We start from the raw sequence: 114,067 nt of genomic DNA, 5'->3' as shown, positions 1-114,067 counted from the left end.
ACCAGAATGCTAATGGGGCAGAGTCAGGCTCTGTTTCATGGACCTCCCACCAAGTTTATGCTTCATGCACTACACAGAAAGAAAAGCTTTGCATGTTAGACTAAAATTAACTCTTCCTTTTCTTCCCTCAAAATGAAGAAAAGAAGCACTATGCATGGCTGCTGTGGGCCTGGGAATCCAATTCCCTCAGCTGCTCTCAACACCATCGGCCAGATTGTAAGGAGCAGCACAACTATCAACAACAGCTTCTCTGCCATCAGTGTTGCAAGCTGAGTAGTCCTTCCAGCAAAAGGATTTCCAGACAAAGGATTTCTATCTGCCTAGATCACCCCCGTGAGCTGCTGAAAAGACATGTCAGAGATGACTTCTCTGGCATATGGGTTTGTACCATATACCAGACAAATCCTCTTGACAGACTAACTTCCACATTAAAGTGAATTTTAATTTTGGGTTAGAAATGAATGGACATAAAACAGTGCAAGTATCAGACACACTCCTCTCTCAAAATGAGTGACAAAAAAAGCACCTATCTTTCTGCAGTCTTTTCTACCCCTCAAATATCTGCTCCTTTACCACATGTATTTTACAGGATGAAATTTTTCATTGAATAATTGCCAACAGGCAACATCTACCTTTCTATTTTCTGTGTTTTATAAAATGAATCCGAGCTGTAAGCTCTTAAATGCAAACCAGCTACTTTCACATTTTTAGTATTTAGCATTTGAGAGCAACCTAGAAAGTCAATAATAGCTGTCTAATGCTTTCGTGTTCTTGACAGACTAAATGTAGGTTTCTCTGTTTTGAAAGGAGGGGGAGATTTCTAAGAAGTTCTAAAAGCAAGCATATTATTTGCAAGCTACTGAATTTTAATATACATCCATATAAGTTTGAATAGTAATAATAGAATTGTTACTTGAGGTTTCCCCTGAGAAAATATACAACTATTGTATTCACCTTTTAGAACATTTCTTCCAACAAAAGAAATATGTGTACACAGCCTCTAGGTCAACATTCTTCAAAAGAAGGTCCCTGTGTATTTTTGTAACAACTGCCCTTTCTTTCCATTTCATTCTCACTACAAATCTCAGATTAGTAAATGCTAAGAAATGGGGATTTTGTGGTGTTTGAGATTAAATAAATTAGCTTTGAAAAATCTAATTTACATGCACAGAAACACATCGGATTCACTCTTCTAACTTACGCCTTATTTCACAAAACCAACAATGAGACCTGAACAAAATCATACTGAAGAAACCAAAAAAACCCAAGCCCTTTGTTTTAATATTTGAGCCCTAAGAGCAGGGAAAGGAGAAAAAGAATTACATTTGAGATCTGTACAGACCACCATGAACCTATCAGTTTTGTTTACTCAGAAGTCAAAAAGAGAATACCAGCACATACCATCGTAGAGAGTCTGAGGATGACTAAAGAGTGTCTTTTCCTCATGGTCTCCATGCAAAAGCACACTTGAACACAGGCACTAAGTTTCTCTAAAGCCTTTGTGCCGCAGTCAGGATACAGGCACTTAAAGCAGGACTGAAGATGGAACTGAGACTCCGAAACCAAAATTGGGATCCAAATAAGACTCATCAGCTCTTGCCTAATCTTGAACTTGCTTAATTTCACCCAGTAAATATGTATCTGTTTGATTCAGTGCTTGTTCTGAAGTTGCCAGCCTAGTTATGGTTAGGATCCAGAAAAAACATATTCTAATGCCTTAAAATCTCTGAGTAACTAAATGCAACAGAGATTCAGAGAGACATTTAACACATGTTCATGGAACTGGACTTTCTAGAGACATCAGTTGTGAGCCATCAAGATGTGGGTGCACCCAGGAAGCTAGAAATGCAAATTCCACAGCTTAAGGACATATTTTGAGAGCACTCAGATTCTGCCTCTGGAGCTGTTGGCTAATATGGAGGCTATCATGCATACAAAGATCAGTTGGGGTACAGCAATTTACAGCACAAAATATGTTTCTTAACAGTAGCAATACAGACCACTTAACCAGATGGAGTATTCTGGTTCTGGTGTTCGCTCCTAAGGCTGGAATAAGAACAAAAATCCAGAATCATCACTGTGAGGTATGTGTCCTAAATAGGAAGTACACAAACAGGTTTCTTCTTGGCCTTTTTGGATCAATGAATCTTGAATGCTTTTCTGGATGGTGTCACAATTTCAGTAGTATGGGCACGGTGTAGTTTAAAGGCATCTTATGGGAAGTAAGAATGATCATTTCCTGCCCTTGGTTATATCAGACTCTTGAATCTCAGTAAGTGCCCCTGCCACATCAACAACCTAAAGTGGAACAACATGCACCTCTGCACCATCACCACCATGTCAACCTGGGAGAATGAAACTGAAGTGTACAGCCTGAACTCAAAGCCTCAGTGTGTTTATGGCCAAGTCCCTGATGAGATCTTCAAGAGACCAAGACTGATATGTTCACTTCACAGTCCACTGATCTGCATCAAGATTTGCCCCTCAAGACAATGGCAGTGATCCCTACTCTTCCAAACCCTCAGATTGTTAGTCCTTAAACTGTCAGTCAATTAAGAGAAGCAGATGGTTGCCACACTATCAACAAATGTGTGATCAAAGTAACACACTGAAATTTGAGGGTCTCCCTTGAAAAGGGTTCTAGACCAGGCATCCAAAGTCAGAAATATACACCCTTTGAAATCAGATTTGCTTCTTCAGCAGAGAATCAAGATAACATTTCTTTCTGGTCCTCTGTAGAAAGTCCCCTTCACAGGTCTCTTGCAGATGTTTTTTTGGTTCATCCTCTCTCCCCATGCTTAGCACAGCTAACACCAGCACTTAGCGCAGGATGTGGGATACAGTCTACAGTGCCTAATTTAAAAATGCCTAATTTTTAAACAACCTTTACAAGGGCTAGCCCTTAGTCTCTGAACTGAACCAATTGCTCAACTCTTATGAAATTATAAGTGTATTCAAAGGCACACTTTAAATAACAGTCTGTGAATAAATTCTATGCTCTTGTGTTTTGGGCTCAGCTAGGTAGTGTCTACAGTACTCTGTGAGGCTTCTTGTATAAAAAGCTCTCAAAACCTTGCTATTTCAGATCAGTATGTCAGGAACTTAAACTAAGGGAAATGTCCTCACGAAGTGCTTAACTGAAATCTATATAAAAATTTAAGTTAAACCAATGCAACTTGCTTCTGCAAGCTCAGGGCATGCTGCCCTGCATTTATTCTGCATATTCAGACTCCTCCAAAGGGAGCACAGGGCATAAGATTTTAAGAACAGTCCATTCCATATAATCCTAAATTAACTTGCAGAAAGGCCAGCCAGTGCTGGTTAAGGCCATTATGGCTATGGGTTTAGTACATACTGTTCCCTCTAATACCCTCATTGCTCTACATTCTTAATCCACTTGAGCGTTGCACATGCTCACTTTCAGTGCAACATTTGTATTTCACCTATCATGCAAAATTCCTCACACCGTCACTATCAGGCCTACCAGGAGACCTAGAGACGTTATAGCCCTTACACGTAGTTCTAACAGAAGGCAGCTTAGTTTATTGCTCTGTCCCTAGCAAAGTCTTTACATTCAAAGCCAGTATGTGCTAGAGAGCAGGCACAAAGTAGACTGTCTTTATTTCTTATAACTGCTAAAAACCAAAGAGTCGGTTGCAATACGAGAAGGGAAGTGAAATAAGGTAGATACAGCAAAGGCTGCCTGTCCTCTTCTATGAGTCACCAGTTACTCATGCTTGCATGATCTGAAACCTGATTTTTAAGAAAGATGAATACTTAGAAATAAAAAATCTGCTCACTTTTTAACTGAAACTGAATTCATGTTTCATGTGTGGAGTTAGGAGACTTTCATAAAACCTCCTGTCTGGCCTTGGATGATTCTGAGGTATTTTTGTTGGGCCCCAAACTCTGTAAACTAGCCACTACTAACAGCTTCCTTCTGTGAGAGGCTCTGTTTCAAACTACAGCAAAACTCAAAGGTTAAATCCAAAATAAACAGTTCCTGTAAAAGTAAATTGATAAATAGCTCCCCTGTAATCATATAATTAGTGGTACAATGTGCTAACCGCTTTTGAGAAAGCAATTTAAATGCTCACCATTCACATTGTCAAAAATATCATTGACCCAGTTGCTTAAAAACAATTGCTGAAATGAATGTTGGTCTCTAACGCAATTATTAATGCTGGGGCAGATCTTGCTGTGTGCAGACAGCAACAGACCCTCCATTGGTACACATCCGTGCTGTGATTTTTTTATTATTTCCTAAGAAAACCTGAAGATTGAGGCAGGGTGGCAAGGATCCACATCTGGCCTATTCACTTATCCCCAGTCATTGGATCCACTAGTCAAACTTCCAACATATTGAGGATCAGCAGCTCTTAGGAAAAATTGTACCTCAAGGAATTCTAAACATTTGATATCTAAAGCTTCAGTAATACAATCATAGTTCATAGAACATGGATGTGATTCCCTCCCTAAAGGCTTTCACATCATAGCGACAGACCCTTACATTTCCAACCCAAGTAAAACTCAGGGTAACAAAAGGGATTTTAAGGAAATTTTCCACCCCTCATTAGGAAAAAGAGATCGAGATGATCAGAGCTAAGTAAAATTAGGTCTAAATAAATGTTGGAATTCAATAAACAGAAGCAAATACCCTCATTTTAACTTTATCCAAGATCATCACCAAGCCTGCAAAACTTCTGCAGTCTGCAAAATGTTTTATCTCTATAAAAGATCTAGTGTGAAAAGAGTTTTCCATTTGCCTGCCGTTAAGCTGGTAATTATAGAATAACATTTCTCAAGGTGTAGAACATTCCTTAGGAAATGGACTAACTTGGTGGGCAACTTTCCTATCAGAGGCTAAGAAGCCATTATTAAAAATTAAGGCTCTAACTCTTGTGGTTGTGAAAGGTGCCTGCAATAAAAGGGAGCAACTGGTTTAGATGGGTCTTCCTGCAGCTTAGACCCTTAGACATGCACTAAATCCACCAAATGCAAGAGGTGCCAATACTACTCCCCATTTCACTACTGATGCATGGACAAAGGAAAAAATACCTTGTAGGAATTCTTACCCTAGTCATTCTGAGAGTAAACAGTAAAAAATTGCATGTAATGAGAAAAAACCAGAATATACATATGCTAAGGTGTTTGAAGTTAAAAGCTCATGGAAAAGCAATGGGTTCAATTGATTTCACTTTGGAAATGATCTCAGCTTTTAAAAGACTGAGAAGTACTGTTACAGGAAGATGTAAAGATTTTATAGTAATAGCACATACCCAAATCACAACAAAGCACTGCACACAAAATTCCTGACTTGCAAGTAAAGAGCTGTGCAGCCCATGCCTATTATTCTCAGCTCTCAATTTTCAACTCCTTGCCTCCTGAGCTTAAAAGAAGATCTTTACTAATAAATTAATAAACCTACCTATATGTATTATCTTCCATTCAAATGTCATTTAGCCACAGTTTGACCCAGATGAGTGACTCCCAAGCTTTCTTTATCAGGACACCTATTTTTCAAAATTCAGCCCTTTGATGACTTCCATTCTACAATTATTATTGTTCAGAACAAATCCTTTTCTACAAGTCCATACTATTAAAAAGAACAATCACTTCCAAAGACCATCACCTGACAGTTGGGTGTCAGTTTTACTCATGGATCGTACCATGCAAACAGTGTCATTTCTGCCCAATCTAGAGAAATGCAGCTTAGCACAAATGCTAAAGGCAAAACCAATACACTGTTATATCAGGCAGATAGTATTTCTGCTCATTTGCTTTCCACTCCTTTTCTCACTTTGAGCATATACCACCTTTTAAAAAAGTAGAATTAGGATCTACTCAATCTTCACATTTTTGTACTTTTAATAGAAAACAAAAGTTGAATCATTTCATGACACAACTATGGAGAACAGAGTAGAAGAAAACTTGATCATGTTGGGGGAGGCATGGGGGAAGAGGAGGCAATAGACTTTCATTACATTGTTCTGGACATGCAGGAAGAAAGACAAGATGCAAGGGATGTGGTTTATTTTGGCTGCAGCTTTATTAACTCAACTCCTCTGGGAACTTCCATCAATAACTTGTACAGTACAGGTCGTCATTCTTTCCATAATCATTCCCACCTGCTGGAGAGCCGCAGTTGGCCTCCTTTCTCCCATCACTCCTCCCCTTGCTCCCTCCCACCCCCACCTCCACAGCTGGTCACCAGCTCACTACTGACCACCATATCCCCAGAAAAAGAGTAAAGGGGCTGGAATAGGCAATTGATTCCCTGCTGTTACAGATCGTAGCAATTCCTACTCTCAGCTTCTTGCCTTTCTCCAAGTCTTCCTTCCGTTCCATTTAATCATACGTTCAGATCTTCATTGAACAAATGCCTATATTGCACATCTGCCTTATGGAGGAGACAGCAATTAGCCTGGCTGAGCTTCTCCACCCTTCCACTCTGTTTCCCAGAGAATTAACAGTTCACATTTGCTGCTCAGCACAAAGCTGCTATCAAATTCTGTATGCAGACTCAGCAAAGTGCCTCAAATAGAAATAAGGGCCTTTTATCCAGAATGCTGATAAACATGATGTTTACAATTGCTGTAACAATTTGAAAATATAATTTTAAATAGCAAAGGAAGTGGATTTTTACATTGGTCAGAGAAAGTGAGAAGCAGAGAACAATCTAACTTCCATGGTTTTTATCTATGCATCAGATGATCTGCTGACCTCACATTCTCAACTTCATTCTTCAGCTCTAAGAATGGGCATGATACCCATAAAGAGAGAGAACTAAGGGCTTGGAATGAGAGTGACAATGTGTTTCACAAGAGCCAAGACTGTGGAAGTGGGGATGTGCCTATTGACTATCCACATACACAATCAATCCCCTGGGTTGTTCACACATCAAGTTTATATGAAATGTGTGTCTGTGTGTAGACCAGCTCCCCACCTCTTTTGGCAGGCAGATGGGCCCTGTGTGTGCAAATTTCATGTGGAGGAATGAAGGATTAACAAATGCAGCAAGAATTACACCCCCACCTAAAGTCTGTCCTTTAAGAAAATAGCAAATATAAAATCAGAAGCACCACATTTCTGCTATAATGCTAGCCATCTATCAGGTAAAAGCCACAGAATTGTCTAGGAAAATTCCATCTGGTATTCCGATGGTATGACCACGGCATCTTAAAAAGCAATCAGTCTATTTTTAAACTTCTGTTCATCTAAGATTTTTTTAATTTATTTTGGCAAGGTATATACATTTTCTATGAATTATCAGTGCAAAAGGAAATGCGTTCTAGGGCCTTCAGTGCAGCTAATGTGTTTGAAAAGACTTATATTTCTTAAGCCATTAAAATAGAGTTATATGAGGTAGCTATGCCATCACTGCCATCTCATTTTAGATAATTATATCCTTTCTACAAAGAACACCAAATGTAGACCCACTGACCCTTCACCTTTCTGAATTGATTCTCTTTTCTCCTGTCTTACTGCTTCAGTAACCAAATTGAAATAATTAAAAGCTATACCAGTTGTAGAGGCAGTGTAAGACCAGAAATGGATCTATTCCCATTGACTTTAGAGAAAATGGGACAGTGGTATGCATGATGCTGGCTCCAGGAACACAAAATTAGAAGGACTTTGCATTTCTGTTTTCATATTATTTATTTTTTTACACTCAATTAATTAGTAAAATTAACTGCATAAAGTAAAAATGCATAAATAAAAATGGAACACATTTTCATCTGGGTTTTATATTTTCTAAATAAATCCCCTTGAAAATTAAATACATAATTGAAACAGAAATTATATATTTATTGCTCATAAAAATATATCATGCACAAGAAAGTTGAATGTTGAACTACTTAGAGAAATTTACTCCTTTGCATTTTTCACTTTAAGTTCCAGTATGGGAACTGATGGATGTTTTCTGGAATCAAGGACATTTGTCTCTGTTCCCAAATGCAGAAGAATAGAAATACAGTATTCTATCATTATGCTGTGCTTGGTCCAGGTCCATTCAATTTTTTTCCTAATGTTTTGGAAACATACAGACATGAAAACCAATGTCTGCCTGGCCCAGCAGGAGATAGTAAAATACTCCACAAACACCAGATGGGATTTTAACAATGTTTGTAAAATATAAAAGGCTTGAAGCATTCTCTGCAAACCTAAAACTGAACATGTTTCATCTCATTATAAGTCTTTTTAATCCTAGTGATTTCTTTACATTTTTGTTATAAGACTGACACTAACAGACCTCTGATGTTTCAAAGGAGATCCAAAAATCAATTTCTTTGGAACCCAATATTGATATAGATAGTTGTGTGATGTCACTAATGTAAATCCTATGTAATCATTATAATGTAACTGCATGGTCTCAATGCTGGGAAAAAAACCCATGATATTTTTTGCTTCATTCTTATATTAAATAACTAAGGCGTTTGTGGGTTTCAAGATATTGCATTATGTTTATGTCTCTAACCATCAGATAACATTTTACAAGTACAAAAGCAGACTGCCTATCCATCATCACATCGGAAGAAATAATAACGAGTTCCTACTCCTCCAGAATTAGGAATGCTGTTGAATGGAAAATTTAAGAAGACTGCTTTTGCCACAAGATAAAAAATGGTTTAAACTGAAATTGTCTGAGGGAGATGAGCCAAAGGCACTGAATTTCCTATTAAAAAAAGGAAACATTTCAAAAGTATTGAGAAAAGTTTAGATGATTTTCTAACTAATTTTCTGTTTGATCAGTTTTTCTTTCAAAGCTTTCATCTTAAAATGTAAGGCAGTGATAGCTGAAATAAATGGAATTATATATTTAGAAACAATCAAAAAGAACAATTCACGTTAAAGCATTAGTTGAGTTCACAACCACTCTCAAAATTTCAACATATTGCCCTGATAATGGATGGACAGAATCTTCAAAATCTTGAAAGTTTTCCCAGGGTGGAAAATCATTTTAAGCTATATGAAAGTTAATTGAAGTTTATTTACATGAAGGTAATTTACATGTAATACAATACAATATTATTCTCTGAAAGGAAACCCTGTCAATAGACAAACAGCCTTGTAGCCTACTTATTCTCTTAAACCCAAACAGTGCTAGAATTAACTGAATAGTTTAGAGTATATTGTGTGGAAGTATTCTTATTTCCCTTGCTAAACATTTCTGCTTACAGGGTATCTGCACTTTCTCAAACACAGGATATGCAGAACTCTTATAATTTGACAATTGGCTGCCTCCATCAGATAAAGCAGTTATTCCAAGGCTAGATCTGTCACTAGCATTAAGAGAGGTGTGTGCCCTCCTGATCCAGGAGATCTGGTCTCCCCAACTTGGTAAGGTGCAAAAGTTATGCTTTATCATCCTCTTTTGATGCAGTCTCTTGCATTCCCAGCAGCACAGCGATCTGGGTTTAACCAAAGGACTCTCTTCTTGGCATGCACTGCAGTTGGAACCCACAGGACTCCCAGAGGAAGCGACAGCCAGTGACTCCAGAGAGCCTGGAGTTCCTCCTTCTCACCTCCTGGCAGAATACTGTAATGCCAACAAGACAGTAGCACTAGCATTGCTCTAGAAGACCAGTGGTCAGGGTGCAACCCCTGAGTATAAATGCAAGATTGGCTTTGAATGGGGGAGGAATTCTAAACACCTGCAAACCAGCAGAACTCAGATGGGAGAAGAGGGCACTCTTAACCACCCTGGGGGGCACTTCTACGTGGGCCTGGAGGTAACTTCATGGGCAATAAGGATCACATTGAAGAAATATTAAGCAGCACAAGATGTAATAGTGGTAATGGTGGAAAATAGCTTTTTTGGCTGCTTCTTCAGGAGTTAGGCACCTCATTTAATGCAGTTTCAGCAATTTTCAGCTTAGGAAGCTAAGTGGTAATGCAAAATAGTTAGCTTAGACAGATTTAATTACAGAAATGCCTGTTGCCATATGAAGGAACTTATTAGAGTGTGGCAGTATAGATATTTTTGCATCAGGCTTACCACTCTCTCAGTTGCAATTTATATTTATCATGTCATTTTAAAGAAATATCAAAGGAATTGTGGCTCCCTAGAATATGGCCCTTTGAGTTGTGACTCTTGGATGACTTTATGCACAAAAGTACAGGGTGTCCATTGATGTAAAGTCACAAATGAGTTATGGCATGGTCATCTTTAAACCAGAAGAGTATTAAGTGCCTTTAAGTTTCCCTATCCCTTTGCATTGTAGGCTAGATTTTCATAAGGTGAAGCTTGATAGCCATATATTTTATGAGCCTAACTTTTGCACCAGCAAGTGCCGCAATTGCATCCTTAAACACAGCTTTAATTGAAGAAAACAGATGGATATTTGTGTGACTAAGGGACCAGTGAGGTCTTACAGAATTCATCACGAAGCTTTCCACCAACTTTAGTGAGATTAATGTCAACAATAAAATTATATTTTTATTAAGAAATGAAAGAATTCTATAAATAGAAAAAGGATGGAGTTAGATACATCACGACCTCTGGCTTGCTTTGTGAAAATTCTACACTGAAGACCATCCAAAAAAGAATGATTTCAGGAGAGATGGTGCTAGCATAATATTTTTGTTATGCTTTTTGTAGAGTTGCTTGTTCTATTAATTTAGTAGGAGATACTGCTATAGCAACTGAAATGTTATGAATTATTAATTATTTTCATTCTCGTTCTGTGGTGCATTATTGTATTCCTGAGGGTTTTATGTGAAGTGCAGTTTGTGCATTTTTGTTAAATATTTTTAAAACCGTACTACTATCAGGATAAAAAAAAAGCCAAAATAAATTCTAATCAAGAAAATTTTATTTTGGTTAAGTAATGTGTATATATGTATTGCTTACATATTTGGCTGCATCCATTTACAGACAAAATCTGCCTTCATAGAAATTTATGTGCAGAAACAAGGGACAAACTTTAAAAGCTGGAACACTTCAATAGAGATCTTTTTATAACAATCCTATAATTTGAGTTACTCAGTTCCACATGTGGCACCCCCTTGAAAACTACAGCAATTGAGAGACTACAGTCACAGAAGAATTATGAATATAGAATATATTCCTTAGTGAGAAAGATACAAACAGTGTCCTCAGGGAATTCACAGAATAAAACCTACCTCACTATGCCATTCTGTACTAAAATACTCCTCTGAGTATTTTTATTACCCAATGATGTCATAGATTTTTTATCAATTTTATTCAGTTCATAAGTTAAAATATGTTTGTGCTTCCTTTTGTAAATGCCACCTCTCTGAACTAGGCCTGAAATGTAAAAGTCAAGATAGCTTTTCTCAAGTTTATACTCATCGGTATGTTATAGTTAATTAAAACTAAATTGAGTTATAGCAGCAAAAATTTATTATAAGATTTATATAAAGTGCAAATAAGCAAAACAGCGCGCTGGGCGGCCAGGGAGACCCTTGCTCCGCACGGCCCGTGAGTGCAACAGGCAAAACAGTAACTTTTATACCCTTATCAATTCCCCTCCCACAGTCACTTGTTATCTCTTCATTGGACCTGAGTTCTTGGGGTTTATTCTGGTTGGTCCTCTTTTGCAGGTCCAGTTCAGTTGCCAGGGACTTTCCACCAATAGTTTGATGAGTCCATAGTCCGTGAGGCCTGGTGTGTGGGATTCTCCAGATGTCCGTCCTGGTTCCTCCTTATCGTCCTTGTACTTGACCTTCTGTTCTTTATCTGTCTCTCTTTTGCCTTATTAAGTACAGTACACTGTATCCTGTCATTCCAGAAATGCACTCTGAACAATACACTTTTAGAATAACAGGAAATAGCAGACCAACTCAGCGAAGCAAACAAGTTATCATGTTAATAGTATATGATTAATTCTTCTATAACTTATAATTTTTCAGCAAAGCATTAATAGCATAAAGTACATTGATTTGGGATATATGAATTGAAAAATCACAAGCTGCAGAACAGCCAACCGCTACATTAACATTACAGCTGACTATTCTACAACTTACGATCTCCCAGTCCAACCATAGCCTTTATTATATTGATATAAAAAGAAAAGGTATGAATACAATTTGATGAGCAAATGGTTATTTCACCCTTCACCACCTATTACAAGTATCACCAGTAGAAGATGCTTTGCAGCTGAAGCTCCATTAGAAATGCTATTGTGCAAGACTGACAATAAACCAAAACCCTCTCACTAAATTTGTTGGCCCTTTAGAAAGGGAAAAGGAGCTAAAACATACTGGCAAGGGCTATGCTACCTTTGGAATGGCTATAAGCAGCACTGCTCACACATGGCTGCTGAAGGATCTGCTGCAGGCTGTTGTCCAGAGGCTGCCTAGAGGTGCATCAGCTTGTATTCTGTCCTGCACTGGCTTGCTCTCTGTGCGATTTTAGGTTTCAGGGTTCCTTATCCTGTGCTTGAGAGCCTTTTCGAACCCTGAAGGAGCCCATAACTATATACCACAAGTCCTGTGGCCCTCTGGGATACATGAGAATGACCTTCTAGGGACTAAACTCATCCTTAATGTCAGCACAGCAAGTGGGCAAAGCTGAGCACACAGTGGAAGCAAACAAGAGGAGTAAAAATGTAACTTTTTTAGTGGGCACCTTCGCTTTATTCACAGTAAATGTCTTCAGAGTTGCTTAAAAGCAGAGGAGTAAGCTCTGAATTCCTGTGGGAAATGGGAAGCTGTGTCTCCCTTTGCCTCCTTTGCAAATCATTCTCTGCATGTTAGTTTTGATGCAGCAAGGAAAAACTAAGTCAGATTGAAAGAACCTTTTTTTCCAATTTCTTTTTGGCCACAGAACAAAACTGTTGATTATTTGTGCTAGTGTGTTTATGTGTCCAGATGCTGCTTTTCAAGTAACACATCCTACCCAAGCTTCACAGTATGGCTCCATCCGTGCCTAGTGCTTTCAACTGCACTAAGTTCTCATTCCTGTCTTCCCTTTCTTCATCCAAGAGTATATGAGGCTGTATGAGTCCTGAACTATATCACTTTTAATGAACCCAAATGCTAACTGCCGTTTCTGTGTTTCAAAATTTACATCTGGAAACAATAATAAAGCCACTTTGCCTATAAGTAACTTTATCCATGCTACTTACAACTTAAAGAACATTGTATTTGTATTTCTATTTAAATAATTTGACTAAGAGATCTCTCAGACGCTGGCTGTTTCTTCTTGTCTTGGCTAAAGGATGAAGTGCACCCTTTCAACTTCCAAATGTGATCTCTTTCTGTGTATTCTGAAAAAAAGTTTCCTTTTGAAGTTACTAAGGCAAGCCAGTGGTGTTATTTCACCCGCCTGCTTCCCTAAAACTTATTACTCATAATTTGGAACCCCTACTTGATTACTGTAAAGGCACAAGCTACAGGCTGGGATTAAGTACATTTCAGCAAACATTCTACCATGTTATTATTACAGCAGAACAATATAAGGTGCAGAAGAAATTATTTCAAAAGAATTTATGCTTGAAAAGCAGATATACCTAATATAAAATGAAGTTAGAAAAAACCCTAGATTTCATAGAATGTATACTGTATTTCAATGAGCAGTGCATACTTCTCACAGAATTTTTTTAGACAGCATACGGAATATTTTTTTCTTTTGTATTTTGTGATAGGATCAAATAGGCTAAAACTCAGATAAAACTGAGAGTAGGGTAATCATATTCATATTTTTACACCACATCTTGAAAACCCAGGCATTCATATCAACAACACGTGTTCTACAGTGTAATGAAAATGTGCTAGAAAATAAAAAGTCTAATAAATCTAATTGCTAAAGCTGTGCCTCCTTTTTTGGTTTCAGAAAGCAATGGTCTTGATTCTTCAAGCGCATTTGCACGTTGTGGAACTATCTAAGCAGTCACTTGGCAATTCACACAACCTGTGGATGTTGTGCTTAAAGACACGGTTAGTGGGACTTGGAAGTCTTAGGTTAATGCTTGGACTCAATGATCTTAAGAGTGTTTTCCAATCTAAATGATTCTGTGATTCTATGACATGAGCCAGCCCAGCTTTGCATTTGTCCTGAAAGATGTTATCTGCTCAAAGCCAGCTCAGGTATATCAATATAGAAATATAAAAGAATGTAAACATCCCTGTTCTGTGTCATAATGTAGCCCTTGTGAGTCAAATTTTCCACTGATTGAAATTAAAATTAGCATAGTAGGGTATGGACTGAAAGATCAACACCTACAGTTATAGAGTTAAGACAACTGTGGAAGGGAAGACAACTGTGGAAGGGAGTAGGGAATGAGTCTCTGAACTTCTGAGCTCTACCATTCATAACTATATCCTAGCTCAATTATTAGAATGTTTTTTTTTTGGTGGCAGAAAAACTAAGTCTTGAAACCTCATCCTTCAAGTCCCAGTATTGTCCATCATGTATCTCAAAGCCAGCTATAACGGCAGAGAGTTTCTAATGTGAGGATGCTTTCAAAGCAGGTTTTTTTGCTCCAATCATTTGCCTGCATAGAGTTTAGAGTGGTAAATGGTGCCTTAATGGTTTGAATGTAAGTAAATTGCACACAGCTATCTAATAAATGCTATTTATATAGGTGCTTCTAAGGTAATCACATTAAAACAGTGAGTTCTAAAAATCACCAGTTAATTAAATTCATATATATATATATATATATACGCACACACACACACATATATTATATATATATCATATGAAGACTAATTATATCTGTATTCTGTTGTCCTGGCAACATCTGGGTGACTGCTGAAACACTGAAGATGCAGATGTTTCACAAACCTGAAGGAATATTGTCTGGTTTCTGTGTATTACTACTACCATGCCCATTTAAATATCAACAGGATAAAAAATTATAGATGTGCTATTATAACTAAAATTATTCTATTGCCCGGAGCGCCTGAAGGCAAAAGGCTCAGAGCTCCAGCAGCAACCAGGAGAGGGAGCCCATGCTTTTAGCCTGGTCTTGTCTTGCTGACAGCAGGGAGCAGTGTAAAAAAGGCAGCATCAAGCGGACAGATTCTGTACAGATAAACTCAACTGTTGATAAACGATGGCAGCCAAATTACTTTTTAATTCAAGCAGAAGTATCTCTGCCTTGGATGTGTGTGCTTTTGGCAGAACAATAAATAAAATCCACACCTCCCAGTAATAAGCAGTAAAAAAACTTAATTGGTATGAATACACAAATGCATGGGAAGACATTCAATTTCTTCACAGATAAACTTGTAGATATGGTTGGAATCTTTTAATTAGCCCTTGGCCTCATATGCCTTTTTGTCTGCCACTACTTTTTCAAAAGTCAAAATAACATCTTAGCTACTGCTTCATCATCCTCAGTTGAACCATGGCTTTAGACTTCAGTGTGAAGAGCAAATCTATGCCTTTATTTTGTCCACATGAGGATTCCCAAAGAAGCTGGGTAATGTACAAGACATAGATTTATCATATATACCTGTGACTTTTCCAAAAACTAGTTCATCCATTTAATGTCTTACTGAAATCTAATTACTTGTGTTGTTTGGTTTTGTTTGATTTTTTTTCAAATAGGTCCTTTACAACTCATGTTAGTTAGTCTTTATGTGAAAATATTAATAAAAACCTACTTTTTATGTGTTATGGGTATGTTTTCACAGAAATTTCTCTGAACATTTTCAATTCACTTAAACACAATTCTAAACTTGTTAGGTTTTACTCTGGTGAGCTACCGAGATAGACATAGAAATATATAAATATTTATATAAATATAAATAAAGAATAGCTTTGCACGCTGAATGCAATGGCATTACCACAAAAGCCTCTATAATTTAGACAGACCACACTAAATAATAAGCTGTATTTGACAAACATCTGTGTACCTGATAAAACATTTTCTTCGAATCTATCAAGCCACAGCAATTCTTAGTCTCATCACATTACTCCAAACTTGTACACATTAAATAATTTAATGCTAAAATTAATGATGTTAAATTTAATGCTGTCCCTTTGATACATATTTTCAAGAAATATAAAAGGAGAGTTCTTACTGCATGGAAAATGCTTCTCTTTAAAAATGCAGTGATATACTGCTGGACAACTGTAAAACTGGAGCAAATACTAAACAATAAAGCTCCGAAGTAAAATATATAATAAATAATCTTCTTTGATCACTATAGTAAATCTGAATTTACGATTCAAAATACCTTAGTTAGTATAGCTTTTGAAACTGTTTTTAAGTTGCTCTCAATTTGTAATTAAGTTGTGCAAACTTAGGAAGCAAAAATTAGCAGCCACATTTTGAAAGAAACAGAAATATTGCATTCTGAAGATTCCTGGGCATAAATGAGCACTACTAAAGAATAGTTTCTGATTTGACACAAATTCACCCATAAATAATATGCTCCTGTCCTAAATAAAGTTTAATACAAAGTTAATGTACACACATATTGTAAAGCACAATCTGACGACTTACCTCAACCTCTGACACTGTATGGAAGAGGCAGATTTTGCCCTCTGTCACAAACCTGCAAGTTGTTGAAAGGACAGAAGACTGAAGTAAAACAAGAGGATGGTTAAATTCTGCATGGCCACTCACAAGCAGCACAGCATCCTGTATGAAGTCTTTCTCTCCCTCCAAGTAATTTCAATTGTGATAAGTGCACATGTTCAAAGAAATACTCCCTAAAATCATCAGCCAACAGACCGGACATTTCTGACTTCTTTCCATAATAAGATCTTCTAAAATTCTGGATGAATCATTATTACTCAACATTAAATGCATTAAGTGTGTATTTGTTTTACAGATGAAGATGTGTTCCATGAAAAAGAAAATCTCTAATGGAAATGGAAGTGAAAACATACAAAAACACTACTTTTGACTTGGGGCTTTTGAAATCCATTCCAAGTGGCCAAACTGAAAAGTAATTATTTTCCAGTACAATGCATTGCTTTCTCCTTTTGTCATTTTCTTTATCTTTTTTATGTTTTCAATTCCATCTGTTTTTACCATAGTTCACAGAAACATTTCAGAGAAAAACTGAACTTGACCAAATGCTTCTTTCTATACCACTGCCACTTCTGCCAGATTCCAAATGGCATTAGACCAAAATGATTAGTACCGATTTACTTTCAATCTTCTGTTTCACCTGTCTCAGGGGCTCATATATTGAGTCAAATGCAGACAAAAAACTGTACATAAACAGAATATACTAAACCTGTGCTTTTCATATTAGTCCTTGTTTACTAGTGTTTCCTCTTTCCTGCATGTAACTTCTCAGGGCTGCGCTTTATTGCAGCAGCAACACTAATTGCAATCAATTCTTTCGCATAGCAACCATGATTTAACTATCCACAAATACATTAAATAATTAATGTAGGTACTTTGAACCACTTTCTGGAGGAGTCTATTACTCTTAATCAGCTTCAGAAAGATCCCTGTAAGATTAAATTTGGGTGGTATAAACACTGTCTGTTCATATCCTACTGTCTCTATTAATTACTAAAGAAAAATAGTCAAACCCTCAGAGGCCCAAGTTGTTAAGAAAAATAAATACATTGGCTTCCATGGTCCATTTTTATATAAATTTGGATTTCTTTCAGACACTCTTTTAAAAAGAAACTCCTGCGGCAACCACAAATTTAGAAATTTCAGTTCTCATGACAGCAATTGCAGGGATATCCAAACTATCCAGCATGGGAAACAGTATTGGACCTGAAGAGGCTCTAAGGTTCTCTGTGGGATCTCAATGGACAGAGAAAAGAGTTCTCTCAGCTTGAAGCCAGGAGCCAGCAACTCCCTTCTGTAGGTACCTCTTTTTCTTCAATGATGGCAGATGAAGCTAAACGAAGCAACACCCTGCTCCCTGCTTTTGTTACATGTAATGGGTCTTTGCTGACACTCTGTTAAGATGAGATTTATAAATATAAAACTCTTTCAAATAAGTTGATTGCTTCAAGGGCCAAAATAAATGTGCCTGCCCTAAAGTCAGGTAATCAGCCTTGCCAAAGAACAGAGAAGTTAACACAATGCATATTATGAACATGGTAATGTTATGTAAGGCCCCGATTCTGACATTAGGTCCAGAAATACATCTCTATATCTTTCAAAAACATTTAATACAAATACATAGCAATTCACAGAGTATTAACACAATCAGGGGCAGTGTAGAAGAATGAGCACAGAAACTTCAGAGTTCTGTATTTCAACCAACTGTCTTAATTGCATGTACCAAGACCTCTTGCCTTCTTCTCCTGCAAGTTTTTTGTGGATCATCTTTTCTCCTCTTCTCTTTAAAGACTCCTTTGTCATTCCTCTGCTCTAAACCTCTATTAGCTCTGAATGTCCCCATTCTCTTTTTTCAAATACAAGGGCTCCTCCAACTCACTCACTCTCATCTTCCTATAAACATCTGTGCTGTAATCCTTCTTCCTCCCTTTGCTCCCCTGCATAAGGTTCCTTCTCTCCATCTCCTTGGCCAATGTAGACTCACAATCCCACTTTTCCTTCCTGATGGTTGATCTGTCCAAGTTCTTGACCAGGTCCCTTCCTCCACCTACAGCAATAGCCCTGAATGACTGTCAGCCATGCAGAAGAACTAGCATTTCTTGTATATGTATGTGTCACTGGCAGGCACTGGTGGAGGCTTTGTGCATATGTTGAAGGTCACAGACCTATATTTTGCTCTCCCTCTCCCTTTGTGTCATTTTGCATTACTGCAGATAGGACTGCACAACTTAAGAGAGTCAACAGAGGTGGGTAATGTACCCTGATAGTTCATCGTCATGGTACAAAGTGCGGATGAAGCATGTGAGCCACAGAAACATGGACACTTCAACATCTGTGCTGTATGTGCTATAAAGCTTTGGGAATTGATTTTGCACTGGGGAATATGCAAATAGTTTTCGAAAACGTCTTGAAAAATTAAGTCCCATAAGGTATTTCCCACCTGATTTTTCCAAAGTCCTAGTCCATAATAGGAAAAGCTATCAAGAGGATAGAGATGTTTGAAATGTTTTGGTCTTACTTGCTAACAAAAAAATCTTGACTTCACTCTCTGCAAAGAAATTTACTTTTTCTGTGCTTACACCTCAGAAGACAAATACACAGAAACAGAAATAAAAATACAGGCCCCTCCCCCCTTCTAGAGGGTAATTTACAGGAAAACAAGGTATTACACCACATCTAAACCCTTCTGACAATTTGTCACAATCAGGTGATTCTTACATACATTTCTTCCTTTTGCATGACAGTTGATCCCAAAATGACTAAAGTTATTACAAACATCACCAAAAAAAAAAGTAGTAAAAAAATATTATTGTGACCTCCTTCAAACAACTACAAAACAATGTAATCACTCATTATACAATATCATGCAAATACACTTCAAAAACCACAGGAACCCCAGGGTGTTTGCCACACAGACACAGTGAGAGAAGGATGAAAAGAATTGGACAGAATTTCAGTAGGAGCTGCTGAATTAAGAAATTATTCATGCACATAGTATGTGTCAACTCCTGTCTTTTACGCAGAGAAGATGCAGATCACCACAGCACAGAGAGGGCACAGAAATGCATGTCTCTCCACACGCACACATATTCAAAAGTTTTATGTTTTACAAGTGTTCAGGAAAACAAAAACAACTTTGCAAGCCTCTGTGAACTGGAGTTAACTTCCTCGCAGATGTGGAAGTATTGACTTTCCACGGGAGTGATGAACTTCTGTTGCATTAAGTGAACAGTATTTTGGAGACCTTCCTCCAAGTCCCATTGACAAGCCCCACAGAACGCAGTGATCTCTGGACTTAACTACAGTGCTAACATGCACACTAGTGCATTTTTAAATGTTTGGCTCTGACATCTGCTATTATATAGAACAAGTAGCTATTGATTACTTTTGTGGGGTGAGGAAGTAGAGACTCAAGACTATTCAAATCAGGAAACAGTCAAAGGGATTCATCCATCCCAATATACCCTTCCAAAATTCACATCTTTCTTTCAATCCTTTCAGAGAAACATTTGAGCCCACTTGCCATTTGGGCAGCAGTTGATTTGGCCTGCCTTGCTGCCACACTCCCAGTTCTGCACCTTTCTGAAGAAACTGTATCATAGCTGTTGATGCGACTGTCTGGGCTACAAGTGAGACGAGCTTTGAATGGGCAGTTAGACAATGCTTGATAAGACTTAATGAGCCAAAAAGAGCTCTTACCTGTTTTCAAATATTAGTTGTTCTCATAAAAAGTATTGTTCCTCATTTAATGCCTTACCATTCTTCATGTATCTTTAGACGTAGCTTACATTCTCCTCTTTCTTCTTCTAATTCTACATGAGATATACAAGGATAAGGTAACAGACCAGTAAATGTTAGAGATAAAAAGCATCATTTAAAGTATTGTTTAAACCACATAGTTTCTGTGCTGGTGAAATACCCACTTAATGCTTTTGCAGCCTGGTTGCAAATTCTCCAAATGATATCACATCCACTTCAACCCAAAATAATAGAAGGTTCTCTTCATATACCTTATTTCCACATCTTCACTCTAACATGCAAATTTTATTTCCTAAGCGAAGAATTACTAGAACAATCAGCTTTCATTCCCTCCAAACAAACATTCAGTAAATCTGCATCCTATGTATTTACATTTTTCCCTTGTTTCTTTTCCCAAATTTCTAGCTATTAAAATGTGCCTGGGTAATCCTCATTTTCCCACTAATGTTGCAAGCTTCACTATCAGATATTTTCAGACTAAAAATAGTGTTCATGACAGTATCTACTTCAAAGTTATATACATAAGTCAACTATCACTGTATGAATTGTAGCTGTAATAATACTTGTTTTCTATTTTTGTCCCTTCTTCCGATCAGAAACTTAACTACTGAAGCATATTTCAAGTGAATCCAAATAAATCTTAGCTGGCAGATGTTTCACCTCTGTCCTATCATCACATTGACTACAGAACTGCTCAGGGAAATGTGCAGCTAGGTGGCAGTGTGCCAAACTAAAGAATCAATATAAGAAGTTGATTTCTAAAGATGTGTGACATAGCACGCCTTAAATAGCATGAAAACCTAAACAAAAACAATCCATAATAAAAAAATAAAATCACCCATAATATTGTTGTGATTGAAAAGCTGTAGACAGGTGGTAAATTGAGCCACAGCAATTAAAAGTCCTGTATTTCGTTCTGTTTCAAGGAGTGACTCTGCCCTAACCATCCTATATTTTGTGTACCAGCTTTTACCACCATGTAAAACAGAAACAGTGTAATCTGCCTTGGTCTGAAGAACATTGCGTGGCTCAATTAAGGCATATAGATATATGTACATGTTTAAGATCCTCAGCTAAACATGATAGTTAACACGATGCAAATGACCGTGAACACACACTGATAGGAAAATATGGAATCAAATGAACACAGCATATAAACAGCCTTCTGCTGTAAGTATAAAAAGTCTATATAGTGATAAACCTTAAAAGACATGCACCATTCTTCAAGGCTAGCTGAAATAAAAGGACAAATCAGGTGTTCTGCGAGGAGGAAAGGATCCTTCTGCTCAGATCCCTGAGCAGTTGCCGTACTGCTCTACAGTAGAACAGCCTAAGGGCTGTGGAGCTGCACACATGCCTACTGAACCCTTTCAGTGTAATGGCTTCAACACATGCAGTGAAGAATTTCTTATCCCAATAGGAAGAAAAAGAAATCCCACTCCGCACAAGAGATTTATTTTCTCCACAGTCTAAACACACGGTTGTACTTACTGCCTTCTAAGAACCTACCAGTCACCCATAGGCAGGAAAGGAAAAAACATGCTACAGTCAACTGGAAATTATCTTGTCCTTTGCTGCAGTGCTTTTTATTTTGTCTCTGTATTGGATTTGCCTTAATATTTAAAAAATAGCAGCTACCTTTGTTAGTGTTGATCTGTTAACATTTCTGCTTTGAACTCTATTTTAGCTGGGACAACTGATCATTTTAGGATTAAGCATAATTTTCCATTGTCAAATGTTTTAGCCACACTCTTTTTTAAAATAATTTTATCCAGTTTAATTTTACAAAACCCATATAGCAGTGAATATTTTAGATACCCAATTTTCTTTTTACAGTCCTATATTTTAAAACCAAATTTCACATAAACTCTAAACTCTGTCATGCTGTAAGTAACGATCTAAAAGATTCATGTTAAATACATATACACACATTATATAAAAATACATATATATACACGTTGTGCATTCTTGAAATATGAACTGTTATGCTTTTTGTGTGCTAACAATACATAACACAACATACCATTTTGCTTATTTGTACATAACATTCCATAAAGATATCCTTTATACCGATAAACCTTAGGATGGAGCATCGTCACATCATACATCATATTCAAAAGACAAGAGTTTTTGCTCACGTATCAGAAAGACAGATTCAAGACAGCACTCTGCTGAGATCCCTAAGGGATTTGGTTATTGCCATGATGAAAACCGAAGACCACTGATGGCTGTACCATGGGTGTCACTCCAAATCACTGGGACATTACGGTGAGATGTTGGAACCTGTAGGAAATTTTAACAGTCCCAATGCCCTTTTGTAACAGTAACAGCATCTCCCAGAGATGTTACCAAACTGACAGATGTTTTTCCTTTTCCCTTTATGGAGAACCAGAGACCTATGAGAAACACAAAAAGGAAATAACTGTACAGCCTAATTTAAATGCACAAAGGCAGGGATTATCCATATCCGCTCCTATTAAATCCTTCTTTTAATCTTCAAGCTACTTTTCTTTCAAAAAATCTTTCAGTAAAATTGTAGAAAAGTACATTAAATGTTTTAAAGAAAGTCACTAAAACAAGTATATTAATGCAAAATAAACAACATTCAAAGAAGGATTTTTACAGTTGAACCCTCACTAATTAATCTATGTCTGTCTAACTTCAGATATCTTGTGCAAGCTAATAAATCCTCAACAGAAGATGAAGAAACAGTATACTCTTTGCTTTCTAGAACAAACAAAAGAAGTGTACAAAAGCCTCAGATTATAAAAATACTATTTTACCACATTCACAAAAAATATTTACTTATTTGTTGAGCACAACTATTCCAAAGTCTTTTGGCACCTCGAGGACTAAAATATCATACAGTACAGATGCCTAATAGAAACTAGTTTGTCCTAGAAGAAAGTAAACTTTTCTCAATTTATTGAACCATTACCATGTACCTATTCAGCACAGTGAGAAACTCTTTTAAATCTACTAAATTCAGTAACAAAAGTATGGTTGCTTTGCAGAGATAGTAGACATGAGCAAAGGACAGTCATAGGTTTTGGGGTAACAGGTTTCCTGGACACATATGACAGGACAGAATGAAAAATCCACTTCCTGCAGAATTTTTCTGCTCAGGCCTTTCTCACGAAAATTCTATGCTTTTAACCATTGTTGTTATGAGCTTCGGATAAGGTGATGCTTGGGGAAAAGCTTCCAGGTTGCCTCATAGGCCTAGATTTACAAAACATTCTGGCTTGTCTAACCAGCCAGACAGCAGATTCCTTTTTTATTATTTTAAATAAAGCACTTGAACTCCAGTACAAGATCCTTCTACAGTTCAGATTATACCAAGTGACGGTCCAGAGGCGAGAATGGGTATTATAAACTGAGTAGAATGTCTTTTGCTGGCCTTTTCATTAGGCTCTCATTTCAGACTTAATTGTAGATTCAAAGACAGTGTAGCAGAATACTTTTAACTAATGCTCTCCAACGCATACTGAGTAGCCTGACCAACAATTTAGTCACCAGTCTAAACAAGAATTGGGCTGGGACTGGGTTCTTAAACTGGTAGCTAGTCTCAAATATGGACTTTGTGGTCAACTTCGTTCACGCTGAAAACTGACTTGGAGGAAAAAAAAGGCTTTAAAGAAAATGCTATTCTTACTTTCCTTCACTAATGACTTTGGCATACTCAGTCACAGAAGCTTAGCACAAAGGCCACTACCTGAGGAGTAGAAACCTCTGGCAAGAAGCTGAGGGACAGCTCAAGAACTTTCAGTGGCAGCCTCACTGAGAACTCAGTTTCCCTCGACAGCTTTTCCTCTAGAAAATTGTTGCATGTTGGTAAGCATGAAGATTTAACTGAGTGGTCATGAGGCAAGTGAGTGGATTCCCACTGTTGACCAGGACCATGGCTCAGTCTGCAGCTGGGTCTGCACTGACTGACTAAATAAGGCCTTAGAAGTTCAACCTCTCTTCCAGCCCACGGGAACACCCAAGGCTTTGTCCCACCAACCCAGAGACACACTGCTAACTCCACTGCCTTGGAACCATACCCCCACCTCCACAGCTGCCGGTTCTCCCACCTTCCTGAAACATCCACTGAAACATCTCCCCTGCCCTCAAGAAGACACAACTGAGAGGGGATCTCACTAATGTATATAAATATCTAAAGGGTGAGGGAGATGCCAAGGAGATGGAGTCAGGCTTTTCTTGTTGGTGCCAACCACTAGGACACGAGGCAATGGGTAGAAACTGGACAATGCTCTCAGGCACATGGTAAGACTCTTGGGGTGTCCTGTGCAGGGCCAGAAGTTGTATGATCCTGATAAGTCCCTTCCAACTCAGCATATTCTATGATTCTATGATTGTATCATGCACAGGAAGTTCCCCCTGAATATGAGTAGAGCGGGTGGTCATACACTACAACAGATTGCCCAGAGCGGTTGTGGAGTCTCCCTCACCGGAGATATTCCAGAAACGTCTGGACGCAATCCTGTGCCACGTGCTCTAGGACTACTCTGCTTCAGCAGGGAGGTTGGACCAGATGACACAGTGATCCCTTCCAACCCGACCCATTCTGTGATTCTCTGAGATCACCGCCCTGAGGCGAGCCCCGAGGCGTTGTGGCCGCTCGCACGGAGGGCAGGCCGGCAGAAGGGGGTTCCCCCCCTGCCTCCCTCCCTCCTGCCCGGCGGGCCCGCGGCCGCCCCCGCCCGCCAGCTCGCACGGCGGCGCGGGCAGGGCCCGGCGCGCTGCGGCGGGCAAGGCTGGGGCGGCGTCAGCGGGCGCGCGGTGCCGGCTCCAGGGCTTTAAAGCAGCGTGTAAGCTGAGATGCTACCACAGACAGCAGCGCGGCGGCGGCGGCGGCCGCAGGAGCTCCTCGAGCCCAGACGGGCGCCCGACTTTCGCCCCCGCCGTGCCGCGGGGCACGAAAGCGGCCGCCCCGCGGCTCTAGGTACCCCCGGGGCCCCATGGCGACGTCCCACGCTGCCCGCGCCTTCCTCCTTCTGCTCCTGCTCTGCCTGCCGGCGCTGCGGCGAGGGGCGCGGGTCGGCGGGCAGCGCCCGCGAGGCTGCCCCGCTCCGTGCCGCTGCGAGCAGGACGGCGTGCTGCTCCGCGCCGACTGCTCCGACCGCGGGCTCACCGCCGTGCCCGCCAACCTCAGCCTCTTCACCTCCTACCTGTGAGTGCGGGCCGGCGGGGAGGGGGCACCGGCGGGAGGGCTCGGGCCGACCCCGGCGCTGACAGGGGGCTCGCAGGGTCGGTGTGGTGCCGCTGCCCGCAGAGAACACCCAACTTTAAATACGTTTCTAATCGCTATTTAATTAGCAGGCGGGTTGTAAAGCGTTTATAGGTGCCTGGCCATCGCGGTGCCCGGTCCGGCGCCGGGAGGGTCGCTGTGTGATGTGGTGTTTGGGGGGTAATTAAAAGCGATTGCAAGAGCAGAAACTCAGTGCGATCCGCAGGGACGTTAATCTTCACCTTTGCTTCCGGGGACAAGGCTTTGATGTGCGGTCGCTGCTGATTTAATCGTTAACAGATCTCCCCTCGGGTGGAGGAAAGGCAGTAAATCAGTCGCGCTCCCAGGAGGCGGCAGCGCTCGGGGACTGGAGTGTCTGTGTCCTGACACAGGTGCCTGTGTCACGATCCGGACCCGGGCCGGCGCACCCCGCACCGCCGGAGTCCCCCGGCGCCTCGCAGTGTCCGCCTGGCGGGGCATCCCCATCGGGCCGGGCTACTTGGGAACTCCGCTGCGTCTCGGGCGCTCTGAGTTACAGCGTAGGGACAGAGCCGGCGAAAACGGAGAAAATTTGTGTTAACAGAAAAAACACAAACAAACAAACAAAAAACCCACCAAAACCACCCAAAACTGTGGTAAAACTTTCTCTGTTTCCTTATTTTTGGCTTAGTGGTCGTCGTTTACCTCATCTTGGTTTCATGCGTTGAAAGTGTTGGTGCATTGGAAGTGTTCCTTCAGTTCCCTCCTTGCTTATTCTTGTTTTTTATGGTTGCATGACCAGTAGGTTGTTTATGTAATGTCCTTCATATTCAGCATAAAGTATGTCTGTTTCTAAGTGTGTTTGTCCATCTCTATTTTGACATGCTGATGACTTGCTTGCTGCTATAGTCAGTGTGAAGATGCTTTCACAGCATTGTGTGTTTGGGGTACTAAATCATTCTGAACTCGCTTCTCTGTTAATACCACACTTCAAAAGACATAAAATATATATTGCATCTGAAAAAATAAAGTAAATTAGAAATGGCTAAGAGAAGTACAAACGTGCCAACATACACAAGGTAGAAATTAAAGTGCAACCAGTAAAATCTAAGTAGTAAGTATATGTTAGGGGGAAGCTTGATTTAGTGGAAGTAGCATCAATTTATGAAGAGGATGTGGAGCTGAAAGACTTTTCTGAATATGCATGTAAATACTGTTCTGAAACTTGTCTTAAGATCAGTTTTAGCTTATTTTTTCATAAATGTTTCACAGTCAAAGCTATTAGTAATGTTAAGAGGCAGGAGTCAGCGTTACTGAACAACCAGTTAAAGTAGAGGAGAACTTTGGCTATGCATAATAAAGATACAACCTTTAAGAGACATACAAAGTCTGCCACTGGTTCAAAAAATAGCAGGTCAGGATTTCGGATATGCATAAGATACAATGTTTTCTGGTGCTTTGGAAAGCCATAAACAAAAAGGTGAAGGTATGAACTCAGACTTCAGATGTACATATCCTGTGTCAAGAAGTAGAGGCCCTAAATTCTTTGTTGCTTGGAAGAATGCTAAAAGCTGGAAAAGCATGAGAGAACTCACTGTTTGATTATTTTATGAAGAAAAAGAGAGCATATGCGTGATGATGTCAAAATACCACTGTTACTGTCTTCTGCTGTGGTTCTTATGCCTCTGGTAATTTTCTTCTTGGTAGGATTGTAATCTAGTCTGCACTTTTATTTTTAAATTCTCCTGTCCTTCAGAAGGAATGTCTTTCTCCAGTCAAGAATTCTCTGCTGTTCAGTAACAGACACACTGAAGTGAAAAAACATCACTTGGACAGGCAGACCTTTAAATGACCGAGACTGCATATAGGCAGTATAACAGTATAAAAGACCACTTCATAAATATAGGCAGCTACACTTGCTGTTTTCCAAATTTACAAGGCTGCTATCATTGGATTGATTAATTATTGCCTAATTATGGAGAATTGTAGCTCCTGCTTGCCTTCCATAAAGAACTGTCGAGTCTCATTATCTGTAGATGGCTAAGCAATGGCAAATTTTAAAATGTGCCTGCTTGTTATAGGGATGTTTGCCTCCCTGAGTTTGGCAGTGACCAACTAGCTGCTCCTTGATTATTTTCTTTTCTGTTTGTTTGGGGTTTTTTTTCCCAAAAAAGACCCAGAATTGTCTTTTTGTGCTGTGACAATTTTTACTTCAGGTCAAAGTTGAAGGTTAAAACTCTGTATTCACATTTAATCTCTCTCCAGAAAAAAAAATCTTCTCTAGTAGATTCTCTTCTTGCATCATAGGCGTATCTGACTAAAACCAACCTTGTATCAATTTTGAGCTTTTAAAGGGTTTTTTTCCTAAATTTCTGACATTTTTATTTTACCTGAACACTTGCATAGGAGACGAAAGTAGAAGTTTTCTTGGTGTGCAGTGGAAATTGTGTGAGAAGTTGAAATGCTGAGGCCGTTAAGGTTTGTTTTATGTTGAGACAAATGTGTACAGAGCATGATATATTATGGTGAGTGAATTTTGCATGTGCAACCATTTTTTTATGATGGTGCTTTTGCAGCAGAGCTAAATGTACTCTACAGACGGACCTGCTACACTTTTCTCCATTCTCATTTATCCCAGGCTGCAATTCTTGCCTTCCATCAAAATATTTTTATTTATGGTTTTGTGTTTACTGCAATAAACTGTTAGATTTTTTAAGAGTAGGCAAGGAGAAACCATGAGTTTCTTTCCATTCCTTTTTTTTCATTTACTTTTAGGCTAAGTACATTAATTTACTTTTAGGCTCACTGTATTTAATGCAGCTCCTGTTGACATAAATGAGAATTCCATGTGCTGATGAAGGGCAGCACTGAGGCTCTGTTTCAAATTAAGAACAGGTTGCTTTCCTATCAGTACGCAGTGAAAAGAAGAAGAATTCTGAAGCCAAACTCATGAGTTAGTGAAGTATTGTTACGATTTTGCTGTGATGTGGAAAACTGAGGCAAAGAAGGGCTTGCTCAAAGTTAAAGTTTGTTGCAAAGCCATTAATTAAAGACAAAATGTCTTATCCTAACTCTGTTGTTTAACCACAAGCTCATCTTATTTAATTACTCATTAAAAATCGTGTAAAATCTGACAACTCCTGTTCAAGACTATTTAGTATGAAAAGTATCTCATGTGATGACAATATGGAAGACAGGTCTTAAAGGTTTTGAAGTTCTCTGTTAAGGGCCTGGATAGCACAGAAAACTAAATTTATTATAAATGCCAGGGCCGTTTAACAATTCGGATGCTGTATTTGTGATCAAAACGCGTAAACGATGAGCAGGATGTTTGCATAATGTTACTGTCTTAGGTTGACATAGACATGCACGCATACATGTATAAATATTGCAGGATTTGCATTTTACATTATAGTTAACTTTAAAAGTTTAAATTTGAGTACATTATAAATATGTATAGTAATGCTTGGGGAAATATGGTTCATATAATAGTTAATTGTTCATAAAAATTACTAAGAAAAATTATTTTTCAAAACTTTGATAACATTAATATTATTACAGTAGAACCTATGGAGAAGAAATCAGTACATATTATAAGGTTCCTAACATGTTGGTGTTTAAGTAAGTTTTAACCTTCTACTTTATTCATTGCCATAATATTTTGTTTGTTGATAAATAGCCCTGTAGAGCATGCTCTGTAGTGTATATGCAAGTGTTTAAGACTACTAAACATAAAAATAAAGAAATTGACAGAAAAAATTACTTTTCTGAAGGTTAAGAAGTATGTTCCCAAAAATTAATGATGCTTCTGAAATCAGAAAGATAGAAATTTCTGTGTCAAAATTAAAACCAACCCTTTGGGATAAATTTGCATTTTAGTCATTTTGATCTCACAGTCAAACTCAGGTCTTGTGTCTTCACCTAAGGTATCTTGGGAATGACTATGTATTTTTAAAGAGATCAAATAGCAAGACGTCTTCTTATGAAGAAGTGAGATTTATAAAGTCTCTTACACCTTCCAGATCCCTTGGCAAGATTTAGAAGTTAGGTATTTCATAAAATATTTGTGTCTTTTTTAGAAAGTACTTGTTTACATAGGTGCAAACTTTATAAGCCGTTTTTGTGCCTTAAATTAAATGATTGTCATGCGTTTTCAGTTAATAATTTGAGTCTTGTCCTGATTGAGGGTGAGGGCGAATCCAGGTTCTGGATTTAGAATTTAGTGCTAAATTTCTCTTTTGAAAAGGAAACCGAGTGTTTCCTCTCTACTCATGGCTATAGTATGCTTGTAAAGGTAAAATGTATCTGTAGATAAATTAGAGGTAAATAAAAACTGAAGTAGTAAACTATATAAAGTTCACGTTGACCAGTTTTCAAGAGGTTTGCTTTAAATTTCAAAACATAGTCTGTCAAGTCAAAGATAGTTTCTTTGAGAAAAAAAGTGGATTAAAAATGTATTTAGGAATGTCAGTCTTTGTTTTTGAGAATACATGCAGTGCTAAAAATAACTTTTTAGACTGCTTCCTAAAGTGCCTTTTGCTGCTCAGAAAGGAAAAAAAAAGGTCTGACAACACTACCTTTCTCCTTTGTAGCGTTTACTCTGTAGAAACGCTGCATAAATTGACAAGGAAAAGGAAGCTGTCTTTAAGCTGGTAGAATATAAGGTGCTGACAGAGTGAAGGCACCTTCAATTTGGTTGGTATCTGAAGTGCATAGGACAATTGGCCAGGCAGAGGGAGCCTGACTCCAGCTGAGAACGCGTGCACTGGGTTGACCCTCCCAGTCAGCATGCCAGCGGAGATTAGACTTTCCTAAAGTGCTCCCTTGTTAACCCAGTCTTTTCTCCGATGTCATTTGTCTTTCAAATGCTTAAAACTGCTACCAATTTTGCAGTAGTCCAGATTGCTTTCTTTTATTCTGTTTGTTGGCCAAGATAATATTTCATCTGCATGCACTGCTTTCTTAATTCTCTGTTGGCTATTTAAATGGTCATGATTAATACAATTTATGGTATTTTCCTTGACTTCCTTACTTGAACTGTCCAGCAGATCTGATTCTTTTCCCAGTAAAAATCATGGTAAATAAAGTGTGGTTCCTTTGGCTCCAAGTAAACTGATTGAGAGCAGAATATGATTTGGTGTTTTTGACATACCGAAACAGCTTTAGACTTCAGTCAGAAGAAAATACCTTAACATCTTTAAAAAGAATAAGATGTGATCAAAGGATGATTACTCCTCAGAGATTTGGCATTCATGTGGCAAATCCTTATGCTACATGATCTGCACTGTTTGCTGAGAAGACCTGAGAAATGTCTGTACAATTTTACTGATGAGATGTGAGAAATTTAATGACTGGAGAATTATAAAAGAAATATATGTAGCTGGGGGAGGGGTAAGGCCTGAAATGATGTTGCTGTCACTTGTTAAAGGAGTGTTACCCTCTTTTATCTCGTAGAATTGAGGTTTAAATGTACAAAACTAAGACAGTCCGCAGCTTCAACTGTATATGACAGCAATTCGTGGTACCCCTGTTTTCATCCTAATGCTTTCTTTTCTAAGAATCTATAAGCAACAGGTTGTGATGTTTGAATTAGAGACCTTAGAACAAGTATTAAAGCAGCAGCACCCAAATAGAAATACCGTCCTGGAATGGCTTTGCCATTTAGGAAAAAGACCCCAGCCAACTCGTATTATACTAGGCACCAACAATACCTGGAATGCTAAGCAGGAATGAAATGGGATCACAGTGCAAATCCCTAGGAACTGGTGCAGTTTTATGAGACCTTTGCTCAGACAGCACTTTCTGTATCACCTTTCAGTTTTATTATTTTGCTGTGTTTTACTAATTCTTAGCTATGAGCTTTGGATTTTGGGGGCTGTGGCCACAGCAATGAGGTCAGTCCATGAAAAGACAAGTTGTATTTTCGTGACTGGACAATGCTACAAAAAATAATTAATCTGAAGTGTCCAACAACGATAATTATAATAATCAGCCACTCACAAACTAGGATTTTATTGGTAACAAATGGGCTCTTAGTTGGGTCCAGTTGTATGATTTGGCTCCAGTCCTGCAAATACTTATCCAGATACTATACTTCAGTGTCAGGAATGATTCCACTGAAATCACATGTGCAAATGTTTGTCAGATCAAGGCCTTTAATAATTATCTCTTAATAACAATTATCTCTTCCCCAAATATCAACTCATTTTTGGGTAATAGTTTCATTAAGCTGTTCTGCTCCACTGTCTCATTACACAGACTAAATAATTATGTATATCATAAATCTTCTAATACCATTTCTTTCAAAAATTCTCAAAATCTTACATTGATTTGAATATTTGGCTTAATCTAGAATGCACGGTCTTTCAACAGTATTGTTTTGTAGTTACAATGAAATAATTGAAGGATATATTTGTCATTAAAAATTGTTAAAACTTTTTTGCATTATAGTGTAAAAGTGTAGTCCTTTATATACAAGTGATATGCTACTGTGTGCATGGAGATGTGTGTGTTTAGATAGACTTTGGGCAAATTTAAAAAAAGTATCTATCAGTCCAAAGTAGTACAAGCAGCTATAACTCCCCCCCCACAAAATCTCTCCCCTCTTTTGATGACACTTAATTAAATGCTTTCCTTTTTATTGAGAGTAAGTAATTATATGCTTAGTGAAATTACTAAACTTAACATTACTTAATTAATGCAAAAGTATTTTCTGGGTTGGGACTTAATTTTTATAGTGATTGTGAATATACCCTTTAAATCTTACAGTTTTTTGAGTGCTTGTGTCATACAATCTTCCACATGAAAAGTGTACAATAATTTGATACTGATGTTTATGAAGGGGAGGTAGGAGGTAGTAAGTAATACTACTTCTCCATTTTCTCTTTTTTTTCTGTTAGTTCCTCCACCTAACATTTCAGCCTGCTTTGTTTGAGGATGGAATAGTTAAAGCACTGATATTACACAGAAATAGAACTTTCCTAGCCTTCTTTTCTGTTGCAATAGGCATCTTTTGATGCCAGTTATACCATGTCTTCTGGATCCTGTGATAATAAAAATGCTAGTGTAAGTGAATGAGAGAACAGATGTGCGGTGATGTCAGCATTAAGGCAAGTGTAATTGCACTGATTTGGCATTCACTGAGTTTGTAAATGAGTCTCTGTGTACCCTGAGGGGAGAAGAAGATCATAGCTGGCAAGGGAAGCCAGTAAGATAAGACAAAGCTCGCTCTCACTCATCATTGAAAGTTACCTGTTCTGAACCACCTTGATGAGTAACTTGCCTTTGAGCTTGATCCTTAATCAGCTTGGTGTGGAGGCTGCCTCAGAAATTAAATCTTTCTCCTGTTGGTCTTGCATATGATGAGGTTGCATTTATGTTTGGGGGGGGAGGGGGCAGACCAAGTTGTCCAGGGTCCAGAAACAGTATTCATCCTTATGAAGGCATAGAAATTAGAGTTTTTTAAACACCCTGATTCACAGAAGTTGCTGTTTGGGAAGCATAAGTAAAGGGCGGAAACTGCTTCTGGGAACAGGGACTACAATCAGGTAGCCATAGCTGGGATTCAGGTAGAGAGACCTTTCAGTTCTGTTATTAGATACAGTAATGAAGTAGTTTACACATTCAGGTAAATCATGCGACTTTTCTCTGGTCTTACTGTATATATGTGATGGCTGACAACTACATACATCTAAATTTGACTGACTTAGTACTGGCTGAAAAAAGCTGGATATCTGTAGATTAAAAACACTTAATGAGGTGCTAATTGTGAGTATGACATGGTAAAATAGAGGAATCACAAGGAATATTCTTCTCTTTGTAAGGATATATGTCTGCCTTTCCAATTTGCTCATGACTGTCTATTTGAGCTGAACCTCTGTGATATATAAGATTCTTACTCACTGGAACAAAGTGAAGTCTATGCAGGCATTTGAGAGCAATATTTGACCTTCTGATGAGAAAACACAGGTCCATATGCTTGGTGCAATATGGAAGTATTGCCTGCACTTGTGCTACGATTGTGCAAAGACAAGGATTTGGAAGCAGGCCAAAAGAGGTGTAGGTTCAGCCTTATGACTTGACAAAGGTCTCAGGGAGTACATTCCAGCCCTAGAGCGTCCCTGCGTAAAGCCTCACTATATTGACTGTAAACTGCAACAGGAACACACAGTTACAGGAAGATAACAGAGAAGCAAAAAGCCCATTGAGAAGAGATGGCAGGTAATTTGGGAATCTGCCTGTGACAGTCCCATAGAGTAGTGAAATGTGGCTCTTTTTAGGCAGATCAACCAATTTTAAACATTTTAAACCCTCAGGAGAAGTGGCAGTAATGCAGATCACAGTTCACATTTGTGCCATGTGTCTGCAATAAGACTTTGTAGGGTATAGTTATTATGAGAAACCTTTGTGAGTAACTGGCTCTCGTGGAGATAACATCTGAGTATGAAGTTGTGATGGGGTGAAGAGTAACAGTGTGCAGTACTACCACTAAGTGTTTTTAGAAGTTGAGTGTGAGGCACTGTGGAAGAGTAATTGGTAGCAGGAAAAGGGGTTCACGTGGTGTTATTTAGACCTAGCACTGAAAAGGGACAATGTGACAGCTCTTGATCAGAGAATGGCATCTGGGAAGACTGTACATTCCTCAGCATATAGAGGCTTCATGCTGCCTTGTACCTCTTTCCTATACATATGTAGAGTAATGTGAACTGCCAAGTGCCAGAACTTTACTTCCTTTTGGCCAAGACAGAAGATGTGAGAAGAAAGACCAGGGCAAGCACCTTGGAACATCCTAACTGCCCGAAGGCCAGAGGCAGTACAGAACATAGCTGAACACATTCTTGAAATCTTGAAGTACATGTTTTTGGAATAAAACAAATACTTACTAAATATTTATAGGGGGAAAGCCTTTCATCTAGAATAGAAAAAAACATTGTGTTGAAACAGATATATGTGGAAGCATATTGTAGAAGTTTTCATTTCATAGGTTGTTTGGATGGAAATAGAAGATAAATCATTACAGGGAATGGCAGAAAAAGAACCAGTGCCAGATTGTGGTGGTGCATTCCCTACTCCTTGGGCTGCGCTATCATCTCAGAAATGCTCGTTAGCCCCCCTCAGTCTCGACAAACAGCACCTGGACTAGCTCCTCTTGAGCTAACGGGAAACTCTGTCTGCTCCCAGGAACTAGTTCTGTCTAACAAACTTCAGTTCTTTAGTGAACAGTTTTGGAAACTTACTTTTCTTGCCTGAATAACAACCCAAGTGGAACAACATTTTTGTTGTCGAACTTTCAAAGAACATTACCAACCCAAATTGTGGCCAGGATGGAAAATTACTGTGACTAAAGCCAACTCTCTTGCAACCCTATAAACAGCTGTCCTAAGTGAGACCCTTGGAGCTCTCCTGGACCACAGGGGGCTGCAGCCAGCAATGTCCCCCTGAGTGGGATGCCTCTCAGAGCCAGAGAACTCTCAGGTTTGCTGTACTTGGAGGATTGCTGCCAAACACCACCAATGGAGCCTGGGTCAATGCCCCCACTCCTTGGGACTCAAGCCTTTGCCCATAGAGAAGATGCAAAAACATTCGATGTGAGTACTCACTGAATTAGAGGGGAATTTTTCACAGGTAGGTACCTTGTACATAGTCCTTTAGGTGTTTGCATGTGCGAGTATGAATATGCTATAGCAAATGTACCGTGAATGTTTCTCTCTTAGATTCTTAAGTAGTTGAGATCTGTAAGGTTGCTCTATAAATGAGTTACTATTGTGCTTTATAGCAAATTCTGTAGAATCTTTTGTTAAATTGTTTAAATCAGACTGTTGATTAAATGCTGCTAAGTTTAAATGTGGTTAAAATCTTTAGGCCTAAACTGTTGGTCAGGTCTAGGGCTAAGTTTAGCAAGTGAGTCCACTCTAAACCTTGTGATTAAGCAGAAGGGCCTCCTTTATTCATTTTTATCCTTATCCTTTTTTCATCCCCAACCTCCATGGCGATAGTTTTTGGTTGATTTTAGATTTCAGTGCAGTTTTTCTCTTGTGTGCTTAAACCATCTAGTAAATAGTAGAGTGAACTTTCCCAATGAGCTTTGTTGCACTTTAACATTTAACCTGCTTTTGCTGATGGTTTTGCTGGTAATTCTTTGAGCAACCTAAGACACCCACACACGACACAGGTCCATCTCTGCGTGTCATTCCCTGTGTGTAAATCAATAGATTTATGCCAAGGAAGACTTCACATAGTTTCTGCTCTGCTTATGCTAATGGAACTAACTTAATTTTGTAGAATTGGTACTGGTAAAATAAACCGAATTTGAAAAATGTGAAGATTTTGGAAAAGCATTAATATAATTAAAATTAAGCATTTGCTTCAGTTTTAACATGCCAACTCAGCAGAAAAGCTTCTATTATGTCATTACCATGCATAGTGTCTGTCCTTCTGCAATAAATAAAAGTCAGGTTGTTTTTTTTTTTAAATTTTAGACGTTCAACCAAGTGATCATCATTATTGCCATGATTGCATCACGATGTAGACTGGCAGATGAGTTGTGTTGCGTTGTGTACAGATTTTCCAGTAGTTTGAGGAAGGAGGGAATTTTGTTTTTGTTTGTTTTCAGTCTTTTTGTGCTTGCTGTTGATAGCATTCATTGAAAAGAGAGACTTTTTTTTGGAGTGCTGTGATACATTCATTCCATTTATCATAGACAGAAAGAACCATCATACAAATACAGTTATCAAAATCACATTTCTGTATGTATCGGTGCCTCAGTTGTTCTGCCTTCAGTGGCTGTCCCTGGTCCATCTGTGAAGAATCCCATAAACATGAAGCCAGATGCGGTCTGTTTTCTACATTTATCATAAATCATGAATACAGCCTCTTGTAGTAATGCAGAGTAGTGCTATAAGAGCATCAGATTTCACAAGGAATTTCTAATATCCAGATTCACTAGATGTTATTATTTGCAGTGTCATATCTCTGTGTGGGAAGTATATAAGGAAGTGCTGCATGCTCTCAACGTGCTGCTAGTTTAATCTCTTCTGATAAGGTTTTGTGAAAACTAATTATGAGCCGGTTTGGTTCCCAATGAAGCTAGAATTGAAACTACTTTTAATGATGTGAATTGAGCTCCTGGTATGTCACAGTTAGTGACATTCATTAGTGGTTTTGATTATCTTAGCATGGAGGGCTTCCGTTGTGTTCACAGCTTTTATAAAGCAGTATTAAGGTGGTTGTTCAATAATGACCAAATGAAAATAAGAAATCTGTGTATCATCATTTAATAATATGATTTTGGTAAATGGTTGGATGTCCCGGCCACAGGAGAATTATAATAGAAGGACATAAGGGGAAAAAAACCATACCTTAGTGCCAAAGCATTATGTTCTTTCAATCAGTAGTAACACTACTAGTATCAAAGATAAACAAAATTCATGTCTTGCTATAACAGCAAAACAAAATCAGACATGAAATAAGCCTACTGTTTGTTCTCTATCTGTAAAATGGTGTTGTATCAGAAATAATTCTAGCAATTTAAAGATTTGGTAGTTTAACATTTATGGGAAGGTTTAGACGTTAACCTTAATATTCCTCCATGCTGTCAATTTTTCCTTATACACTATGGCACAATTATTGATGAAGGTAAAATATGAAGCAGAATTTCTCAGTAGTTACATTACAAGATAGAGGCTTTGAAGTTGCATCGTATGATGATTCTACAGTGCTGCTTCATATAATTCTCAAGTATGATGTAATATGTATGTTTTCAGTTCTAGTTAAATAAAGACAGATTTTGAATATTTTTCTATGTCTGGGCAAGTATAAAAAAAGAAATGTGAACAGATACTGATTTCAGGGCACAGGGTTTTAAATCTAGAGAAAAAACCTCAACAATATTCAAGATATTTATTTTCTTTTTATGTCATCATCCACCAGAATAGATAATGCAGCTCATGTAAAATCAAGAGATTTATTTCCTATCAATATTGTTTTTATTTATTTCTTTTTCATAATAGTCTTGTTCATGGGATTGTCTCTGACTGCCAGATTTAGTAAAAATATGTAATTAAATGTTTTGTAGGCAAGATGATGGTTAGATTTGTTAAGGGCAGAAGATTATAAATAAGGTAAAAATTATTTTCATGCACTTGGAGAACAGATTGCATTAACATAATATCTTGAGTGTTATCATGATACTCAATATTGATGGATAAAAATTCAAACTGGATAAAGGAAAGTGCACATTAGACCATGGAATAATATCTTCAGACATATGACATGAAACAGACCAGCAGTTTTCCATTAATAAATAAATAAGAGAAACAAGTTTGAGATGTCACAGTGTAAGTAGATACGTAAGTCTGAGTGATACTAAAACGAAAAGAGTGATTAGCAGTTTGAATACCAGTTCCGTCCCTCATGCTGCTCTTTCAGTATTTCACAAAGTTTGTGATGCAGTTGAATGCACTACTTACTAAGTAAGAAGAATTCAGTAAAGGGTATTGGAGTAGAGTTTATGCTGCTCCTAAAATTCAGGGGCAGGGGTGTCTAGAGGTATCTTTTGCCATTTTAAAATGTTTTCCTCTGTAGGTTATTTAAGACATCAACACAGCACAGAAAGAAAGTAGAAAAGGCCTACAGCTGCTTCCTAGAAAAGCAGTCAGCTCACATATATCTTGGGTACTGTTCAACTAGTGAGAACTTTCAAGCATAGAATGTAAAATGTCTTTGTCTGGCTTCTGAGGAGGTTGCTATACACCACTGCCTCAGTAATTCAAGTCATTAGCTTTTCTTGGGTCTTAAAAAAAATACATATCTATGTTTTTAAACTTTCACATGCCAAAGACATGACAATATAACTACAAGTTTTGCTAGTTCTAAGTAAAGCTCTCCAGTAAATGATTGGATTTATTATACATGTTATGTTTTCTGGAGACATAAAAAAAAAATGCAGGCTAATGCAAATGTGTGCATCTTCTGGCTAGTGATTTCAGCTGCATTGCTTCTGTATAGTCCAGTACCTCATACACTCATGAAGTCCTGCCTTTTAAGTGTAAAATATGTTAAGATCTAGAAATTAGTGTATTTTTTCTCAGTATCTGCAGATCTAGCTGTTTTGTGTTTGGAAGGAAAGACAGATTGTGCTGTTACAGGGATGACATCATGCAATCAGCTGTGGAGACTATTACTTCCGTATCATCCACTCAGTGCCTGGTCCTTCCTAGTATGTCTGTGTTTGCCATCTACAATGCTAAGTGCCTATACAGCTTTTAAGGCTTCTGTCTTTATCATCTTTAAGGCCTTACACAGGAAAACAAAGCTTTTTCAAGCTTCTCAGATTACTATTCCAGATCTAGGAAGAGGTTTTCCATAAGTTTTTTCTAGCTATTGAATCTGAATTACACACCTCACTTTTTAAGACGTTAACTGATAAGATGAAGACTACTTCCTTTCTAAGTTGCAGTTGGTACAATACATACAGACATAGTGCGTGCCTGTATACAGGCTGGGAAAGAGGTTCTGGCAAATTTGATTCTTATAATATTTATTTTTAGATTAATATTTGTTGTATGCTCTTATATTAAGTTTTTTTTTCAATTCCTTTAAATTAGAGTTCTTAAATGGGAAATGTTCAGTGAACACAATTTCTTTCTTTTTTTTTTTAATTATTTACTTACCAAAATGAAAAAAATTATGGAGTAATAAAAAATCAGTGCCACCATTGCAGAAGCCAGCTTTGAGAGCCATTCTTTCTATAATTATTGTGCCTGAAAGGATAACAGGATGAAGTTGCGGTGGACACGTAGGGTTCGGTCCAGAGATTGTACTTGAGGGTATGCCATGAAATCTTACAACATTAGTGGTTTAGTGAAAAAGATGAGAAGGAGGGCAGGAAAAGCTTGATTTATATGCTTTATTTTCTGGTATGTTTTATCTATATGCTTCCACTTCTGGTTCTGTAAGCACAGAATTTCATCATACAGAAGAATAAGAAACCAAAATGAGCTTTTTCTCCCAAATTGTGAAAGGATGCAGATTTAGGACTTGCTAGATCTATGAGAAAAAACAATTTAGGAAAAGTAGACCACCAAAAGTGAACTTCCAACGTGTCAGCATCTGTGCTGACTCCTGGTAGTTTTGGCTCAAGCGCAGTTGACGATTTAGCTTAGCAGGGCAGGGCACTGGGAAAATAACTTGCTTTCTCTAGCAGAATTCCCTGTGTAGGAGCGGCTTGTCTTTGCCAGTTAAGTTTCTGAATTCACAGAATTGGAAGAAGATAGTGCTCAAAGTTTTCTGGAAGACTGGAATTAGAATAGGAAACTAAGAAAAAATGTGCTTCCATATTAAGAGTCACTCTCAAACAAACAGTTTTAGATGTTCATATTGGTCTTCCTCCCCTTGGAGCCAATTGTTCCCACCCTCCTGTTCTAGGCTCAGTCTCTTTCAGCTGTGCTGACTCAACTGTTTGTTTAAAAAGAAACACATTTCTGGTTGAAAAGTATGTATATAGATTCACTGCTTTGTTTTAGAATGTAGTCACAGAAACAGCCAAACTAGCACAGCTGAAGGGACAGGGACAACTGGTCAGGAGTTCAGTGAGCAAATGAAAGGAGTGGAAAACTTCTCAAGTGCTCTTGCACCACTGCAGATTCCTAGGTAAAAGTAAATGCTACAGAAAACCAAAGGGATGGGTTTTTTTATCTTTGATTTAGTTGTAGTCATATGCTCATAAGCAAAAAATCTTTTGCTTTGATTAATTTGCTATGGTTGATAAACAATATTTCGTAAAAATTCCATTGAAAGTGCTTATGATAGACACATTATAAGTTCTTTCAGGTATTCCAGATGAATCTAGGATTCAGCGAAACTGAGCAGCTATACATTCTTTGAGAATTTGAGTGCATTTACAGTAGTTCAATTTAGTAATCAACTGAGAGAAAATTTTTCACCCAGACATAGCTCTATAAGTCGCAGTTCTTGAATTTGTGAGTCTAATAAATATGAAGTATATACACAAAATTTCATATATATGTATATATACACATAATTTCAAAATAATGACTGAGTAAAAAACTTTTCCAAAATTAGAAAAAAAAAAATCTTTTCACTCCATATTGAATTACCCACAGGTAAAATGTTTTGTCTGCCTAATGGCAAACTTCACCCCAGATATATATATCCTTAGCCTATAGACTACACAAGACCACATTTAAGAAAGTGAAAGAAGATTCATCAGATATGAGCTTACAGTTGGAAGTGCCACCTTGCTCTAAAATAGCTATGAAATATATCATCCAGAGCAGAACTTAAACGAATTATTAACAACATTACTCTAATGATGATTATTAACCTTATGGAGAGCAGTATGGCTTGTTTATATATAATTGACATCTTTATACAAAAATAACTTCATTCCTTTTAGATACTGTGGCACTATTATGATACAATAACAGACCAAAGCACTGTAAGAAGTGATTGCAGCTGCCAATTTCAAATATATTTGCTGGGTTTACCTTATTTCATATGCAGAAAGGAAATATTCTCTTCTATCTCCCAGCTGCCATTCTGTGCTTTGAAAATCAAGCCCAATTCTGCATCCACAACTAATGTTCAGATAAAAATAAAGCAATCACAATTAATAGGTTATCAGCTCATATTATCATTTTACCAAAAAAAGGTAGATATGTTCACGTTTGTGTTTCTAAAATACCTAAAACAATTTTCCAATTTGATGTTTCACTTTTCTAAAATTCAGGAATGTAAGAAATGGTACATTTGGGGCACAAAAGAAAATGTACCTTTAAAACTGAATCATCTCATGTGTGTGTCTTAGAGTAGCCAGAGACTGCGCTTTACGTGAGACATACAGCATGGCAACACTCATCAGAACTTTTTTTTGTTGCTAAGATCTGTATTTTAGCATTTTGAAGGCTGTTCTGTATTTCTCCATTATCAGATAGAGAAACTCTCAGATATGTTTTATAATCACCTTCTATATATATTTGACATTATAAGGAACTATATTAAATGTATAACAAGGTCAGTAGAGTTGTATTTTAGACCCTTGCTTCTCTAACATAGTATTTAAGGCAAAGAAAACTTATATGTACTTCTTATTAAAAGGGTTTATTAAAATTGACTTTATTTGTTTTACAGTTTAGCAAACTCTGCAGGTAGCCTTAAGAGTCTGCTCAATTCATTATCATTAAATCAACAACCAGATCTTCTTTCTGCCATTCCCTGGCAGGATTAATGGAATTTGCCGTGATTTGTGCAATTAACAGTGAAAGCTCTTGCTGAGTAAGCTAGCAAGCTTGACTAATTCTCAGTTGTGTTAACTTTATAAACCTATTTTAAGGTTTTAACTTGACTAAAGATTAAAGGTAGTGACTTACGCTGTTACCTTTGAATATATCTCACATGATTATGGTTAATAAGTGTAAATAAAATATTAAATATATATTGCATGGTACACATGTGAAAATATGTATGTTACGGATATTTTGCAACATCCTGTAAAACATCATTTTTGTGGTTTAAAATGAGATTCCAAAAAGCAATTGATCTACTGATACTAAAACAGCTGCATAAATTTAAACACTTGAAGTATTAAATTATATACAGAATTAGTAAACTCTGTGTAACAGGAACAAATCATTTGTATTTCAAAATAACTTACGCTTGAATCAAAAAAGTGAACAATTATTATTTGATTTGATTTAAAGCTGGCTTGCTCAGCAAAGCCATTTTAACCTGTAAAGCATTCCAGTTACTATCGGGTTTTTCACCTTTTCAGACAACGTTAGAATCAGTATTCAGAAAAGCCTAAAGAAAGGAGAAAAGAGAGGAAAAAATATTTTCAGCCTGTCTGACAAGACTACATGAAAAGCTTGTGATCAAAGGATCTTAAATACACGTTACTGGTGTGACAAACAACATTTTTGTCCCTTTATTAGATTTATTTTCCTTCTGGAAACTGCAGTAGCCAGAGTATAGTTTGTGAAAGAAAGCTGGCAGGGTTGTATTCTTTGATTCCTAATTAACACCTTCAGTCTCAAAAGAGAACTAACAGAAATACCATAAAATGTTGCAGCTGCATTGTTATTCCGCTTGGTTGGTTTGTTAAAAGTCAGCTGGGCATTGGCAGCTGCAATAAAGGAAAAGCTCAATGGATGTTTTGTATTGTGCCCACTGAAGTGAAAGAAGGCAACCATTTTATTTTCAAATGGGCAGCTGCATAGTGATGTTTAAATGGAGCTAAATGTGAGATTTACTGTTAATTTATAGTAATTGGTTATAAATAAAGTAGCAGTATAGCTTGGCTTTCATGTATTAAAGCCATAGAATACAAATTGAAGGCAAATGAGTTATGAAGGGTAAAAAGTGAAGGGTAAAATACTAGAGTGACAGAAAATGCAGTTACTTAGAAGGAGTAGTGGTATTCAGTTTTGCAATGTAATGCAGCAGCCACCTTGGAAGCAACTAGTCAAGCCTTCTTTAGATTGTGCCCTGAGAAATAAAGGTAGACATTGCTTTGTCCCACTGTAGTGAAAACCAGTGTTTTAATGCTGGGATCAAAACCAAGTGCAACTCTGCCTGGAGAGCATAGGTTTGTATTTTGGGTAGTAGAATAAAGGAGGCATTTAACTCTGGTCAGATAAATCTCACTCACGCTCAAAAAAATGCAATTAGGGAAATATGTAAATCTAGATGTTTCATCAAATGCTACCTAAGGGGTTACCAGTTCTTTCCTTGCATAATGACTGAACTAAAGAACTTCAGTGTCTGTGTAAGAACCATTGTCCCAGCCCCAGAGCCCGTTGGAAACCGAGTCCAGACTGGCCGTGGGAAATACCTACATATTTGACACAGGCCCCATTTCTGAGAGAAAAGGGGGTGGAATAGAAAGTATGGAGATTTTACTGTTGCATTCTAATCAGCCATGATCTGCCTAATTTGCTTTGATCAGGAAGATAAACTAATTTTCCTATAGGCTGGATAAAAGTAATTAGCAATCCAATGCTTTCATGCTTTTGAAAAGGGTAAAGAAAAGAATAGAAGAAATTGTAATGGTGGGAGCAAAGTACCCCTTTTCGGCTCATCTGAAAGCATTGTTAATTGAAAATAGGATGGTGCCATAGGAGAGAGGCCCTGATTAAGATGCTTTTTTGGGCTAGGATATCTTTATGCTCTGTGATCTATAATGTTACGCAGCTAAATGTTTCTGAAGATTAATTTCACTTGAGTTTTAGTATATTTAGCTTCTGCTCTCTTTTGTGGAAAAAACATATTCCATGTAAACAGTATGTCTGACATTCTGTAAGGATGCTGTTTGATTTCCCAAGGCATTTTAATATCTTTTTCCATAATTGCATTAGAATAATTCAGTGGTTAAACAAAGTTTGGATCTGCTGCTTCCATAAGGCTTCAAGATGAGGGTTTCTAAGGCCACATAGGGAAATCAAAAACTCTATAGCTGTAGCCAAAGCCAAATTACTGGATATCCCAGTCTTCTGATTCTGTTAGGTAAGAACTGTGTGGTTCTGTGGGCCTGAAGTGTGACTGTTAGCCTGACACACATGCTATGGTGTAATATGCCTCGGCTAAGTTTTCTGGTAGGTGTTACTCCTCCTTGGCACTGGCCATTCTATTTAAGTATAAATCAAGATGTCTTGAAAGATACTAAGTTTCACAGTAAAATGCTTAATATGCAGACATAATGGAATGCCAGCACACAGAACGCCATCTTTACCCAGGCAAACAGTACTCATTCAGATAATCTTACCAAATTCCATAGGCTGCAGAGTACCTTTTTTTTAATACCTGTCTTCCCCTAGGTTTCCCCATCTTTATATGAATTGAGTAGTTCAGCAGGCACTTACAGACAGCTTGTTTAATAATTCTGTCCACTTAGCTCTTTGTACTTTGAAAGTTATATTTAAGACATCAGATAAGCTTAAGGACTCTATTTATCATTTATGTTACAGTTGTATTGCAGTCCACAGCCGTCAGCTGTCAGGAACAGCTAAAATACAGAGGCAGGCTCTATAAAACCTTTCATAGGAGAAAAAAAAGCACGTATTTGTGATGAATGAGAAAAACATTTTATGGCGTGGATAGAGAAACAGGGGCATGTGTTCTATCTCAAAGACGCTCCTATTAAAAAAATAATATCCTTCAAAGACGGAGTTTGGAAAATTAATTTCCCCTGCCAGCAATATGCCTTGAATAGTGTTTGGAGGGGAAAAAAAGCTATTTTCCTGTATGATAGTGGTCTTAAACTCAAGTATATAACAAATTTTTGAGTTGTCTTTCTACACTCTAAAATATGTTGGCTTTGTGATCATCTGCAGTGTTTGTTTTCCAACCCATGTGATGTCAGCTGCAAAAGCTGTGTTGCTTTGGATGTGAGAACAGAGTCACAGAAATAAAAATTGATGTAAGAATTATAAAACAAAGTAGAAGCATTCGTTGAAATACTGCAGAGAGTTTTGTTTAGCCTGGGAATATTTATTCATTTTTCTTATGGAGGCAGCACAACCTCATAGATAAAGCATTGATTTGAGATTCAGACCTATATTTTTTTCATTTCCTTATTGCATTGCTTAGTGCCACAGCAACATTAGTTTGTTTACCACTCTACATTCTCCTTAACTCCTACTTAGTAGTTTACTTTTTCTTTATGCTGTGCTTTGAAAAGTATTGCATAATTGAATATGGCTGTACAAAAAGTGCAAGAGGGCAAAGCCAGCAAGTACGTAATTGCTTCAGCCCAGAAAGTTCTCCCCCCACCCTCTGCCAATATACACCCTTCTTTGGTATAGGTGGGCAGAAGTTGCTCCCCTAGATCTCTCGAGAGAAGACGTAGCAATTCTGTCTCAGACCTTTGTATTACATCACATTTTCCATAGAATGTGAGCTGGAGTGTAGATTCCTACAGCTGTTACTCACAAACCTGCAGAAGGACAGGGAATTGCTTTCATGCTTCTCTTTGAGTTGCACAGAAATTAGTTTCTTAAATCCTTAGAGTTTTTCCAAATGAAAACCATGAGGAAATTGGATGATCTGTAACTCTTACAGGAGGAAAACGCTGACCCTGATTATGAATGTTGTCCTTCTTCCATAGCATTCTGTTCCTTACAAGGCTGAGAGGTTTTGACATAACATTCTTGTGGTAATATGGAAATACACCATTCTCAAAATGGTGCAGAAAAATAGTGTTACAAGAAATACTTCACTCATTTCTAGGTCCAAAGAATTCAATACACATATGAAGTCACATCTGTGTAGAGTTTTTTAGGAAGATATATGTAAGCTCTGCCCTTGTTCTGAGTCATCTGGAAACTATCAGCAAAGTACTGAGCCTGACCTTACCTGAGCACTAACCTTACCAAAAAGGATGGTATTTATCTGGAGACACCTAAGAAACTGCGTGGGGGAGAAACCTGCTCCACCTTGTTGAACCTAGAGGAGTCTGACTACAAGATTGCAACCCATGTGAAACTGGTCCTGCTAAGCTCTACTTTCAGGAAACCCATACTGAGATTTCAAAAGTCTTTAAGTGTTGTTACAGCCTAAATTGTATTCACTTTTCATAGGATTTTACTAATTTTTATTAAGTTTCCTTACTAAGTTTTCTGTATTTCTAGGAAGATCTACCTATTTATATTTTTATAAAAGAAAGCCCAACAACGAAGTCAAAAGTCTTAACATATACTGATGAAAAGCAAAGACAACTTCTCACTTTTCCACGTAAAGAAAATTAGTTTATCTCATCCAAAGAAAAGCTTGAATAACCAACAAGGCATTACAGTATGCTTCTGATGTCAGAAAGCTTGCACCGGTGCAGATAAGGAATCAAGGAAGAAGATTTCTTCATCCTTGCATCACCACTAGCATGAATATGGTGCATACATTTTATCTTTTAATTTAGTTGCTCCTGGAGTCAAAGTGGAATTCAGCTCCAGATTCATATGCTGATCTAAAATGCAGCTGTCTAGAGTAGGCAGTGCCTCATTCTCCAGATAGTATAATCCCAGCTGTTGGAGAGCATTGACCAGAAAAAAGTCGCTTGTCTGAAGATGAGATAAATCTTTCTACCTTTGACTACATTAGGAGCCCAGGAGCTTGTTCCGCATGCAGACCGCTAACTTCAGAGTGTTAGGAGCCAAATCACTGTCTCAGAGGTCAGTGCGATTGACTAAGCAAAGGTGCACTCATTTTACCTGAGGGTGTTGTAGCAGGCCTTGAGTTGTTCCTTCACAAGGCGACGAGTATGTCATAGGTCATAATGTCCTATTTGCCAGGCCGATGTGGATGCATCAGGTAACATTTCAAAAACTCTGGATGCCTGTGTTTACCAAACTAAGTTGAGTCTCCATTCTCTAATGCAACTGGAGCTTCATTTCAATGCTCACCCATATCTGCCTTATGCCATTTAAGATACTCCAGGCTATCTGACATGTCTCCATGGGATACATATGATATGGCCTCTAAAGGAAGTGCATCCTCTGCTGTGTGGATAGTGTTGGTTGGGAGCCAGGCAAGTAATCTCAAGAAATGATGACCCACAGTTAAAAAAATCTGGCAGTTTAGTTTTTTTTAAAATCCGTGACATAGTTCCCCTTGGAAATCTTAAAGACTCACAGAGAATTGCAGTACTATAAACCTAGCAACCTGCATGAGGGGGGAGATTTGGAGTAGAAAACTCCTTCTGTTTAAACTTGTGTTACAGGCTTCATATTAGTTTTGCGGTGAGTTGGACTGAGTGTGGATGATCTCTTATGCCATATTCACACTGCAGAGAGTTTTCACATTTAAATTATGAAGTTTCTTCCGTTGATAGCAAAAAACGTGGGACATGTTGTGATGTCCCACCCTGAGGGAAAGGAAGCACCCCAGTATTCCTAAATGCCCATCACTGAGAAGGAACAACAAAACACAGTCTCTCCACAAAAACTTACAGTTTTATTAGTAAATTATACATTTGGCAGGGAAATTGGTGTCAGTTAGGCCCTTACAGTATAATCCACATGGTGGTGGATTTTGAGTAAGGGATAAAGAGAAGAGAAAGATATTAAGGAGAGGAAGGAAGGAAGAGAAGAGGGAGGGAGGGAGGGAGTCCAGTCCTAGCTCCAGCATCAATCCAGCTGGTGGAATGTCAAGGGTCCTGAGGGCACTGCCTAGGCTTATCTTTTGGGCTGTCTTTTTGTAGATAAGTTTTCCCATCCTGGAGCTAGGTTTGTCACTTTCCATGCAAATTAGTTATCACTCACACTTTGTTCTTCTAGGTCTTTCTGGAAGTGAGTCAGAGAGCTTTGGGGGTCTTTGGCGGTCTTGATCCCCCTGACTGGATCAGCCTTTGGTTGACAGTCCCTACCTGTTTCTCAACCTCATTCCTGTGCCTGCGCTGTTCTATGTTGTACTTATCTCCAGATAACCAGAACAAGGACATTTGTCCCAGAAGAGTGCTGCCCTGTCTCTGTACGGCCCTCTTCTCCAGCCACATCCTGTTGTTTCTCACCGCATGTTCTTTCCAACAGTCCTTGATTGGCACCATGACTACCTGGCTCTTGGTGTTTGAGACATACATGTAAGTGTACAATAAAGCAAATAAAAGAAGCAGATGCCAGGTGTGGCCCTCAGCCATAGTTGATGTGATTTCACATATACAAATCCTTGACTGAGCTTTTCACTTTCAACAGCATTGGAGGGAAGGATAATCTTTGTGTGTCCTTGGGAGGGATGTCCAGTAAACTTCCTCGATCCCCAGATTGTGTGTTCTTGACATTAACAGTAAATTGTCCAATATGGTGAAAAAGTCGATTTGTTCAAACAATGAGATCGATCTGAATTACAGGAATTTTGACAGGGGTCTGACTTTTTTTTCTAATATTGAAACATTTTCTTGGTCTCCAGTGTGTGAACTTGTTCTGTTTTTCTTCTTTTTTGTGACGCATAAATATTTTGACCTGATCATTTCAACAACAACAACAATAATAGTAAATGCCTTGTGCCCATCAAAATAGCTCATCCCTTGGCCCTGGTGTAGCTTATTGGATACAAAATAGAAAAAGAAGTTAGAAAGCAGAGAATAAAGGCATCTTTGGGATGTAAGAAGAAAGCTTGTGTGTGTAAGGGGCACAGGTTTTGAGGGTTTAAAGCCTGTCCATTAGCTTTCTTTGGAGAAAGGTAAATTAAAACAGTGTTGTCCTAAAAGACAAACACAAAGCAGTATGTAACGTTATAAATTATTACGCCTTATAAATATAGAAAGTTTTTATGAAATATCATAAATTTAAAATGCTGAATAAGGATTTTTATTAGTTTCTTGTCTGTACTTTTGAAATAAAATAAAAAGTCTTCTGACATCTGATTAAGTGAAATTTTAGACTGTTTCATTAGATAAAGAAATCAGGTTGTGCTTTAATCAGTTTCATTGTTGAATCAGATACCTTCCAGTCTTAAAATAGTAACATAATTGTAAAGTTGTCAGTCTCAGGTTTCTATTTGAACTGATTACACTTGATAAAAATAACAAACCATGACAAATAGCAGGGCTAGGTTTCAGTAATTCACTGAAGAATGTCTCTACCAAGTCTTTGTGGCAGAATGTCTTGTTTGCAGGACAAATGCAGAGTTGAAATAACAACCCATGAATACCACTGGTGAAATGGCTATGTACACAAGGTGAATGCTAAAGTTTTCCCTTCTGAATGGACCTTTTAATCCAGGCATTATCTAGACTCTGAAAAAGTCTTCAGTGGCCTTACGTACAGATTAATGAGAAAATCTGAGACTTGGAGTTGGGCTATTTGCAGAAACAGTTTTCAAGATTTACTGATGGTTGACAAATGCCATTTAAGCTTTCAAAGCCATCAATATGCTATTGAAAGGGATTTAGAGGGAAATCCTCCCACTATAGAAGATGAGGACTTTGAAGGATCTCGGTGGAAGCCCTTGGTCTCCCCACCCCTTCAAACCTTTCACTGGCTTGCTTCAGCATATAGAGCTCTGAAACGCGTGGCTATGGGAAAGGGGGGGGAGGCCCCTTTCAAAGGCGTTTGTATATCACTGAAGGTGCCAATCTGCTTTTGTTTGGGCATGAGAACTGAATAGAAGTGTTTCCAGAAAAAGTCTCTTGTGCTCATGGTCAGCTTTTCAATGGGCTTTCTGCTAATAGATTTTTAATATGGGAGCTGGAAATAGCAAAATACAAGTTTGAAAATTTTATTGAATTGAAATACTGCCCAGGAAAGACTCTCTGCCCTATTGCATCTGTTATTGATGCTACCATTTCCTTCTCTAACACTGTCTCTCAAAGAAAAGTAACCTCATATGTTGTCATGTGACAAGATAAGTCACTGAGCATTGAATTTAATTTTTTTAAATAATGTCCTTTTCTCCACAGGCACTTTAAAACCTGTTTCTTTTTGTTATTTAAAAACTCACTTTCAAACCATATGCTTTTATTAAAAAATGTTCATTATGAGATTTGGTTAGGAAAAAAAAGACCCCTTAGATGATCAGACTTTTGTTGAAGCAGTTTTAATTTAAGATCAGGATGGCTTGAAGTCCTTGCTTTTTCCTGTGCTGTTCTGAGTCTGCAGGATTCAAGACGAAAATTCCGAAGAGCTTAGTAAAATTGTACAAATGAAAAAGTGGCAGAACTCTCTGCGCAATTCTGGAGAAAGGGTCTCTGGAATCTCTGGTGGATTATGCAAGGATATACTGGGGCTTTATTCATGAAGTTCATGAGAAATTGGTGGGTTTCAGTCAGAACGAATGTGCACAAACCCCCCTCTGTGGTCCTTTTAACAGCGACAGTATTTATGCATGGAGAAAGATGTGGAGGTGTCTTCTTCAGTCTGTCACAAGCACATGAAAGTTGAGATCCAAATGCCAAGACCATGACTGAGAGGGACATCTTTTACCTCTAATCTTCACACCACTCCCCACATGGGATGACAGACAAAGCCAGGATGTGGGCTGCAGTAGTCTCTTTATACCCAGTGTGTGGTGTGAAGAAGAATACCACTGTGCATCCCACCAAAGCTAAACTCCTCATGAAGGGAAGGCAAAGCTGACTGGATTCTGCAGAGCGTGGAAAACAGTACAACACCTCTCAGCAGACTTGCTTCTGCTTAGTGAGTGCCTTGACTTTATTCCTGTCCTATATTTCATTTCTATCTGCACCATTTTCATACTGGCATCCATTTTGCCACCATTTGGGCAAGGAGTGCAGCAGTAACGGTATGTGGCAGGTACTGTCTTGTGCAGCGTGACAGGTGGTCATCAGCAGCCACTGTCATGTAGGAGGTGGATGTTGAGGTGTTCATTTGTGCTACTTGTTCATTGCAAAGCAAATGAAGCCTACAAGAGATCTCCCAGATCGTCTAAGGCTTCTAGTTCCAAAATGTTGGTGCATGTTCACATAGAAAGAACCATCTGTCATGCCCCAGTCCACTTGGTGGGTTTAGGAGAAGGTCATTTGATTCCCTCTGGGTGGTGCATGAGAGAAAAAAAAAATTCTCAGGAAGTTCAATAACAAACTTTTACTTGCAAACTTTAGAACATTAAGGTAGAATAAGGTACTTGGCAAATTTTATAACAATATTCAGACAAAGTAAGGTACTTCACAAACTTTAACTTAGCAAACTTAGCCAACTTTAACTTATTCAGACACAACATGGCACTTACTAAGGCATTGACTAGAATTTTTTTAGGCTGGCTTAAAATATATTTCGAAAAGAAGTTAGGAGAAGAAAGAGAGAGAGAAAGGGAAAGGATAAGAGCGAAAAATATTACCACCCACAGATACAGCGATGAGAACTGATTGTTGCAATTTAGATGTCCACCACAGACTTGATCCGTCAGGGGTGGGGGAAGCCCATGAAGCACAGAGTTCAATGGGTTAATATACACTTGGGCTTGGTGGGAATGCCCAGGTACCTCCCCTTGAGGTGGACTTTTACACTGACTGTTGCAACCCCGTGGATCATGCGCAGTCCTCTGGTGGAAGGCCCCAGAAATTAGTCTAGCGGTGCTTCAGGTGTCTTTGATAGTTTATGACACCTTCTAAGACATGGGAGTTGTGTTTGATGTCAGCGTAGTTTAGCCATTATGCCCCATCAGAAGGGATGAATACCTTCAGACCTACATGTGAATGTCCCAATATCTCCCCCATGGGGGAGTTTTCCAACTCAGCCATTAAAGGAGGACATTGGCGTGATAAAAAGCACTATCCCACCTCACAGGATCTGCTTATTATTGGCCTCTTCCCTTATCTGGCCCAAAACACAGCTTCTTGCTAAAGGAAGATTGATTTGTCATGGTCATCCTCTGGTGCTCACGCCCTCTGCAGCTGGGCTGTTGCCTTGCACATCATCAGCAAAGCACTCACTGCTTTTGCAAATGGCTGATTGTTTGAGCTATTAACCATTAACATTTCAGTCTCTTAAACCATCACAATGCAGGTTATTCTTAGTAATCATTCTGGTTTCCTAATGGAGCTAGCTGGAAAACAGAACTTGATGTGAAAGAAAAATTGAGCAAAAGCTATGGAAAAGAGAGGGTGAGGAAGGAAAAATGAACAGAATCAGCTTATCACTTTGAAAAAACACCAGGAATGAAAATTAAGTACCCAAATCATTAAAGCAGGCATGACAACCAAACAGGAAACAAAGAGAGGCTGTAACAGCAGAAAATGTCACACTTTCCTTTCCTTACTGGCCCAAACCAACAACATCCTGCCTTTAACTCAACAGATTTCGGAAATTATAAAAGGGCTGAAAATAATATGTAGAAATCTTCCCAGTGAACCCATCAGTACTGCATGCACTACTGCAGGCAAACCAATGTGCTGTTGCATAATTTCCACAACTGTGAAGTGCTGCTATTGGGTAGAACCTGGCATTAGGAACTTGTAGGCCTGGGATGATATCTTCCTCCCATGGGAGTCACTGGAAGTTTTGCCACCAGCATCAGTGGAGCCAGGTGTTTACCCACGTGTGCTGACATTGACTTGCTGTATTAGAAGTTTTAAGATATGTAAATAATAGGAAAACTGATTGTTTCCAGCATTTTTATAGCATTTGGAATAGCTAAATGAAAGACATCTTGGAAAGTTCATTTTGTGTGCAAAAAAAGCAGACCAGACGTGCAGGATAAGGGACACATTTATTTCACATATGCACACAGGTGCAATACAGTTGGCAGCAACAGTTTATATTTGGTAAAGGTTTGTTTTGGCTACTGATGTTTTGTGGTATGGTTCAGTACTGTCTCCAGGAAGATCCAAAACTGATACTTGAAGACTGAAACAGGGACAGTGCAGCAGATTTAGCTGAAAAACACTAGTTAATTGCGTGCCCTGAAGGGATTTTCTGTTGATCATCATAACAATCACAAGAAGTGATGGGTCACGGGCCTCAAAATGAGGTTGCCAAACAGTGGACTATGTAAACTCTCTGAATAAAAGAAGGAAGCAGGCATCATTTATTCTGGATCAGAGTATGCTGCCCCCACTCTTACTAAATATTAGTTTGTCATATGAACAGCCCAATTGATCTCAGTAGAAATAGTTCTGAAGTATTTTACCTCTGCATATTAATTGTACAGCTCTGATCCCAGTAATTTCAGTTATTGTATAGGAGAATAATTTATCTAAAGAGATAACGTTTATATACTAGAGGGAGCACAGCCCTTTTCCCTGAAGATTGTGCTGGTATAACCACCCGGAAAACACGTGCCAACACATAAGATGTCTCTACCAAAGATTTCTTCTTGGTAGGGTGACTTAGTGCATCTCAGCCCTGCTCCTTGACCTGAATTGTTTAAAGCTAGCTCAGGTATTTTGGTACTCTGCCTGTCTGAAGGGCAGCTGATCAATTGCAAGCAAACAAAATGTGTGAAGACTAGGTATAAGTCATGTCAGTATAAGATTAATGACCTGGTATTTATGTATATTAAGGCTGTTTTAGACTAACCCTTGTGAAGGTATCTTATGATGAAGGTGAATTTTGATTACTTACGGAAAAAAATAATGACCTGATGGAGAAATACAGTGGTTTTAAGTACATTATCTCTGTAAGAATCAAGCTATGCATATTTCTTGGCACTTACTATTGCAGAAATTTGGGTGTTCAGTCTATCAGGGAAAGATCTGACAGCTTTGTCATTCCTCTGAGCTCTGCAGGAGGTGTCGGAAGAGGCTGTCAGCCATCCGGAGCTGGCAGATCTGGAGGCCTATTGTATTTTAGTGAACAAGCTCTGTCAGACATAAAGGTAAGATATGTGTGTAAAAAAAATCCTCAACTTTTTATATCTGAAAAATGTTTACAATATTTACGTTCTAGGCACAGGATCACCCTGCATTACTCTAAGCCAAAACTGCCAACTGAAATAAAACAATTCTTCTTCACCTTTCTTATTTGAGTTTGTGGAGGTACAAACAGCAATGTAGTGAACCAGTTCAGGGAGCTGATTTGGATTAAAACCAAATTTTTTCCTGCTGGATTTTTTTTAAAATCCAGGCCAGTTGCCAACTCTGGTTCAACAGCATCCTCACAAGGAATGAGTAGTGATGGGCTGGGGTGGGGAGATCAGGAGTAATTCCTTTGGTAGCAAGCACTGAATGAAATTGAGTGTGTTGGTAATATGACATCCCTTGTGTTGTCCGTGCAATTCAGAGAAGATTCTGTAAATAATTATTTCAGCTAAGCAACAACACAAAAATGATCAAATTCATACTTCAGAGAAGAACTGTACTAGGTGTGATACAGCGTAGCATCATTTTCCTGCCCTGCATACAGAGCTGTGGTGCACAGATTTCTGGAAACTCATGTTCACACCATCACTATTGAAATGTGTTTGTAGCAGATGCTCTCACAGCCGTTTGTTTTTTAATCCTTGAAATCCATGCTGTGGAATTGAGTTGAGACAAAGTAAGACCAACAAAATCAATGACTTAGAGTATGTCTTGTTATGAATGAAATCAGGCTAGTCATAAATAATTTCCACTCTTGGCAGACTCACTGAAGTAATATTGGATATTTTGGGGAAGATGAGTTTTAAAATTGGCTTATGTAACATATAATCTGTGATGTATATAAGTTGCAGTTGGGTATTCAGCTCATTTGGCTGTATGGTTCATAATGCTTGATTTAAGAAGTGTGTACTTTATGACAGTATGTATTTTCAATCTTTGTCTACACTCACATATATTTTGAATTAATTTCTGCTGCAGACAAGGTGTAGAACTCTTATAAACTATGCTGTGCTTTTTGTAGATATTCTCCTCTCATATAGATAGTCATAATTTAGGAACAGCTTCAGAGGTATGAAATTATAGACTGAGAATTAGAAGGAAATTGGACCTCAAATTTCTAAAATGGATGAATGTGTCCACTCATTCAGAAAAAAAAAAAAAAAAGGGAAAAGAAAGGATTTTTTTCCTATATCTTTGTCATTTTTGGAGCAAATAGTTATAAAAATAAGCAACTTCTGGAGGGGCAGAAAATATTCTGAAACTGAGAGAGGCCAAGCGTTTTTTTCTCCAGACTTGGTCACTTCTAATAAATATTGTTTCTCAATTTAGCTGTACTGTTCTTCATCAAAATAAAATAAACAGTACCTGATAAACAGGTAATTATGAAAAACACAACAAACACACTAGTAGTTGTCTTCGTAAATTACAATAAAAACTGATATTTTTCTGTTTGTATTGTTCAGTATTTGAACAAGACAAATCATGTATGCAGTACTCATTTAATATTTGAATTTGTTCAGCAGAAATAGCTAATAACTCATAAAGTAAAATAATACTAATACAATCTGTGGGCATGGGAGGAAGAGGAATTCCATTCAGTCCTCTTTTAATTGCTCTTACTGGCTTATATATTATAAAATACTCCTTATTAGTTATTTATGTTTTTTAATGTGTGAGTTAAGTACAGTAAATGACTGACGTGTTCAAATGTTTTTATAACTTACTCTGGTAACTATTACTTAGCAAACTGAGTCTTCAGCATCAAATGAACAGCCATGAATCAGCTTTGAAAGTAAGTGGCTAGTTTCATCTACAAAGCATTATGAATTTGATATACAAAAAAAAGCAGAGAGCCAGAATCTTTGTACCTAAGGTGAAATGTCAGGTACTTAGATTAATTCAGCAGTGGGTGTGTTTGATGTGATCTTTGATTTTTACTTTGTGTTTTGACCCAAATTGTTTGCTCTGCCCTGCTCCCTCTGCTGGAGTGTTGGATAAACTGAATGGCAAAATCATTTCCTGAAAAGATTAATCATGCACATACTGTTTGCTTTACAAATGTTCTGCAGCCTAGATATAAGTAAGGCTTTGATGGCTGTTTATATGATAGAATTGCCTGTGTTCAGGAATAATATGTGCTGTTTAAAATGACTCTATTACAGAGCTTCTGCAGTAATAAGCCACTCTGCTGTCTGTGACATCAGAGGTTCGAACCCACTGACAGGTGTTGAGAGTGCAGAATTCTGGCCAGAGCATATTTCTTACTTTGTGTTGAGTCCAGATGTGACCTAACAGCCTAGTTTGCCAGGATCCAATGTTATGGGCCAATACACAACAATAGAGAGGAGATGTGGACAGAACCCTCTTGGTGTTACTGGATCACCTTTGAGGCTTCCCTAAGTTCAGAGTGCCTGATCCTTTTCATATATGTCTATTTACAGTTGCAATGGTTGTGTCTTCCGTAAGCAAAATGCGCTGCTAGAACAAGCACCACTGGTGTGCCAAGGAAAGGAAGGAGAGTGAGGCAGGCAACAGGAGTGCTGTATGTGTACTGGCATAAAAGCTCTTTGTGAGGTGCACAGGCACACATATTCTCACTGCTGGGTCTGTTCTCCGGTGACCACACATCATCTGCTTTCCGCAGGGTGTGTTTTAATACAAAGGTGTTGAGTCTCTGGTAACAGTGAACTTCAATGTCAAGTAACAGAAATTTTCTGTAAAAAATGTGTAACAAGCAATCCTCTTTTAGCCTTGCATCACTTTTTTGTAAAAGTATAGCATGGGATCAGTTGCTGTTAATTCGCTATTACATGAGATAATGAATTTTTAAATACTTAATTTTAGCATTTGTCATTACCAATGTGCAGAAGGGTAGAAGTATCCATGCTATTGCCACTTGTTATTTACCATGAAAACCTTGATAGTGAGATTTTCTGTTTTGCGTAATGTTTGATATAACTCTCTCCCTACTGCTGCTTCCTGCAAATCTACCACTTTTTCTTCCAGATTTTTCCAAATATAAATATGTACTCTTCAAATGTGAATCATTTAGTGGAAATTCACATCTTAGTCATAGTTTACTACGAAGTCCTTTAAAGAACCACAGATGAAGTTCGAAGCTACTTATGAGAAGGAATGCTATGGTTTAATTTGCAGAAAGCGCTAACAGTGCTTATTTTTGTGTGCTCATACTCTACCCTATGCTGCTCTGCATGTGTGTATTAAACATGCAAATACATGACTAGGAGTTTTCATGATGACCTTGAAAGATAGTGTAATTTAGGAACATTAAAATGAAAAATATTATCATGGTTTTCTGAGTCTGTTGGCATCTTATGCATCGCGCTGGTGTAAATGCCATGGTTGGACAGTGTGATCCATGATCTAATAAAAAGGGCACTGGACAAATCATCAGTGTCGGTTTCCTTTTCAGATGTTGGTGTATGAACATCTGTTTGACTGTGAACATGTCACACTGCCATTAGGTGTCTTGATTTCTCTTCTGTAAATTGATGAAAATTCTATTTATTTATTGAGACCCTCAAACAAAAACATCTATAGCAATTTACTTGTAAGAAATAGGAACTACTACTACTACAGTGTTGGCGAATAGATTTAAGTAGCTGTAGCAGATGAAGATATTTTTCGTGAAAGCTAATGAAGCATTTGCATTAGTAGATGGCACATAGTTAATAGCTAACATATTCTTTCATTGTACAGTGGAGCTATTGTTCTGCCAACAGTAGAAACAAGAGTTAAAAAGATAGGCACAACAAGGGAAGAAGAGAAGTAATATGCACCTGTTTTCATTATTTTGTATTACTACATGTGAGCTAGTGTCAAATTGTGCTGTAAATTTATTAAGGAAATTGTCATAGTTTAGAAGCTGTTCTCAACTGGTAGTAACTAAGGGAGTACATTCAGTCTATTGTCAGTATTTTATGAAAGTGCTTTATCTTTCAAAGACTTCCATAAAAATAATTGTTAATACATCTTGTTGGGATAAGGCAGGCTTAGAAGAATCAAAATTAATAATCCTAATAATAAGTCTTGATCATTTTCTAAAAATCAAGCAGGTTGCAGTGGTTAAGAAAATAGGCTACAAAATTGTATTAGACCTGCAATGGGTAGACAGGTTTGTACCATTCAGTATAATAGATGTTGAGCCTAATAGTAGACTGGCAGGTTGATGAAAGCCAGTAGAAGTTTTGTGTGTATCCCTGGAGAGATTTTTGTTCTCCTTTGAAAGACGTGAGTATAACATAAAAACTGATCTTCCAAGATGAATAGTCACTGAAACGTTTCTTGTAATAACAGCTAATAACAGGTTAGTAACTCAGTCTCCAGACTCATCTATTAAGTGTGAAGAACTGGTTCACTTAACTTGTTTTACTGGCTTTCTGGAATTCATTTTGAGCTCACTATTAAGATGGTAGCTGGATTTTTTTTCAGCACATATATGCATGGACAACAAAACGGGGGGGGCGGAGGGGGAAGACCTGTTGTATTTGCCTTCTTGGGTGCTGTTTTGCAAATGCTCAGAATTTGCCGATCTGTTCACCAAGAAAAAACAGATAGATGCATGGTGGAGTTTGCAATATTTTCTGTTTTTCAAAGATTTCATCACAGATAGGATTCCCTTAGCAAGTCACCAGAGGCACAGCATGGTGATTGATTGGCACAGGGTGTAGTTAAGATATCATTATAGTGAGCCATGTTGCCAATGCAGTCATTGAAACAAAACTTCTAATTTTTTGAAAAGATGAAGTTGCATTTGCTGGTATGTTGCTTTTATAGTCAGCAGTTGGAAACAGGCTGCAAGAATGCTGATGGGAGAACACACAATATGTCCATCTGACTGTTCAAAACATTTTATTGCCTTTTCAGTAGAATATGGCAGTTCACGGTGCAGATAGTTTTCACAAAGATAGATCTGGTACTATTGCTGGTTATATTAGGAGCGTTTTAAACCAGGGTATACTCTTACTGTGTTGCTCCTACTGACATCAACGTGGTTTGTATGTGCTTTGATGGTGGGAGACAGGAGTAGTTCTGTTACGCTGAGTTATTTAAAGGTTTTCAGTAATGTAATAATTCTGTGTTTTTCATTGCTGTAGTTTGTGAGAGTTTACCAAGATCCAGTGTAAAACCAGAACAATTCCACTGAGGATAGTTAAAGATCCAGTACCTTGATTTTAATGTTTTTAAACATTACAATGCAAATGCTGACGTGTAAGCCATCTTTCATCCCCTTCTGTTTCCTAGAGAAAGCAAATTGCTGATTTTGGCAGGCTAGCAGTGAAAGCAGAAATCAGAAAACCTGTTTGATGCACTTCTTGGAAAGAAACCATTGCAGGTGCAGGACATAAGACATACCCATTGCAAGTGTTACTGGTTTTCATAATAATAATGTGTAATCCTGTCATTTACCAGCTAGCTCTTTCTGACTGTTAACTGTGCTTTATCTAGCTAATGGCTGTAAATGTCATCCTAGCTATGTCTTCTTGGCAGTAAGGTCCAAAATGCTGGCAAACCAAAATGCTGAAAACTTCCTTTATTTGTCTCTAGAGCACTGTGAGGAATTCCTACTCAGAAGCCTAAATTTTTCATATTGCTCATACGAGACCCAGTGACCGATTGCCTTGCATTAACCATTTTTGTTTGTCTCACATCTCCAAACATCCCCCCAGCAGTAGCTCTGGGTCATGGTACTTCTCTCCCTTTCAGTGAGCAAAAATTGGATTAAATACATCTATGGTGATTCTGATCCAGAAGAATATTCTGAATCTAAAAAATGAACTACTGCTTTCCAATGTAAGGGATGTGTGTTTTTTTAGGGAGAAATAGTGCCACCTGTTTAGCCAGCTGATACAGTTGGGAAAAGTAGAGGTTTTTTATTTTTGTGCCTGAAAGTTTCTCAGTTTTTCCAACTGTATCTGCTAGGCTCATCAAAGGTATTACCTCTCCCTACAGTAGTTGCCCTTATATTCTTAAACCCTTATAGCTAAAAGAACAGCTCATTGCCAACATAGACTGGAATGGCCTGTATATTAGTTGCAAGTGTGTTAAAAACTAGTTTAAAAAGACATTGTTGATCAAAATTGGGAAATAATTTCTGTTACATCCACCATCTCTGGAAGTATTTAAAAGATGCATGGGTGTGGCACTTAGGGACATGGTTTAGTGACCAACATGGCAGTGCTGGGTGAACGGCTGGACTGGAAAGATCTTAAGGGTCTTTCCAACCTAAACGATTCTGATTCTATGAAATATGCATATGTAATGTTTAGGAGTTTTGTTTTACAAAAACATCTTTATATGCTATGTTCCAACAAAAGAATAATCTGGAAAAGAAGTAACCAGAAAAAAAAGTAGCAGAAGGAATTTATTTAACTAAAAAGAGTTAGCAGTTGCTGCAGTGTACACTGGGAAAGAGGTTCTCCTCCATCATATGATGTGGAGCACATACTTTACCACATGACTGAGTCCAAAAAGGAGACTAGGACATAGGAGTTCACTGCTGGCAAATCCAGCTCTAGGGTCTAAAGATGTTATTAAGAAAAACGCACGTATTGTTGATTTTCTCCTTGTGCATCAAAGCACATAAGGAAAGCCACCTCCTCTTATTCTAATCCTCTTAAGATATTAAGGTCTGATCTGTAGATTGCTTCTGACTGGTTCATCATGGGGTCCTGTGGGTGATACAAGCAGACAAGTACTGCTTGCTAGTAACAGAAATTAATATGCTAGAAAACCAGGTTTTCTTGGTCAGCCAGAGCACTGGTTAATGCTGGTTTTGTAGAATGCTCTAAATACGTGTGTATCTGAAGATGAATCATTCCCATCTTCCAGCAGGGCTGGTTTTTAAGTCTGAAATGTGATTTGGGATGTTTCCAAAACCCCATTAATACATGTGTTGAAAATATCACAATCAAAATGATCTTGTTAAAATATTGGGTTTATCTTAATATTCCGTAGTATGTACTTCACTACCTGGATGAGTTTTTCTTTTGCCAAATAAATCCATGTTTTTGTTCCTTTGCCAGAATAAACCCTTTGAGCCTTTATCAAAGTAAAAGGGCAATAACCTGCTAAACAGTATGAAAGAATTAGGTGATAAAGTATTACAGTAAAGAATGAATTTAATAAGTACACATTTCTCAAATTATACTTTGATTTTGAAGTGAATGCAGAGACCTTACTCAACAGTGATTTGATAATTGTTATAAAGTATTAACACATTTCCTTTATTTCAGAATCTCTATGTGAAGTATGTTTTTAAATTATACATTTTAAAATTCAGCAAAAGATCAAACATATATCAAGCATATATTCTGTAATGTGAAACAGACTGTGAATAATAAGAACTAGATGGAGTAGGCATAGGATGCCTACCCACGAAAGTACAGATAACTTATTTACCTTGTAAGCTCTCAACAGCTGGAAGAAATAAAGTTATCTAAATAGTAACCGAAGTAGCTGGAAACTATAAGCACTGCTACAAATGCATAGATACGTTTAAATAGTGGGGAGTTTTAAATTACTATATAACATTTGCATAAAATATGCAGGTCATTCTTAATTTTATTTTAAGAAACTACAGGAATTTTGTTATAGTCAAGTAAGTTGGATCTTCTACACAGAATTTTATTATACAGTCTGTTTACAGGTTTTGTACTTAATGAAAAGCAATTATAATGGTACTGTGGGGCATGAGGAAGACAATGGAAAACCATGAAAAAGCAAGTTAAGAATAAAAAGGTATTCTATGAAATTTAGTGTAAAACATAGCTTGAATGAGCTCTGACAGAGCTGATATGGCTAGTAGTTTCCTGTACCAGGAACTACTGTGGAACCCCAGCAGGAAGTGTGCTACAGAGCAGGATCACATTACACCCTTGTTTTATGGTTCATTTCACTTATTTAATGCAATTTGACTACCTGTAACAAAAGAGCACTCAAAAATTGCATGTTTATTATTTGAAAATATATCATTTCTTTGAGTCAAGTTGGGGTTTGGGGACACCTGATGTGCCTAATGTGAGGCAAGGCAAATCAATGTGACCATGCAGCAGGTTGTACAGCAAAGGCAAAGTGATTCCATAGTCATGAAATATAAAGGATATTGCAGATAGTCTGTATTGGTATGCTTTTACCTGTCTACTTTAGTCAACCAAGTGTACTGTGGTGCTACAACAAAAACAACAAAATTCATAGTAGTTTTTCTTTACTACTCCAAGTAAATTTTAATACAATACAGTGGTTTATTAAAATTATGTTGACTAAAAGGGTTGTTTAGTGTTCCAGATGATTTATAGAGAGTGATAAAACATTCCAGAATCTCTGGAAATGAAGAACATGCTACAGACTGTATTTGATTTCACAACCCTATGTTCATACGAAAGAAGAATGTTTAATGTGCTAACTAGATAACAATTCATCAGTACTGGCAGAGGAACTGATTTTTGTTAATGTAGCACTGAAAAATGTGTGGAATGAACAGCTGGATGCCACAGTTGTGGCATGCCATATTAAGTCTGTGTCTGTTTTCCCCTACAGTGATCTCAGTATGAACAACATTACTAAGCTGCCCTCAAACCCTGTGCACAATCTCCGGTTCCTGGAAGAGCTGTAAGTATCATTGTATTCTTGATGGGCATAGTCAGCACTAGCCACATTCCTGTGTTTGTCTCTCATACTTACTGTGGGAACCAGATAAAATGGTGCAGGAAAGCTGTCAGCCTGACACTTTTGACACATGCGGAAACACTTAGTTGAAAAAAACCCAATTGCTGTGATTCTGGAAATGAACTTGTAAAAGAGTTAACGTGAGGCTACAACTTCTCTAAGCAGAGACAGAGCCAAACAAATTAAAATTTTTAAACAAGAGCTGTTTAAAAGAGCTGGATTGCTTTTTGGAAATAGTTAAGCAGCAGGATATTAAAAGTTTGAATACTGGCTCATGTTTATTAAAATCACAAGTAAAGCTGTAATCAAAACCAAAACCTGCTGCCTCATTCTGCCTGTGTCAAGGACAATTGAGTCCACATTTCATAGTATCGAGGCTTCTTGTCCTAATCACTTTTAATTACTCTTTCCTTAGTCTTAAACTTAGCGTCCCTGAAGGCTGACTGTAGAATGCAGGATCCTGCAAAAAGCTTAGTTACGCTATCTAGTACGTTCACAGAGGGAGAAAAGTACATTGCAAAAGCTAGCTGATCAAGCACAACATCAAAAGAGGAATCCTGGCTTGAAGTGATGGTGACTAACCAAAAATGAAAAGTATTGTGCATTCATGAGACCTGGATTTGGCAGTGACTCTAGTTATAATGGCCCACGCTTAAAAGAAAATTTAGGTTTCTGAAGAGTGATTGAGACTCTATAACTGGTGCACCTTAGATCTTGTGGAAAAAAGCTGGCGCCTGTATTTGTATGAGCACCTCTAAATGTTGATTAAAAGCCTTTTATGAAACATGGTTTATAAGTTTTAAAGTGAAAGTCTTCCGTTTTATAGCATGTTTAGCTGCTAACACACCATAAAATCCACATAAGAAATGCAGAATCATTGTACTGCCTTTCTTGCAAAGACAGGTCTGTTTTAAGCTATGAAATGTGTACAATCCTCTGCAATTTAGGTGGGTATTGCTGTGACAATTTTGGTGTCCTTGTTAATGCTCCTTTGAATTTTGCCAGCTGGTCTTTCCAGGTGGCATCTATGAATCTATGAAAAAAATAGATTATTGAAACAATTTTGTAGTGCTAACTTTGGAGAATACTCTATTTGCAAACAGATTTTCCTTTCATGACTTATTTTTATTACTATTGACACTTGTACTTAGAAAGCTTTACTTCTTTTCAGTCTCTCTTTCTTTACTTATTTCTTTGATTGTCAATATCTTTCTCACTGTTAGTGCAACTTTGGAATATTGTAACAGATATGAACATAACAGAGAGTTGTCACACACCAAGTGCGTATGAAATGAATCAGGCCACAAAGTTCCTGCTTGTGGACTTCTGCATAGTGTTCATGCTTGCTTGTCCAATTTCCTGTCAATTTTAATAACCCTACTAAAACCATCCAACCCAATGATTGGTTTCTAGCCATTAAAGAAAAGAATTAAAAGTTTGGGCTTTTCCTGGAAGGAAATTCTAATACCTGAAGCCAAGTTACCTTCACTGTTTCATTTTATGGTCCAAAGTTAGATGACTCAAATAGCAAGACTTAAGTCAGTGCCTGAGAAGCTATTCTGTAGTCTATGTCATCTTCTGATCCAGACCTTTGAAAATGTTCTTACCTTCTTCTTGTGCTGGACCTGCTTTTTCTGCTGGAAATATTAAACCTTTATCCTTACAACCCTCTGTTCCAAATCAAGTAATGCCAGTCCTTCATTGCTGGTAGTACCAGAAAGGTATTTATGTCTTTACTGTGTTTTGGTTTACATATACATAGTCAACCTTTCTATTTGTTTTGCACAAGCCAACAATTTCCATTTTTCATTAATTTAATGCTGTTTTGTGAAACCCTATCAGTTTGTATTCCCTTTTAAAATAAGCATGGAAAACTGAAGCCTTTGGAGATGTGAGGCAATTGATTACCTCCTCTTGTGCTGAGAGATTCTTTGGTGTTCAGAGTCATACAGTACAATTCAGCCTAGTATTAAAATTATAGGCAATGGAAAGGGAACTGGATATTCAACTTTGAAGTAGGGGGTAACAGCCATTGTTGTTCTCATGCTCCCCTATGTTAATTTCTGAGCAGTGATTGTACATATGAAAATTATTTTTCCCATCCAGGCATTGCCATATGATGGCTTTTTTCTAGCTTACCTGGGAATTCTGTGTTTTGTTTATGTGGCTCAGTTAGAAGGTGCTATTGAAAAATATAACTTGGCCTGTAACACAGACATTGTTAAAATAAGATTTTATGAGATCTTTACCAAAGCAATGTTCCATAAAATTAAAATGAATTTTAGCAATGTCTGTCTGCTCTTCAAAATACAAAAACAGCAGGAGCTTAAAATGCATTTTTTAGGGTTTTTTAAGTGTTGAAAAAAGTGTTACTAGTACCTCTATTAGAGATCTGGTTCAAAAATCTGATAAAAGCCAATGAATGATCCACCTAAGTTTCAGCTTAGATGTTATATCCTGGATGCCCGGTTTGGCCATACTAATAAGTCATTACCCCAAAAGAACTAAGATTCTATTAAGACAGTTAGACCAATTGTTTTGCCTCCAAAGCAGTGATATATAAGCCAGGTCTGTTCAGCCAGTTGTGAACTTCCATGCTGAATGTGATCTACATTTACAGTCAAGGTTAGACATCTCTGCACACAGCATTCTTGCAAACCTGATGATCGTGCCTGGTATTTATTCTTAATCAAAGACTATGATCACTGAAGTACAACATATTGACAGTATGCTGTATTTCTGAGGTGCACATTCCTCTGAAAATTTTGGAAAACATTGAACTTTCTAACTCCCAAAAAGTTTAGTTCTGAGCAAGATCTTTTATTTGTGAAAATGTTGGACCTTTCAGGCCTAATTTTTTCTTAAAGCATGTATGATGGAGCTCCCACCAAGAAAGAAATATGCTTCAGCTGCTTGATTATCAGCAAGTTGCTCTGCATGAACTTGTACAACACCATTAAGTTAAATTCTTCATTATAAATTCAAAATAACTGCAGATATTTATCAGTCTGATCAAGTCCAAGATTCAGTCTCATGAGGATTATTTCTAGACATGTGACATATGTCATTTTACAATATGTGTAGAATGCCTTTACTAACAGAGCAGGGAATGAGAGTAATACATGGAAAAAAGGTTTTTTAAAGAGCATAAAGACTTACCCAGGGTGAGACTCTTAAGAATTTTAGAGTCTGCTACATCTGAGTGTAGGCTTAACATTTTGTGATTAGTAGCACTTCAAAGCAGTGCCTGAAACTGTTTTATTTTATAAATTAATGTCTCAAAAGTGAGGAAGAAAGCCAATAAAAATTTAAAGCTATTTGAATCAGACCTAACTGTAAAATCTCTCCAGCTATATATATATCCACATATACATACATATGCATAAATATATCTGCAGACACCCACGCGTGCACATATATAAGGCTTTTACTTTAATTTTAAATGCAGGAACATTCCACAGATAAGCAAAGCTCCAAGTGATTTTTAGTAAATTGCTATTTTTCAGGAACTTCATATAAGTGTTTTAGTAAAACAACAACAAAAGACTGTTATATTACAATTACTTTACTACAGAGCAGGACAGTCCCAAATAACTTCTTTTTCACAAAATCAAGCAATGAAGTCACCCTAAATTAATTGCAATTTACATACAGGTGCAAGAGCATTTTTGGACACCCACGTGATTATTTTAAAATAATCTTAAAAGGAATTTAATATATATCTACAAAGTTTTTCAGATTGATCTTGGCATTATTATGGAAGTCAGGCAGAAGTGCCTTTAAAAGTACATTTTACTGTAATATGGAAGTGCAGAATTACAGATAAAATATATAATAGATGTATTCTGTGAATCTTACCATTATTTGTGTTGAAATACCTTTATACTGCAGAATTGGTTAAGAGGCTCCTGTATAAATGAAGTCCTACATTACCAAGCATGATCCATTGCCATCTGTTCTTATTTATTTTTTTCCTTTCACTTCTCTCTCTGTTTGCTCTTTCTTCCTACAAAGAGGTTTTCAAAGCTGTTAATGGGAATTAGGTATTCTTTTCCCCACAGACTCTGAGCAGTGGGACTGAGTTCTCTGGTCTTTGAAAACTGAGAGCATTTGCTCCTGGGGGTCCTGTACAGTCTTTTTTTTTGTGCTGGTGCAGGCACATTGTGACTAGCTCTGAAAACAAATTCTGTACTTTTTACTGTTAAGTAAGCTGGTGTAAAACATGAAAATGCTGCAGCCATAGTCCAAAAATTTTTTGAGCAAGTGAGTAATCTTGTCATTTACTTCAACAGTCTTGGAACAATATGGTTAAATACTACAATCTTTCCCAAAGATTAAGCTGCATAAATTTGAAAACCTCCAAGGCAAGAAAGTAGAAATGCCTGCAGCTGCAGAACTGAAGTAAAAATAAAGTGTCATCTATTGGTCTCAAACTGTCCACACATTCCAATGTCACTTCAATACCAGTTTTACAGTTCTTGCACAGCAGGGTTTAGCAGAGCTGTTCCTGGTAGAAATTGGCTTGTGTCACCTCCATCAACTAAAGTTTCAAGAACTTTTCACTGCTAAGTGACATGATCCCATAGATCATATCAGAGCTGTGCACAATTTAACACGTAAATTGTGAATTCAGTTTCTTCCTATAAATTATGAATTCGGTTTCTTCACTTCATGTGTGCATACGTGTAGATCAGACAATGCCACTGTGTTCGATATGTGGTGTTTTTCAGTGAGAGGTGCCTGTCACCAGCCCAGCAATTGGCGCATTGTAAATTCTGTTGCTGTAATAAACTTTGTTCATGCCTCGGGACTGTAGTTTCCCAACTTTGCTTTAATACAGAGCTGCACTCTAAATCCTGACAGAGGAATGTGCATCAGTTTTCTTGAAATTAACCGTACACAGGTAAAAACAGTAAGAAGATAATTTACCTAATTAATCAGCAGGAAACAGTGACAATAGTTTTCTCCCCTAGTGTTTGCTTGCAGAGTTTTAGTTTACTAGGAAAGAACAAACCTGAGCACAGAAGATCCTGCTGTATGAGCTAACAACTTGTGACCTTTACACCCACAAAAAAGGGCCCTGATGTTCTGGAGCTGTCGCTGCCTTTGTTGCTGTCCCTTTGATGCCACCAAAGCGAGTAACAACAAAGAACTCGCCCATGTGGATGTGTCAGCCTGACATCCTCCAAACTGCCCTTTTTGCTGTCTTACCAAGAATGACAAGATGAGGAACAACAAAAAAAAAAAAAAAAAAAAAAAACAGAAAAAAGAACAACGCAGTAAATGCTAAGTCAGAGTTGCTTGCATTGCTTGTTGAATAGCTTGTGCTGACAGACAATTATTCTGGAAATGTTAGTGCAAATTGCATGGAGCAGCCTTGACACTGGAGCTGCTGTGCATCTGTGGTATAAAAAAGGGGAGGCGGTGGGGAAGGAAGAAAATAGAAGTGAAAAGAGTCAGATATGCATGAAAGCAGAAACAATAAATGTTCTAGGTTGATATCCAAGAAATCCTGTAGGCGCTGCTGCGTTACTCTTATTGAGCATCTGTTGAAGTTTATTTTTGGCTTGTAGCTTATAAGTGCTTTCTGGAACTTGTAATTTATTATCCAGCAATATTCATTAGGAACTAGTTTAGAACATCAAACAGAGTCACTGGAAGAAGATTTTGTGTTTTGCGATCAATACAGATAGTGACATTATACTTAATTAGACCAAGGTGAAGCATGCTATATATCTATAGATCCTGAGGCAGGATTTTAATTTAATTCTTACACATTCCGTGTGTACTGCAGTAGCAAGTATGCAGAAATAATTTCCTTTTTTTATCAGTGGAAGTTCAGCCTGTTTGTAGACTGCTTGACTTCAGTGCAGTGACCACTTTTGGTACTTACATGGGTCAGTTTTTCACTTGCTTAGGATTATGGCTAAGGGATTTGGCGCATATGACATTTATATCTAATAGGTTCACAAGCACAGTAAAATCAACTTCTAAGTTGTTTTTCTGAATTTCCAAGCAGGATTAGCAGTGATTTCTCCAGTAATTCATTGGTGCTGCCTCATTGTACCACTCAGGATAACAGCAGCAACCTCAAAACTTGGATCTACATTGTTTGTGTTTTTTGTCTGTCACACTAAAATGACTAAATAGCTAACAGATTTTTCATTATTGACAGTGTGATCATGGTGTGTTGTACTGCAGTACACTTCAGCCAGTTCCTGCTATTAATGATTGTTGTTATTAATTCCTACCCTTTCTGGTGATACTGACACTACTGGGATAAATTGAAAACCAGCATCGGAAGTGTAAATGACACTTGGAAGACCCAGCTTAGGAAATGAGTTATGTATGATCCACCATTTAATGTTCCATCTTGATGTAACATTTAAACAGTGAGAAAGAAATTTTAACAATTTTAAGGTTGTTCTGAGAGCAGTGATTTGGTAACAATATTCTTCAAACACAAAAGGAATGCCTTTTATTAGTTGTATCCATGGGGTCCACTGCTGGGAATCAGTGTGGGATTTCCCTGCTGATGTTGGGCTCCTTCCAGATGGTTGGCCTTGCAGCAATTGGAAGGCAGTTTCTTGGATACCTGTTGAGCAGAAGGGTCCTGTTGGAGTCCTGTAGAAGAACAAAGCAGCTTGTTCTCAGTGCTGGCTAGGGAGAGCTTCACAAATGGAGAGATCAGTTGTCTCTAGCAGTTACCGGATCACACTCATGCCAGGTACAGAAAGAGGCTCTGCCTTTTATACATGGAGAAAGAAATAGCATGTTTTAGACCATATCCTTAACTGGCAAAAATCTGTTTTATCAAAGCCAGCTCAAGATCAAATACACACTGATTTAATTCCAACTGCTTTAGGTCAGTTGGAGTTATTCCAGTTTACATCCTATGAGAATTTGGCACATGCATTTTAAAAGGCAATTAGGCCCTAAAGCAAGAGCAGACTGTGTTATATTTGAATTTCCAACTAAATTGTAAGTAGCAATAAATATAATATACAGCACAATTATGACTTGCACACTCCCCTCCCCTTTTTTAAAGAAAGGAGAATATCTTTACATTTTCTTTTTTGATCTCTCTGAGCATCAGATTTTTTAATATATCATTTGACCTACATTTCTTTTTATATTGCTATAATTAGTTTTAATTAACACAACAGATTGAAATATAAAAAGATAATTGACATACAGACTAACATTTAAATTCCAAGTCTAACATAGTAATTCTTAAAAAAAAAGTTGAAATATATGTTGATGTCACACATTAGTTATTAACACTCTAATTAATCACCCATTAATTCATGCATTCCTATTGCATTGGTCTGAGAATAGTCATTAATAAATATAAAATGAAACTCATCTCAGAATTTTAGTTGACACTCAGTAAGTGCTGGATGAATGTCCATTTTGTCAGAGCTTTTTTAAATGTAAGAAGAAGGAACGTTTCATGTTACCTATTTATTGATGTATATGCAAGCCGGAGAAAATTATGGTCATAGAAATATATAAATTATATAGTGGCTATACTTTTATATAGGAGGACTAAATATATATGTGTTGTGTGTTTATGTATCTTTGATATAGTTTGTCAGTAAAAAAAATTGAAGCAAGATTCAAGATTGGTAATTCTTCCTTGAACAAAGACAGTTTTTTATATCAGAACAAGTTGTTTTAGAAAAAGATTTGGAAATTTATGTTTTCTTGTTATACTTCCATGTTCCTCCCCAGGCAGCCATTTCCTTCCTTAGAAATTGGGATAATAGTTTTAGGATTGGTAGTAGTGCTGTTGGTGCAGCTCCTCAGAGACAAGTGCTGGCAAGTATGATACTGTGGTAGGATGCAAATGAGAGTCCTATTTCTACTTGTGTCAGCACAAATTTTTCCACAGGCATCAATGAGACTGGTATTTCACCACGGATCTTTATCAGTTATTCAGAACTATTATGGCATTTGGAGAGGCAGATCAGACTTTTAAGAAGTTTCAAATTACAAAAGAGAGTTTCTTATCTGTACACAAGATAAAAAAGACACAGTCATGATTACATGAATTTTAATGGAATTTTCTACATCACATGCTAGTGTTTTAGCACCAAATTCAGGAAGGTACCACATAGCAGCAGAACTGTCCCATCTGTTGCGGTTTTTCACTGTCTCAGGCCTTCTGTAGTTCCAATTTCTATTCAGAAAAGCAAAGATTATTTTTTTTCAACAATTTTTAGGTTCTTCCGTATGATCCCTGTTCAGTTTTCTGTCTGGAGAGTTTTTTAGCTGTAGTATATACAATGTAGCAAATTATAAATAAACCTCTGTTTTCCAAGAAAACAGGCAAATATAAAACTGACTGAATTGTGACTCTGTTGATGTTAATCTACTCATAAATATAAATTTTTATACATATATATATATAAACATATTCATGATAGCATTCTCTTAGCATGTGCAGGCCTTGCTCTCATTCCTTAAATAAAATCAGCAAACCGGTTAGTGAACAGAAGTAAAATGCAGAGTCAAAGAGACATCAAGGCAGGATAGTCGTTCACAGAATTATTTTTGTAGAAACCCCTCTGTATCTTTGCACAGTTGAAGAATGATTTCATATTGCACTCATCTTTACGTTCTGTATAGGATATTGCACTATGTGAGAACTGATTAAATATAATGCAACACAAGTGATGCAATGATATATAACCTAATCTATATTAAAGAACATGCACTGGCACTAGTCTAGAAACATTGAGTCAGTTTGGTGTTCATATTATAATTTACTGGGATAAGAAGAAGAATCCAAAATATTTATCAGAAATTTGACCGTAATGACTTTGTACTTAACTGTATTTGTTCTGAAATAGAATTACAAGAGATTTCACTGCATTTTCTCTTCTTAATAGTGGAGCTTGACTCCTTCCACAGTGTTTATTCCCATCATATGTTGACCTGTATCACTATCCAGAGTGTCATCTATTCTCCTGCATTTCAGCACCTTGAAAGAGTTGATCAGTAACTTGTTCCAGAAAATTCCATTGTGCTAATCCTGTTAGAACACAGCATGAATATTAATCAGTGTAAACATATACTTTTTCTCAAGGAGACAATTACCTTCCTTTCATGTCCTGGCTATAGGTTTGATACTACTAGATTTTGAAATACGCTTCACAGATGCTTGTTCAGCATTTGCTGGACTAGATTTTACTTAGGCAAAGAAGAAAAGCAGCCACTACCCGTATTGTACTAGCACTGTCTGCTGCAGACAGTGAGAAGTAGCTGGGTTAGATTTACCACAGGTTCTTTCCACAGTCAGTGGAAAGGTGCTTTCTTTGTTAAAGGCCATGGTTTTTTATCTGTACAGAGAAGACTTTTTAGTGTTTCGAGTTCACCTTCCTTCCCATCAGGTAATGAGGAGATGTTTGGTGCCAGGAAAGGCTTGTCGTGGTGCAGAAAACATCCACACATAAAGCTGTTTCTAGTTGGCAAAGAAGAATTATTGTATTAGAAATATAAAGGAAATAGTTGACTGTTCTCAGTTACAACCTCATATTTATTTGCTTCAATCTGATGAAGTTTTTCTTTTCAGACAACGAAAGGAAAACAAAAAAAAGTTTCTGATAATTTTTGGAGCTTTCTGTGAGTTTCTTACATCTCTTATGAAGAAACATGCAATAGTATAAAAACATAGCAAATGCCTAAGCTAAAGGTATCCTAGTATCTTGACTCCAGCTGTGGCAGATACTGAAGGAGACGTGGCACTTCTCTGTAAACTTTTCCAGCCCCATTAATTTGCAAGATTATTCAAAGCACTGCAAGTAAAATCTAAATCTAAAATAATATAGCCCAGAAAATGTGATCCTTTTTGATTACTTTTTCATTAAAGAGATGTGATACATGTAAGCCTGAATGTATGTAATGAGATATTTTTAAAATAACAAGGTATTTGTAAAATAATGTCAGAAATACTTGAAATAAAAGAATTAACTTTCAAAAATGGGAATTCAAAGTTGTTCAAATAATAAAAGCCAGACATATGGTTACATAAATGCTATAAACAAACTATTTCATTCCTGCTCTCCGAAATCATTACCTAAATACTCAACTATGGAGACAAATATTATGTCCATTCTCATTTGTTCAGGGAAATTATATTTACCCATTCAGACTAAAATTACTACCCAAAGTATATCCAAAGTTCAGAAAAATGTTGGGAAGCTTCCCTCAAATAATTTAGGATAATAGAAAACAAAATCCCTAAGGTGGAGAAAAGTGGACGCTGGTAGATACTTGATATATAGTGTAGTGTCAACAAAGGGATTAATTTTCCCCTATGCCAAAGCTGAGAATAGAAACACAGTAAGAAAATGCTGCAAGGAAGACATTAAAAATTATCAGGAACAAATAACCTGAACTTAATGAGCTTTGCAGCATGCCTTAAAGAACTGATGTGCTAGATTTCATCCAAGAATATTGAAAGAATTAGACAATTATGCAAATGAATAATTTTTCCTGATTTTTACAGAATACTACAATGCTAGGGAATTCCAGTGGACTGGAAAGATGCTACTATTGTGCCAGTGTTCAGAAGTGGTTTCGAGAAACATCTTGGGAATAGATAGGCGCTTTTCCAGAACTTGTTCCACAGTAAATCATGAAATAGCCATCATGAGAAAGCATTTACTATGGTAAATGAAGGTCAGACAACGTCACTACATCTAAAATAATTGTTGCCAGGTGTCTACCTTTTCTGACAATGTCAGTTTGCTTTGTGAGAGAACTACAAGGACATACATGCATTTGTGATATACTTTATGTAACCCTCTACTGAAATATGTAGGGCTGTACATGATGAGCATGATCTGCTGCTGCATTAGCAGAGAAATATCATATAAGATAGAATTAATCACTGTCTGCAAAATTAGTGAAAGGTCTTTCCAAACTGAAAAATATTCAGAGCAGGCAACTATCAGTAAGACAAGAGGGCATAGTCTTAAGCTCTGTCAGGGGAGGTTTAGGTTGGATATTAGGAAGAAATTCTTTACAGAGAGGGTAATCCTGCATTGGAATGGGCTGCCCAGGGAAGTGGTGGATTGTCCGTCGCTGGAGGTTTTTAAGATGAGACTGGATGTGGCACTTAGTGCCATAGTCTGGTAACCATGGTGGTAGTGGATCGAGGGTTGGACTTGATGATCTCAGAGATCTTTTCCAACCTGGCTGATTCTATGATTCTAATTCAGTCCTGTAGGTTCTTCTCTGGCAGCTTGGTACCTAAGGCATTTCCTGGAACTAATCCTATGTTCTTTCCTGAGGGCCAGAACATGGAAATGCCATTATTTTGTATCAAATAGATTATCCCTTTCCTGAGCAAAAACCTTACAGAATGCAGCCTTTTTTTGGTAAGAGTAACATGCTTTACAGAGGTATTTGTTGTACTTAACTAGGTCCGTAGAATACTTTCCGGCATTCTGAGAGGAAGATGCAATAGAAGTAGGGAAAAAAGCCCTACAAATTTCAGCAAATACTTTTTGCCAGCTTATTACACAACTGCTCACAGGAAAACTATTATTCCACTGGTACAGCAGTTTTATGTGTAGTTATTTTAAAATGAACTGTGGTCATTACTATATGGATCTATTTTTATATTAGTGCAGATGAGTTAAATGTGGTCGGACATCATACATGCACAATTACACAAAGTGCATGTCTGTAAATCCTCTGATGCTAATTGTTGTCAGTAGGTCTGTATTTTAGTTGCTGGGATTGCTCTAACCTCTAAAAACAATATGAAGAATTCATTCAATGTGCATTCTAAACCATAAGGACAATTTGCTATGAAATTGTTCTTTTTTTCTGCAGTCCATCTGTCAGTGGATCAACTGTGCAGTTAAAGAATTCTTTTTTTTTTTCTTTAAAACGTGTATTAATGACAAAACTAGGTTCTTCAACTACTGTCTCTGGCATTGGTTGCTCAAACATAGCTGTGTTGCACTTTCTAACAACCAAATTAATTCCACATGAAGAGAAAAAAAAGTATTCACTCTTTTTCTTTTCCTTTTTCAAACTTTGCAGACGTCTTGCAGGAAATGGCTTGACATACATTCCTAAGGGAGCATTTGCTGGCCTTTTCAGTCTTAAAGTGCTGTAAGTAAACTGTGTGTTGTTTGATATATTTCTGATTTCCTAAATGCTCCAGGGAACTAATTAGCCAGTGAAGTTTTGATCAAGTAAATTACATATTTCGATCAGCTCACTTTGAACAATTCAATTGAAGTGAGGATACATATGAACATCATTAAATCTTTGTTTTTTCATATAGAAAATATCCTAAACAAAGGTTGGAAAACATTAATGGCATTCTAAAAACAACTTGCTCATCAAGTAGATGTCTCTGTACAATATCAAAGGTAAAAATTGGTTCAGTTAATAGTTTCTTCAATTGTCTCAAAGTTCTGATTTCAAGTGAACTTCTCATGATCACACAAAACTGGGGTTAAATTGCCTTTTCCTTTTTTTGAGAGCCAGGGGGGGTAAAAAACATTACTGTAGAACACAATGTAATTTACAATGCAGTCCATATTTCATATCTTGCTGTTTACAATGTAATGACTATTGGATAAATTATAAAAAATATTACAAAACCCTGTATTATTTGGAGTAATATGTCACTCATACAGTTACTAAAATTATTAGCAGGCCACATACCACAGTGGGGATTACACTAGAGGGGATCTTCGCCTATGTAAAATTCACAGAAATTGTATTATTAGCAAGAACACCAACCTCCTAGGCAGTGTCAAGCCAAGCCTGATGCTACTGTAAGAGTATACAAAACTCTACTGAAAAAATACACAACTGGAAAAGAAGTATGAAGAGATTCTTATTCCATCTTCTTTTCAGTTGGTGAGCTCTAGCTCTTGTTGGCCCAAGGAGCTTTAGGTCTGCCAAAAATTATTTCTTTTCTAGTCTCCCATTGAGTATGCCTCATTTTGAAGGCAGCATGTACTGCTTCAGATTTATCCACATAGAATTCTTTTATATGTGTAGGAGTTGGTCCAAACAAGGATATTAGGTAGTGTGAATGAAACCATATTCAAAGGGAGAAAAAGATTAGTTAGGAATGAAAAGTGATTTTTCAATCTTTGCAAGCTAAACGATGTGATATTTCAGAAAACAGATTTGTCAGGTCATTGCTAGCAACCTTCAGTTTGAGAAAATCTATTTCACTGAAAAAAATAAAGCAGTTTTTATAGAGATCAAATTTTCTTCAGACCAAATCATAAATTCCTCATGCAGTTAAAAGTTACATTTGCCATAGTAGCATTTTCCTGAGTAAGGATTTCAAGAGTCAGTCCTTCACAGCTTTATCAGAATAGAATCACTTCAGAAGGAAAACAAAATTGGTACATGAGAATGAAAATTTCAGAGTCACTGGAGGCAATTAGGAGCTTAAGCCCTATTGAAAGAAAATCGGATTTATTCTTTTAACTTTCTCAGTTGCTTTGAAAATTCTGCTCAAAGCTGTTATCTAGCTGTTAACAAAGCTAATATGCTACAGGTATTTGTTTGCTTTGAAGAGAGTGGGCTTTTGACAGGGTCAGGGAACTGGAGTATTTGTGTAGCTTTCCTTTGTTTGTAATCTGAAAGTAGAACTACTACAAAAGAGGTAAGCTTGGAAGAAAATTTGCAATAGAAAGAAATTGTCTTTACTGTGTTGATTCTGGGTTTTGTGCTACTCAAAATGTAGGATGCTGCAGAATAACCAGCTACGCCAGGTTCCTACTGAAGCACTCCAGAACTTGCGCAGCCTGCAGTCTCTGTGAGTATACCTGATAAATCAACTTGCAACCTTGCATGAACAGTAATGTATGGTTACCTATTAATTATCTGTTAATATCACTTAATAATGTGCTGAATCAACTTTTTCTTTTAACTCTCTGTGAGCTGCTTTTCAAGAGAATTGTACTCTCAATTAAGCATCAAAACCGACTGATTTCGTTTCAGTAATTTCATGACACTGACAGCTTCTTTGCAGAATTATAAACTGGTTCACCATCTGAAAAGGCACTCTTTGGTCTGCAATGCTTTTTGTCCAGAACACAGTTTCTTGTTAAGATTCTTTGCCAGGGAAGAGAAAGAATCCCAAATGACTCCCTTGGTTTTTTTTCATTTGGTGTATTTTTTTTCTTTTTAAGCAGTATGGAAAACACTATTAGCTCATGAAACAAAGTGTGTTAGAAGATGCTTAATTATATTCTGTGCTTCTGGCAGGTCTCTGTATTTATAGTTCTTGACTGTGCGTGCTGACTCAGTCCATGAGCTTCAGTTTTAACAGAACTCCTGCCAAAACTGCTGGACCAGGAGTGAAGATTGGCTGCTTCATAGTATTAACGAAATTATTTCTGATATGCTTCTACTCCATAATATAAGGATGGTTGTATCAGGTTGTGCTAAAAGCTGACCTAGCCCAGCATTGAGCCTTCAAGAACAGATACTAAAGGAAAACTGGAAAGTCCAGCAAAGAATATAATAGTACTGCTTTGGTAAACTGTCCCAGCTGCCAGAAATTTGCACTCAAGGACTCACTGAGCCTATTGTGGCTTTGGTAACTCCTCAGAGTTTTCTTTTATGAGTTGGTACAGTTGCTTTTTGAGCCAGTGAAACACTCATGATTTTTTTGTGGCAGCATGTCTGCTGATCAGCTAGCCAGTGTAGCATGGTGAAGTACCTTCTGTTATTTCCTTGGATCTTCACCACATTTGATGTTCTCTAAATGCAGCAGCAGGAGAAAGTGGAAACAGCAGTTCTCTATTGATGTACACCAGAGTTATACAACTCTGTTGTATCTTCATTAGTCAATTTTTCAGGCGTAGGCTGTTAGGATTGTTTCTCATGTGGAAGCTCTTCCATTCCTCTGTTCATCCTTGTCACTTTACTGAACTTTCTTTCAGTTCTCATGTATTTGATCTGAGAGAAGTGAAGGAGGGATAAGCCCTGCATAGCATGTTTAAAGTGCTTGCATACCATGGATTTATAGAGGGCAATTATGGACACTTTTTTGTTTGCTTTCCTACTAACTATCAAAACTTTGGTTTTTTAATTTTTTAACCTTTACTGAATGCCAAGATGTTATTTTCATACTTATTACAACTGCAGGACCTCTTTCTAGCATGTTAGTAGCTACTCAAGAGCTTGTCCTGTAAAGTTTGAATTGCCTTTTCCCTAAGTGCCTCTCTTGACACCTACCTGTACTGAACTTCCTCTGCCCTGTTCTTGTGCAGTCAACTGGGTATCATGAGTTCCTTCTGCTGCACTTGCAATTCGCATTTTGAAACCACAAAGACCCTTGTGCTGTCTCAACACAGGATGCAGTAAATAGAGTTAGTTTCTGAATTATTCATAGACTTGCATTGTCACCTGATAAATAAAAAAAACCCCTGAATTTTCTAAAGGATCTACTGATTTTGAGTATGCAGCATAAAATATCTAGATGATTGGAAACAGAGAAGCACTTCTTTGGTCAGAGGAAGATGTCAGCTGCCTCTTCTCTCTGCCTTAGTTGATCACCTTATAATGTCACAGAATTACTCTCAAATAAAATTATTATCCTAAAAAGTTCCAAGATCTACATGGGGAATTCAGTCTTTAAGTTCAAGTAGCTATTACAGAAAATATTGCTACAGTGTGCACTGATCACCAACATCACTAGTAAGAGTCTAACCACGACAAGGGTAGAGTGAGCATCTGTACAAAGCTGGTGCATCTGTACCAGTCTAGTTAGATTTAAGATGTGTTGATTGGGAATTGTACTACGATGAACATACTCTTCTTTTTTGTGTGTATTAAGAAGTTCCACAAGAAGGCTAACATATTTTGCATACGTTCAGTTCAGCCAAGCTCTGGAGAACAGAATGAATGAAATTAATGGATTTTTGTGTTTTCAGCAAAATTATGTCACCTGTGTATGACTTACCACTGCACAGGCACACATTATACTGTATTAGCTCCCAGGTTCTTTTGTCCGTCTTGAACAAAATTTACCTCCATAATACACAAGCATTTGTTAAGGTTTCTAAAGGTGAAACAGCCCTAAGAATTAATTATCTTCTAATTGTTATTTGGTCAAGTGCCTTTTTTCTTTATTGACCAGGCACAGACAAATATCTCAGCCGTATACTTTTGAGGTTACAGTTCTTTCCTTTGATCTTTGGAAAAGTCATGAGAAAATGCTGGTCTAGTGACTATACTAGGTTTTCTTTCTGCTAAACAAACAAAAAAAAAAATCTCGCTGAGATCACATCACTCTATACACATTCTGGACCAAAACAAGATAAGCCAAGCCAACAAGAGTTGCTTTGTTGCTCTGAAAGAGTTTTTGGTACAGTTTCTAAACAAAATGACAGTTTCGCTCAGGCTTTGTTGTAAATATTTTTTTCTTTGGGTGAAGAAGTTGAAGTAAACCAGAGTTTGTGCAGTCCATGTAAAGGACTTAGTTTGTGACTGAATTAAAACAGAGGGAGAATAGGAATGGTCAGTAGAAGGATTTAAATAGCTGTCTAGCAGACCCAAGATGGAGTGATACAGGTTTGTACAGAAAAACTACTATCACCTGAAAAATGATCACTGGCAAAAGAGACCTCTTTGAGAAAAAGAAAACTATTATTCTTTTGTTTGCTTAAAAGGGGTTGTGCCTGTCAGATAAAGGTGTGCACAGATTCAATTTCTTGTTTCATATAGTCTAGGAATTTTCTTTTCACAAGGTTGTTTTGCATTGGTTTCTGATTTACAATAGGAATTCTTTCTTGAAACCTTTGAAATGGCAGGAGTCTTTTCAAGAGTTTAATTAAGAGGTTAAAAGCCTTCACAAAAGCAGTTTCTATAAGATAGCAACTTCTTGTATTTATTATGTATAAGTATGCAGGTGGCATGATTTCTGAAAGCCTCATTAACCCTTTGCTTTAGGTTAGTATAGATGTGAAAAACAAAACCAGTGACTGGACTCAAATCTCTGCCCTTTGTGGTTTTACTCAAGAAAGGCAGTCATGCAGAGGGGCAAGCCTTTGCAACTGCCTTGCTACCTTGATCACTGTGAAGGATTATGTTAAAATCCTTTTTATGGAAGTATACATATCTTATCGTGCATATGTGCACAATATGTGTGTATATATATATATGCACATGCAAATTTTGCACATTCACTCGTAATGCAAAATCATCCCAAATTTTTGCACAAGAAGGTATTTCTGGCTGTTATGCACTCTTTATTATCTAGTTCCAGGCTAAAAGAGGACAGTATAGGTATCAATATTGATAGATTCATTAATTGATATTAAATGGCCTGTGGTATAGAGAATAAGAACTGATGTATTGCAGGAACAAGCAACAGTTTTTTCCACTTTATTGTCCAAGTTTTAATATTGCTGGTATGACAAGTTTGAGTGATAAATATTCATAGATTTCTTAAGGCTTGAACATACCTCTGGAACAGATCAATCTTCTTTAGACAGCAGACATTACTTAATAAATACTGTAAAATGAGAAATGGGCAGAAAAATTAATCAACACCCCATAAGATCTGTGAACTTTCCTTTGACAGCAAAAATCTATGAGAAAACCTTTATATTGTTTCCTCAAAACAAATGAACATTTTTTTTTCTTTCACTGAAACAGAAAAATAAGATTAAACAATGTTAAAATCTTCTCCAATTCTATAAGAGTCTTTGTAGTTCAGCAGTCAAAACCAGTGACGTTCTACTTTGATCAGTGAATGACTTCAGCTACCAGAGCTTGGGTAATGTGTGGATAGGACTCCAATTCCCTTTGTGGCAATAGGATTTAAGGAAGTAACCAGACCATGCTGATTTTGAGATGTGGTTTTGAGCAGAAGGATATCTTCAACTTCTTATATAGGCTATAATTTTCCTCTGAAATCTAGTGTGAACACAAATTATCTGGATTACTAGTCCTAACAATTCAAATGGCTTTTATTTCTGTCAAGCGCAAAAGAGTTTGCAGGTACCATGAGTGAAAGGGAAGAACACACAATCACTGATGTGTTACAACTTAGTAGTTGGTAGCAGTTGAAATGTCACTTGAATGCTGCCATCCCTAGTACTCACCTTGAGCAAGTGTATTTCTTTAGGACAGAATATAAGCAGCTGATCTCTAGGTTTTATGTTTCACACATCATCAGTATCTCCATTCTGCATTTAAATCATGAAACCTTTTAGTGATTTTGAATATCAGTGTATAGTCCAAAACTTTTTACATATGGATATTGATTTTTTTTTCAAGTGTCGTTCTTAATTAACAGCTTATTTTCTGTCCAACTTGTTTCATTTAATACGTGTATTTGTTTAAATAGGTATCTTTGTTTCTCTAGAGTGATCATCTTTCATTACACCCCTTATGTACCAGAACTGACATAGAATTTCAGTATTTTTGAACAAGCAGGGATTGGTGACATATCGATAATTTTTTTTACTGTTTTCCTGAACATTTTAATATAAATTTTATATTACTAGCATCCGAAAAGTTGCAGATCTCCACTAGGAAATGTTACTTAATAAAGGAGGAAAGGGTAATTTGCCTTGCAGATGGCAAAGCAAAGCTTCTGCTCTTCTTTTATTGAGACTACCGTAACAACCCTTTGCAGTGAATACTACAGATGAAACTGCATTCCCTGTTTATTTTCTTGTTTTGACATCATTGTTAATAAGCAGCTTTTACCGCTGCATTGTAAGACACAGAAATAGTCACAATAAAGAACAAATCATGTGATGTCTCACCAAACCAGTCATCAAGGACATTTAAAAACAAGCATTATTTACTGTACAACCTGCTTTCATTCCTGTGAAATTTAAGAGGACTTTTACTTTAATTGTAGAAAACAGAGCAGAATACAACATAGCCTGTTTTCCAAAGCACTTTGAACAGTTGACAGTGGGAAAAAATAAACCATCTTTTCTCTGTTGACAACCTGCAAAGTTGAAATTTAGGTAAGCAAATTAATTGGACTTTACAAGTAACAAAAAAATAGCATCAATGAAATGTTTTAGAATTTCCTAACAGAATTTGTAGATTGCTTAAATTTTATTTTGAGATGTTTCAGTATTTTTAGAGCACCTGATGGTGACACAAAGTTTTACACAAAATATTATCTAGAAATGTCTCGGATGTCCTCAGTTGTTACCTGGCTGGAACAGGTCAGCAAATGGATTTTTTGTCATCTTTCTACTCCCACAAATATTTGACGTTTCAAGAGAAATTTCCATTCTTAACCTGAAGAAGAGTTGAAGACTTTGAGGGCACAGAATTCTGAAATGCTTCCAGTTCAGGCTTGAAATTAGAAAGCTGCTTTCCTCCTCCTCCCCCCCCCCCCCCCCCCCCGAAGTGTTAACTTGAAACAATTTTTTTCCAGTTTGATGCTTAATAATCCTAATTTTTAGTTGAAAGACCAAACAACTTTGATGAAATTACATTCTCCCAAGAGAACTGTTTTCATGACAAGGCAGGAACCTTAGCTGTGGTTTTCCATGTCACACTCCATGATAATGAAGGCTACAGAAGGCATGATTCTTAGGAAACCTGGTACCTCAATAGGTACCCACAAACTCCCAGAGGAAGAATTTCCCCCATTTTAAATCAAGGTTGTTTGTACCTATGAAGGTGTCTGTACACATACGCAAACATGTCTCAAAACTCACTGTTGCGGTCTCCTCATTTTATTGCACATCTTCATCATCTGAGCTGCTAGAGTCCCAAGCACTAGGCAGTTGAAGAGGGACTGAAACATCAGGCAGTAGTACAATGTCAGACCGCCCCTCTCAATCACAGACACTTTTCTTGATTGATAACCAAGGGGAGGAAGGTAGAGGTGCAAGGTTCCCTAAAATGCTTTTGCTACTATTTTTTTTTTAGATGCAGTCCCTAACTCAACCAGCCAGTTGCTTTCAAAGTGGGTTGTAAGTAGACTGTATTAGATCAGCAATTCCAGGACACTGAGTGATGTTTTCTTGCATCCAATAGAAGATACTAGGCATCTGACTCTTTTCTGTCTTATGACTAATCTCAAAAAAGGGGGTTTGTATTGCATATCTTAGAGACAGACAAATTTCTCAACCTCAGAACTGCTAGCCAGAAATCATCTTGCATGGCTGCAACCACCAGGACATACACCACATGTGGAAGGAGGACAAGAAGCTGCTGTTGGAGTAGTTAGCAGTAGGGGGCTTACACTAGATTCCCAAGGAGGTCCTCCTGGGTGCCCTGTAGTGGCATACTGTGGTAGTCACAGCCAGCCTAGAAAAGCAAGCAGTGCTTCAGAGTGCTCCCAGGCTCTGGCCATGATCCATCCTGTTGCACTGGTAGCAGGGTCCTTGGCACACTTTGATCTGTGCCAACCAGCAATTGCCTGAACTGTTCCTGGGGTCCATCTGGCAGTTCGCATGCCCCTGGGAATGTCCCCAGGAGGTGCTGTACATACAGCCACCTTGCTTGGGATACTTGGAGAGATCACTCCAGGCCAGTTGGCTGAGGACCTGTGAGTGTTTCCAGCCTCACCAAACATGCCCATCTAGCTGTGGGGTCCTGATCTGTCTGCAGTCAGATTCTTAGGATAACCCAACAACCCCTGTTAGCACCTACTTTTTCCCACATGTGGGGGTTGAAGGTACCCAGTATCAGAGCCAATCTTTGTACAAACATAGCGTTGCAGTTGGCTGTTTTGCTGTATGCAATGTGCTGGCATCCTGTACCATTGTATTGAATACAAGTTTACCAAACACCTGAGCAGCACATTTGGATTAGGAGAAACACTAAGGATTGAAACTCCCAGAGCTGCAGAGACCTCCTCATGTAAAACTGAGCAGTGGGACAGAAACAAGTGCATGTAGACTGTGACTTATTACTTGTCTTTTTTGGTTTTGCTGTTGCCACACAGTATCAGTATCAGTCCTGTAGAAGTGAGCTATGAGAACTGCTGGTCTGGTGTGTTGGAATAAGCTTTCTACAATTGTCCTAGCATTTTCCCCTGTGGACTGAAGAGGATATCCTGCATAAAAGACCATGTTTGAAAAACATGGCTTACAGTAGCCAGCTATATTTTCATTACATCCACTTTTCAGAGCCAGTTTAGATGTCACTTGCCATTACTTAAATGAGACTTTAGTCAAACTCCTGTGAACAAACCGTTGAAGGGGTCTGTGTCCCCACAGACTAACAAAGATGGTGGGGCTGCAAGTGGCCCTCTTCTGCCTGGGGTACCCTTCCCAGGCAGGGCCTGTCCACAACCCTTTCGTTGCTCTGTACTTTGTGGCGAGGCTTGACTGAGGCTCCCTGCATAATAGAACCAGGTCAGGAGAAGAGGAATCACAGAATCATAGAATCAGCCGGGTTGGAAAAGACCTCTGAGATCATCAAGTACACACCTTCTTTAATCCACTCTGCCTAAAATCAATCCTTGTTTGCTCTCACTTCTCTGCCTCCCCTACCTATTATGTACAGTCCCTTTTCATTTAGTTTTATCTCCTCTACTTCAAACTTTAAATGTCAGAAGAAGCATTTTATTCTTGACTTCTTTATCTGTCTTTGTGGTTTCCCACTTCTCCAGACCCTTCGGTGTACTCTGGCCCTCATCCATTGCAAGAAGAGGCAATCCATGTAATAGCTGTTTATTTCAGAGGGAGAGATGACCTGGGAGAAACCTCCTTCCTGATCTCATATTTAGCATTTGATTTAAACTTGAATGAATGAGCAAGGCACTCTAAAAAGTCATTAAGGAATTTCTTGATTGCTAGATACACCCATGTTGTAGTTGGTTTTGAGAGAAGATGCAGAAAAAGGAAAAAAAATATATATTCTCTTAGAAACGTACTACTGGCATAAAACTTAGTATCCATTCATACTGAATTGATAAAAAAATGCAAATCAGATCTTTTTCAAACATCTACCTTTGCCTGTACCAGTAAATGAATCCTGTTTACAATTCTATATGAACAGTATCTTTTCATAAATTGTGAACATAGTCACAGCATTCACACTATGTCACAGGAAACACTAGTGGGTTACAGTCCACACGGCTCAATCATTTGCTTTAAAAGGCTTAGACATTTTAAGTAAGCTCATGGTGAATTTCATAGTGACTGCTTTATTTACATGCTGCCTATCAGAAGAGATCAAGTATTTCTGTTTCCCTAAATTAGCCCTCTCTGGAATATAATAGCAGCTTTCAAACTCACCACATGTTATCTATATATTTTCAGTTATAAATAGGGTCATACTTGTGAGTTAATGGGTTTAGTTCTGAAAGTGCCAAAACTTTGATCAACACATGTAAAACAATTGACTGAAAAGAGTGATTTTGATCAATGCTTTATACATCAGTGTTCATTACCTACAGTATGACAGGAAACATAACCACTACTGAAACCTTTTAATATCTGCAAGAGGGAAAATGGTACTTGGAAATTTAAAAAAGATTAGATAATAAAAGAGCACTTGAGGCAGTACCTCTTATGAGTACTTGCAGGACATGTAATCCAGTTACAGAACCTGAAGCACAAATCATTGCAGCTTTCTTATTTTTTCCAAGCTTTATCTAAACAATAATTCAACTATTTAGAATTTCATTTATAGTACAGCAGTCTTGTTTTTCTTTTTGTGCTGTGTGTTTTGTTTACGTAGTCGGTGGTGGGTTTCTATTTGGAAACTTAAGCTATAAAAAAATCAGTTCCTTGATTTGTTACGAAATATTGGTAAGATAAAAATCCTGGTCTCACTGACAACAGCAGAAATACTGCCATTTCAGCCACAGGGTCCCATACAAACAACTGACTGTTGGCTTGGCCACACAGCCAAGTATCTTGTGAGTAACTCCTGTGGAGTCAACAGGGACATCCGAGACGCACACGCAGGCTTCCTATTGAACAAGATGTTAACTGCAACACTGCAACACATTTAGTTTGAATAAAGCCTCCATTCTTTAATCAGTGTAACTGTCAAACTAAGGCAACTGTAACTTCTTAGTTTACATACCAGCATCACCCAGGGAAGAAATTTACTTCTGACTGAACACAAAGAAACCTCATCTACTCATTCAAATTATACCTTATTTGAAAACACAGGCATAGCATGGTTCTTGCCTGGGGAACAGGGGAGGAACAATGTGAGTATTTCTAAACATTTCCAGCCTTACCCATTTGTTGACAGACCCTTGAGTTATTTTGGAAGCTCTGTCTCTGCTGCTTGCCATGTCAGTTATTATATTGAAAATTTAATTGTACAAGGGCTTTGACACTGAACCTTATAAATTTGTTCCAACTGACCTTGTCTCAGTTATTTGCCAGCCTGGCACGGAGACTTAGCAGTCATTATTTGTTCTCATGCAGTAGGTAGGAGCAGCATGGAGCAGGAGATAGAATGGTCCTGACATTTTACATGACTTTAAATGAGGAAGAAGCTTTAAATAAAGAGATTATTATGCCCACCACAAAGAGTGTTGCATTTCTCTCAAACAGACCGAATTTAGGTTGTACAGAATTACTGCTTTGTACCGTGAGTCTGGCTGTTTGCTCTGTAGCATTTTCAAACATCTACTTAAATTTATTCGTCTTTCACCATTCACTTAATTACTCCTTTCTACACATTTCAAAAAAAAAGTTTTAGAGCATGGCTTTCATGTTCTGAAAAAGGTACAAGTCACTGCAACGCATTAAAAGAGGAAAACATATATCGGAGTACAAATCCCCAGCTGGATGTTTCACAAAGTTTCGAAAATCTGCAGCACACTTTTAAATCTTTCCTCGAAAGAATCACAGTGAAAAAGCAAAACACAGCAAAAGCTAGTGAATAAATGGTGCTATATTTGAATCACCACATCTACAAAAGGTTCAGTAGATTTAATCCTTATTTACACAAGTGTGAGAGCAAAGCATCACGTGCAGATTCTTCAGAGGTATGACTTGCAGTTGAGCTCCCTCTGTTGGCTCTGCAGCAGCTGAAGTGCATTTAGTAACTTCTTTTTCAATATAAATACATCACATTGGCAACACTAATCTCTGTGTAAAAATCATTATGTTGCACTACTAAAAAATGTGAAGTTCAGTTCTCATTAGAATCATCGGAATAAACAATATTTAAGAAAAAAAACCAGGAACCTCTAGAGGCTCAGGAGTGAGTTCTTGGAATGGGTGTCTAGCGTACGGAATTCCAGATTATCTTGCAGCTCAATGATTTATAGGTTCTGAAAGAGAATCTGGGGATGAGTTTCTTGCACTTTTTTGTTCCATACTTTCAAACAATTGGGAAAGGAAACAAATTCATACCCAGTGTTTAGAGAGACTCTGCTCAAAAATGATCAGTGTGTGCTCTCAGTGAATTGATGGCTCCAAAGGAGAGCTGTCTGCACAGAGCGAGCTGACAAGGAGACTTGTAAACATGATTTGAGTCTCAAGGGTGAGGCTGCAAGCAAGATGGAAGAGATTTCCAGGAAATGAAAACTGGATGTGGGAACCCATGTCCACCCTTTGGGGTTGTGTGCTTGGTGATAACTTATGATAGCCATTGTGGAAAGCCACTGTTCTTTTCTTGAAGTCAATTTTCTCTATTTCTTTTTCTCCTAGGCGTCTGGATGCCAACCACATCAACTATGTGCCCCCCAACTGCTTCAGTGGCTTGGTCTCCCTTAGACACCTGTGGCTAGACGATAATTCTTTGACAGAAATTCCTGTCCAAGCTTTTAGGAGTTTACCAGCACTTCAGGCAATGACATTGGCACTGAATAAAATTCATTACATACCAGACTATGCCTTTGGAAACCTCTCCAGTTTGGTAGTTCTGTAAGTTTCATTGATTGCATTTTAGACACAATCTTTTCTTACAGGGCTTTGGCCTCTTTGTGATGAATTACTTGAGGATGCAATGTTTAATTTAGATGTTACTTGACACAACCCTTAATAATTAAATATTCCCCTAGTCCGTGTCCAGTTGGCAAATTATAGGTAAATAGGTATAGGCATGAGTCTGTTTTGTCTTATAGTCTTAATATTAAATTAATATCTTGGGGCTATGAATCTGCAGTTTCCTTTCTGCAATTGCTCTAGGCTTAGTGATATTCCTGAGATCAAATGATCAATGTCATTTGTTCAGAAAATGGTGTTTTTGAAATATAACTGCAGTTTTCTGAGTTGCATATGTAATACAACCCAAAATTTTTACAAATTATCTTGGAGAAAATAATTTTTTTGCATCTTCCTACAATTTGACTAACATTTCCTAAACCACTTGTTTTGAACTAGCTCAAAAGTTTCCATCTCAATTAAAAAGTATGTAAGGGAGTTAAAAATCACCCTATCTGGTCAGCAAAACAAACAGGAAGGGAGGAATTGTGTGCTCCATAAGATTGACTGAGGGAAGATTAGAAACAGGAAATGAACTGAAATCTTTCTGGGGGACTTGGAAAGAATGCTGTCTAGTAGAAAAAAATATGCATTTCCCTTCATAGAAAGTATATGTATTTGGTTATGTTTGCATACCAGTTCAACTAATTGAAACATGCATGGCTGGCACCAAAATCTGGAAGGTATACTGGAGAGCATGATTTCAGCTTTTTATGTTCTGGGAATGTACCAAGTAGAAAAAAAACTAAACTGGCTGGAGAAACTGAGGTGGAGATGGTATTTCAGGATGCTTTGGAAAATGTTAGCATTATTAAAGAGAGAAGGATATATTCAAGCTTTACAAGCTGTCTGAAACAATAGTTTGTCAGACACTTATGTGTTTTATATGTTTTAGCATATTCCAGCCCCAGTGTAACCACTGAACCTGGCACACATCAGGGTTCTTTATTTAGTCTCTATCTCTCTGTAGTGCTTAATATACTCATATAAGTACATAGGGCCCCATCTGCCTTGTGCTGCAAAACCTTTGCCTTCTCTTTACATTAAGTATCAATCACATTCAAGTTAAAGAGTGGATGGACTTGTCATTTGATTAGGCTTCTAGGCTTATATCAGTGTTGGTAAAGATGAGGTTTTCTTGAATGTTGTTCTCTAGATCCCTACCAGAAATGTAGTGATAAGAGGACAGTTAAGAAATTCAGGAGAAAATAATTTCATTTCATGCCCTGATTGCTTCTGCTCAGTTAGGTTTCCCTATTTAAGATCTGCCTTCCTTATTTCTAATCTTCTGGGCTATATAGTGATTAATAATTTAATCATCCCTCATTACGTGCAACATTTGATATTTCTGGCTCCTCAAAATCTTTGTGTGTGGTTCTACTTTCATTTGTTTGCTACTCTATACAGTCTGGCAAATTTTGAATTCAGTGCAAAAATGCATGGTCAATTGGAGCATGTCAAAACCTTTATAATTAAAGATCCAGACATAATTGGAATTTGGAGATGCACTCTTCATGTTAACTAAAGCATTAAAGGTCAGTGTAGTCATTAAAAATAGAGTTGACTAGGTTTCTTCCTAGGAAAGGAAAAACCTACAGAACATTTTATTTTGCCATCAGAATCCCTGCCTTTAATGGACAGGTAGACTCAATTTCTGTAGGTTTTGCAGAATATTCAGAGATCCTCTGATCTTTAATGATATTTTCAGAGCAGAGTGAAGTATTGAAGGGGCCTGGCAGCCCTCATTCAGAGCCTGTATTTTCTTTTAAAGCAGTATTCCTCTAGTTTCCTTCCACTATAGGGATGAAGTTTTGAGGATGAAATAACAGGAAAAATCTGTTGGGGAAAAGTCATCCTTTTTAAATTAAATGACCTGAAGTGCCTGCAGGTTGTATCTACTCATATTAATCAGTTTGACTCAGAGTGGGTTTTCTCCCTGTTGTTTTAAAGACTTAGAAATAGGCAGACCTCGTAGTCTTTGTGTGTGGGGATTGGTTAAAATATATAAAAATTACTTTCAATTGCTAAGTATTTCAGGAAGTAGTTATTGATTTTCGTCATTTCAAAGGAAGGCAAGTTACAACACTTTTAAGATTAGTTAATTTGCTCATCTCAGCAATGCTGCAACTTCTTGTCTTACGGCTCTGTGTCTGCTTGCATTCTGCAAGCCTAATGCCCCTTACCTGTCTGCCACGCTATCAATCTCCTCATCTGCTGCTGGTTTGTGCCATCCCCTCTAACACCATCTGAATATACATCTTCCAAATATACACCTCACAGCCCACACACAGTTTTTAAGACAACATGTTAATTAACCAATTAACCATCACTAAGAATATGTCTATTTGGCATGCAGACGCCAATCTGAAGCTGCAGGATATAACATTTTTAAACAATCTAGGTGGTTTTAAAACAGATCCCCTCTATGAAACCAAATGTGTGGGTGGAGAGGTATCAGGAGAAAGAGTAGAGGGTGGTGGAGGTGCCTCCTATACATGCACTTTCAAAAGCATGACTTGCATATAATCAATGCATGCCAAAATAAGTTTCTTTTGATTTAACCATCAAAATGTTTTGTTTAAGTCCACTGTGTGCAGTGTGCTTTCCTGACTGCGTGCTTAATGTTCCCCTGCAGACATCTCCATAACAATAGAATCTACTCCCTGGGAAAGAAATGCTTTGATGGGCTCCACAGCCTAGAGACATTGTGAGTTGACCTCTTATTTGTTTCCTTTTTTTTTAAAGTGTTTTCATTAATATTCTGAAAGAATAAAAATAGCCTAAAAGCCAAATGTGGGGTTTGGCTTGCCTAATCATTACAGGATCTAAGTGATAGTTCACAATGACTCTATGTAGCAAATCCTACTTTTGACTATAAAATTAGTTTACCTTTTTAATAAGCATTGTCAATTGATAAATTGTTTGAAAAACAGTTGAAAACTGTATTGAGCATTGAAAATGAAGTGACTATTCATGAAGTTATGTTTGTGTAGTTTAGTACTATTTATTTGTCTTGTTTAATCAGTAAAGCTAATAGCTAGATTGGGAAACTGTCGCAATGAAAAGCTTTAACATTAAGAAACTGTCTTGCCATAGAGGAGCATTAAAAAATTAGATGGTGGGGTTTTTTTAATACCTGGAAAAAGCAAAAGTTCCAGGTAGTCAAATTACACATGTGCTTTACAAGCAGAGGAAGACAAATGTGTCAGTTGTAGCCAAGTTTTTGTCTTTAAAGAACTCTTATAAATAATAGCACTAGTAAAGATTGAAATTTCTTTAAGTTTTCACTGTAGTTCTGTTCAGACCAATTCAAATTTTCTTGAGTTGTCTAGCAAAAAATTGTTCTACAGAAAATGCCGAAGAGGAATGCAGTGCTGGTGGTTAGTGCAAAGTATGCCGCTACAGTTAGTCAAATAAAGATGTCTTCTAGAGTCACCCACAGACCCAAAAAATGCTACAGGGACAGTAAAACCTTGCATATCCTTCCTACAGCACCTGCCACAGTCCGTTGCGTCGTTTTCAGAGATTTTAGATGTTCTACCAAACCAGGACAGAGGCTAAAAAGCCTGTTATGAGGAAGAAACAGTTTCAGACATGAATAATGTTAGTCTGAAAGTTTCTGTTTGCTTTCTTATCCACAGAACTGCGTTCTGCCCACTTTCATGTTTCGTTAAGATCAGGAAGCAAGATGTTTTGGGCTTGTTGGTTTTTTTATCACCAGTTTGGATTACATTGATCCCTTGCCACTGAATTGCAGTTTTACAATTTGGACTTTTAGCTGGCTGCGAGTTGAGAGGAAGTCCCTTAGTGTAGCACTGGAAAGGGAGATGGGAAAGGAAGAAGGAAAGTATAATTGTTTTGGTTTTTTAAGTGATATTCACATGGCACTTGGTCAAAAATGGGGGAAAATAGAACAATGGAATAAGTAATTGCAAACCCAGTCCCAGCCATCTGACACAAGAGAGATGAAAACACAGAGGACAGTCAGGAACCTGGGAGTAAGTGTAGGTGCAGCCACTTCACTGCAATAGGACAGTGTAGCACTTGCCTCAAGCACAGTAATTGCATACTTTGTAGACTGGTTTCCAGATAGTTTCAAAATAATCTAAAGATCTTGGTGTAAATGACGGACACCGGCTTTAAGATCATTTGTTTGCATTGACGCATAGGTCTGGAAATCACATGTAACTGGAGGGCAAAAGCAAACCCTACATGCCTGTAATCTCTTTTTGTCAATAAGCAGGAGAGATTTACAAGCAGGAAGGAAAGCCTTGTTGAGTTCAGACAGCAGTTTCCTGCCTGCATTACTTCAGCCTGATGCTATTTCAATTTCAATCTATTGTAAACTGTGGCTTGTGCTTTGCCTGTTTAAAAAGGCTTTTGGTCCCATTTTTCAGACTGCTTTCATCACAAAGCATTGCCAGAGAACATCACAGTAAAATGGCATATCTCAATTTTAGTTTCGGGTATCTCCTAAATGCTAAAGGATATGTATGCCATGCTGAGAGCAGAAGCAGGATTATAATCCATTCAGCCTACCAGAATAAAATCTAATTTCTGCTGCAGCATGAGCAGTTCTTAAAGCAGAGGTCACTACCCTAGCTAAACTATCATTTTTACAATTTTTGTGGTTAGAAATATTCTTTGTATGACTATTGTCAAGTCTTAGAATTAACAATACAGTTAGAAATATTTATAGTGACATGTATTAACCATGTAAAATGCAGCTCACCAAACAAAGTTGTTGAATATTCTGTTTGAAAGATTTTTTTTCCCCTGGTAATACTTTAAAGCAGTGAAAAGGATAGGCAATTTACAAAACAGCAATCCCGTAGCAGTATCCAAATTCACTTACGTTCTCTTTATTGCAGAATAGCTTAGATGTAACAAAAAAGTTACATTTTTATGTGTGTTGATAAAAAATAGGAATGATAATGTGCCCTAAATAGAGTTTGTTGGAAAACATCCATACACTTTTGAGGATTTCCTCGCTTTTTGCTGTATGTATCTTTCAGTGCATGAGAGATGATAGTTTATTACAAGTGCCAACAATGCTGTGTTATCTGTTATGCAGTGCATAACCTAAATAATAAAATCAAATTTTTTTACACAGAGATTTAAATTACAACAGTCTGGACAACTTCCCCACTGCTATCAGGACACTAACAAACCTAAAAGAACTGTAAGTACAGAGCTCGTAGTAGGAAGGAGGATGTTTTGTCTCTTGTGTGATTATATTTTTTAATGCTGGTGATTTTATCAGTAGTCCTTACAAACTGATACTCTAGGATAAACTAATAAATATGCCAACATACATAAAAAATCATTTTCAACATTCAATTTAGGACACTCAAGTGCTGACAACTTCTACTTTTAAACTGCATTGTGCAGTCGGTTTTCTCCTGGAACTTCATCCTTGGAATACTGTAAATAATAAACACAATTTATTCACTTTTAGTCCCAAACACAGTCTCAAACAGTTACATTTTGCAAACAATGCAGTATATCAGTCTTCTAGCCTAAGAAGAAGAAGGCATGATATCCTTATTAGTCCATCAGGTTTAAATGTCTTGACCAACTTCCTCCCTCTTCTCCATTAAATTAAAGCAATTTCTTTTCAATATATATAGTCCTTTGTAATGCTGCTTTTGGATGCACAGCCATAGTTTGCATTTAAAAGAAATCAACAATGAAAATAAATTAGTCAAATCTATTGTAAGAAACAGTTGTATTATTAAAAAATAAAAATCATTAAATTATATTCACACATCATACACACAATGTACACATCAATGCATATGTTCAGAATTCTTTCCATTTGAATTATTTACCATGTTACTGGTACCATCAGCATAGATTTTTGACAAAACTAGGTAATCACATACTAGTTGGACATGGCTGTACCCCTGCTACATCAGAAACTGATCTAAAAAATACTTCTAAGTAGCTGAGATTTTTCCAAAGCAGGGATCCCCAGACACTTTTGATTCCTGCTCAGCACCTTCAGTGTTGGCAGAATGCAGCTCTGGAAAAGGCAGCAGGGCTGAATTTCTCAGCCCAACTGTTCTCAGCTGCTGTTTATGTCATAAAATAATTAGTATGAAATCCAGTAACCTCAAAGGATTGCCTTTTTGATGATCCCTGGAGTCAGTAGCCAAAAATGGATAACTCAGGTTTGCAGGAAATGCACCTTATCCAGTCCAGCAAAGTGCCTGATGGCCACCCCAGGACTTCACCTCTAAGTATCAAACTTATTATTGCACCTAAGCTCCTATGTGCAAGAAATATTTGGAGTTTGAAATTGTAACCTGACATCCCAAATCCAGAACAGATCATGAAACCACGTGGTTCAGTGCTTTGGGACCTGGAAGCTGATCTTGTAAGGATGTCTCTCACACAGTTGTCCATGCCCTGCTGTTCTCACCCACATGGGAGCCCAGGCCCACAGAAGTTCAGCTCATTGCAGGGCCACCTTAGTAAGGGTGCTTCTGAGTGGGACCTCATGTCCCTCAGAATTTGTGCCTGGGCTGAAAACAGAAACTATCACCTTTTGTCTACAGCTACTAGCAGATATTTCTCTGGGAAGTAGTCATGTCATTTCCTTGGGTTTTCTGCCATGCAAGGAATTCCATTCAAAACCGGTCTGTTTAGTGGCTCTAGATTAAATGAGATGCTCATATTGCTTTGAGTCTGCATCTGCATGTTTTTATTGCATGCAGAGGAAGTAGGGATGTAAAGCCTTGCTCTGTGGCTCATCACCAGTAGCACAATGCCTAAACAAGTAAACCAGTAATGTGGAACCTGTGCAAGTAATGGCCAAGTGTGCTTGCATCAGTGAACAGTTGGACATTTAGTAATGCATAAATTTAAGCTGGGAAGCCTTCTTCATACCCGACTCAACTAATGGGAGTTTCCCACACAAATCATCATTGTTCTTTTGAAATCTTAGTTGTTCCTTTTGTTTTTCACAATGGGAAATCACTCATATGAATGAAATCCAGCAATTAATGATGAGACAAAGATTTGGCTTTCTGTCCAGCAGGCACAACTACATTTTGGTTGTGTACGCATTTAAAATGTTTCAAAAAAGAAGTGTCTTTGGGAGGATCAACATTACAATATTATGTATAAAATCATTTACTTGATAAACTTGTGCCATCCAGCAAAAGAAATAGTTGCAGTTCAACAAGCACAGGGGGAAATATATTGTTAGTTATTTAATTATTAATATCTAACTATTAATGTTCTTAGTTCATATATGTGTGTATATTTACATTATATCTATACACCTGTTTGCATATATTCTGAATTTTAAAAGGCCATTTTGCACTTTGTTCGTTTAGAAAAATGCAGAATTTCAGCAATTTTCCTTCCCCCTCCCCTCCCCTTCCCTCTGCTTTCCTCCCCTTCCTTCCCCTTCTCTCCCTTTCCCTTCCCTTGTGCTTTTTTCAGTTCTGTCTTATTCCAGAAAACAAGAATTATACCTTTACATACAGACACATTTCTTATTACAAATGAAAAACAATGAATACAGATTGAGTCTTCCCTTTTTTTTTTTCTTACCATATAAACCATTTTTCCTTTTGTAGGGGATTTCATAGCAATAATATCAAGTCAATACCTGAGCGTGCATTTGTGGGTAATCCATCACTTATTACTATGTAAGTGATAAGAATCTTTTCAATGACTCCTTGTATTAGAGAATGTGAAACTAAGTATTGTATTTGTGGCTAATTGTCAAATAGCTTTTCTTGTGAGTACACTATGTAGCACATCATCATACAGGCAAGCAAGCTCATATCTTTCCAAATTCATGGAAAGAATGGCAGTTTGCATGCCCTGTTTAAGGGAAGCAAGTAGTGGTCTCTGGCCTTTGACCTTTTATTTGAACTGTTTCTTTTAAGTCTCTCAGCACTACTGGTAATGCAGAAGCTAGTGAAAATTACTCTTGATGTATTCCAGTCTGAATTCCCATTCTCTTACATGGAAGTGCATTTAATGGTCAAACTTAAAAATAAGAAACTGTGAAATAAATGTAAGAAAAATAACAACTCATCTTGAGTAATATTCTGTCTGCAAAAGCAGCATGACTACAAAAGGGCAAGGGAACCTCTTCTGAGTAGGTGAAGTTCTGACTTTTTCACGTCTCAGGTCATAACAAAGTTCTTCATATGTGGATTTCTGTCTTTGCAAACCTGGAAGGAAGAGAGAATATTTTGTTGACTGTCTTCTGGCTTTAAAACCAGGAAAACAGCTACTACTTGAATATTAAAAATGTGGAATGTGATTGATGAATATAGATTAGAGGGTGAGAAAAGTTCAAAGATTCACCTCTGCTACAACCAGAGCTGCACAGTACGTGATTCATCATGGAAAGTTTATTTGTTTTCTTATAGTATAAACACATATTTAAAATATTTTAAAATATTTTTCATTAAATGTCTTTTATCGTCTTTTTTCAGACATTTTTATGATAACCCTATCCAACTTGTTGGAAAATCTGCTTTTCAACACTTACCAGAACTCAGAACTCTGTATGTGTTTACTTTTTATTTTAATTGTCTTTATATATTGGAATGTGAGAGTTGTCCCACACTTCCCTTACCGTGATTTTAATGAAATTATTTTTTGAAATTCTAGGGCTTTAAATGGTGCTTCACAGTTAACAGAGTTTCCTGATCTGACAGGGACTACAAGTCTGGAGAGTTTGTAAGTGTTAGAGAAGTATTTTTGCTTTGTTTTATTATCTCGGATACTGCCTTGTTGTAAAGAATATCCTAAAAAAAATTCCTGTTTTTCATACTTTAAAAAGTAATTTTTTTTTTTTCATAAACTCTTTCAATAGGACACTCACAGGAGCACAGATCACCTCTCTCCCCAGATCAGCTTGTGACCAGTTACCTAATCTCCAAGTGCTGTACGTTTCAGTAATATTATTAACATTCCATTAATACAAGAGATTAATAGACAAATGAAATTATTATGATTTCAAAATTACACAATTACTGCTATTTCTGTGTATCACATTACGTCTTAGGAATTCAGCTCAGGGAGCAGGCCCCAGTGTTACTCAAAAAGTTTACAACCGGCTTATCAGCCAGGATGTCCCATACATTGCTAAGAAAGACAATTACTTAGTATATTTTTAGGAAAAGGTAAAATGGTTCTTGATTTTGTTTAAAAAAACACAGGCCTACCTTATTTTTATTCATTCTTTCTCTCCTACAGTAGTTTGAGATTTTTTTCTTACTAAGGCAGATATTTCAGTGAAGTGAATTAGAGTGGGTGAGGGGTGTAGTTTTGAGTCCTTGTTATGCTCCTGTTTTAGTGTCTTTCTCAACCAGACATAAGTAGCTGACTGAAATTTTAACAGACTATTCCTTGGCATAGTTGGGGTATATTTGACATACTAAATATCCAGTATTATTTTAGCTTGCAGACTTCTTTGGAGTGTGCTTAATCACTAATGAAAGTAATCATTGTGCCCACTTCTTTGAGAATGAGCCAAGAACACTTTCCTCCATCTATTACATCACTAGGAATGTATTTGGTATTAATTCTTTGGCCAAAATTGAAATAGGACTAATTATAATGCATTATTTGAATACCAGAGTGGATGTCAAGATCATTTCCAGAAAAAAATTAAGTTAATGGACTCAATATAATCATTTCCAGAATGATAAAAGAAACAGGTCTGTTGCCAGAAGAAAGTCTGCACACAGACTTAAGTTGAAATATGTCCTGTATTACTCAAAAACAATAAATTATCTCAAAACAGAAGGCAACAAATACTACAGCAATTAATAACTTGTACAATTCATAGTAGAGTAGGACTGTCCATTGGAAATTCACACTTACTATTTTTGAGTATCACCCTATATTATTAGAGCTGATACTTAAAAGACTGGGGAACCAGTTTAGCATCAATTTCAAGTACTCAAGACTTGCTCTGACCCCATTCCTGTGAGATGGAAATGAGCCTGCGAAGTCCTCCCTTTGGTTTGCACATTAGTTTTGCCTGTTCCATGAAATGTAATGGTGCCCTGAACACCGTGAGTGACTTGGAGACCACGCCCTTGGAGGGGCTCCCTGTCTCAGATACACTCAAACATTACAAGCACACGCACTGCTTTGAAAGGCAAGTGGTGCATCCTGTCTAGCCACCAATACTTCCAAGTGTGGATTTAATGTAGAGCAGAGGCGTCCTGGGTGTCTGCACACCTACAGTAAAGGTGTACCTGAGAACACAGTCACAGCAGTCCTTGAAAGACTGCCCTCAGCATGGTTGCGGTCCACATCAATGTGGGAAATGAAACCACTTGCCCTCTGCTGCTTCCAAGAACCTCATATATTAAGAAAGTGGGAAAAAAGACCTTAAAAATAAACAAGTAAAATATTTCTTGGAGCACTGACAGAAACTGAGAAGGGTCTCAAGTCTGATTTGGAGCTTTTTTCTGTGTGTGAGGAGGGAGTGTCAGTATGTACAAAATTCAAGCTATTAACATATTTTTGAGAGGACCTAAGTCACAAATCTATGCATGACGAAATAGCCACTGTCTGCCAGACATAGAAAACATCCTTTACCTTGGCCTAAAAGCCTCTTGCTCATTGAATACCCTCCTGTAATGTCTGATTTGGACCACAGAGTACCTGTAAAAAATACAAAAACAGAGGCTATAATCTTATTTGCGGGAACAAAAAAAAAAAAACCAAAACCCAAACGTATTAATGTTTGCCTTTGTACATATTAAAATCAGAGTAGAATACCTTGACACACACTGTCATTACTTGCACTACTTCCACAAATCAAATATAAAATAGTCTAAATGCCACTGTTGGAAAAATAACAGTGAAAATACAATTTTGCCAAGGAAGTAAATAGGTGGAGATGAACCAGTTTTAAGGAATTTGAGAAGCAAGAAGAATTTCACAGAAGTGAAAAGTGATTACTCTTTCATGTGATAATACTGGATAACTGTGGAAAAGGATATTTTTCATAATTACAGGCTTAAGGTTTTTTCCTCTATTCTTTTCACAAGCGTATTTCCCATTCAGCTTTCCCTGAACAACACACACACACATCTACCTATCTATCTATCTGTCTATCTGTCTGTGTAGGATGAGACTCTTGGGTGATGGGGACTGGTATTTGGTTCCTTTTTTTTTCCTCTAGTTTCTTCAAATCGCCTGGGCTTGGTTTTGATTAGTTATATTATACTATAAATCAGTCCAGATGTTTCAGTTATTCTGTAATTTGTTGAGTTTTGGCTCAAGTCTTTTTAAGGTGTTTTTTTTCCCCCATGTGGTGATTGATTTCAAAGTTAGTTCCAATTTTTTTTGACCATTTCCCTCAGTTATAAGTTACAGCAGTCTTAACGATCAGAGGCAATAGTGCTTAATTAAAAGCATAGAATGGAAAGCTGATTCTGATTCTTATCAGACAAATACAGGATCTTCTCTAAAAAATACATGAGTATATATATTTAGTAGATTACTTTAAATGGTTTAAATATCAGAATTTAAACTTGATAAATATGAAGTCTGTGATATAAATCCAGTATTCCCTATGAGTAGATGGCCAATATTGTTACTGTAAAATACTCAGCAGAAATCTATACTTCAGGCAGGAAATCTTCAGACAATGCAAGAAATTTGCAAATATAGGATATGGAGTTAATATATCTTGCCTTTCCCCCTCCTCTCTCAAATTAGAAATCAAAATCTGACAGATGAGAGATAAGTGAGTTTGTAGACTCTTATTCTTCTGTGGATAAATCCAAGTTATTTTAAATTGAGCATGAAAGTAGATCATGAAAGCTATTTTTCTTCTAACATTACTGTGATATTATTCTGTTCATTTCTTGTAAAATACAGGGATCTGTCGTATAACCTGCTGGAAGATTTACCCTGTTTTACTGCATGTAAAAAACTCCAAAAAATGTAAGTGTCAAACTACCCTAAAAAGTTTAAAAAGGAGCATCTATGTGTGTTTGAGCATAATTAACTTAGTTATTGCTGGCTGATTTGACACACCCCAGATACACTATATTGATGTGGGTCGTAAACACAATCTAAAACACCCCAAAGTGCCCTACAAGTGTCTTTGAAACTGAGGAGATTCTTACTGCTTTTTCAGTGACTTGCATCACAATGAAATTGGTGAAATCAAAGCAGACACATTTCGGCAGCTGGCTGCTCTTCGATCTCTGTGAGTACTCCCCCAACAGACATTCACACAGTTCTCAAAAACATGGGGAATATACTGTCTGTCCACTAGGTATCCTGAAAGATCCTTACTTCAGTTTTTCCACACTTTGATCTTTCACCCATTAGATCATAACTGTGAAAGGAGAACAAACATGATGAAGTTTAACATCTGCAGCAATTAATTAAAATAGACACATCTGTATATTGTAGCTATATTATTTTAGCTGTAAAAACTGTTACTTTTAAATGTTTCTGTTGGAGGTAGAGAGAGATACCAAGCCAAAGATGGTATCTGTTGACACGTTCACATTATAATCAGCTCTAGGGAGCATGAAGTCCTTTTATAGAACAGTGTCTTAATACAAAGAGTCCAGTCATATGCAGGTTTCTAGTTTTCACACAGACATATGTGCTAGCAGAGTAATTTTGTCAAGAAATTACTCATGGTTATAAGTTTTTGCAGAATTGAATGCATACTTTTTTTAAGAGTTGCTTTTAGTCTTTTTGATTTTTCAGGGGCACTGAAAATTGAGCTTAGGAAGGAAGGCCTACTGACCATGGATTTGCTGTTCTTAGTCATATCATGAGAACATGTTAGAAGACTTAGTCCATATAAACCACCCTTCTTTTCTGCTGCCTTAGGAGGCTGTGAAGCAGACTGAAAAGCCTTAGACTGGAAGGCATTAAGATATTTTAAGAACACTGTCAGTTTAACAACTAACACCACAACTGACTAACAACTTAAAAATGAAAAAAACATTTTGCACTATGAGATATGCAGAAACTTACTGAAAATATTTGCCTGTAATTAATACCTTTTTTATATTTAAGCGTCCTAATCAAGTGTTTGAAAACTTCCATATTCATTCAGTGGGTATGTCATTTTCTACTCACTTTTCTTGTAGGGATTTAGCTTGGAACAAAATTAAAACTATTCACCCCAATGCCTTCTCCTCTTTACCATCTCTGATCAAACTGTAAGTATTTGTATATCTTTTGCATTCAAATTTTTGCATTTTTCTTGCAAGAGCATACAAAAATTTAATAGCTTGGTGCCCCAGCAGAAATGGAGGCTTTTTCTCTTCTGATCATCTAGTCTGTTGAATCAATATCTAAATGTCTGCTTTCTTGTACTTCACCAGTTCCCATAGATATTATGGCAAAGCTGCATACAACCATGTGTCATCAGCATGATTTAGGGTACATGAAGATTATCAGTGCATCTACCTTTCTTCATTCAGTTTGTTAGCAGTTTAGTTATGTTTCAAGACTGAAGAATTGGATTAAAAATTAAATAAGAAACTTTTTTCAGTGTACACTTTTATTTCTTTGTTCCTCATTTGACAAAACAGTTTCTCTTCTTTAGTGAGTTCAGGCAGAGCAGTTAGTGATCAAAACATCAGCAACTAGTGTTCATCGATACTGTCTTCCCTCAGCTACTCAGACAAACCTCAGCTTGGAAATGTCATCTTCATCTGCTCCAGCCCAGACCTGTCCTACCCTGAAACTTAAATCTTCCCCATAAACTTCACCTCCTCCTTATGGAGCTTTCAGGGCAGCCGTGCCCTCTGTCGTTCCACTGAATCTTCTAAACTGTGGGAAGCTGTTCTGGCACTGGCTCCTTTGAATTCAGACAGTCTAATGAACAGATTTCAAATTCATTTGCTAGTCTCAAAACTGGCACTGTGAACATTTGGAGTCAAAATTTGGCAACAGAGACCCAACTAACTGCTAGATATTACTGTTAGCTTTCTGCTGGATATATAGTTGTGTGCTCCTGAGCCGTGCTGTAACTTTGTTCTGCTGACTGGGGCCTCTGTTTATTGCAGGCATTTTTATTGAGTTAGAAAAGTTTAACCTGTTTTTCCAATGTGACACTTCTACTGCTGAAGACAAAAATGAAAACCATAAGCTGATTTTTATTTGCTGTTATGCAGGGATGTGTCATCCAACCTTTTGTCCTCTTTTCCTGTGACGGGGCTACATGGTTTAACTCATTTAAAATTAACAGGAAATCATGCCCTACAAAGTTTGATAACATCTGAAAATTTTCCAGAACTCAAGTGAGTATATGATTAAAACTAATAAGCCACATTTGTGTTCATGTGCAATGGAAGGTGTGTCGATGTGTAATGCATGTTACTTCGTATTGCCAGTCTTTGATCTGTGCCATTAAAACTAAAGCAAATATGATAAAAATGATAGACTTATTTTATTATGCTCACTTATAACTGAAGAAACTGTGAAGGGTTTTGAAATATTAACCTCAATACTTGCTTAGTACGAGCCACATCTGCTTCCTGTTGATATATTTCAAAAGCTGTTAAAACAATATCTCTGGCAGCTTAGTGATATGTCCTTCTCCTACTGAACTGTGCTTACAAAACTTCCATTATATTTAATGAGAACTCAGAAAATACAAGGGAAGAACATACTTGTGAAAGTCCAGAAGATTTTACTGGTTTGAAAATTATTTTTCTGTAATCTTTTGATTAAGATTCAGATAATACTTTGCCATTATTACTAACACACTTTGATACTAATAATTTCTGCTGGGTCCTCTGTGATACAGGAAGGAAGTGTCCTCTAAAGATCATTTGCAGCTCTGCCAGCCACTAGATGATCGTGCCCTGTATAGGTATTGAACCTATGACCTTGGCTTTATTAGCACCATGCTCTAACCAACTGAATTAATTTCAGGGTCACAGCAAAGAGAGTTTTGTCTCTGAATTCAGGGTATTTGGAAGTGTCTAACTCTCCCTTCATTTTTATATTTTAATTAGAGGATGCCAAGTGCAACATACATTTTATCATGTTGTACTGTAAGAAGCTCAGTATCATAAAATATGAAACAGCTGAACAGTGTGCACATAGTTACAGAATCACAGAGTGGTTGAGGTTGGAAGGGACCTTTAGAGGCCATCTTGTCCAACCACCTGCTAAGGCAGGGTCACCTGGAGCCACTTGCCCAGGACCATGTCCAGACAGCTTCTGAGTATCTCCAAAGATGGATGCTCCATCCTTATGTCTTCATTAGATTTGCCTTTTGCACTGGAAAAGTCCCAAGAGTCTTAGCAGGCAAACAGCTGAAGATGTTACCACTAATGAAAAAGACTGGAGTGTTTGGAGTTATCAATGAGGGAATCATGAATACAAGTGTGGAGCTGATTAAGCCTCTGTATACAGCACTGGAGGAATCCACCCTAGAACACTTCTATGATGACATGTTAATATGAACTGAGATAAGAGCTGCAAAAAATGTTTCCGAGGTTAGGAAGTAATGCCTTAAAAGTCTTAATAAACCCAAAAATTGTGGTTTGTCACAGAGGAGATCGGGTACTGACTTCATCACAGTGCATGAAACCGCTTCATAACATTAACATTCAAAGTACCAGAGGCCTTACGTCTCTCTTACACTAGGGATCTTGAGATGGGTCTAACGGGTCAAGAGGCTAGTACTGTAAGATATCGTGAATGGTTGAGGCTGAGCTTATACCATGCTTTTTGTTCTCTCACAGACTTTACCCAGAAATTGAGGCAGGTGACAATTCTAAAATAATTGAAGTTTCTTCAAAAGAATGTGAACACAAGAAAATGCATTACTCCAACCTGCCAAGTATATAGTGATGTATATACCATAACCTAGAGCTATAAGAGGTGCTGCGGTAGTCCTAGAATAATCCATTATTCAACTGAATTAACTATTTTTTAAATTCTTTTCTCAAAAATATACTTTATATGATTTTTCCATTGGTAAAATTGTGAACATTACTCAAATGAAAGTACAGTGTATTTAGTCTGAGTAAATTGTTAACAAGGATGTGTCCAACTAACTTAAGTCTTAAAAAAAGTATTCAAAGTATGATTAATATATCTAGAGTTGATTAACATCTGTAAAAACAAATTATATCCAGTCAGGAGAGAATAGGGTAAACTCCTGACCTCAGTCTGCATGACTTTTACCATAATTCGAAAGACAATCAAGACTTCACAGAGGATCACTGCACAGATAATGCATGAAGCACCAAACCTGAACAGAGATCTAAAACAAAATTATATTTTTTCCTTTGTAATTGTTGTAACTAGACAGTGGTTACAACATTAAAGACGAATTCCTGTATAAAAACTTCCTACTCATCTAAATTGATCAATACAGACACATGAAAGAGCTGAGCATCCTCTTCCCCATTTTCATCAATAGCACTAGTACACCCTACAGAGCTGAGCCCAGCCTATTATGACAAGCCTTGAGGAAGCAGTCAGGCTGCCAGCCACTCCTTCCTTCTTAATCTGATGCTTTGATTCAGCGCTGTAAAGAACTCAGTGCTTTGCTCCATTCATCGTAACTGTGCCTTCATGTTCACCATCAACCCCACACCTTTCTGAGGTGGAAAACAACCTTGTGTCCTCTGCTGCTTAATCTAAAAAGAGAAAAAAAAAGAGGCATTCCTTGCTAGAGGAAAAGAAATTATCAAGAATGCCGATATCATTAATAAGATAAGCAGTATATAAAAATAAATTCAGCCAGTGTTTCTAAAAGAGTTTAATTTGACAAAGTCCAAATCTAATTACCCACATCAAATAAGCACTAGCTTATCTGGACTGCTTCCAGTACTGTACACCTCTGAGAGTTCTGAGAGTTCCTTCCTTTTTTTTCTTTTTTTTTAATGTACCTTTTGCAAGAAAGAACTGATACCTATTTCCCTGCATTGCAAAGTATGTTTTGTCCTCTGTGTTCTGAGTTGCAGCCATTGTGTGCAATTATACTTTGCACGTAGATTCAGCAGCATTTGCTAATTTGAGGATTATATGTATATCTTAGTAACACAGAGGGAGAAAAACAAACAAACAAACTAAAACTGTTCAGTTTAAGAAAGTGTGCTAGAAATACCTACAGAGAGAATAAGAGTGGGAGTCTTGCTCTATAAAGATCATTTAAAAGCTGTGGATATTTTTGGCTGCATCATCAAAGTAGTCGACCAGTACAATGTGAGAGGTCTGCATTTCCAGTGTATGACAGGCCAAAAAAGGGCATTTCTTGTTGGGGGTTGGGATTGTTTTTATCCCAAATGATTAGCTATGGGTTAGTCTAGTAATCTATGGGTATAATAATAGGTTATTTAAGAAGGGCTTCTGGGAAAAGTGTTCAAAAATGTTTAATCAAGATAATCTCCTTATTTTAAAAGATGGCATGTGGACAAGAATGAGTTAAAATGAAGTATTTAAATCTGCTGGCATGAGGTTGCTTCATAGTTAGATCTTGGTTATCTTGAACTTTTATTGAGTACCCTAAAAATTTTGTCTTGGGTACAAGGGTACAGATTATTCTGGTTAATTCCCATCAGAAATGTAAGTATATTAGAATCTAAATGCCCCAAAATGAACTAATTTAAAAATCACTTTGGGGATCAAGGTTCTGTTTGTTCTCCTTTGTACCTGCTTTTGGCTACTGCACAAGTTTAAGTCCTTTTGGCACTGGGCCTGATTCAGCCTGATTTCTTTGCAGATTTCCTAGGGGTTAGAGGTTGCTTATTACACTCATTATGTTAATTTACACGATTAACCTCTTGAAAGTAATCTGATAGGAGGTTCTAATTCTACTTTATTCCTTTTAAATCAAGTCAGAATAGCTTCTAATCACCTATTTATCTTTGCATTTTTTGGTTTATTGGGCTTTCAGAATTAAGGTGAGTTGCTAGGTTTTACTATGTGCTATTGACAAACTGTGCAAATTAAATAGCTCTGCTTCCAAAGCATAAAATATATCTGCGGAATTGAAGAAGTAGTCTATAGAACTCAGATATATGTAATTCTCCTGTGCTACCCCAGAATTTGCACATCCCCAAAGGAATTAAATTCACAGCATACTAGAAATGTGCAATTTTCTGACAAAAGAAACCCTCATAATCATTGGAACTCACTGACATATATTCAGTTATGTGTTAGGAATACTAATGATTTTAAGAGTTATAAATGAGCATCCAGTGTCCTGCAAGAGCTGTGCTCACTTCTAAGACAATTAATAAAGTAAAACCTTTCTCTCAGTGATATATTTTCACACACAGTACGAAATTCTGATTCACTCACCTTTTGGTTTGGAACACTGCTGTCTTGATCTGTGCACAAAACACAATCTCCTTTTTGCCATCTTACTGTGAAAAGGGTTGGATATGGAAAGAGGTTAATAAAGCTTGAATTCCAAAAGAACTCATTCTCCCAAAATTGGAGAAATTCCATTTTGGAAGTTTTTTGATTTTGCCTGTTAGGCTAGTAGATCAATTGAGATCTTTGCATCTGCTTTTTTTAAAAGAAACCATTAAGAAAGTAACTGTTGGAGAAACCGTTGAGTTACACAGTAAAATCATTAAAAATCATAAAATAGAAATATAACTCTAAGTAATATTCGCTCAGTGGCAAGGCATAGATCTCCCACTTTCATGTCTCCTATGAAAACACATGAAAAAACTTCATTGATGCTTTACTAAAATTAGCCTAGAAATCATCTGCATTTCTGAAGTGGAATTTGATATGCAAGTCATTATTTTGTGTTATCATGACTGATTTTTACTCAGATGTTTTTACTTTCAGTCATGGATATTTAAACAATTTCCTTTGTGCTGACGGTAAAGGAGCAGTACAATCCAATAATTCTAGTGTTAAAGCAGTATCATGGCATGCTTCCTTATTCTTCTACAGGGTCATGGAAATGCCTTATGCTTATCAGTGCTGTGCCTTTGGAGCTTGTGAGAGCCACTACAAAATCTCCAGCCAATGGAACAAAGATGAGAATAGCAGCATTGATGATTTTCACAGGAAGGATGCTGGGCTGTTACAAATTCAAGGTAACCATCATCTTAGGCTTTTAAATCTACCCACAGGCTGCAAGCAACCTGTGATGTTAAATCCAATACTCTTTACAGTCACAGAGGCTCGCCCTCTCTCTTGCCCAATAATGTATTATTAAAGCATTCCTGTGCTTTACAAGCTCATTATTTTAGGTCTGCCATTCAAAAATATCACTCCCTCACCTTTTTGTCCAAACAGTAGCTATATTAATGTGGGAAATGAAATCTTCCCTTTATATTAGAGACAGGGAAGTGCAGCCAGTATGTAACTCCATACAGGAACAGGCCAGCAAAGATGTAGCTTCTTGCCAGCCTCAGAAGTCGCAACACATACTTCACTTACCCACATGCTTCAGGGTGATTTACAGCTTAAGTGGCTACTTTGGCATGCTTTTTCCTAGAATCATAGAATATGCTGAGTTGGAAAGGACACGTTATGATCATTGAGTCCGACTCCTGGCCCTGCACAGGACACCCCAGGAATCACACTGTATGCCTGAGAGCATTGTCCAAATGCTTCTTGAACTCAGGCAGGCTTGGTGCTGTGACCAGTTCCCTGGGGAACCTGTTCCAGTGTCCAGCCACCTTTTTGGTGAAAAACCTTTTCCTGATATCTTACCTAAACCTCCCCTGAACTCAGCTTCATGTCATTTCCTCGAGTCCTGTCACTGGTCATGAGAGTGAAGAGATCAGTTCGTGCCCCCTCTGCCTCCCCTCAGGAGTATATTGAAGACCACAGTGAGTTCTCTCCTCAGTCTCCTCTTCTCCAGGCTGAACAGACCAAGTGACCTCAGCCGCTCTTCATACGGCTTCCCCTCCAGACACTTCACCATCCTCATTGCCCTCCTTTGGACACTCTCTAGCAGCTTAATATCTTTCTTCTGTTGTGGCTCCCAAAACTGCACGCAGTATTCAAGGTGAGGCTGCACCAGTGCAGAGCAGAGCAGGGCAATCCCCTCCCTTGACCAGCTAGTGATGCTTTGCTTGATGCCCCCCAGGACACAGTTAGCCCTCCTGGTTGCCAGGGCACTGCTGACTCATGTTCAACTTGCCATCGACCAGGACCCCCAGGTCCCTTTCTGCAGCACTGATTTCCAGCCTCTCATTCCTCAGTCTGTACATACATTTAGGGTTGCCAGAGGGTGTAGTTGCTCTCCAAGACACAAGACTACTTCTCTTCCCCTCTAGCACAAGGTCTGTTACTTGACAGGTTATCTGTTACGTAGGTGCACAGATTTGCTTTCTGTGCTGTCTCTGCCTCTGCAAACCAGTAGGTCTCAGAGTTTAGCAAGAATAGAGGCATTAGAGACAAGAATATGTGCTAGAGTGATGACATAGGAAGCACAGAAAACTGGATTGATTCTTAGTAGCCTGACACAATAGCAGAATTTGTATTTTAAACTCCTTCCTAGGCAGTCATCACACTGCAAAGTAGGTAAAAGAGAATGTGTCTTTTAGTGATTATTTTCAGAGAAGTAATGATGCCTACTTTTTAAATAATCCCAAGCGCAGTAATTCAAAACCAAGTAGGCATACGTCTGCTTCTGCTCACAGTTTGGCAGGCAAAGGGACAAGACCAGGCCTCAAATGCCATGGGAATTTTTGCAACTTTTACTAAAAGAAGTTTTCCTGAAAATTGCAGTAACAAATCTGGGTCTTTTCTCCCCTATAGATGAACGTGATTTTGAGGATTTTTTTCTTGACTTTGAAGAAGATTTGAAATCTCATCATTCAGTGCAATGCTCACCTTCTCCAGGTATGAAACTGTCAGGCAGATGGGAATCCAAGGACAGTGTTATCAGATATTCTAAATGCAGAACAAATTCAGAATCTGATACTAGGACAACAACATGACATTGTGCAGTAATTTGATGAGTTTAATACAAATACATTGCACAATAATATAAAATTTTGCATTAAACTCCAGAAAACTATTCAGCTACTAAATTCATCTATGAGTGTAACAAAAGCTTTACCCAGTCATCAAACAGATACTTACTCTGGGCCCCTTTTCACCAGAATTGATCCCCATATCAAGGGAATGGGAAAGGAAAGACTCTTCCACTAAGAAACAGATGAGAAAGGCAACAGAATCTTTGCTCACTCAGACTTTTGTAAAGCTAAAGTAATTCTTCTGAACTTCATTGACTTATTTTACATGTGAGCAACTTGAACGACATACAGTTTAGTTCAGTGTCTAGGAAATACCGAGCACTACTGCATCGATGTGCACAATCCCTCAGGAAGGACACTCAGCACTGTCATTTTCTTTATAAAATAGTACATCCCTGGATTCAAAGTGTAACAGAAAGGAAAAAGAAATATACCAATGGAATAGCAAAGCTACCGGCCACCAATTTCACTGGAAGTTTCATTTAAGGAAAGGAAAGAAACATGCCTTTCACTTCTAGCTGTAGCAGCCATGGTCATAAGTTTTGCTTGCTTGATTCAGCAAATGTTTTCCCTAGCCATTCTTTGATTATGAAACATGAACAGAAAAACAAAAGCAAGTGACAACTTGTACTTCAGCATTCATTTCAAGCCAAGATTCTTATTTGCAACAGCAAATAATAGTAAATTTTTTGAAGTTACATAAAGAGGAATAGAAAAGGTAGGAAGCCAAAGGATAGGGACATTTGACTGGACATATTCTCTGATGGCCTAAATATAATTCCTGAGTTCATGAAAACATTGCTGTCTTCAAGGCAAGTTATCACCAGACCCAAAAGTTTAGCTTTGATCTTTCAAACAGTAACTTAAAAACTGACACAATAGATCCTTATGCTTAATGGCAACAGCCATAGTCATATGGAGCACATTTCAGCTGCGGCATTTTAAGTCTTCATGGAAAAGCACAGACCACTGTGAAGGACTTGCTTTGGTCACTTGTACTGAGATAAGTAATGTTTCTGAGACTGCAGAGCATTCAGCTTCAACTGCACAGCATATGCACCTCAATTCTATGAGAATATACAGCAGGCTTCAGCCATAATGACCTGACTTTAGCTACAGGATATCCAAAAAGGCAGCACTTCCAAATGCAAAGAGAGCCTCAATTTTCTTGGATTGTGTAATGACACGTTGTAAGGTAGTCAGCGTGCATCAGTCCATATCCATTACATTGCACTTCACTAAGACTCATTAGCAACCTGGCCTAATTTAGTGAGAATGTTTTCAGCTTTTTTCACACACTGGCAAATATCACAGCATTTCTTGAAACCACGAAAGTTGACATTCACATTGCATTTGTACTGCTAGGCACAAAAAGAAACCCATAGACTATTCGTGTTGAAGGACAAAGATTCATGTGCACCAGTAATGCAACATGCAATGCACATTTAGCAGCATGTTATCAAGGTCTCAGATTACTCCAAAGGAAGAGCAAATTTCCAGCTCCCCTTTTGGAATTAAAATTCGCTGCTCGGCTATGCTGAGAATCTGCAAGAAACATGAACTTCAATGTCTTAGAAAGCACAAAAATTTTTAGTTTACGTGGGTTTTCCTTACCCTTTTTATTTTGTCATTGCAGGTCCCTTTAAACCCTGTGACCATCTGTTTGGTAGCTGGCTGATTAGAATTGGAGTGTGGACCATAGTGGGTTTGACCTTAATTTGCAATGCACTGGTGTCTGCTACTGTTTTCGGATCTCCATTGGATATGTCCTCCATAAAACTTTTGATTGGTTTAATAGCTGTTGTAAATGCCTTGATGGGTCTGGCCAGTGGAGTACTGGCTAGCGTGGATGCATCAACTTTTGGTAGCTTTGCTCAGTATGGAGCACAGTGGGAAAGTGGAATTGGTTGCCAAATAACTGGCCTTCTCTCCATTTTTGCTTCGGAGGCTTCCATTTTGCTCCTTACCCTAGCTGCACTTGAACGTGCATTCTCTTTAAAGCATGCTGCAAAGTTTGAAACAAAATCCTCCATTGCTAGTGCAAAAATTGGCATTTTCTTTTGCTTTATGTTGGCACTAATCATTGCAGTGATACCACTTCTCACTGGAACTGAGTATGGGATTTCTCCGCTTTGTTTACCACTACCGTTTGGAGAATCCACTGCTATGGGCTACATGGTAGCACTGGTATTACTGAACTCCCTTTGTTTTCTGGTAATGACTATTGCTTATACAAAGCTCTACTGTAGTTTAGAAAAGGGTGAACTAGACAACATTTGGGATTGCTCTATGGTCAAACATATAGCCTTGCTACTTTTTACTAATTGCATTCTTTATTGCCCTGTGGCCTTTTTATCTTTTTCCTCCTTACTAAACCTCACCTTTATCAGCCCAGAAGTGATTAAGTCAATACTCCTAGTGATTGTCCCACTGCCAGCATGTCTAAACCCACTGCTTTACATACTTTTCAATCCACACTTTAAGGAGGATTTTGGAAGTCTGCGAAAGCAAACTTTGTTATGGCGGAGATCAAAACACACTAGTCTGATCTCTGTGAATTCAGAAGACATAGAAAAACAATCTTGTGACTCAACCCAAGCATTGGTGACCTTCACAAGTGCCAGCATATCGTATGATATGCCCACCAGCAATTCATTAATGCCATCATCCTATCAAATGACAGAAGGCTGCAATCTTTCGTCAGTCGCATTCGTTCCCTGTCGCTAGTTTCAGTGGCGGTACAGAAAATATTTCTGCTTACAAAATTTTTAATCTTGAAAGTAAGTGTGGATGTGTGCATCCACAGTCTTAGAGAGTGCTTCTGAATTACAGTTACACACATCAGAAAACAGTGACAACACTTGTGGCAGGCTGAAAATCCAATACTTGAGCCGTCTCAGCCTGCTTCCGAAATGCTGAGATGAAGAAAGAAACTGAAAGGTGCTGAAGTTTGTGCAGTTGTATCAGCTGCTCTCTTTTAAAGTAGCACTAGTCAGAAAGGGCATCAATTGGTCAAGAGCGAAAATAGCATGTTAAATTTTATAACCTTCTTTTTTCAAAGCATCACCTGATATTCTCAGGGGTTGTGTTATTTTTTTTTCCTGTTTATTGCAATGTTTATAAGCATCTGTTTATAAGCATCTGTTTATGGCCTTCATTCAGCAACATACCTAAATGGAAAGAGCAGTTTGTTCAGGTCCTAAAGGTTTCTGCAGAATACCCTTTGGTGAAGTTCCGTGTTTGATAAAGCTGATTAAATGGTTTAACTGGCATCGGGTTTGGATTTTGGAAGTCATCCAATTTGACAGAGCATTTTTAATTGTCAGCTAAAGGTACAAAAGGTAACACAATGTGAAAGAAGTTAATGAAAATCCTATTAAGCATTTAAAATGTGATTTTAAATGGCAAGGCATTGTCACATGGATATTTTTCTAATGAGGTTCTGCACAGTTTCATCCTGAATTGCTACCATGCTGGTAGAATTACTCCCAGAATTACTGATGATAACATTGGCAGATGACTCATACAATTTGAGGGTGGAAAATACTACATATAAAGTCATCAATATAAAAAAATTGGCATGCTGAGAGCTATTAAAGGACACCAAAGGCACTCACATAGTGAGTTCATTTAAGGTAATTTTTCCAGGAACAAAAACTATAGACCTGCTCATGACATGATCTCTGTCCTGTGAAACAGTGATTCTAGAAAGCTGCTAGTTCATGGTCATGGGTTAGTTGAAGATTTAGAGGCCACTGTGACCTTTTGACTAAGGACACCCAATATCCTGAGCTAAGGCGATATCAGGTAGGAGTGAAGAGGTTGTGTGATCTGTGTTCTTAGTGCTGATGCAAGCACTCCTGGGATATTTCAGTTATTTCATTCACGTGCTGTAAAGAACATTGTGAAATTGAAAAGGATATGAATATCATAAACTTAAAGCAACTTAAGAATTTGAGCACAGTTTATAAGTAGCTGCTTCTGGGAAACAAGTTTGAAGGCAGAGGACTACTCATTTGAGAGAAGGAGAATCTGATAAGATAAGCTGGAAATTGACATTAGGAGTATGGAGTATAGAAATAAAGGTGCAAATTGTTGACAGAGATGGTCATTAGCTAGTGAAACTATCTATCACCAAAAGTCTCTAAATTCAAATTGGATGTATCGCCAAAAAAGATAATTGGAGCAGCTGTTGAAATTTAGGGACTTCTGATGGTTTTAGTTTAGGAAAAGGCTAGATTAGAGTAACAGTTCTTCTCTGGCTTTAAATCTGTTATTACTTTGCTGAACCAGGGCATGTATGTTTACACATCAGAAGCATCCCAGTTAAAGAGAAGAGACGTCAGGTCCTTGCCAAGTCTACTGTTGAAATATCTCAGACAACAGAGTCACCTAGAATATAATTCTTTGACCTCGGCCAAGCCATCGGGGGATATTCCAGTATTCTTTTTTGGGAGCTGGCACCTTTTGCTTAAATGAGCTGATCATTTAAGACAGGAAAATGCACAGGAAAATTTTTTTTTTAAAAATAGCTCCCTGAGGAGTAACATTTAATAGCCCAGTACTCACTGCTCAGTTAATGGCCACTCAACCTCCAGTTGAATGGGACTAATTTTTTAACATTACCAAGGTTAGGCTAGGCTCAGTAATTAAGGTAATCAGTTACAGATGATCTCTGTTGTTCATCTGTTTCTGTATATAAAACTTCCTGGGACTCAAAGGATGGATTTTCACAATGAAGAATTTGTTGCCAGCAATGGATATGCCTTGATTTTCATGTCCATTCACACTGGCATGTTTTCAGTTCTGCAGTTACAGATGGCATCAGTTGACTTTGGCTGACGTGTTCATCCTTCAGGAAAAAAAATGAATCAATTTCAAAATTATATACGATAAAGTCAGCTGAGTACTTATCTTAATCCTTTATCGTTTGTGGCTTTCGAAGCAGTGCAGCACACAGCTGCAGAACGATGCCTGAAACCCCTTTGGATTAAACAGAGAATCAGTCAACCATTGCACAATACGTATTACTATGTTTACTTAGCTTTAATTTAACTGGGGTCCATCTGTGCTGCACTGCTTAATGTCACTGAAGTTCCTTTCAGCTTGCTGTATTTAAGAAGTTTGTAAAGAGATTTGAGAAGCAAAATAATGTTATAATTCTAAAGACTAGATAAAGAAAGCTTCTTTTATCAGAACTTTTTTAGCTTGCAGAAAGTCATAAAGGCTTTGTGTCTTATTTTTATAAGCATGTTTGAAATATTTTGATCAGATGTTTTAAACTTGAAATTGTTAAAATTCATTTAATAGATTTTTAAAGTAAAATGTGTAAATATAGAACTGTATTTATTATTACAGTGAAATGCAACAACAGTAAAGGACATGAGATTAAGCCCTGTACAGTTTCATATCGATATTTGCTATATTTTCTGCTCATATATATTACTAAATTCATTATCTGTAAATAATATAATGTAAATGTGTAGTGATTGTAAATAGGTGACATGCTTTCTTTTCTATCAGTGTTTCAAACATATGTAAGTTGTAATAAAATGTGACTACACAGTAAAGAGCATTTAATCATGACCTAACACCTCACAAAATGTTGTGCATGCTCAATTAATCCTTCCCGCGTTATTGTAATATTTACACTAAACCTCCCTAGATGTCTGAAATTCTTGACAAAGTAGAAATTATGGGTTGTGTGCTCTCATTAGTTGTCCATAGAGCAAGAAAGACAGCAACAGTGTTTTGTCTCAACACAGACTGAATCTTTTACCAAAACTTCACTCACAGACCCTTATGAACAGTTCCTGCTCTCTTCGCTTGCTTTTGTATCTCAGTGATGACCTCTCACAACT

General features: G+C 37.6%; 1 protein-coding gene across 9 annotated transcripts; it reads left to right on the top strand.

Annotated features, from left to right (window-relative positions):
* Nucleotides 1-24,948: 24,948 nt before the first annotated feature.
* LGR5 (leucine rich repeat containing G protein-coupled receptor 5) lies at nt 24,949-113,809 on the top strand. 9 transcript variants are annotated; one of them, XM_064655656.1, is made up of 19 exons: nt 25,272-25,392; nt 53,618-53,706; nt 62,249-62,320; nt 74,438-74,509; nt 76,113-76,184; nt 86,986-87,201; nt 89,897-89,968; nt 92,375-92,443; nt 94,851-94,922; nt 95,724-95,795; nt 95,902-95,970; nt 96,107-96,178; nt 99,136-99,201; nt 99,398-99,469; nt 100,374-100,445; nt 101,406-101,531; nt 106,165-106,310; nt 107,986-108,069; nt 109,843-113,809. In XM_064655656.1, the coding sequence occupies exons 3-19, from the start codon at nt 62,259-62,261 to the stop codon at nt 110,931-110,933; spliced, it is 2,505 nt and encodes an 834-aa protein (XP_064511726.1). In that variant the 5' UTR covers nt 25,272-25,392; nt 53,618-53,706; nt 62,249-62,258; the 3' UTR covers nt 110,934-113,809. The 9 variants fall into 9 exon arrangements, with proteins under 9 accessions (XP_064511724.1, XP_064511725.1, XP_064511722.1 ...); XM_064655648.1 differs by lacking the exon at nt 53,618-53,706 and having other exon boundaries at nt 24,954-25,392; XM_064655653.1 differs by lacking the exons at nt 25,272-25,392; nt 53,618-53,706 and adding an exon at nt 58,942-59,045.
* The last annotated feature ends 258 nt before the right edge of the window (nt 113,810-114,067 follow it).

Source organism: Pseudopipra pipra, chromosome 5 (genome assembly GCF_036250125.1).
Source record: "Pseudopipra pipra isolate bDixPip1 chromosome 5, bDixPip1.hap1, whole genome shotgun sequence".
Lineage (NCBI taxonomy): Eukaryota > Metazoa > Chordata > Aves > Passeriformes > Pipridae > Pseudopipra > Pseudopipra pipra.
This window is presented reverse-complemented; position numbering and strand designations above follow the sequence as displayed.

Bases quoted from the DNA above. Each gene is read 5' to 3' on its own strand.
- LGR5 (XM_064655648.1), top strand. From the start codon at position 25,181: ATGGCGACGTCCCACGCTGCCCGCGCCTTCCTCCTTCTGCTCCTGCTC. The intron at 95,796-95,901 runs GTATGTGTTTAC...TTGAAATTCTAG, and splicing joins TTACCAGAACTCAGAACTCT to GGCTTTAAATGGTGCTTCAC. The intron at 106,311-107,985 runs GTAACCATCATC...TCTCCCCTATAG, and splicing joins TGGGCTGTTACAAATTCAAG to ATGAACGTGATTTTGAGGAT.